This window comes from Myxine glutinosa, chromosome 6 (assembly GCF_964187855.1).
Source record: "Myxine glutinosa chromosome 6, kmMyxGlut1.1, whole genome shotgun sequence".
Lineage (NCBI taxonomy): Eukaryota > Metazoa > Chordata > Myxini > Myxiniformes > Myxinidae > Myxine > Myxine glutinosa.
In genome coordinates, this window is record NC_136266.1 from 147,108,250 (window position 1) to 147,244,935 (window position 136,686).

Below are 136,686 nucleotides of genomic sequence, written 5' to 3' on the forward strand. Positions count from 1 at the left end.
TTTTGAATTTTTAATTAATTTTCTGAAATTTGTAGAACGAGTTTTTCACTTGGAAGTTATGGGTAAATAAAGGTGAAGAAAAAGTCTAATTTAATGCAATTTAATTCCAGGCTATAAGGCAACAAAAGGTGAAAAGTTTGAAAGGGGGGTGTAGACTTTCTACAGGTTATATATATAATATATGTATATATATATATATATATATATAATATTATAAAGAGTAATTCTAAGGAGCTCCAAAGGTTTAATTCCAAAGGGTAATTCTAAATTCCAAAAGGTAATTCTTTTACTAAAGGGTAAAATATGGAATCTGTGGGCGGAGTCAGGAGAACTGTCCAACCAATGGGTGAAACTCGCACACACTCACGGACCCAGGTATGGCTCTGTTAATATATAAAGTGTGATTTCCCTTCCCACCCCCCTTTACCCTCACTCCTTGTTAGTTTGTTAGTTTTTGGTTGATTTGTTCTTTTCTGTTTCACCCTGCCCTCCCCTTCTTGCTGTTTCATTCAGATTGTGTGCCGCTTGTTCACCTCCAGGTGTCCTTCTCCCTCTCCTCTTGATCTCACTGTCACTTCCACTCTGCTGTTGGTGTTTCCCCCTTCCATTTCAAATACCTGGCAGTAATCGGCTGGTCAGCTTATTTATTCAAAAAAAATGTGCTTTTCAATGAAGAAGAAGGTGACCACTCCTTTTGCATCTTCAGATGCATAAGGCTGTCAAAGCAGTTTCCTCTAGGCTAGTGGACACAATCCTGAACGGGGCGCCACTCCGACACAGGATACCGAATGGCTCATTCATCCCAGTACGCTGGTGCTCATTTTGCCGACTTCAGAAGGATCACAGGCTGAGTCAATCCACCTGGTGTTAATCAACGGCATGAATGAAGCTCCAACTCAAGACCCTAAGGTCTTAAGCCAGCCATCTTAACCGTTAACGCAACACCAGGCTTACTTTTGAATGAACCGTCCTGATAAAGCCGCAGAAGTCTGGGAGTTTATCAGTCGATATGAAATGCCTTAGGAATTGTGGATTCTTCATTTGGAAGACGATGAAGATGTTAGGTGAAGTTCAAGACTCGTTTGAACATTGCTCGCCTTGTCCGACATGTTGCACAAATAAGTACAACATTTACCTTGTGGCTTTTTACACCCCACTTGAGTTCAATAAAGGCAATCCTCGACAACAGGAAATCGTTGAATTTCCCCTCAAGATCACAAGACAAGATCTAACTAGGGTGGCCCGAAGACATGACAGAGTCACCTTTTATTCTCAGTGGAAGCACTTATTATAAAATTAAAATGAGAATAATGTACACAACCAGCATCGAGCCTAAAACAAAAATAAAAACAATAATGGCATGCAAACTGCACAGTGAACAATCCGCAGTGCCATAACAGTGAAGAAGAAACGCGTGCAATGAAATGAGGGCCAAAAATACAACAACAACAACATGCATTTTAAGGCCATTTTCCCTGCTAGAGCAGAGTTAGCCTTGCGGTCCCCATGACAATCTTCTCCATTTTGCCCTATTTTCTGCATCTTTCCTTGTTAACCCCCTTGCCCGCATTTCTTCTTCCACCATCTTTAGCCAAGTCTTTCTCGGTCTTCCCCGTCCTCTACTTCCTTCTACATTCATTTCCATCACTCTTCTCAACCAGTCACTTTCATCCTTCCTCAACACATGACCAAACCATCTCAACCTGTTCCTCTTCACAGCATCAATCACAGGCTCTATTCCCATCATCTTTCGCAATTCATCATTTGTCTTCCTCTCTCTCTCAACGATACTCCGCACATCCACCGAACCATTCGCATTTCCACCCTTTCCAGCCTTCATTGCTGCTCTACGTTCATTACCCATGTCTCGCTCCCATAAATCATAACACTTGTCACACATGCAGCATACACCTTTCCCTTCAGCTTCAACGACACACCCCTCCTCATCAGCACGCCACTCAGTTCCCGAAACTTCTTCCATGCACATCTCACTCTTGCAACCGTTGCCGAGTCTGATCCACCTTCTCCATTCAGCATTTCTCCGAGGTAGCAAAATGTTTTCACACCTTCCAGCTTCACGCCGTCTCCAAGATCCAACTCAACATTTCCTCCATCTGCAGCTCCCTCTGTGCACACCTTACATTTGAATGTAGCTGCCACACTGGTTAATGACCCTCTCAGACCACTACATTTTTTATGAACCCACTCAGTGCACATTGTACATTGAATGGAGTTCACTCCGACACCCTTCCTGCACACAGCACATGGCCACTTCCCAGTTCTTTCCACCTCACTACATGCTTTACCACTTGCCATCACCTTCGTCTTTCCTATATTCACCTTCAGACCTTTTGTCTCCATACATTCCTTCCACTTGTTCATCTTTTCCTTCAGTCCATCCATACTTTCCGCAATCAACACCAGATCATCTGCATACAACAACTCCCACGGTAAACCCTCCTTTACGTTCTGAGCCAGCACCTCCATCACAGCTACAAATAGTAGTGGACTTAGTACCGACGCCTGATGCACTCCCACCTTCACCTCAAACTCACCACTGTTCCTGTCCTGCGTCCTCACAGCTGTGCGCGCTCTTTTGTACATTGCCATCACTACTCTGATCAACCATTCCTCCACTCCTAACTTCCTCAATGCCCATGTCAATACTTCGCGTGGAACCCTATCGAATGCTTTCTCCAGATCAACAAACCCAAGAAACAACTTCTTCCTCTTCTCCATGTACTTCTCCTGCAACTGCCTCACAATAAAGAGCACGTCTGTCGTTCCTCTTCCTGGCATAAATCCAAACTGCATTTCGTCGATCTTCACCTTCTTCCTTATCCTCCTCTCCAACACCCTTTCCAATACCTTCATTCCATGCTCCAATAACTTTATCGCTCGGTACGAGCCACACTCCAGAGGGTCACCTTTCCCCTTGTATAGAGGGACTAAGGGCCAAAAAGGAAGAGTACATAAATCTGGCATAGATTACGAAGCTGCTCAGAGAGACCTGAGTACAGGATATGGTTTGAGGATGGACATTGCACAAATAGCACAGTAAACATAGGACCTCAAACAAATTGCAACAGAAATGCTCTTTTTGCATAATCTCCAGTACACATCTAGTGACAACATACTCAAAATCGAACAAAACCGAGTCAGGGGAAATTAGTCAAATTAGCATAATCCAAAATGGTGGCCAACTTCTAGCCGTCCTATATCCTAAACGCCTGACATTAGACCATGTAAATGTACAATGAACAGATAGGAAAGGGACCCCAAACAGTCCAAAAAAACATGTCATTGATTGCCAGTGTTGACATAATCCAACATGGCCGCTAAATTGGGCCTCAAGCTAATGCAATGGCCAGATCTGTCGAAAAGTAGGCTGTATACTCATATTTTGCATTTACAGTGGAATCATCTCATCAACCTCATCATCTTTATTGATCGCAATCCATGGTGAGTTCGTGCAGGTGACCCCTTTAAACTCTCTGCATGTGATTGAACAGTCTAGTCCATGTTTCCTGCAACTATACCATTTGATTGCCTTTACATCAGATCACCTTCAAGAGAGCATCGGGTGCGGGTGGCGAATCCATCATACGAGATCCAAATTGACCGTTCGTCAATGTCCATCCCCAGTCCTCAACATCCAAACTGTCACCTCTTCCTATCCACAACTGGATCTGGAGATAAATGCGGTAAGAATGATAGCAAGCAGCATTTAATATGGGAGGAAGAGTTTGAACCTGGATGCTGCTATTGCAGTTTGCCACCTTTCCCACACATTTTCTGCAGAATAGTGAGTCCATCTTGTCCAATCGCTCACCATAGAGTGACAAAATGGCCATCTCACCAGCCTCTTCAACTCTGTAGCCAAAGCGCTATCACAGAAAACGCACACATGCTCTCGGAAAAGATATTCCATCTGAATCTTCTTTAACGCCACCCCTTTACCTATACCAAACAAACGTAAAGTTGTATCACATCCACAAATTGAAGTCGATGGCATACTTCTGATCCAATACTTTGTTGCAGGACGCCAATGTTACAGCTACGCTATTTAGCATTTCTTTCTTCGGACTCGAAGGGTGTCTTTTCGATTTGTCACGTGTGAGGTGACACAGAAGCACTAATATCAGTGTTTTTGCCAATCATATTTGATGCTGTGTCCCAAAAGGACTAAGGGTGGTCTTTATAACTGCTGGCACGTAGGGCATCACCGAGCAGATCGATGAAATTTTGCTTGTTGTCCGCGTTTGCTTAGAAGTGGTGTTTTTCTCATTTTCAGCTGTATTCACAAAACAAACACCACCTTTTAACCAACTGCTCCTTCATTTCTTCTTAGATATGCTGTGTCCTTGGTATTGCCCCCTGCAACGTATCCATGGAATACCACACAGCTGCATTAACAAACCATTTCATATAGTTTATGTTGATGTGACAAATGTCGTCATTTAAAGTCAAATCACTCTTCCATGTGGTAGCCTATGGAAAAGTGATTCACCATCAAATGTATGATGCTCTGGGTTGGTTGGTCGTGATGGCATTGGTTATCTTAGGACTGATTGCAGGTGTTCGCAAGTTGGAGCTTGTTGGCTTCTCTCAGAAGTCCATCTTCATTGAAAAGTACTGTATGGTAACTGGACAATTCGTATTTCAAAATGTCACTGAGATTCTCCAGATTATGGTGGGCAATGGTGATGAGTCTCTGGAATAAAAGCTGTGGATCTACCACAATCGGTTCGCCGTCGAGGTGCAATGCAGTCTTGTGTCGCATCATGACTGACATCATGACTTCTTTCTGAAGAAGCACTCAAGTGCATCTTCCCGATCATTTTCTGTATTACGGCATTGTCCATCTCGATGGCTTGGTCCACGTTAACAGAGAAGTCCACTGTTATGCCGGTAGCTATAATTCACTCACGACTTTAAGAAATGCCTACTCCGTGATGAATTTTCTGGCCTACCCCAAACAAAGGTGCTTTGCTGGGTTTTGTTGGTTTGCTGGGTTTCTACACATTTACACGTGAACCCAGCAGCCCGCCATCTTGGATTTATGCGAATTCGACTCATTCCCCCTGATCTGATTTTGTCCGATTTAGAGTACGAGTACATCCACTCCACTTTGGGAACGACAGGAAGGGTCATGTTATTGTCCTCTCTGGGGTGAATAGATTACAGTATATCTAGGCTAAGTCCGTTAGTCTGTGGGTGGACATTCTTGAGGCATTATATAAGCATATAATGCCTCACAAACATCGGATTTCCTCCCTTTCAGTTTAGTGTTAAACGGCAGTAGTGACTGTTTAAAAATAGGTAATCACACGTGTTTGTGGTTTATAATATTTTTTACTTCTGGTAGGGGTAACACGTGAAATGTTATTTCTACATGTTAATACTATGTTCGTCCAAGGAGAAAAACCCCTAGGGGAGAGGGGATATTAGTACTAATATTGTTTGCTAATATGACATCAATATTATGCTATTATCCATAGTGTTATTATTACTTTTCTTATTCCACGTGGCCCTGGCCCTGGAAAAACGTCACTGCTATATACAACACAACATGCATTTTAAGGCCATTTTCCCTGCTAGAGCAGGGGTTAGCCTTGCGGTCCCCATGACAATCTTCTCCATCTTGCCCTATTTTCTGCATCTCTCCTTGTTAACCCCCTTGCCCGCATTTCTTCTTCCACCATCTTTGGCCAAGTCTTTCTCGGTCTTCACCGTCCTCTACTTCCTTCTACATTCATTTCCATCACTCTTCTCAACCAGTCACTTTCATCCTTCCTCAACACATGACCAAACCATCTCAACCTGTTCCTCTTCACAACATCAATCACAGGCTCTATTCCCATCATTTTTCGCAATTGATCATTTGTCTTCCTCTCTCTCAACGATACTCCGCACATCCATCGAACCATTCGCATTTCCACCCTTTCCAACCTTCGTTGCTGCTCTACGTTCATTACCCATGTCTCGCTCCCATAAATCATAACACTTCTCACACATGCAGCATACACCTTTCCCTTCAGCTTCAACGACACTCCCCTCCTCATCAGCATGCCACTCAGTTCCCGAAACTTCTTCCATGCACATCTCACTCGAGCGACCGTTGCCGAGTCTGATCCACCTTCTCCACTCAGCATGTCTACGAGGTAGCAAAATGTTTTCACACCTTCCAGCTTCACGCCGTCTCCAAGATCCAACTCAACATTTCCTCCATCTGCAGCTCCCTCTGTGCACACCTTACATTTGAATGTAGCTGCCACACTGGTTAATGACCCTCTCAGACCACTACATTTTTGAAGAATCCACTCAGCGCACATTGTACATTGAATGGAGTTCACTCCGACACCCTTCCTGCACACAGCACAGGGCCACTTCCCAGTTATTTCCACCTCACCACATGCTTTACCACTTGCGAACACCTTCGTCTTTCCGATATTCACCTTCAGACCTTTTGTCTCCGTACATTCCTTCCACTTGTTCATCTTTTCCTTCAGTCCATCCATACTTTCCGCAATCACCATCAGATCATCTGCATACAACAACTCCCACAGTAAACCCTCCTTTACGTTCTGAGCCAGCACCTCCATCACAGCTACAAATAGTAGTGGACTTAGTACCGACCCCTGATGCACTCCCACCTTTACCTCAAACTCACCACTGTTCCCATCCTTCGTCCTTACAGCTGTGCACGCTCTTTTGTACATTGCCATCACTACTCTGATCAACCATTCCTCCACTCCTAACTTCCTCATTGCCCATGTCAATACTTTGTGTGGAACACTATCGAATGCTTTCTCCAGATCAAGAAACCCAAGAAACAACTTCTTCCTCTTCTCCATGTACTTCTCCTGCAACTGCCCCACAATAAAAAGCACGTCTGTCGTTCCTCTTCCTGGCATAAATCCAAACTGCATTTCGTCGATCTTCACTTTCTTCCTTATCCTCCTCTCCAACACCCTTTCCAATACCTTCATTCCATGCTCCAATAACTTTATCGCTCGGTACGAGCCACACTCCAGAGGGTCACCTTTCCCCTTGTATAGAGGGACGAGGGTACTCAGTTCCCAATCCACTGGAATTCGGCCTTCTTTCACCGCCAGATTACAGATCTCAGTCATTCTCTTCACACCCCCAACTTCCTGCTGCCTTCAACATATCTCCCACAACTCCCGTCGGCCCTCCCGCTTTTCTACTCTTCATTGCTTTTATTGCTTCCTCAACTTCCTTCTCAGTTATCTTCTCTGCCGGTCCTAAAACTGGGTTACTCTCTATGTTGCCATCCCATTCATTCTCTGTATTCAACAGCATTTCCATATATCTTTTCCATCTTCCTTTAATTCCATCTGGGTCCACAACGATTTGTCCCACTTAATCCTTCAAGCAACTCACCCCCATCACATCACACCTCTTTCGCTATCTGCTTTGCAATCCTGAATACTGCTCTCTGACCCTCTTCCGAATCCAAGCGTTCTCCGAACATTTTCCTACATGCCTCCTGCGCCTTTGCTACCTCTTTCTTTGCAGCCTTCTTGGCTGCCTTATAACTTTCATGCTCTGCTGTTTCTGCTCCCGTACCCTTTGCCTTCTGCCACTCCTTGAACTTCTTCCTCTTCTCGTCAATCCTCTTTCCAACTTCATCATCCCACCACCATGTTTCCTAGTGCCTCGGTGGTCCTTTTGTCCATCCACATACCTCACTAACGGCTCCCAACAGACTAGCTTTCATTGACATCCAACCACTTTCAAGCTCAACCACATCATCCTCTACCCTACTCAGCCTCTCTTTTAATGCCTCCCTTACTGTCACCTCTTTCAACCTCCACACCTTCATTCTCGCTTGGTACTTCACCCGCCGAGCTCTCCTCGCACCTTTCACCCTTATGTCGCAGACAACCAAGTGGTGCTGTGAAACAGCCTCCTCCCCCGGGATCACTTTTGTGTCCCGGAGGTGCCCCCTATCTCGCCTACGTACCATCAGGTAGTCAACGGTTGTCGTCGACCCACCTGACGTGTATGTAACAAGCTTATTATCCTCTTTCTGGAACTGAGTATTACAAATCAACAAATCAGCTCCATCAGCAAACTCCAAAATCCTTTCACCTTCTCCATTTCTCACACCATATCCGTAACCCCCATGAACTCCCTCAAAACCATCCATACTCCTTCCCACATGTCCATTTAGGTCTCCTCCTACCACAACAACATCCTCATCTTTCACGTTTTCCATCAGCTTCTCTATCGCACACCAGAACTTGTCCTTCTCTTCATCGCTCCGACCAACCTGTGGAGCATATCCTGAGATGACGTTCACCAAGAGCTTTCCAATCATCATTTTCACCATCATCAACCTATCACTCACTCTCGTCACACTCACCACACTGTCTACAAACTCCTCAGAAAACAGGACACCAACACCATTCACACCCTCCAGGCACCCTTGCCACACAAACTTGTATTTCTGTCCCTGCCTACCCTTCACCATTCTCACACCACTTCCCTTCCATCTCGTCTCTTGCACACAACATATGTCCACTCTTCTTCTGACCAATACTTCCACTACTTCTCCTGATCTCCCTGTCATTGTCCCTACATTCCATGTCCCAAACCTCAGAACCGATCTCCACTTCGGGGCTTTACCCTGCCCATATGTAGTTGTAATTGTCATGGTTCTCTTTTTGAGGCAATGTTTTTATGGCCGGATGCCCTTCCTGACACCAACCCTCTTAGTCGTCTCTTACGACACGCATGGATACGGTGTACCTATTCTAATCCAGGGTACACACTGGGATATAAAGACGGGTATAAAGGGTATAAAGACGGATATATATCTTAACACGGATTTCACGCAAGGTGGGAAACCCTCTTGGGGAGGGAGGCAATTGAAGTCACTACAACCTCATGTGACCCTTAGTCCCTCTTGTCAAATTTGGTTGAGATTGTATAAGTAACGACAGAATGTATTGCTGTCAAAAATACAGACAGGTAGACAGACACCAAATTGTGTATTTTAGTATGATGATGATGTCACTCGGGGTGTAATGAAGCCTATGCAAAAGAGAGCATTTTTATTGCAATTTGTTGTACGTCAGCAGAAAATCTACGTGAATTTGGGCACAGAGTAAAATATTGACCGGTTTGTTCAAAATTCAACATTCAGCGCAGGGGAAGCAAATTGTGATGAAAAAACGACAAACAGTGACGTCACATCCACCATGGTGCAAAGACAGAAAACCATTCGATCTACAACACCAGAAAATGCAGGTAAAACTGCTACAGGTTCTCAGTTGGGAGCATCGGATGTTATTTTTTATCAATTCGATCATTATCCGTTTGTATAGTCAAAATACTCCGCTCATTTCCACTCGTGTTCATTTTCTTTCTTCTGTTTGTGCAATAACTTGACTGTATCTGATCAATAAATACTCATCCCTGTACTTTGTTAAGGCAACAACACACTGGCACGGCATTTTGACGATGAAAGACGGGGGGCCCACGGAACAAAGGTTTTATTTTCTTTGCAGGTTTGTTAGCAGTGATTTCTTTTTTTGATGCCATACAGTACATCGTGTATTAAGAAAATATTGTAGAAAAACTGTTCAGTGCATTTTTTAATGTGGTGAATAAAGGGCAACTCTCAAAATAACAAATGAGCTGGACAATGTAGCTATTGGTTGAGATGGAGTGCAACCGATGCGACTAGGTTTCGAAGCTTTAATTGGGACAAGAGGGGCATCGTCATTCAGAAAAAGCAATTCTTCGGGTTTCACAGAGAATCTGAACAGAAAGGCAATGTGTTCCAATCGAAGAGGCCTCGGAAACCATCATTATGTACACCAGAGAGGGTCAAAGCACTACAAACCAAAATTAATGGAGCCCTGGTAAATCGGCCGAAGGCAAATTGAATGTGATATTCACAACAAGGAAATCTCTAAAGATTGTTGAATTTTTCATCGACCGCATTTGCTTCACACAAATCCAGAATTTTCAGTTGCAGTTGCCGACATCATTTAGTGGGCACCCCTGTGTCTATCGACAATCTCTTCTACGTAATCTGGCCCAGGTCAACGCATGTCCACCTGCTTCCTACTTTGTTGTTAGCATGCAATCCTTTCATTCTTTGTTGTTTTAGCTATTCTATAAGAATTGGCAGGTGGAAGAGGAAAAGAACGTGCACAGGAAATTGACCCGAAGCAACCAAAATATTCTGGAAAAAAGAAAAGAAAAACAAAAGATAAAAAAGAAAGAAAATTCTGCACATTGCTAAAGGACTGGGCCACTGACCATTCAGGTTGGAAATCCCAGCTGCTGCTTTACAGAATAGGTCAGGGTCCTTCTTGGAGAACATGCAAGATCCCACGCGTCCGGTGTAGCACTATTGACCAACACAGTCGTGAAGGCAAAATACAATGAATTCAGGCGAGCAGGAACATGCTTGCTATATGCCCGCTCTCTCTCACGCTAAACCACCGCCGTTGTCTTCCAGTGGCACATGTTGTTTATGGCTCTTCAAATGAACCAACATGTTATTTAACTGAATGTAAGCTTTGCCGCAGATGGAACACTTGTATGGACGCTCCCCCGTATGAGTTCTCATATGGACTACCAAATTACTCGACTGTGTAAAAGCCTTACCGCAGATGGCACACTTGTACGGGCGCTCCCCGGTGTGAGTTCTCATGTGAACTGCCATGTTTCCCGACTGGTTAAAACTTTTCCCACAGATATAGCACTTGTACATCTTTCCTGTCAGGTGTAACTTCATGTGCTCAGTCAGTTTTCTCTTAAATTTACCACTATATTGGCAGTAACTGCACTTGTACGTTTTGGATGCAGAATCCTGCAAGTGAGATGCCGTGTGCCTCTTCGGAACGGCTTTCTTATGAAGAATCATGGAGAACCTGGACCTTAGTTGTCCTGCATTACCTCCAGACCGTTCTGCAAAGAATATCACATCATAAAAGCAACTGCTGTAAAATAATCACAATTATTTTGGCAAAATAAGTGGCAAAATAAATAAAATTTTAATAAAGGCATAATAAATGGTATGTGCTGGTGAAGTTGCGAACTCACCGGTTCGGTGAACATTGCCCATCTCGGGATCCCCATAATGACCTTCTGTCACACAATCTCCATTCCAAGTTTCTTGAGAAATTGAAACGATGTTGTCTTGGAAGCATCCCACTTTCATTGGATAAACACCATCTGCACACGACTCAATGTCAGCCCATTGTAGAGATGCAAAAGTAAAAGCAGTGCTGCTGTTGAGTTGGATTGGCCTTGTTGTAAAATCAACGATGATGATGATGATGATCATAATCATCATCGTCATCGTTTTACGGCCGCTTCCATGCTTGCATGTGTAGGCCACGATTCACCTAATGGCTGCTTTCCAGGCTGCATGATCCGTTGCTAGCCCTCGTTAGTCCTTTAACTCTGAGATAATCTCTCATGAACTCATTCCATGTTTCCTCGGACGGCCTCTAGGTCTCCTTCCATTCACATTCATATTTAAACACCTCTTCACATAGCTGTCCTCCCCCATCTTTTCCATGTGTCCAAACCACCTCAACCTACTCCTGCACATAAACCTCACTAATGCTCTCTATACCTAACATATCTTTTAATTCCACATTTGGTTTCCTATCCCTGTGTCACATTACACATCCATCTCACCATTCCAATTTCATTTCGTCCACAACTTCGTTCATCATCCTTTTTGATCGTCCAGGTTTCACTGACATACAACATCGTGCTTCTAAAGCAAGCGGCATCAAGTTTTCCCTTTGGTTAGAGAGAGATCCCTCTTGATGTTAATAGGGGTACCAATCCCCTAAACTTCCTCCAACCACTTATAATTCTTGCAATCACTGCTGCCTCTGCACCACCACTTGCAGTAATCATATCACCAAGGTAGCAAAATTTATCTACACATTCCAGTGATATGTCCCCAACAACTAATCTTTCCACTGACTGGTGCCGCTTGTTTACCTGTGCAGACAACATATTTAAAATCAGAACCACCTGTAGTCTACCCCTGATGCCGCTACACCTCTTGTGCACCCATCAGTTGCAGTATTTACACAATATTGAGTTGCTACATGCACCTTATTAATTTATTTATTTATTTATTTTACAGACAGCACAGGGCCACCTCCCCCTTTTTTCACAGTTCCTTCTCCCACCTCACTAATCAGTGCTTTTGTTTTTGTTGTATTCACTTTCAATCCTCTGGCCTCCGTACTCTCCTTCCATGCTGTATATTGTACCCATTACCTCTTCCACACTGAGTCATCAGCATACAGGAGCTCCCAAAGTAAGTCTCCTCTAAGTTCCTGTAATTATGGCCTCAATAACCATGATGAACAAGATTGGACGACAGACTGACCCCCTGGTGAACACTCGTTCTCACATCAGAAGTCCTCACTCTGCACTCCATTTACCCTCACAGAAGTTTTTGATCCATCATACATCGCCATGACTACCCTAACTAACCAATCCTCCGCACGTAACTTTCTCATTGACCACTGCCGCACTGCACCACTTCCCGAGGCACCCTGTCAAACGCCTTCTCCAAATCCACAAATATAAAGTAAAGTTGTCTCTTCTTCCCCGGATATTTTTTCCTGTATTTGCCTTTTACGTTTACCTGTATTTTTTTATTTCATAAAAATTACCTCGAACGTGCCCCTTCCTGGCATAAGCCAAATAGCAATTTCATGTATATTAACACTGTCATCAATTTATCCATGACTCTCTCAAACCACTTTCATTCTTTCATTCCATGGTCCAGCAGATTCAAACCCCTATAATTACCCCAAACTAAGACATCACCATTCCCTTTATAAATATGCCCTATTACAATCTTCAACCAGTCATCTGGGACAGATGTCTCCCTTATAATTGCATTTACCAATTTTGTGATTAAATTTACTCCAATATCGCCAGAGGCCTTCAGCATCTCTGTGACAATACCAGAGCTGCCCGCCGCTTTACCACGCTTCATTACATCGATTGCTTTCTTCACCCATTCATTCTTTATCTCAGGTGGTGGACTCTGCACCCGGCACCCAGTGCACCCGGCACCCAGTGCACCTCTACCCTGCCCGGCACCCTGCACCCGGTGGTGGGTGGTGGGTGGTGGATCTCAGGAGGTGCAGGTGGTGGTTTATCTCAGGTGGTGGTGGTGGTGCTCTACTGCCTCCAAAATATCCCTATTCCAAGGGAACTCTTCATTTAGCAGGCACTCATAGCTCCTCCAAGCATTTATAATTTCCCTATGGTCAACCAGTACATTTCCCATATCATCCTTCACACAATGCTCTCCCAAGAGCTCCTCATTTTGAGCGATCATTTGCTTGGCTATCCTAAATATCTCCCCTCAACTATCTGCATTAGTTATCACATCTGAAAGTGAATCCTGCACTCATTTTTAGCCGTGTAAACCTCCCTTCTTGCCGTACGTTTAGCCACTAAATATTCCTCCTTATCTCCTCCCTTTTTTCAAATCCTAAACAAGAGTCCCAACAACTCTCTACATCCTCTCCTACCATAAGAGTTCCCAACAGAAATGTTCCTTTACTTTCTGATTTTATAGTTTCCATACTCTTCTCCTTGGAACAAAGGATTTCCTCTTTTACCTACTCCAGATTATCTCGACATCACACACCAACAGCCTATGTTGTAAAGCACATTATTCTCCACCTATTGTTTTCACATCCTTGACCAACTTCCTATCTAATGTCCTAACTAGAAAGTAGTCTGACTCTTTATACCACCTTACTCATAAGTGATCTGTCTGCCCTGCCTCTTCTTAAACATAGTGTTGCAGACAACCATATCGAAAGCATCCCCAAACTCAAACATTCTTACACCTTCAGTGAATGTTTCTAGCTCCGAAACCAGACCCACCATGCCCACCTTCATATCCTTCTGATAACTCACCAACATGTCCATTCAGATCACCTCCCATCACGACTTCTCTCTCGGTGATCCCTGAAACAACATGCACCAGTGTGTCCCAAAACTCATCCTTCTCCTCCTCACTTAATCCTGTCTATGGAGCATATGTTGATACTATTGCAATTATAAAAATAAAAATAATAATTTATGTCAAAGGGCACAAATGTGTTTCCAAAGGTCTTTGCATTTCAAAGCACAAAAGCACAAAAGGAAGGAGTGTTACTTGAGAAAATTTGATTTTTAAGAAGGGAAAGGGGGTAGGGTTAATGGAAAAGAGGTAAGGAGTAGTTGGAGAAGCGGGTGGCAAAAAGGAAACAAAACTGAGATAAAAGGGGCGAGATGATGTCAAGCATGTTACCTTTTTTAATCTTCCCTTAATAGAAAACAGTGTGCACGTGTGTATTTGTCTGTCCCCCTTTATAAGGCTGATTTCTGATTGTGTTTACTATGGGGCCAATCACAATGGTGTTAAAGGGCAAACTTTTAAAACGACTGTGTGTTTACCACAATACCACAGCCTACCTTTAAGGAAAAATAAAACTCGAAAAACATTTTCCATAAAAGAGTAATTATATCTCTTCCATTGGAATTGTAGACGGTGACTTGCAAACTAAGCCTCAAGGGCGGTGTAGAGAAAGGTTTAAAGAAAATAATAAATACAAGGTACAAGGAGGTGAAATTCGCTGAGCATGATGTGCAATGCACGCAGAGCAAAACGAGTGTTAATTTATGTCTGTAGGATGTCTCTTAAATAAAGTAGATATAAGCACACCTGAGTTTCGTTTGGTTATATTTGGTTAACGCTATGTGGTTTGGTTACGCTGGCTGGTTTGGTTAACTCTAAGTGGTTTGGTTATATTTGGTGGTTTGGTTATGCTGTGTGGGTTGCTTACGCTGGGTGGTTTGGTTACGCTGGGTGGTTTGGCTAACGTTGGGTGGTTTGGCTAACGTTGGGTGGTTTGGCTAGCGTTGGGTGGTTTGGCTAGCGTTGGGTGGTTTGGCTAGCGTTGGGTGGTTTGGCTAGCGTTGGGTGGTTTGGCTAGCGTTGGGTGGTTTGGCTAGCGTTGGGTGGTTTGGCTAGCGTTGGGTGGTTTGGCTAGCGTTGGGTGGTTTGGCTAGCGTTGGGTGGTTTGGCTAGCGTTGGGTGGTTTGGCTAGCGTTGGGTGGTTTGGCTAACGTTGGGTGGTTTGGCTAACGTTGGGTGGTTTGGCTAACGTTGGGTGGTTTGGCTAACGTTGGGTGGTTTGGCTAACGTTGGGTGGTTTGGCTAACGTTGGGTGGTTTGGCTAACGTTGGGTGGTTTGGCTAACGTTGGGTGGTTTGGCTAACGTTGGGTGGTTTGGCTAACGTTGGGTGGTTTGGCTAACGTTGGGTGGTTTGGCTAACGTTGGGTGGTTTGGCTAACGTTGGGTGGTTTGGCTAACGTTGGGTGGTTTGGCTAACTTTGGGTGGTTTGGCTAACGTTGGGTGGTTTGGCTAATGTTGGGTGGTTTGGCTAACGTTGGGTGGTTTGGCTAACGTTGGGTGGTTTGGCTAACGTTGGGTGGTTTGGCTAACGTTGGGTGGTTTGGCTAACGTTGGGTGGTTTGGCTAACGTTGGGTGGTTTGGGTTACGCTGGGTGGTTTGGTTACGCTGGGTGGTTTGGTTACGCTGGGTGGTTTGGTTACGCTGGGTGGTTTGGTTACGCTGGGTGGTTTGGTTACGCTGGGTGGTTTGGTTACGCTGGGTGGTTTGGTTACGTTGGGTGGTTTGGTTACGCTGGGTGGTTTGGTTACGCTGGGTGGTTTGGTTACGCTGGGTGGTTTGGTTACGCTGGGTGGTTTGGTTACGCTGGGTGGTTTGGTTACGCTGGGTGGTTTGGTTACGCTGGGTGGTTTGGTTACGCTGGGTGGTTTGGTTACGCTGGGTGGTTTAGTTACGCTGGGTGGTTTGGTTACGCTGGGTGGTTTGGTTACGCTGGGTGGTTTGGTTACGCTGGGTGGTTTGGTTACGCTGGGTGGTTTGGTTACGCTGGGTGGTTTGGTTACGCTGGGTGGTTTGGTTACGCTGGGTGGTTTGGTTACGCAGGGTGGTTTGGCTAACGTTTGGTGGTTTGGCTAACGTTGGGTGGTTTGGCTAAAGTTGGGTGGTTTGGCTAAAGTTGGGTGGTTTGGCTAACGTTGGGTGGTTTGGTTACGCTGGGTGGTTTGGTTACCCTGGGTGGTTTGGTTACGCTGGGTGGTTTGGTTACGCTGGGTGGTTTGGTTACGCTGGGTGGTTTTGGTTACGCTGGGTGGTTTGGTTACGCTGGGTGGTTTGGTTACGCTGGGTGGCTTGGCTAACGTTGGGTGGCTTGGCTAACGTTGGGTGGTTTGGCTAACGTTGGGTGGTTTGGCTAACGTTGGGTGGTTTGGCTAACGTTGGGTGGTTTGGCTAACGTTGGGTGGTTTGGCTAACGTTGGGTGGTTTGGCTAACGTTGGGTGGTTTGGCTAACGTTGGGTGGTTTGGCTAACGTTGGGTGGTTTGGCTAACGTTGGGTGGTTTGGCTAACGTTGGGTGGTTTGGTTAACGTTGGGTGGTTTGGCTAACGTTGGGTGGTTTGGCTAACGTTGGGTGGTTTGGCTAACGTTGGGTGGTTTGGCTAACGTTGGGTGGTTTGGCTAACGTTGGGTGGTTTGGCTAACGTTGGGTGGTTTGGGTAACGTTGGGTGGTTTGGCTAACGTTGGGTGGTTTGGCTAACGTTGGGTGGTTTGGTTAACGCTGGGTGGTTTGGTTATGCTGGGTGGTTTGGTTAATGCTGGGTGGTTTGTTTAATGCTGGGTGGTTTGGTTCATGCTGGGTGGTTTGGTTATGCTGGGTGGTTTGGTTATGCTGGGTGGTTTGGTTATGCTTGGTGGTTTGGTTACGCTGGGTGGATTGGTTATGCTGGGTGGTTTGGTTAACGCTGGGTGGTTTGGTTATGCTGGGTGGTTTGGTTATCCTGGGTGCTTTGGTTTACCTGGGTGGTTTGGTTATGCTGGGTGGTTTGGTTATGCTTGGTGGTTTGGTTATGATGACTGGTTTGGTTACGCTGGGTGGTTTGGTTATGATGACTGGTTTGGTTACGCTGGGTGGTTTGGTTACGCTGGGTGGTTTGGTTACGCTGGGTGGTTTGGTTACGCTGGGTGGTTTGGTTATGCTGGGTGGTTTGGTTACGCTGGGTGGATTGGTTACGCTGGGTGGTTTGGTTAACGCTGGGTGGTTTGGTTAACGCTGGGTGGTTTGGTTAACGCTGGGTAGTTTGGTTATTGCTGGGTGGTTTGGTTATGCTGGGTGGTTTGGTTATGCTGGGTGGTTTGGTTATGCTGGGTGGTTTGGTTAATGCTGGGTGGTTTGGTTAATGCTGGGTGGTTTGGTTTCATTTGGTGGTTTGGTTACGCTGTGTGGTTTGTTATCCTGGGTGGTTTGGTTACGCTGGGTGGTTTGGTTATAATGGGTGATTTGGTTATATTGGGTGCTTTGGTTATATTGGGTAGTTTTGTTACATTTGGTGATTTGGTTACGCTGTGTGGTTTGGTTATCCTGGGTGGTTTGGTTAATGCTAGGTGGTTTGGTTATCCTGGGTGGTTTGGTTATGCTGGGTGGTTTGGTTAATGCTGGGTGGTTTGGTTTTATTTGGTGGTTTGGTTACGCTGTGTGGTTTGTTATCCTGGGTGGTTTGGTTACGCTGGGTGGTTTGGTTATATTGGGTGATTTGGTTATATTTGGTGGTTTGGTTATGCTGTGTTTTTTGATTATGCTGGGCGGTTTGGTTAACGCCAGGTGGTTTGGCTAACGCTGGGTGATTTGGTTAACGCTGGGTGGTTTGCCATTGCCTTCCAGGCAGTCACTCCAGGAAGGAATTTGTAGTTTGTTTCGGGTGCCAGTGATGACTTGCGCACTCTTCATGAAAGGCACCATGGGATCTTTAACGTCTAGCAACAAATGTTGGAAGATGCGACACCCAGTTTAACATCCATCCAAAGGACGGCACACCCTGCGTGTGAATGTCAGGACTCAAACCCAGGAAAGAGAGATCAAAGGCGAGTGTGACAGCAAAACTAAGAAATTACAGAATCTACAAATTAATTACACAGAATTACTAACCCTAACCCTAACCAGAGATTAATGGCTTATTTATAAAATCGGATTTATAAGAGAATAACTATATATTAAATTTGATGATGCATTTTTGTTGTTTTATATTGATCAAAAGCTTGGGATCCAAGATCTTGGGTTCGAATCCCGGTCGATCGCTGAATTAACACCAGGGGGGTTGACTCAGCCTGTCATCCTTCTGAGGTCGGCAAATTGAGTACCAGTTCACTGGTAATTCCCTGTGTGTCACAAGAGGCGACTAACAGGGTTGGCGGCAGGAAGGGCATCCGGCCATAAAACATTGCTTCAAAAAGGGGACCACGGTGCCCGAAAAAGGCCAACTCCTGCTTTGCGGGGGGAAAATGGCCTCTAAAGGTGGTTCTATATTGATCAAAAGCTAATATTTGAGTTCATACATAAAATCACACACAGGACAAAGACATTAATTGTAGACAATGGTATAAATTTGCATTAAATGCAAGGACATTAATAGACAAGGGAGAAAAAAGCTACGTGGCCACATGGGATTTCAATCTGGGCTCCACAAATCATGATCCAATGGTTCAGATAGGCACACCAGTAGGCCGACAAATTACTTCCTCAGTGATTTATCTCACTCGATGAAAAACTATGGGTAAAAACGGAATATTTTGTGCAAAAGGGAAGGAGAATTTTCTTTTTACAACAATGGTAGAAAGAGGTTTAAAGAATGCCATTAAATGATTCCCTAAACCACTCGTAAAAAGTCAAGGTAGCACCTCCGAGTGTCGTGGGCCGGAGTGAGGCCACCAAAGCGGCCACAACTTGGTGGGGGATTTGCATTCGCCCTTTGCTCGGACGTTTGAAAAATTGGTAACCATTTTTATATGCTAAATGGTGCTTTTGTATGACGAGTACACCCGCTCACGATGGGAGCAGCAGGAAGGGTCATTCCTCTTTGGGGTATATAGATTACAGTAGATATATGGTCGGGTCTCAAGAACATTGGGTATGCGTTCATTTACCAAGTTTGTTGTGGAGAGATCGCCGAGTGGTTTAAGCATTCGAGCAAGCACTCCATTCAAAACCGTTAAGGAACAGCTGGCTCGGAAAGCGCTAGCTAGCAGCTTGGTAAATGAGCACAACCCAGGCTTCCTCCCTTTCAGTTTTGTGTTAAACAGCAGGAGCGAGTTTCAAAAAGCCGCCACAAAAAACGCCATGTTAGCGGCAAGAAGCGTCATGTTATTGACATGACCAACCCTTGTGGGTATATAGATTACAGTAGATCTTCGCTTAGGTCTGTAAGTAAAACCTACCTCACGGATGTCGGGATTACACCAAATTTCTTTATTTAGTGTTATAAACAGCATTAGCGACTGTTTAAATAGCTAACCATATGTGTTTGTGGTTTATAATATTTTTACTTCTGGTGGAGGTCATTGGTCCGTTGCTCCCACGAAAAACGCCATGATAAGATATTTATAAACGTCGACACGACGTTTGTTCAAGGAGGAAAAACCCTTTAGGGAAGTGGGACATTATTAATATCAATATTGTTTTGTAATAACATTAATATTATGCTATTTATCATTCGTTTTGTTATTAGAAGCATCCTTGGAAAAACGACACGATAAAGCTAGCTTAACACGGATATACACCTCAACACTCAACCCCATTGGCAGCAATGGTGGGGAAAACCCCCTTGAGGAGGGGGGCAAATGAATGCAGTACAACCTTCATTTTGTGACTATTATATTTGATTGAGATTGCATAACGATCGAACATCGTGAGACAGACCAAAAATTGTGAGACAGACAGACAGACAGACACCAAATTGCATATTTTTGTATGATGAACAACCAAATTCATTACATAAGAGAACACGATGCTTGACGTTGATCTACTCAGGATAAGGACAAGTAAACGGTCGTATGAATGAATGAATGAATGAATATGATTAGTTAGGTCAGCCAAGTGAAAGTTGGCTGAATAAGACCGACAAATGCAAGTGGATCTGGTGTGTTCATTGTGATAAAACAAGCTGTTAGGTTCGATCACTTACAACTTTGTGTTATCATGAAACTATGATATTTTTACTCAACAAAATCAAAAGGTGGTAACATCCATGCAGAAAAAAAAGTTCCAACACCTGATAAAATGTTATTACCCTCACCAAGGAGAGAGTATTGCATTTGGGCCCCTTTGTCTGTCTGTCCGTCCACACAGAATATGAGTATGCTTTTCTTTGCAACCGTTGGACCGACTGACAATACATTTTCCCAATAGGAGCGCCTCCCCTCCTGTAAAGATTTTTAATGATAATTATGACATCATAGATTACGTGGTATGGGCGCCATCTTGGGAAAACTGAAAAACTTTGCACCTCTATATCTCGGAAACCGCTCCATGGAACAAATTGAAACATGGCTCATTGTAAAGTACTCCCCATGGAGGACAACATATATCCATGATGATGTTATTAGTACCTTCATAATGACGTCCAAATTTGACAAGTAAAACGCTTGACCCGATCTGTTTGAAATTTATTGAGCGTGGTCTACCCAAAAATTGTACAGGACAATTAAATTGACGACGTCATCGGTCACATGGTTCATTAGGCATATTGGATTGAACATAAATCTATGCCGTCAATAAACCACACAAACACAGCAGCTAATAAACGCCACACGAAATACACCACACAAACACATCCTGGTGAGGGTCTGCAATCTCTGATTGCACTGTTTTGTTTTTATTTTAAAAATTTACCTTGGAAGGTCGATTCATCCATAATGTTTGATTCTTCCTTAATTCCAATAATAAGATCTGCAAAACATAAAAAGATTAAATGGAATACCACCACAACAATTAATAATACATGAAGAAAACTAGAACGGCACTCGAAAAGGGCATACCTCCGCCAGGCTGAACAATTCACATTTTGTATCCCACTGATAGGCTGGATCTAGATCCGGACCTGAACCAAAACTTAATTGACTTGTTCCTGTCACCTAACAAACTCATCAACCAAGTGTCCGTCCAAAACTTTTAAAGATATCCTGATGCTATGTGTGAAGGAGAGAATCAGGAGTGCTCTCAGTAAGTGTAGTTGCCCCTCTCAGTAAGTGTAGTTGCCCCTCTCAGTAAGTGTAGTTGCCCAGGTTGGTCGTTTTTAAAAGCGGAAAGTCATAAGAACATCACGTCCGGTGAACAACAACAGGATGCAGCTCAAGAAAACACGACATAGGTGACCATTCTGTATGTGGCTGGGCTGTCTGAGAAAGTGAGAAGAACTTTCTCCAAGTTTGGCATTGTTACATCATTTAAATCGCACAGAATTCTGTGAAACAAGTTAGTTAATATTAAGGACAAGATCCAGAAGGATAGGAAACGCGACTTGGTGTATGGCATCAGATGTGGAAGTCCATCATGCACTGAGACCGACATATAAGAAAATTGGCAAACACTTAAGGCCCTATGAACCAACATCGTCGTCCAGCTTATGAAGAGACATTGAACTCTGATGTATGTACGCACTTCAACCTGGATGACCACAGTTTTGGTAACAGTATTGAGTTAGACAGAAAAAGGTGGTTTGCTCATGGTGTAAAGGAATCCATTTGGGAAAGTGTTGAATCACCATCTATGAACAAAAGGGGAGGTTTGCGAATTAATCTGTCACGGATGTGGGACAAGGCGATTACATCTCTCCCACGGCATCTGCAATCGTCACGGGATGCCCGAATTGGTCAACAGATTGATTGGTGGGGGATTTGGGGGATTGATTAATGGGGGATTGATTACTCAACAGACCAATTCACCCCACCAACGGTTGAGGTCACGTGGCAATTTTCAAGCTTGTTCTTCACTTCAACATCTGCCGAGACCAAGGCGAGCAGATTCTCACCAAAACATCGGCTCTACCGACGAGTAAGTCCAGCTTTTTTGAATTATAAACTTTACTGAATTATTTGATTATCATTCTGCATATCATTCTGCATTATTTTCATAACATTGCATCAATCAGGAAATGTTTACATTTTCTGCTCTTATTTGATTTCATATGGCTCGGTGTGCCCTTTATTATTATTAATCGCAACCCCACTTACGTTGACTTTGTTGATGTCGTCAATTTGTCAGAAATTTCCATGCCATAATATCACCATGTATTTTGTATTACTCTCGGTCGGTGTTTTTTATCTTCAGTCATTGTAAATTGTTCCTTTTCTTATGTTTCTTTACTTCCCATTCCTCTTTTCTTTCTCTATTCTGATCCCCGAGGGCTCCAGCTACTGAAAGAGTGTAACATTTTGGCTCTTAAAAACAATTCTCTAATTCTTCTTGTTTACACTTCCTATATTTTACTATTGCTGTCAGTTTATAAATAGATAAATATCAGATAATTATCCTTTTAATTCCTTGGAAGTTGATGAGTTTTCAAATTTTGATGCAAGGCACATGTATGGATACGAAGCCACCAAAAAGTATGCAGTTTTGATTTAAATAAGGGGAGAGACAGAGCACGGAGAGGGCAGAGGGTGCAAGACCAGAAATGAGGCGGAAGAAAAAGATAGAGACCAACGACAATGGCGAAGTGACAGGCCCATAGATTCAGCTTCATAGCATGAGTGTCCCATGATATTGAAAGCATTGGTTTCCAATGTGTCGAGATGAGCAATAATTAAAGAATTAATCAATGAATTGATAACTCAATAAATTAAAAATACTGTCATGTGGCCGCCTTTGATGAAAATCAGACGGTCACGAAAGCCGATCGCGAAGGCCTTAGCTCTTCGCGATCAAAAAATCAATTTTTTGAATATAAGCTCTCGAGACGAAAACTCAATGGCGGACTCAAAGACAGAAAGCTGTACAAAATTGCGCGGGATGGAGGGGTGGCGCAAGACCCCTGCAGTCTTACCTGTTCTCGGGGCGTCTCCAATGCTGCTGCAAATTAAATAAACCACACGGAAAACTGCGTTCAGGTATATACAGAAAATAAAACAAGGATTTATTCACAAGGATAGCAGGACAGGAAAATACGCGCCGGTAATAAATGTCCTAATCTGGACGTCCCCACACACAGATTTCGGATACGAGACAATGTAAAATGAATTAAGGAAAATAAAACGTTCGTTATGTATTTGTGAAAGGTGGGGTGCGGCCTTATCTGTCTGTCGTCTGCAGTGTGTCGTCCAACGCGGCTCCAAGCTCCAGCGCGAAGAAACCGTTTGTCCGCTTGCTCGCACGCTTCGCCAGGCCTCGATGCGACTCGCTCCGCGGGACGCCATGAGGTCCCTCGCTCCGAGCACCAATGCACCGCAAGGAACCAAAAGCACCACGCGGAATCAACGCAGGGCAGCGATCCCCACACGAAGCCAATCTCCAACCCGAAGGGGCCGATCTCCAACACGAGGTCCAGCGCGAAGAGAGACAAAAAGACAAAGAGCACAGAGAGGTCGTGCAGCGCCAAGAGCCAAGAGAAAAATCCCAGACACAAAATGTCGTGCAGCGCGCCCTTTTATAACCTTGCGTCAAATCTTCTCCAATGTTCTCTTTCGCTGGTGCCCTGTCATTGGCCGAGTGCCTCCCGCACTGTGGTGTTGCTCGCCCCTCCCCCTGGCCAATCAACAGTCCTCCTGGACGTGGCTCCCAGCCTTGCTCGATGCCTGACGCCCACTCCGGTGTTGCACGTGGCCCTTGCCTGCTTGTCTTCCACAGTCTTTGTAAGGGAAGGGAATTTAATTACTGTTGCGCACTAAGGACCTATCTAAGTGTTGATATGTGTGCGTTGCCATAAGGGACAAAGGAATGATTACCAGGTCTGACACACAGGGGTTTATCTTAGTCCCTACACTATTTAACACACGAACATCCTTGTATGTTCACAGTTATACACTTCCCCGACAAACCGGACGAAAAACAGAATTTATTACAAGTAGATTCCTGATCAGGACAGTCGGATACCTACCTACACAGATTTATCTGGCTCTACATATTCCTCTACCCAAATTCATAACACAGCCCCCCCCCCCCCCCCCCCCCCGGAACCATAGCTCCTGCTAGGTTCACTGCAGGCGCTACCATTCCACAATGGTTCACCGGACGTTGTTCACCGAACACTTACCGTCTCATACTTAATTAACCCATGAAATAAATCAGGAGGGCTGTGGGAAGTGATGAATGTGGGCTGCGGGTATGAATGGGATGGCAACATAGAGAGTAACCCAGTTTTAGGACCGGCAGAGAAGATAACTGAGAAGGAAGTTGAGGAAGCGATAAAAGCAATGAAGAGTAGAAAAGCGGGAGGGCCGACGAGAGTTGTGGAAGATATGTTGAAGGCAGCGGGAAATTGGGGTGTAAAGAGAATGACAGAGATCTGCAATCTGGTGGTGAAAGAAGGCCGCATTCCAGTGGTTTAGGAACCGAGTACCCTCGTCCCTCTATACAAGGGGAAAGGTGACCCTCTGGACTGTGGCTTGTATAGAGCGATAAAGTTATTGGAGCATGGAATGAAGGTATTGGAAAGGGTGTTGGAGAGGAGGATAAGGAAGAAAGTGATGATTGACGAAATGCAGTTTGGATTTATGCCAGGAAGAGGAACGACAGACGCGCTTTTTATTGTGAGGCAGTTGCAGGAGAAGTACATGGAGAAGAGGAAGAAGTTGTTTCTTGGGTTTGTTGATCTGGAGAAAGCATTCGATAGGGTTCCACATGAAGTAGTGACATGGGCATTGAGGAAGTTAGGAGTGGAGGAATGGTTGATCAGAGTAGTGATGGCAATGTACAAAAGAGCGTGCACAGCTGTAAGGACGAAGGACGGGAACAGTGGTGAGTTTAAGGTGAAGGTGGGAGTGCATCAGGGGTCGGTACTAAGTCCACTACTATTTGTAGCTGTGATGGAGGTGCTGGCTCAGAATGTAAAGGAGGGTTTACCGTGGGAGTTCTTGTATGCAGATGATCTGGTGTTGATTGCAGAAAGTATGGATGGACTGAAGGAGAAGATGAACAAGTAGAAGGAATGTATGGAGACAAAAGGTCTGAAGGTGAATATCGGAAAAACGAAGGTGATGGCAAGTGGTAAAGCATGTGGTGAGGTGGAAAGAACTTGGAAGTGGCCGTGTGCTGTGTGCAGGAAGGGTATCGGAGTGAATTCCATTCAATGTACAATGTGCGCTGAGTGGGTTCATCAAAAATGTAGTGGTTTGAGAGGGTCATTAACCAATGTGGCAGCTACATTCAAGTGTAAGGTGTGCACGGAGGGAGCTGCAGATGGAGGAAATGTTGAGTTGGATCTTGGAGACAGCGTGAAGCTGGAAGGTGTGAAAACAATTTGTTACCTCGGAGACATGCTGAATGGAGAAGGTGGATCAGACTCGGCAACCGTTGCTCGAGTGAGATGTGCATGGAAGAAGTTTCGGGAACTGAGTGGCGTGCTGACGAGGAGGGGAGTGTCGTTGAAGCTGAAGGGAAAGGTGTATGCTGCATGTGTGAGAAGTGTTATGATTTATGGGAGCGAGACATGGGTAATGAACGTAGAGCAGCAACGAAGGCTGGAAAGAGTGGAAATGCGAATGGTTCGGTGGATGTGTGGAGTATCGTTGAGAGAGAGGAAGACAAATGATGAATCGCGAAAGATGATGGGAATAGAGCCTGTGATGGATGCTGTGAAGAGAAACAGGTTGAGATGGTTTGGTCATGTGTTGAGGAAGGATGAAAGTGACTGGTTGAGAAGAGTGATGGAAATGAATGTAGAAGGAAGTAGAGGACGGGGAAGACCGAGAAAGACTTGGCTAAAGATGGTCGAAGAAGAAATGCGGGCAAGGGGGTTAACAAGGGGAGATGCAGAAAATAGGGCAAAATGGAGAGGATTGTCATGAAGACCGCAAGGCTAACCCCCGCTCTTGCAGGGAAAATGGCCTTAAAATGCCTGTTGTGTTGTTGTTGTTGTGGGAAGTGAGCCGGACTTCCTACCTATTCTCCTTAACAAGCTAATCCCCTTAACAATCATGCAAATATGTACAATGATCTCATTCGTTGTTCCTGCGGAGGGAGGAAACAAACAACACACAAAACTAACTTAACCACAATCTTATCCTTAATCAAAAATTCAAAACTTCCAAAACTCTAAACATTTGTACAACCCCAGTCTACAGACCGCGTCCCCCGGTGGATGCCACAAGATGCAACCTTATCTGTGGGGCCATCCCAATGCACCCCAAAATTTCCGCGGGCCCTGTCCAGGTGTTACAGGTGAGTGACATGGCTCGGTGGATTTCGCCCTCATTCATACAACACAAACCCTTAACCACTCATGCTCATTCCAAAACTCATTACACACAAAATCATTTCAAGCACTTATTTCACCCCGCCCCCTGCAGGACCATGGCATAGATGTCATATTCATGTGTGCATTTCTCAACTAGGCAGCGGGGAGGTACCGCACAAGTAAAATGGTGGGGGCGCTTCAGGCTGTGGTGCCCGCAGTCCCAAACACAAGTCAACCGACTCACAAGTTCATTGCCCCCCCTCCCCCCCCCATTTACCTCTTGGCCCCGTGACAGCCCAACAGCCCTTCCCGCTGTTACCCTGCCGGTGAGGGTCACCACACACCAGGCTCCGTTGCCTCCTGCTTCCGCGCAGCTCCACGGGTCGCCAGAAGTCTCCTTTACACCATGGCGTCCAACCAGACCCTCCACCAACGAGCTCCAATTTCCAGATACCATCGGCTGCGAGGGGTAATTGCCGCAGAGGGGGGCCGCAAGCATCGCTCCTCAGAGCTTGATCTGTACCTGCGGACACACACACCTTCCCCACCCACAAGATCCCAAACACACATTTCCTCCCCCGCTGCCATTCAATTCTCACACATTTCAGAGAAGATGGTACCAAAAAGATGTTACAAGAGTTGCCATGGCCTGCTTCATGTGAAATCCCCAGTTCACATTTTAAATCACATTTTCAAAACACAATAATCATCACTCACTCTCCATTATCTCCACTCTCGTGACCACATGAAAACACATCACCACAACACTAACACAAACGCCACCCACAAGACTCTGTGTGGCACACATTCCAATCCCCTCACCGGCCATGTCATCACTCTCACCCGCCCCCAACTCCAAATTACATGTCCTCAATTTAACAAGCTGGTCCCGAAGCCTGCGACAGTAACCATCAAGGCCTTACCTCAACCTTGATGAGCAGGTATTTTCCGGTTGGTCAGGTCCAAAGTGCCATCCACCCACAAAATCCCAAAATTTATCATTGGACCAATCAAATTCTTCCAAATTTCACTTTTCTCCCCACTACACTGGCAGGAATGTGGATCCGCATCCAACGGTGAACTGTTCTAAACAACGACCTGTGGCTACGACAGCTCCGCACCTCTACCGTGCAAGGGTCAACGGGACAACCCGAGCAGTCGTAACACCAACATGACCCATGAGTGTCCATAAGGGTGCGACCCACCATCCATCCTTCGGCCCCCCTGCGAGGAACACAGCTGCACCAGCCCCAGCTGGCCAATGTGGTGAGCACCTGCTGCCAACAACACTACCGCACGCACAACCTCGGCCCTGGGGGAGACGGTCGCAATGCGTGGCTTTCCCCGCACGTCACCTACGCCGCCCTCATCCCCCAGTCCACAGAACTGCAGCCCCCTAGTCCACAGAACTGCGGCCCCGCAGTGCCCACCCACACTTGACCACGCCAAGGTCCAGTCAACAGCCATGCTCCACCAGGAGACCCACCCATAAGACATGGTCCACACACCTGCAGACACCCAAAGCACCACGTTGACCCCCAGACGACACAACTCCATCCCCATGACTCCGTGTCCCAAATATCGGCACAGTCGCGCCCGCAACCAGTTGAAGGCTGTGTCCTGCTACCCTATCAATTTTTATCACAGCCTCCAACACTTTGGTCTACACACCTGGATCAATAATGGTGACACTGCTGTCAGTATCCACCATGACATTTCAAAATCCACCCTTAAATTTGCATCTAACCCACAGATTACCCATGCCAAACATTTTTCACATTTTGCTAAACTCACCAAAGAAAGATGCTTTGCCATACACATGCCAGTCAAGCATGGCCCATATGCTCGGCACGTTACAAATTCCCATTCAACACTCCCATGGCTCTCTTCCCAAACCGAGAGTCCACAAATCATAATGGAGCATCTGTGGAAGGTCACCCTCACACCATCACGTTCCACAGATGCCCCAATGGTTGTCCGGCAGGCTGTCTCATTCCGTCCATTCGGTTCGACCCGCGTCCATAGACCAGCACGACATGGCAGGTCACCACATGCCGGCTGTTCCAGAGTCTCAGGGAGAGGGTGTCTGGCTGCATGCCCGGGCGGTCACCACATCAGGCCCAAGTTGGCCGTCCGTGATGCCACCACCAAAGCACGACCCACAACACCTCCCCCTAGTGGTCCTCAATATACGCCATCCCAGGCCTGTGAGGAACCACCTCGGACTCCCTGGAGGTCTGAACCCCCACCAGTTTCCGGTGACCCTGTCAGTCCAAGCCAAATGCTCGGGCGGCGCCCCGACGGACAAGGAACGCCACACTCCACCAGACCCCCTGTGGGGCCCAGGTCGTACTATGACACCCATGGCTGGACCCCACATCCAAATCTCGCCAGCACAGCCCCCCAGCTGGCTGGCATACCCAAATTTTGAAAGTGGCAAATTTTGCCCGAGGCCATCACCATTGACCTCTCCATGTCCAAATCCCGCAGCCCGGGGACCAGCTCCCTCCATGGCTGCTCCACATCAAATTCCCATTTTAATTTTATTTTAAATTTCCTTTTAAAATTTTTGGCCCCAGGTGTCCAATCACCGCAGCTGCAGGTAACAACCCCTACCACAGGTTGTTCTGCCCCTCCCTGCAGCTGGTCCAAATTCCCTACGGGGACCAAATCTTCTGAAGCTCTATCTCCCGATCCCTCTCTGTCCGAATCCAGCCTGGAGCCAACACACTCCCCCAACTGGTTGTTCAATTTTGGAGCCTCCTGTTCCCAATTGTTATGCACGGTGAGGGTTCCCTCGGTCACCTCAACCGCCTCCTCGGACCGACTCACCTCCTCCCCCAAACTCCTTTGGGCCTGATCAAACTTGTCCTCCATGGGTCTGTCCCAGGTCCCCAGCCGCTGGATCAAATCATGCTCATTATCATTACATATCATTTGCGGCCCCGACAGGCTTTCCCCAATAAATACCCGGTCCGGCTCCATCATACGGACCCCCAACAAGCGTTACGCCGAGGTCCCCCGTCGGGGAAGTGATGTGAGTTGACAAAGTGGAAGACGCAGAAAACATGCCACTGATATGATATTTCGCTCACAAGGTTCAGACATACATGGAGGCGGCCATCTTGGATTTTGACGTGGCGACACAATTTTCAATAGCGTTCTTCCTTATGCGAAGATACACCCACACACCAGATTAGAAGTTGGTATGTCGCTTATTTTTCAAGATATTCAGCTCACAAGGTTCAGGCATACATGGCGGTGGCCATCTTGGATTTTGACGTGGCGACCCAATTTTCAACAGCGTTCTTCCTTGGGCCGAGATACACCCACACACCAGATTAGAAGTTGGTACTTCGCTTATTTTTCAAGATGTTCAGCTCACAAGGTTCAGACATACATGGCGGCGGCCATCTTGGATTTTGACGTGGCGACCCCATTTTCAATAGGCTTCTTCCTTATGCCTAGATACACCCACACGCCAGATTAGAAGTTGGTACTTCGCTTATTTTTCAAGATATTCCGCTCACAAGGTTCAGACATACATGGCATCAGACATACATGGTGGCGGCCATCTTGGATTTTGACGGCTTTTTTTTTTTTTTTTAATACAACATCGAGGCTCGTGAAAGAGCTAACATTAATCACACAGAAAGACAAACCGACACATAAAACATATAACATGGGAAGCGGTAGACAAGATGGGGCGAGATGGGGAGGAACACAAACACAACATCTGAGAGCAGGGACATCGAGAGATCTGTGGGAGAGAGGGCTTTGGGGGGGGGAAGGCATGGGAAGGGGGGGGGGGGACGGGGTGGGAGAGGTATAAAACATATGGACACTGCCAGGACTTCCAGGAAAGAAGTTGGAATTTCAAACAAGGTTGCACCCACACACCAAATTAGAATGCGGTCCTTCGCTTACGCACGCACGCACGCACGCATGCACGCGTGCCCACAATAATGTTACCCCCTCTTGCTCTGAACCACCACCCTGGCACAGCAAGGATTCCAATCCATCCCCCGGTTGATGTGTTGGGGCATCCATCCGGCCCCGATACACCTCCAGGCCATGATGTGGGAAACATCGTCCATTTACCTGTTGACACTCCACATTCACCTGTGGACACTCCACATTCACCTGTGCGCATTCCCCATTTCCTTCCAAATTTAATTTAATTGTCATTCCCGGTGCAATTCCCAATTTGGCTTCCCCCCGTTCCGAATGAATTTCTGCCACCCTTGGCTTCTCCTGGGACCCAAAGGCACCATTCGTTCGTCCTTCCCTCAATTTACTTGTACAACATGCATTTTAAGGCCATTTTCCGTGCTAGAGCGGGGGTTAGCTTTGGGGTCCCCATGACAATCTTCTCCATTTTGCCCTATTTTCTGCATCTCTCCTTGTTAACCCCCCTGCCCGCATTTCTTCTTCCACCATCTTTAGCCAAGTCTTTCTCGGTCTTCCCCGTCCTCTACTTCCTTCTACATTAACTTCCATCACTCTTCTCAACCAGTCACTTTCATCCTTCCTCAACACATGACCAACCCATCTCAACCTGTTCCTCTTCACAGCATCAATCACAGGCAATATTCCCATCATCTTTCGCAATTCATCATTTGTCTTCCTCTCTCTCAACGATACTCCGCACATCCATCGAACCATTCGCATTTCCACCCTTTCCAGCCTTAGTTGCTGCTCTACGTTCATTACCCACGTCTCGCTCCCATAAATCATAAAACTTCTCACACATGCAGCATACACCTTTCCCTTCAGCTTCAGCGACACTCTCCTCCTCATCAGCACGCCACTCAGTTCCCGAAACTTCTTCCATGCACATCTCACTCGAGCAACCGTTGCCGAGTCTGATCCACCTTCTCCATTCAGCATGTCTCCGAGGTAGCAAAATGTTTTCACACCTTCCAGCTTCACGCCGTCTCCAAGATCCAACTCAACATTTCCTCCATCTGCAGCTCCCTCTGTGCACACCTTACATTTGAATGTAGCTGCCACACTGGTAAATGACCCTCTCAGACCACGACATTTTTGATGAACCCACTCAGCGCACATTGTACATTGAATGGAGTTCACTCCGACACCCTTCCTGCACACAGCACACGGCCACCTCCCAGTTCTTTCCACCTCACCACATGCTTTACCACATGCCATCACCTTCGTCTTTCCGATATTCACCTTCAGACCTTTTGTCTCCATACATTCCTTCCACTTGTTCATCTTTTCCTTCAGTTCATCCATACTTTCCGCAATCAACACCAGATCATCTGCATACAACAACTCCCACGGTAAACCCTCCTTTACGTTCTGAGCCAGCACCTCCATCACAGCCACAAATAGTAGTGGACTTAGTACCGACCCCTGATGCACTCCCACCTTCACCTCAAACTCACCACTGTTCCCGTCCTTCGTCCTTACAGCTGTGCGCGCTCTTTTGTACATTGCCATCACTACTCTGATCAACCATTCCTCCACTCCTAACTTCCTCAATGCCCATGTCAATACTTTGCGTGGAACCATATTGAATGGTTTCTCCAGATCAACAAACCCAAAAAACAACTTCTTCCTCTTATCCATGTACTTCTCCTGCAACTGCCTCACAATGAAAAGCGCATCTGTCGTTCCTCTTCCTGGCATAAATCCAAACTGCATTTCGTCGATCTTCACTTTCTTCCTTATCCTCCTCTCCAACACCCTTTCCAATACCTTCATTCCATGCTCCAATAACTTTATCGCTCGGTACGAGCCACACTCCAGAGGGTCACCTTTCCCCTTGTATAAAGGGACGAGGGTACCCTCAATTTACTTGTACATTCATCAATTTTAATTCCCATTCCTTCAATGTGTCCCTCCAATCAATCACTCATTCTCTTCATTTTATTGTTCAATTCTTTACTCTGGGCATTCATTTGATTTCCCAATCGCTCACCCTGAGCATTCATTTCATTCCTTTGGGCATCCATTTTTTCTCTCATTCCCCTAATTTCCCTGAAGAATCGGTCCCAAATCTGTTCGGGTATCGGGGCGGCTCCAATTGCTCCCGGCTCCCCGGTAGGGGACGGGGATGGGTTGGTGCTCGGGACGGAGGAGGTTCCAAGACTAACCTCCAATTCCCCTACCTCCGGCTCATCTTCTGAACTAACAGAAGCCTCGCTACGAACTTCCATTTCACCGACCTCTGACATTCGCTTTGAGGAAGGTCGTTTCCCGCGCGAGTATTTATTTTCACCTCAGAAACAAAATTTAAATTTTTCGAAGACGCGATATCGCGCTTCGTATGCCCAACGGACTATGCAAATTTCTCCGCCTCGACTATGAAAATTTTGCGTCCGAATGCTGGGCGCGATGTTCGCCCGACCGTGTCGATCGTAGCCGTGGACAAAAAAATTTGGCCTACGGGCCCAGATCCTCACTCTTGACAACAGTTTGTTGTGTGGCCGCCTTTGATGAAAATCAGACGGTCACGGAAGCCGATCGCGAAGGCCTTAGCTCTCGAGACGAAAACTCAATGGCGGACTCAAAGACAGAAAGCTATACAAAATTGCGCGGGATGGAGGGGCGGCGCAAGACCCCTGCAGTCTTACCTGTTCTCAGGGCGTCTCCAATGCCGCTGCAAATTAAATAAACCACACGGAAAACTGCGTTCAGGTATATACAGAAAACAAGCGTTACGCCTAGGTCCCCCGTCGGTGAAGTGATGTGAGTTGACAAAGTGGAAGACGCAGAAAACATGCTATGATATGATATTTCGCTCACAAGGTTCAGACATACATGGAGGCGGCCATCTTGGATTTTGACGTGGCGACCCAATTTTCAATAGCGTTCTTCCTTGTGCCGAGATACACCCAAACACCAGATTAGAAGTTGGTACTTTGCTTATTTTCCAAGATATTCATCTCACAAGGTTCAGACATACATGGCGGCGGCCATCGTGGATTTTGACGTTGCGACTCAATTTTCAATAGCGGTCTTCCTGATGCCGAGATACACCCACACACCAAATTATAAGTTGGTACTTCGCTTATTTTTCAAGATATTCATCTTACAAGGTTCAGACATACATGGCGGCGGCCATCTTGGATTTTGACGTGGCGACCCAATTTTAAAAAGCGTTCTTGCTTGTGCCTAGATACACCCACACACCAGATTAGAAGTTGGTACTTCGCTTATTTTTCAAGATATTTTGCTCACAAGGTTCAGACATATATATGGTGGTGGCCATCTTGGATTTTGACGTGGCGCCCCAATTTTAAACATCGTTCTTCCTTATGCATATATATACCCACACACCAGATTAGAAGTTGGTACTTCGCTTATTTTTCAAGATATTTCGCTCACAAGGTTCAGACATATATATGGTGGCGGCCATCTTGGATTTTGACGTGGCGCCCCAATTTTAAACATCGTTCTTCCTTATGCCGAGATACACCCACACACCAAATTAGAAGTTGGTACTTCGCTTATTTTTCAAGATATTCATCTCACAAGGTTCAGACATACATGGCATCAGACATACATGGCGGCGGCCATCTTGGATTTTGACGTGGGTTGCACCCACACACCAAATTCGAATGCGGTCCTTCGCTTACGCATGCACGCCCGCACGCACGGACGGACGGACGGACACACGGACGGAGGGGAAAACCATAGTCCCCCTTTCGCTCCGCTGTGCGACGGGGGACAATAAAACAAGGATTTATTCACAAGGATAGCGGGACAGGAAAATACGCGCCAGTAATAAATGTCCTAATTGGGACGTCTCCACACACAGATTTCGGATACGAGACAAGGGAAAATGAATTAAGGAAAATAAAACGTTCATTACATATTTGTGAAATGTGGGGTGCGGCCTTATCCGTCTGTAGTCTGCAGTGTGTCATCCAACGTGGCTCCAAGCTCCGGCGCGAAGAAACCCTTCGTCCGCTCGCTCGCACGCTTCGCCAGGCCTCGATGCGACTCTCTCCGAGCACCGATGCACCGCAAGGAACCAAAAGCACCACGCGGGATCAACGCAGGGCCAGCGATCCCCACACAAAGCCAATCTCCAACCCGAAGGGGCCGATCTCCAACACGATGTCCAGCGCGAAGAGAGACAAAAAGACAAGGAGCACAGAGAGGTCGTGCAGCGCCAAGAGCCAAGAGAAAAAGCCCAGACACAAAATGTCGTGCAGCGTGCCCTTTTATAACCTTGCGTCGAATCTTCTCCAATGTACTCTTTTGCTGGTGCCCTGTCATTGGCCGAGTGCCTCCCGCACTGTGGTGTTGCTCGCCCCTCCCCCTGGCCAATCATCAGTCCTCCTGGACGTGGCTCCCAGCCTTGCTCGATGCCGAACGCACACGCCGGTGTTGTACGTGGCCCTTGTCTGCTTGTCTTCCACAGTCTTTGTGAGGGAAGGGAATTTAATTACTGTTGCGCACTAAGGACCTATCGAAGTGTTTATATGTGTGCGTTGCCATAAGGGACAAAGGAATGATTCCCAGGTCTGACACACAGGGGTTTATCTTAGTCCCTGCACTATTTAACACACGAACATCATTGTATGTTCACAGGTATACACTTCCCCGACAAACCGGACTAAACATAGAACTTATTACAGGTAGATTCCCTATCACGACAATCGGATATCTACCTACACAGATCTATCTGGGTCTAGATATTCCTCTACCCAAATTCATAACAATACCTTTTACAGCCAAATCACTTGGTCACTGTCGTGTCCGAATATCAGCTTCATCGCTCATGGTCATTAAGTACACCCCATGTAAAGTTTTGACTTTTTCAACATATTTCAACATACAGCTATTTGATCTTCATTTCAACAATATTGATAGAGAGAGAAAAAGAAGAAAAAAAAACACCTTTAGACGCCATTTTTCCCCGCAAGCGGGGGTTGGCCTTTTTCGGGCTCCGTGGTTGTTGTTGTTTTTTTGGTCCCCTTTTTGAAGCAATGTTTTACGGCCAGATGCCCTTCCTGCCGCCAACCCTGTTTGTCGCCTTTTACGACAAACAGGGAATTACCAGTGAACTGGTACTCAATTAGCCGACCTCGGAAGGATGACAGGCTGAGTCAACCCCCCTGGCGTTAATTCAGTGATCGACCGGGATTCGAACCCAGGATCCTAGGATCCTAAGCTGGCACCCTAGCCGCCAAGCCAACGCCAGGCCTAAGCCAACAATATTGATAGAGAAAGGTGATATAATATAACAAATATCATGAAACATTTACATTTTGTAGTCAATTGTATAATTTAAATAAACATAAATGCAAATTTCGCATGTGGAAAAAGTAAGTACACCCTTGGCTCTAATAGGTGGTATTGCCCCCTTTGGCAGAAACAACCTCAAGTAGGTGTTTCTTATAACTGTCTACCAGTCTCTGCCATCGACTGGGAGAAATTTTTGCCCACTCCTCCATGCAGAATTCTTTCAGCTGTGCAATGTTTGAGGGGTTTCTTGCATGCACAGCTCGTTTCAAATCCCCCCACAACATCTCGATGGGATTTAGATCCGGGCTTTGACTTGGTCATTCAAGAACCCTCCATTTCTTTCTTTTCAGCCATTCCTTGGTGGATTTACTGGTATGTTTAGGGTCATTGTCATGTTGCAACGTCCACCTTCGGTTGAGCTTCAACTTTCCGACAGATGGCCTCACATTATCCTCAAGCACCCTCTGGTACAATGAAGAATTCATAGTGGATTATATGATCGTGAGCTGCCCAGGCACTGATGCAGCAAAGCTGCCCCAAACCATAATATTTCCACCACCATGCTTTGCAGTTGGTATCAGGTTCTTGTGGTCAAATGCTGTCTTTGATTTTTCACCAAACATGTCTTCTGGTACTGTAGCCAAATAGCTCTACCTTTGACTCATCTGTCCAGAGCACATTGTTCCAGAAGTGCTGGTCTTTGCCTAGGTGTTTATTGGCAAACTTTAGTCTTGCCCTGATGTTCTTTCTGGACAGCAAAGGTTTCCTCCTGGCACACCTCCCATGTAGTTCAAATTTGTGCAGCCTCTTTCTAATGGGAAACTCGTGCACTTTGACATCAACAGTGGCAAGAGCTACCTGTAGGTCCCGTGATGACATTCTGGGGTTCTTAGAGACTTATTTCAGCATCCTGCGGTCTGCTCTCGGGCTGAACTTGCTGGGGCGGCCTGGCCTGAACAAGTTGGCAGTTGTTTGGAATCTTCTCCACTTGTAGATGATCTTCCGGACAGTCGAATGATTGATTTCAAATTGTTTGGAGATCTTTTTAAATCCCTTCCCAGACTCATAGGCATCTATAACCTTCTGTCTGAAGGCCTCAGAGAGCTCTTTTGATCTAGGCATGGTGACGCCACACACTTCAACAACAAAGAGCAAACCAAACGAAATGTCTGAGGTTTAAATAAGACAGGTTCCTCCAAGATCCTCTCTAACGATGTTCTAATCATTTGCACCTGAGCTGGTGCACCTGATTCTAATTTTAGGTATTTGAAGTAGTGATAAATGTCGGGGTGTACTTACTTTTTCCACATGCGAAATTTGCATTTATGTTTATTTAAATTATACAATGGACTACAAATGTAAATGTTTCATGATATTTGTTATATTATGTCACCTTTATCTATCAATATTGTTGAAATGAAGATCAAATAGCTGTATGTTGAAATATGTTGAAAAAGTCAAAACTTTACATGGGGTGTACTTACTTTTTCACATGACTACATTGCTGCGGAACAGCTGTAAGTTGTTAACCTCTTACTTGTTCCCTAAAGAAGGCCTTTTTTACAATGTAACTGTGCAATTTACATTATTTTCCCGTTTTTGCTGACCTAAACTTTTTTTTAAGCCTCGAGCAGTTTGTACCATTTCAGGATTACCTTTGTACCATTTCAGGTTATTCACTGGACATTAAACTGCGTAAATTTCAATAAAAACTGAAAAAATTGAGGCGTTCTAAAACTTTTGACCGGTAGTGTATATATCTCTGAAAGCGCTGCATATAAGAAAATGAGACATGGCTCATTGTGAAGAACTCTCCAGGTGGAATAACATCCGTTAATGATATCATTGGTGCCTCCATTATGACGTCATAATTTTACAAGTACAAAACTTCATCCGATCAAGATGAAATTTCTTGACCATAATCTAGGAATAAATTAGTGAAGAAAAAAAATACTGATGACGCCATCGGTCACGTGGTTCAGCCACCATATTTGTTTCAAACACAAAAGCCTTAAAAACCACTGAAAATACATCCTGGTGAGGGTTTGCAATCTCCGATTGCTCTTTCTTGTTTGCCTTTGTAACAGCTTTCCGAAGATCCTGAAATTGGAGTTCAAAGATTTGTACAGAATCATTTCTTTGGAGGAAAGACTTTTCAGCCATAATAAAAGCTTTAACATTGGAAAAGTTATCTTAAACTAGAATAAGGTTGATGGTGCGCCGTTGCAAATCTTCACGCTTCCCACCTAAAGCAAAGTTGAAAGATGGGGGCAATCGTGCCACCAGGAATGCCCCTTTATCAAATTTTTAGTTAAATAACAATTTGTGACCCAAAGTCCCCATACCCTGGGGCATGAACCAGGGATCAAATCCAAAAACATCATTACATATTTCATCCATCCCCAATGTTGATTACATGTGCAAAGTTTTATTTTAAAATATTTGAAAATGGGACCATATTTGCAATTTTCGGTATTGAACCTTTTGACCTCATCTCAGGGAGCAGGGCCAAAAATAACACAGCTCTTGCACCTTTGTGTCATGTGGTGACCATAACTAGCAAGTTTGGTAAATTTCTGCACAACTGTTTAAATAGGATAAGATGGCATGACAGACAGACAGATGGACAGACAGACAGACGTAGTTGCTTACAATGTACCCCCGTTTTATTTTTCAAAGTGTGGGGATAATCACAACAGGACGTTGTCTTGAAGTTTCATTTAAGAACAATCAATGACATTCTCTTTTGTTACCTTGGCTCGACAATCTTCCTCTTGAGAATCACTCAAGGAAACAAAGGCTGCAACATCCTTGTCAAGTCGAATCTAAGCCTTTTACAAACAAACTCCCTTGATGTAGAAAATAACATTTTCCTTTCCCAGGATCACTCATTGCATACACATCATCAGTGCATGGGATCCACAGGATGACCTTGCCAAAATGAAGAAGAGCAAGCTCCATTTTTTCATTTTCCAAAAAGGACCGGATGTTGGAAACCAGAACATTTACTGATGGAGAATTAAGTGATGACACTGGAATTAAAAGATCAGTCTCAACTGAAAACCAAATTCCAAGACGCACGCCACCAAACTTTCGTGTCAAACTTAAACAACAACTCTCTTGCTTGTTCTCAATGATGCAATGGCATTCTCAGCCCCAATAATTTCACCATTAGCAATAATAATCACTTTGACTGCCACATGGGCCAGAGGGACAGAAGCGAGGCCGTCCTTCCGGCTTAACGAGTCAATCAGAGCACCACAAAATCAAACGGTCGTCATACCGACCATGAAAAAGGCAACGGCAGATGGACATGAAACAAAATTCAAAAGAGCTCTCATTACTCTTAGACCAAATGAAAAAGCATGTGGAAAATAGAACGGCACTTGGTAGAGAGCATCCCTCAGCCAGGCAGAACAGTTTATGTTTTGTATCCCACTGATAGGCCGAATCTGGATTCGGACCTGAACCAAAATCTAATCGGCTTGCTCTCATCACCAAAGCAACTCATCCACCAAGTTTAATCATAACTCGTCCATAACCTTTTTAAATATCATGTTATATAATCGCTTTTTGCCCGATCTCTCAATGGTGAAGTAATGACTTAAAAATTAAATAATTCTCTTATCCGAAACCCGATTCAGATCTTCACCAAAATTAAATCAATTCGTCCTCGTCACACACAACTGGTCCGCCAAGTTTTGTCCAAATCCGTCCATAACTTTTGAAGATATCGTGCGATGTATCGGTTTTAGCCCGATCACCCAATGGTGAATAAATCAGGCGTCAGGAAGGGCATCCGGCCATATTCATATTCACCCAATGGTGAATAATCACTTGAAAAATTAAATAATTCTCGTATCCAAATGCATATTCAGATCTTCACCAAAATCGAATCGATTAGTCCTCATCACACACCCAACCTCTCCACCAAGTTTTTGTCCAAATCCATCCACAACCTTTTGAGATATCCTGCTATGTATCGTTTTTGTCTCCCGAGCTCCCAATGGTGAAGAATGACTTTAAAAATTCTACTAGCCGGATCCGAATCCGGATCTTCACCAAAATCTAATGATTTCATCCTTGTCACATACACTACCTCTCTGTAAAATTTCGTCCGAATCTGTCCACAACTTTTTGAGATATCTTGTTCACAGACAAACACACAAACAAACAAACAGACAGACAGACAGGGGCAAAAACATAACCTCCATGCACCTTCAGTGGCGGAGGTAACAACAGAGAGCGAAGCAAAAAAAATTCCCACCATTCTGCCGCATGTGCTCTGTCTATTTCTCTCTCTTTCTCAACACAAGGAAAGGAAAACTAAATAAGGAGGGAAAAGCATAAGGACAAGAGGAAGTGAAAACAGAATTGCAAGACCAAGCTACACGTGCACATAAACAGCCACCATAACACCAGGGCCAACCACAAAGGGGCGACAGAAAGAGAGAAAACACAGCAGATATGTATCGGCAAAAGTGTTACCAACTTGCTTCTGGAGATTGAATGCGGCTGGATATCTCTTGTGAATCATCCTTGAAAACGATGAAAGAATCTTGTGAGGTTTGAGGAATGTTGGCTTCCTCTTCTGGAATCTCTGCACCCACACAAAGCTCAATATTAGCCCAAAGGAAAAAATTGTTAATGCAACTATACAAAACTAGAGTTTGATGGCCATTGGCCACTCTGGTGGAAATGTTTCAACTGTTGTCAACCAGAGCTAAATAAAGTTTTAAACGGGTCGACGCAATGGAAATCAACCAAACTACAAAAAAAGAAATGTGCTATCTTTACTTTCATACATGTCCCAACATGCCTGTTACCCTCTCAGCCTCCATGTAGCTATTCAATTTTATTTTGACGTGTCCTGTTACCATTAGACCCATTACCCTTCTTAGCAAACTGTTCATTGGGATACTTTGATTTGCCATAATGGTGTACCTAGTCTTTAAGTGAATTCCCCATCAATTTCAGTGGAAGCAGAGACGGTATTGTCCAGCATTTCCAGTTACAAAGTGACATCTAGTGTGTGTTTAAAATAAAATAAAGAAAATAGTGGAAATGACTCCTAGAAGGTTAAAGATGGTTAATATAGCATAGATATTTCCTTAGTGAATGTTTAGCATAAGAGTTAAGTAATTAAATGTGATATTCGATATGAGTCGCTTTTATGTTTTGTTAGACATCGTCCACCCCACCTCATATGTGTGTCTAAAATTATCATCCCTTTTGACCTTTTATTTGATGTTTCTCCCTCCGGAATCTGTCCTTTATGTTCTTTAAAGTGCTCGCTTGGCCTTTCAGTCCGAGTATCGGGATGGGCACCATCAGCAGGCAGCTAATTCCCTCAGAGCTTCAGCATGAAGGGTCTCGAGGGGTCGCTCCACTCCCAGACTGTGCTCCGGCCTCCAAAGAGAGCGGAGGGGCAAAGCACGTCAGGGAAAGAAGTGGGGCTAGAGACTTTAAAAGCTTGCACAGCAGGGACGATTTGAAATTCCAATCCACACGGTGTTGTGGCTTCTAGATACTGTATGTGATCTGAGGAGGAAGACCCCAAAGTGATCGGCTGTTGCGGTCATGTTGATGCGACGCGGACTCGTACCGGGCAAGCGGAGTGACCAATGACCACAGCAATATATAGTGGATAGTGACGGGTTGAATAATTACCGTCCAGTAGCCATGACCTCTAATGTAATGATGTGTTTTGAAAGGATATTGCTGAATTTTTTGTGCATTCAAGTCGGCTTGTTTGATCAATCTCAATTCGCATATCAGATAAATTGAGGTGACGAGGATGCCATGCTTGTTTATCTCCTTAGATTGTACCATCATTTAGATACTCCTAAGTCCTTTGTAAGATAATTATTTATTGATTTCTCAAGTGCCTTCAATACCATTGTACCACACATATTAATTGACAAATTACTGAAATTGAAGACCATAGAATTATAACCAGGCTATGTCACATTTAATTTTTTTTCCCCGTTTTTCACGTTTTTCACGTTTTTCTAAATATTTTTCACGTTTTTCTCGAAATGACTAAAATGTGACTTAGCCTGGTTATAATTCTATGGTCTTCAATTAGATGTTACACCTCAACTTTCAAGATTAATTCACAACTTTCTTAAAGATAGATCACAATGCGTGGAGTATAATAACGTGGCATCATGTGTCAGAGTTTTGAGTTTAGGGACACCACAAGGTTGTGTTGTCTCTGCCATTTTGTTTTCCTTGTTTACAGGTGACTTCTACAGTTCAAGTCCTAATTGTAGTAACATCAAATGTGCTGATGATACAGTAATTAGTGGGTTCTTACTCAATGATAACCATGAATATGTGAACGGGGTTCAGAAGTTTGTAGACTGGTATGACCGTCATTATTTAGTTCTTAATAACCAGAAGATAAAGGAACTGATTTTTGATTTTCGACGCTGAGCAGGTGACCATGACCTTCTGATCATTCACGACCATAGTATCGAACAAGTCCCTGAACATAAGTATTCGGGGACAAAGATTGATAACAAATTGAAGTGGAGCAGGAATTTGGAATTTTGTTCTTGGACTTGGAATTTGGACTTGGAATTCCCAAGTGTCGGCCGGTAAAGCACACCAAAGATTGTACTTTTAAAGAAACTGAAAGAGTTTCATGTCGATAATAGCAATTTGATTATTTTTTATCAGTCCTTTGTACAAAGTATTCTCTGTTTCAATTTAATTTGTACATTTGCTAATTTGTCAAATAAAATGTGAAGAAACTCGAAAGACCCATGAAGATTGCCCAGCGTGTGATACGAACAGATCTTCCGTGAATTTGTACCTTGTCCGAGAAGCGTGCCATATTGAAGATCCACAGAATAATGGAAGACCCATCACACCCATTTCACCGTTGTTTTTGTTTTAATCGTTCAGACATTCACCTTTGTGTTACACTTACCTCTCATTGTCACTTTCGACTATCTTTTGTACCAAATTAAATTCACATGTTTAACACGAGTGTAGAAAGGATGGGATGCACCCCCCAACCATTTCTTTGAATTGTATTAAATTGATCTCTCTTTATCTTTGAATTTCTTTGTTTTTGAATTGCCAGTGGAAGGAAAATTTCCATGTTTTTACGTGGACCACAATAAAGAATATGAATATGAATATGAAATGGGGTCATGATGACTGGATGTCTGTCCGTACATCTGTCCATTAACTTTTTGCTGTTTTTGCTACTCCTCCCTCATCACCCGGCTGATTGTTCTGAAACTTGACACATGAATACAAGACAGTATCCCGCACAATCGCTCGGGCTTAGATTTTGGATCACTGGGGCTCCCAGGGAGGGAGGGGGGGGGGCGGGGTAAAGGGGAGATGGTTACGCCCTGAAACTTCTGATCCTTACTGGTCCCCTATTTACCAACTGATTGTTCTGAAACCCGATACAGCTCTTCTACTCGATGGTGTATCGGATCACTCGGTCTTAGAGTTTTCAATTTCAGATCAGGGAACTCCCAAGGGGGGTTCCCCCAAATCAGTAGAGATCTGACCTACAACTTCAAGAGATGACAGTTAGCCCACTCTGGGAGGAAGGTCTATTTATTCATCATGGTTTGGATGGTTTAAGACTCGCTTGCAAATAACAGAAAGAAAATCAGACGGATATTGACTTTTTTTAGACAAAAATTCATTTTAAGTCAAATAAAGGAGGCCTATTTTAAAATTTCAAGGTTGTAATGTAAAGTCCATTTAGACTCTATCATGACTTCATATGAACTCTAATTTGACATCTAACTTCATTTCCAATGTGGTTTACATGATTTAAGATGCCGATTCTGAGGGTATTTCACCAACCACAGGCAGGTTGGTGGTCTTTCTATCTTCTACTGACTCGTTTCCGGCCTAGCTCCCCCTGCTCTGTCTGTTCTCTGTACCCCAAATATTCCTACAGGTCGCACAAGATCTGCCAGCAACCCTCTTCTGGTGAAATTGCCAAAATCTAGGCTCTCTGCTCACCTTCACCCTTTCATTCCATTTTACTCCCGCCTCTGGAACAAACTCCCTCACTCTCTCAATCCCACTCCTCCCTCCAGGTCTTTAAAACAGCTGTTCACCACCATCTCTTATCTTCCCCCATCCAAAACCTTGATCTTTTCTACACCCATTAATACACCAGAAATGGGGATGGGGAGAGGATAGAGGTGGGATAGGGGGATAGATGGAGGAGAAGTGTTTGACAATCGCAACTCATGGCCTAAATAATTATGTCGAAATCAGAAAAAAAAATAGGAAAGTGATTTTTTTTTTCTAACCCGGTATAATTAAATAATAGACTTTACGGGGTATGAAATAAAATTGCTCCAAACAGAAGTGTTATCTATCTATAATTCCAGTAATCTCTGTGTGTATGTATGTATGTATGTATGTATGTATGTATGTATGTATGTATGTATGTATGTAAGTATGTCTGTGACCGCTGTTTCTCGACAACCACGGGTCCGATATACTTTAAACTTGCCAGGTATATTGCTGGGGACCCGAGGATGTGCCTTTTCAAGGTTTCATATTAATCGGAGAAGTAGTTACCGAGCTATGTCCAAAAAACGATTCAACCAATCAGAGAGCAGCGAGCTATCACGTGTGCCGAACGTGGCGAACAGACTCTGCCTCGGACGGCACATTTGAGAGCGTATTCATTTATTTCACGTTGGCAAACTATGTTGCCGTTAAACTATGTTGTAAAACTAATTAAAACTAATTTGCGACATATTAATCGGAGAAGTAGTTACCGAGCTATGTCCAAAAAACGATTCAACCAATCAGAGAGCAGCGAGCTATCACGTGTGCCGAACGTGGCGAACAGACTCTGCCTCGGACGGCACATTTGAGAGCGTATTCATTTATTTCACGTTGGCAAACTATGTTGCCGTTAAACTATGTTTTAAAACTAATTACGTGCACGCTATGGCGATTTCTTTACCAAACTCCGCAAGCCGTTCGCTTTGGACCAAACCATTTCATGTAAATAGAGGGGGGGGGGGGGATTGTCACCGTACTCGCAAGCCGTTCGCTTTGGACCAAACCATTTCATGTAAATAGAGGGGGGGGATTGTCACCGTACTCGCAAGCCGTTCGCTTTGGACCAAACCATTTCATGTAAATAGAGGGGGGGGGGGGATATAATTTTAGATATATATATAGTACGGGCATGCCCTAGTATTCACAATTGCCACAACTTCCCTATAACTTTTCTCTTCAGTGTGAAAAAGACCAACAGCAACTATTAAAAGCATCATCAAATGTCAATCGTTTGCAGCCCATCGGTGCCACAGGCTTTCTGATGTACATCCCTTGTGTCGGCCCGAGGCTTCAAGCCTTCCGGCCAATAGGATAATTCCATCATGGCCCAGTGGAATTGGAATAAATCCAAGCTTGTATGAACACAATGTTTTTTGCACATCAACAATGTTTTGGCTTCATTACATTACCCAAGTTTTTTTTTTGAGGCATCGAGCAACTCAAGCCGGCGTTCTATGCCTATACACCACCCGTTTTTTTTTGTTGTTGTTTGAAGCGAACGAGGATGTGCTTCTATACCACCCGCGTTTTTTATTATTATTTTGGAAGTGACCGAGGCTGTGCTTATATATTGCCCACGTTATTTTATTTTATTTTTTTCGGGAGCAATCGAGGCAGTACGCATTTACGCCTGAAGCAAATCAAAGAAATCCCGTCTAACGTTTTAACCCGTTCGTGTTTAATATTCCATTTCGACCCATCCTCGTTTCCCATTCCATTATTGCAAATAATTATTCAGACGTAATCCATAACTTTGTGTGTATAATTCTCTGTGTTGGGTTAAGTTTTATGCATCCCTCATTTTGACGGGCTTTTCCCCTGGTCATCAATATTTGTTGCTCGGATCAATATTATATGTAATTCACGTTATTCAATACACGTGCCTCATTATATGATGAATATCAAGGGAAACGGAATAAGCGGTGACGTGCTATTTTTACACGTACCCGGTGTGTACCCCGGTTTAGAATAGGTACACCGTATCCATGCATGTCGTAAGAGGCGACTAAAAGGGTTGGCGTCAGGAAGGACATCCGGCCATAAAAACATTGCCTCAAAAAGAGAACCATGACAATTACGACTAAAGATGGTCGAAGAAGAAATGCGGGCAAGGGGGTTAACAAGGAGAGATGCAGAAAATAGGGCAAAATGGAGAAGATCGTCATGGGGACCGCAAGGCTAACCCCCGCTCTAGCAGGGAAAATGGCCTTAAAATGCCTGTTGTTGTGTTGTTGTTGTGCTATTTTTACACGTGTCAAATTGCATGGGGAAGTTTACTCAAAGCCAAATTCTAACTGTCCATGGGTGTGTGTGTGTATGTGTGCATGTATATACGTGTGCGTATGTGTGCGTGTGATGATGATGATCCATGCAGTCGGGAAACCAGTCAATTGCTTACAGGTTAAGGTTCTTACTTTAGGTTTTGAAGTTTTGAGGTTTGAAATTTAAATAAAGTTGAATATGGGATGTTGTGCAATTAACACCATTTACAGCAATCCTTTAAATTATATGAAAGTTCAGCAATAATCAATTCTGTACAATTAATTAAATGCATCTTTAAATAAGAATTGAAAATCATAAGAGATGGAATTATGAGGAACAAAAATAAATAAATAAATAAATAAATGTTTGTGTGGATGCATCGTTGATTGGCATCTCCAAATGAGGGTTTCAGTAGGTGGAACGGAGCCCTCCAAGGTCTCGATGTATCCACCTTTGTGTGTGTGTGTGTGTATGTGTGTGTGTGTGTGTGTGTGTGTGTGTGTGTGTGTGTGTGTGTGTGTGTGTGTGTGTGCGCGCACATATATCCTTGAAAGTTTTTTGGAATACCAGCACCAACAACAATTTTCAAATTCAAAGACACACCAGATTGAGAGCTTGTTCCATCGTCCTCGGGATGAAGGCTGCATACGTCACTGATCCTGATTCCAACGACCCCTTCAGCATTCTGCATCTGTTCATCATAAGCCGTGGACGTCAACAAGCACAGCTTCTGGGCACAGTGCGACAGCTCTTGACTCACGGCCTTCAGCATCGAGCACAAGACATCCACCAGGGCAGAGCCCGAAGGTTGGACGGCTCGCAGTTCCGAGTAAGAATCGATGAAGTTGTGCAGCTCGGCGTACATTGCAAAGGTGAACTTGTGTTTGGTGATCGACAACAGCTCGGCTCTCAACATGTCCGATTCCGTGCACGTCCGAAGCATCTCTTGGCTCTCGATGCCCAGCTCCTTGACCATGGCTCGGGCCGTTTCCACTCTCAGGCCCTGTGATCTCAGCCAAGTGGTGAAGGTTTCCTGCTCAGCCATTGCCTGCCAGGTGACACAAAATACCTCCTCAATGGCACGCACATCTCTCCATATGGGGTATTACTAAATATTTCAAATCAAATCAACAGGTGTGTGTAGCCTGGTGTTGGCTTAGCGGTTAGGGTGTCGGCTTGGGATCCTAGGATCCTGGGTTCGAATCCCGGTCGATTGCTGAATTAACGCCAGGGGGGTTGACTCAGCCTGTCATCCTTCCGAGGTCGGCAAATTGAGTACCAGCTTGCTGGGATGAATGATCCCGGTGTGTACCCCGGTTTAGAATAGGTACACCGTATCCCTGCGCATCGTAAGAGCGTGACCAAGGGTTGGCGTCAGGAAGGGCATCCGGCCATAAAAACATTGCCTCAAACAGGGAACCATGATTGCCATGGGGCCCGCAAGGCTAACCCCCACCCTGGCGGGGAAAATGGCCTGAAAACGATCATTCATTCATTCAAATCAACAACCGAAACACACACAAAATCGTGAATGATCACATGTTGCACCACTAGTTCCTTAACGCCCCCTAAGGCATTCCCACCTGTGGGGGTCGGTTTTGGCTCAAGTCTTTCACGAGCCGACTGCTTAGGCTTGACGTTCGACTGAAGTTGATTTGGACAGGGATTTCTAATTTGATTAGGACGCAGGCGATAACTCTCCAACTCTTCGCGAAAGGCACTGTGGGACCTTCAACATCCGCCAAATAATCCTAACAGACGGAATACGCCAACTTCATGCAATGTGGGATGCATCGCCATACCTGCGAAGCACAAATCCCGGCAGTTTATAATCGGCTCGGGAATGGAATTTACACAAGGCCATACCGTGTCGTCACACCTGGGGATGTTCAGGAGTAGGCCACTCCATCCCACCACACATGTGATGTTCAGGACGAGTAGGCCATTCCATCCCACCACACATGTGATTTTCAGGACGAGTAGGCCATTCCATCCCACCACACATGTGATTTTCAAGATGAGGAGGCCACTCCATCCCACCACACATGTGATGTTCAGGACGAGTAGGCCATTCCATCCCACCACACATGTGATGTTCAAGACGAGTAGGCCATTCCATCCCACCACACATGTGATGTTCAAGACGAGTAGGCCATTCCATCCCACCACACGTGATGTTCAGGAGGAGCAGGCCATTCCATCCCACCACACGTGATGTTCAGGAGGAGCAGGCCATTCCATCCCACCACACACGTGATGTTCAGGATGAGTAGGCCATTCCATCCCACCACACGTGATGTTCAGGAGGAGCAGGCCATTCCATCCCACCACACGTGATGTTCAGGAGGAGCAGGCCATTCCATCCCACCACACGTGATGTTCAGGAGGAGCAGGCCATTCCATCCCACCACACACGTGATGTTCAGGATGAGAAGGCCATTCCATCCCACCACACACGTGATGTTCAGGAGGAGCAGGCCATTCCATCCCACCACAAATGTGATGTTCAGGATGTCAGCCATTCCATCCCACCACACATGTGATGTTCAGGATGAGTAGGCCATTCCATCCCACCACACATGTGATGTTCAGGACGAGTAGGCCATTCCATCACACCACACATGTGACGTTCAGGGTGTCAGCCATTCCATCCCACCACACATGTGATGTTCAGGATGAGTAGGCCATTCCATCCCACCACACATGTGATGTTCAGGACGAGTAGGCCATTCCATCCCACCACACATGTGATGTTCAGGACGAGTAGGCCATTCCATCCCACCACACATGTGATGTTCAGGACGAGTAGGCCATTCCATCCCACCACACATGTGATGTTCAGGATGTCAGCCATTCCATCCCACCACACATGTGATGTTCAGGACGAGTAGGCCATTCCATCCCACCACACATGTGATGTTCAGGACGAGTAGGCCATTCCATCCCACCACACATGTGATGTTCAGGACGAGTAGGCCATTCCATCCCACCACACATGTGATGTTCAGGACGAGTAGGTCATTCCATCCCACCACACATGTGATGTTCAGGACGAGTAGGCCATTCCATCCCACCACACATGTGATGTTCAGGACGAGTAGGCCATTCCATCCCACCACACATGTGATGTTCAGGACGAGTAGGCCATTCCATCCCACCACACATGTGATGTTCAGGACGAGTAGGCCATTCCATCCCACCACACATGTGATGTTCAGGACGAGTAGGTCATTCCATCCCACCACACATGTGATGTTCAGGACGAGTAGGCCATTCCATCCCACCACACATGTGATGTTCAGGACGAGTAGGCCATTCCATCCCACCACACATGTGATGTTCAGGACGAGTAGGCCATTCCATCCCACCACACATGTGATGTTCAGGACGAGTAGGCCATTCCATCCCACCACACATGTGATGTTCAGGACGAGTAGGCCATTCCATCCCGCCACACCTGAAATGTTCAGGACGAGTTGGCCATTCCATCCCACCACACCTGGGCATGGTCAGGAGTAGGCCATTCCATCCCACCACACCTGGGATGGTCAGGACGAGTAGGCCATTCCATCCCACCACACCTGGGCATGGTCAGGAGTAGGCCATTCCATCCCACCACACCTGGGCATGGTCAGGACGAGTAGGCCATTCCATCCCACCACACCTGGGCATGGTCAGGAGTAGGCCATTCCATCCCACCACACCTGGGCATGGTCAGGACGAGTAGGCCATTCCATCCCACCACACCTGGGCATGGTCAGGAGTAGGCCATTCCATCCCACCACACCTGGGCATGGTCAGGAAGAGTAGGCCATTCCATCCCACCACACCTGGGCATGGTCAGGAGTAGGCCATTCCATCCCACCACACCTGGGCATGGTCAGGAGTAGGCCATTCCATCCCACCACACCTGGGATGTTCAGGCAAATAATCCGCCATAAATATCCAAGCATTGCTCATCACCAACATCTATCTATCCGCTAACCTGTGCATTGACCGCTCTGAAAATCAACCGCGGCATTAAAGGCTTCTTAATGACGGACAGCATCAGCATTTCAGGAAGACGTAATGATCTCTAGATCTAAATAAAAGCAGAAACAATGTCAATACTAAATAAATAAAGAAAATATTTTAAAATCTGACTCACACGAGCTCTTTATCCCGCAAGCAACCAACAAATGTTTATTGTTGTTGTTTAAAGCTCAAAGGCCTAAAAATTAAATAAACGGTGACCGAAAATACACAAACGCAGAGGCCACAAATATGTCGTCTTGTCCAATAAACACAAACATAACAATAAGTGTCTCGGTCTTGATAGTTCATGTGATAATGACTTACCATCGAAAGATAACGCGGTCCCCAACAACGTGTGCGCCTCCGGGTGCTGGGAAAAGCACATTCCTCAATTCCGAGCTGCAGTTTCGCGTCGATTCGGTTTTTACCACATTTGAAATTAATTCAAAAAAGAGAAAACCCCGGAGAGGACCACAGCGCCGAAAAAAATGAGAGAACTCCGGAAAGGGACACAGCGTCGAAAAAAATGAGGTTACTCCGGAGAGCCCCATAGCGCCGAAAAAAATGAGGTTACTCCGGAGAGGGACACAGCGTCGAAAAAAAATGAGAGAACTCCGGAAAGGGACACAGCGTCGAAAAAAATGAGGTTACTCCGGAGAGCCCCATAGCGCCTAAAAAAATGAGGTTACTCCGGAGAGGGACACAGCGTCGAAAAAAATGAGGTTACTCCGGAGAGGGACAGCGCCGAAAAAAATGAGGTTACTCCGGAGAGGGACACAGTGCCGAAAAAAATGAGAGAACTCCGGAAAGGGACATAGCGTCGAAAAAAATGAGGTTACTCCGGAGAGGGGCATAGCGCCGAAAAAAATGAGGTTACTCCGGAGAGGGACACAGCGTCGAAAAAAAATGAGAGAACTCCGGAAAGGGACACAGCGTCGAAAAAAATGAGGTTACTCCGGAGAGCCCCATAGCGCCTAAAAAAATGAGGTTACTCCGGAGAGGGACACAGCGTCGAAAAAAATGAGGTTACTCCGGAGAGGGACATAGCGCCGAAAAAAATGAGGTTACTCCGGATGAGAGAACTCCGGAAAGGGACATAGCGTCGAAAAAAATGAGGTTACTCCGGAGAGGGACACAGTGCCGAAAAAAATGAGAGAACTCCGGAGAGGGACACAGCGCCGAAAAAAATGAGGTTACTCCGGAGAGGGACATAGCGCCGAAAAAAATGAGGTTACTCTGGAGAGGGACACAGTGCCGAAAAAAATGAGAGAACTCCGGAGAGGAACACAGCGCCGAAAAAAATGAGGTTACTCCGGAGAGGGACATAGCGCCGAAAAAAATGAGGTTACTCCGGAAAGGGACATAGCATCGAAAAAAATGAGGTTACTCCGGAGAGTGACATAGCGCCGAAAAAATGAGGTTACTCGGGAGAGGGACACAGTGCCGAAAAAAATGAGAGAACTCCAGAAAGGGACATAGCGTCGAAAAAAATGAGGTTACTCCGGAGAGAGACACAGCGTCGAAAAAAATGAGAGAACTCCGGAGAGGGACACAGCGCCGAAAAAAATGAGGCCACTCCGGAGAGGGACATAGCGCCGAAAAAAATGAGGACACTCCGGAGAGGGACACAGTGCTGAAAAAAATTAGGACATTCCGGAGAGGGACACAGGTCCAAAAGAGAGGCCACTATGGAGAGGAACACAGCGCTGGAAAAAGAGGCCAATCTGGAGAGGGACATAGCGCCAAAAAAAATGAGGTTACTCCGGAGAGAGACACAGGTCCAAAAGAGAGGTCACTATGGAGAGGGACACAGCGCCGAAAAAGAGGCCAATCTGGAGAGGGACACAGCGCGAAAAAAAATGAGAGAACTCCGGAGAGGGACACAGCGCCAAAAAAAATGAGAGAACTCCGGAGAGGGACACAGCGCCGAAAAAAATGAGAGAACTCCGGAGAGGGACCCAGCGCCGAAAAAAATGAGAGAACTCCGGAGAAGGACACAGCACCGAAAAAAATGAGGCCACTCCGGAGAGGGACATAGCGCCGAAAAAAATTAGGACACTCCGGAGAAGGACACAGTGCCGAAAAAAACGAGAGAACTCCGGAGAGGGACACAGCGTCGAAAAAAATGAGAGAACTCCGGAGAGGGACACAGCGTCGAAAAAAATGAGGTTACTCCGGAGAGGGACACAGCGTCGAAAAAAATGAGAGAACTCCGGCGAGGGACACAGCGCCGAAAAAAATTAGGACACTCCGGAGAGGGACACAGTGCCGAAAAAATTAGGACACTCCGGAGAGGGACACAGGTCCAAAAGAGAGGCCACTATGGAGAGGGACACAGCGCTGGAAAAAGAGGCCAATCTGGAGAGGGGCATAGCGCCAAAAAAAATGAGGCTACTCCGGAGAGGGACACAGGTCCAAAAGAGAGGTCACTATGGAGAGGGACACAGCGCCGAAAAAGAGGCCAATCTGGAGAGGGACATAGCGCCAAAAAAAATGAGAGAACTCCGGAGAGGGACACAGCGCCAAAAAAAATGAGAGAACTCCGGAAAGGGACACAGCGTCGAAAAAAATGAGAGAACTCCGGAGAGGAACACAGCGCCGAAAAAAATTAGGACACTCCGGAGAGGGACACAGGTCCAAAAGAGAGGACACTATGGAGAGGGACACAGCGCCGAAAAAGAGGCCAAACTGGAGAGGGACATAGCACCAAAAAAAATGAGAGAACTCGGGAGAGGACCACAGCGCCAAAAAAAATGAGAGAACTCCGGAAACGGACACAGCGTCGAAAAAAATGAGAGAACTCCGGAGAGGAACACAGCGCCGAAAAAAATTAGGACACTCCGGAGAGGGACACAGGTCCAAAAGAGAGGCCACTATGGAGAGGGACACAGCGCTGGAAAAAGAGGCCAATCTGGAGAGGGACATAGCACCATAAAAAATGAGGTTACTCTGGAGAGGGACACAGGTCCAAAAGAGAGGCCACTATGGAGAGGAACACAGCGCCGTAAAAGAGGCCAATCTGGAGAGGGACATAGCGCCAAAAAAAATGAGAGAACTCCGGAGAGGGACACAGCGCCCAAAAAAATGAGAGAACTCCGGAAAGGGACACAGCGTCGGAAAAAAATGAGAGAACTCCGGAGAGGGACACAGCGCCGAAAAAAATGAGGACACTCCGGAGAGGGACATAGTGCCGAAAAAAATTAGGACACTCCGGAGAGGGACACAGGTCCAAAAGAGAGGGCACTATGGAGAGGGACACAGCGCTGGAAAAAGAGGCCAATCTGGAGAGGGACATAGCGCCAAAAAAAATGAGGTTACTCCGGAGAGGGACACAGGTCCAAAAGAGAAAACACTACAGAGAGGGACACAGTGCCGAAAAAAAAGACACTCTGGAGAGGGCCACAGCACCTAAAAAAAATGAGGCCACTCTGGAGAGGGACACAGCGCCGAAAAAAATGAGGCCAATCCAGAGAGGGACACAGCACCGTAACAATTAATCACAATGGTATACACAATTAATCAATTATTGATTCTCTCGATTTAAGTCATACCGCCGGACGCCTTCTCTTGTTTGTCCGTTTGTGAACAGGATATCTCAAAAACATGTGGACAGATTTGGACGACATTTGGTGGAGAGGTTGTGTATGTGACACGGACTAAATTATTAGATTTTGGTGAAGATTCGGAGCCGGAGCCGGATACTATAATTTTTTAAGTGGTTCTTCACCATTGAGAGATCCGGCCAAAAACGATATGTAGCATGATATCTCAAAAAGTTTTCGACAAGAACAAGCTGGTTAGATTTTGGTTATGGTCCAGATACCGATCCGGTCTATCATTGGGATACAAAACCAACTGTTGAACCTGGCGAAGGTTTGCGCTCTACTGAGTGCTGTTCTTGTTAACTCAATTGGACTACCGTCCAGTTGAGTTAATCACATACTGAACCCTCCGGCGTCCGTCGTCCGTTAACTTTTCGACGTTAACGCTCCAGCGTCCACAAATATCAACCGATTCTGATCAAACTTCACATGCCGCATCCTTACCCCAAGGACCAGATTGGTATTACATTTCAGCCCGATCCGTTGAAAAATGGCGGACTTAGGCGACCATTTCGTTTTTGGTCATGAAAACGACGTTAACACTCTTGTGTCCACAAATATTAACAGATTTTGATCAAACTTAGAATGTTTAACCCTTACCACACAAGGTAGGTTGCTATTGCATTCCAACCCGATCCGTCACAAAATGGCCGCCATATTGTTTTCAGCTCCGAAACGACGTTAAGACTTTAACGTCCACAAATATTTATGGATTTTGATCAAACTTGGTGTGTGAGACTCTTACCACACAAGGTAGGTTGCTATCGCATGTCAACCCGATCTGTCACAAAATGGCCACCTACACAACTATATTTCTGCAACATTGTTGCAAAGTGTAACATTGTATGAATTGTAAAACAAGGACAAGTACAAGGATACAAGGACCTTAAAATTATTACACAAGGTTGATGGCTTTTCATTTAAGTCAAATCTAGTGACCTACTTTGCTAGTGCAAACTGACCTACTTTAAAGTTGTCCAGTCAGTTCAGTTGAGTTTTGCTTCCCTGGAAGCTCTGGTTTCTTTTAAAGTGATCCTTCACCATTTAAAGATAAGGGGCCAAAACCGACATATAACATCACATTTCAAAATGTTATGGAGACGGATTCAGACGAAACTTGGTGGATAGGTTGGGGGTGTGACAAGAACAAGCAGATTCGATTTTGGATCAGGTCGGGTGTAGATCCGGCCTATGAGTATGCAGAAAACGTAAACTGTTCAGCCTGGCAGAGGGATACGCTTGTACCGAATGCCATTGTAGTATATATATTGTTACAGATACGACTTTGATGGTATGGTGGGCCGAGCGGGATGGCCGCCGTATCCGTACAAGTTACCCGATTGTGCCCGAATGTTGACTAATCGCGCTACGCTGGCTCAATAGGAAAGAGAAGACACCCGGCTGGGTTATAATGACACAATACGACACCAGGGATACGGTTCTCAAAGGTTGTTATTACAATTGCGGAAGGTTTAGATTACAGGGACAAGAGGGAAACATAGGAAGGTGGGCACTTAAACACACTTATATTATCACCGGACAGACGACAGGTAAACGCGGGACAAGGCTCACTCACACGGGGTTTGATGGCCAGGAAAGCGGGTAGCGATCGCTCCAGGTGCACCTGTGCTCAGGGCAGGATCACGTACGGTGGTGTCCAGAGATGCGTGAAGGTATCACAGCGCTTGTGGGTCGCGACTTTGGTCTCAAGCTGGGGAGGTCGCTCAGCGCTCGGGAGGGTGGCGTCTTTTCCTTCCAAGCTCGGGGCGCATCTGACGTCACGTCCGGCGCGGGGCCGCGTATATCCGGCGGGGAGTGACACGCCCTCGGCTCGTTAGCGCCGCCCCAGATGGCATCGGCCCATGGCTTCTCATTGGGTGCGGGGGTTACCGGCTCCGCCCTTGACGAGGGGCCGACAGGGAGCCCCTTCGTGGTAACCCCGTGGAGCGCGTGGTCAATGGCGGCTAACCGAGCCGGAAGGAGGACGCCCACTCCCCATGCCGTCACCGCGCCGCCCCCCTCTTTTGTTGTTGTTGTTGTAGTTGGCGCTTCTTCATGGGGAAGAGATGCGGAGAGGTATGGGGAGGTCCTAAACTTCCTAACAGGTGCCATATAATCACATTCTGGTGCAACGAAGAGTCATAATTAATGGAAACAAGTCCTTAACTGACATAGATTAAGAATAACTAGCAAGATGTCCTATAATTGTCTACGTGTGGTGCGGGGGACCTGGGCACGACATTTAATGGGGGAATGAAGGGGAAGATCGGCTCTAATGGGTGTTGTTTACAGACAATGGGACTAGGGAATGGGGTAAGGGGAGAGTTGGGGAGTATCGGAGAAGATAGGGGAATATTTACAAGCGGATATGGAGGTCAAATTCCATATTCGCAACATTGCACCCTTCTCTACCCTCGGGGCGTCCCGACCCGATAAATTTTTACCTACTTTAGTGTGGCACGCAATGTAGTTCCCTCTACTATTAACTCTACCCTGAGTGCGACAGTTTTACAGATATTCACAAATGAGTAAATATGTCCCCCTGCGACGTTGCACCCTTCTCCTCACAGAAACACACCCACAGGATAACCGAATCCGGAAAGAATTCTCAAACTAAACATACAGCCGGTAGGGAGCATTATTTACAAGACTACGCTGCTATTTACACTACGATCCAGGACCTGTTTTTGGAGGAACACATGCAGATGTTATGCATAGAGAGAGCGCGCTTGCCAACATCGATACACCAACCCACGAGTGCTCTGTGGCCGACGGCCTTTAATAACGTGCAGAGCACCCTTTCCCGAGCATCAACAGCACCACCCCACCACCAATCGGTGCAGTCACCATTGTTCATTGGAATAAAAATAACTTCAACAACCCCTAACCCTGCAGGTGTCTCTTGCTCTTCTTGTGGTGCACTTGGTGGTGTTAACTATTAGTGGTTCACCTGTATGGCATAGGTGCCACGTTGATCCATAGGTCCATCCCCGGGTGGTGCTTGGCCGCAAACGAACTGCGGTCCATTGTGGGTGGCCACAAACATTGCGGTCCATATGGTGTACCGATCCAGGCAGCGAACAGCGAAAGTGCAGGCCCACAACTGCGCAGCCAGCACCTCTCTCTCCTCTCTCTCTACCCCAAAGCCAGATCCTCGGAGGTGGGAGACAAAAGAAGCAGACAAGTGAGTAAGGTGGTAAGGGCGCAAAAGTGCACGCAATGTAAGGTAATGCACACTGGGGGCACATGGGAACCAGGTGAGACAGGTACGTTCCTATCGTACGCCCCCCCCCCCACCAGGTAACCTACATGGCCCCTCCCTTACCCCTTACTGCATCCACACAACACAACACTACTCATAAACATCTACTTTACAAATCAACAAACATCCCTACTGTCTTCCCCGTTCCTCCCATATACCAAATTCGTCTTCTCTCCCTCCTAACCAATCAAATTTGCCATTTTCAACTCTCATCAAAATTTGCCATCTCCAACTGAACATCAAAATTTGCCATCACCAATTCATCATCAGTCCCTCCTAGGGAGGGAGAGATGGAATCACCCCAATGTCTCATCCACGTCGTGATGCGTCTCACAAATCCTCACAGCAATCTCATTTCCTGCAACAAACAAAGAAAACACAGGTGTGGAGTCATCATCATCACCACAGGCAAGTGGCTGCGTATGGTGCGACAGGTTCATCAATCCTAACTATTTCCTAAATGACTTTAACAACTTTACACTACCCGGGGTCTTTCTCCGGCCAAACCATTGGCCCTCTTACACTATGGGTTCTAAAAACCAATTCCCATTGGCCAAACTGTGGTGCGCTTCAATTTGGGGTCTCACTCCCCCGATTCATCTCCCGGTGCCCTCGTACAATTTCTGGGCTGCGGCGTGTACCTCTCCCAGTGGGTCTACCCACCTGCACACCTCCACCACTGCAGTTGCCTCCGAGCTTACCTGCTCCTCACCCTAACCTAACTACCTGGGGAAGGCCCTCTGGCTCTCTCCCCACTCCGTGCCCTCTCTGGCACTGGGCTGCCCGATCCACACCCGGGATCCTCAGGCACCCACTCACAACTACCGGCTCCCAGAGCCCACCTGCGGCCTCACCTGGCCGACATCCTCACAGTGGTGGAGTGCCCAACCAACTACACACACTAACAGGCTACACGCCCCGCCATTTCCACAACACTAATGCACCCATTCACAACACCATTCTGCAACCGCACCACAAATGCCAATATCCAACCACAATTTTCCTGTACCCTCTACCTAACACTTACACTACCCGCCCCGGGTACTCGTGAAAGGGGTCCACTCTTCCCCCATCCACACCTTCGCACCACGCACACCACTCCATACCACTTACTCCAACTCTCTCCACACACCTGTACTTGCACCCTGTGCTCTCACACCTGGTGCCACCTGCACCCTTCTCTCCCCAAGCGCATTCGCGCTGATCCACACACTCACTACTCATACACTGCTCCACACACCTGTCCAATTGCACACCTGTGCAATCACACCTGTTCCATCCTCACACACACGGCATCATCCCAGCTAACTACTCCCTTCTGAAACTTGCGCTTCCCAGTCGTCCCTTTAAACTATTGCGCTCCCTCGTCATTATCATCCACTCTAATCTACCTGCGTCCCCACTACAGGTATCAGTCACTAACTAACCTTATCGTCACCTAATGTCAATCCTCGCTAGATCCCTACACACCATATCCTAACCCCCCCGGGCTAGTTTTCACTGCCATACACCCCATAAGCTATTGCTCCTTTGCCCCCCCCACATGGGAAAGGTGGCAGGGATGCCACCCTCTCCCACCGGGCCTATCGCTCCTCAATCCCCCAGTCCTCTGGCACTAATAAGCCCCCCTTATTCAGAGGTACTGGGTCCCGCCTCGGCATCTAAAGCCGAGGCGATCCACGGGGGCGCCTGCTCGCCGGTGTAAGGTCTTATCCGGTCGGCGTGGACGATCCGAGGGAGGGCTCGTGGCCCCATTTTGATCTTAAAGACCACGTCACAGATTTGCGACAGGACGACTCCTGGGCCTTGCCAGGGGGAGGTGAGTTTTGGGCACCTTCCCTTCCGCCTCCGGGGATTAAAGAACCAAATCTTCATCCCCGGAGCGTATTGACTCCCCTGGCTCCGGTCGTCGTACCTGCGCTTCATCTTTTCCCCCGCCAGATGGAGTTGGCGGCGGGCGAAGGCATGGACTAGCTCCATGCCTTCCTCTAGGTGACGTGCGTACCCCTCCCTCGGCGGGTTAACCACCGTGTCTGGCACGGGACCGCATAGCAAGTCGGCGGGAGCCCGTAACTCCCGCCCATACATAAGCAACGCTGGACTGCATGCGGTGGCCCCGTGCTGGCTGGTTCGGTAGGCCATGAGCAAGTAAGGGAGATGTTCGTCCCAGTCATCCTGACGGGTGGTGGTGAACAGTGCCAGTTGTTGGATTAGAGTTCGATTGAATCTTTCCACCATCCCGTCAGATTGAGGTCTTAAAGGCGTTGTTCTGGTTTTCCGAATTGACAGGAGACTGCACACATCTTTTAGCAATTTGCTCTCAAAATTTCGTCCCTGGTCGGTGTGCAACTCCTGTGGAATCCCATGCCGGCACACAAATCCTTCCACGAAGGCCTGCGCTACCACCCCTGCTTCTTGGTTGGGGAGGGCGTAGGCCTCCGGCCACTTGGTGAAATAGTCCATTACAACGAGGATATACTTATTACCTTGGCGGGTGCGGGGCAGCGGTCCTAGAATATCCATAGCCACCCGCTCAAGGGGGGCCCCCACCTGATGTAATTGAAGGGGGGCCCTCATCCTCCGTGCTGGTCCCTTTTTGGCAGAACAGGCGTCGCATCTCCGACACCAGTCCTGTATGTCGCGCCCCATATTCACCCAATAGAACCTCCGGCGGACCCGAGATATTGTCTTTGTCCTGCCCAAATGGCCGCCGGAGCGGGTACCATGCACCTGTTGCAATATGACGTTCTTGAATTTGTCAGGGACTATCACCAGCCAGGAAGTTCGATCAGAGGGAACCTCCACCCACTTGCGATACAAGATGTTGCCTTTCAATGCCAGGGTCTGCCACTGAGCCCAATATGCCTTTGTCTGCGCCCCGAGGGGGGTGACCTCTTCCCCCTTTGGTCTTTGCCCCAATTTGACCCATTGGAACACCGGCCCCAGAACAGGATCCTCCTGCTGGGCCGTGCTCCAAGCCAACTCTCCAAATTCCTCGTCCGCGGTTAGTGGCAAAATTGGCCCTCTCACCCGGGTTGCCCGGACGACGAGAATCGGGGCGGAATCGCCCAATTGCTCCCTCTCCTCGTGTCTCGCACAAAATTTACAGTTTTCCCCCAGACAAGGACGCCGAGAGAGTGCGTCCGCATTACCATGGGCCTTCCCGGCCCTATGGGCCACATCAAAATCGTACTGCTGCAACTTTTCCAACCACCTTGCAATTTGGCCCTCCGGTTCCTTGAACCGAAGGAGCCATTGCAAGGAGGAATGGTCAGTTCTAACCAAAAATTTCCGCCCGTACAAGTACGGGTGGAAATGGTTCATGGCAGCCAGCATAGCCAATAACTCTTTGCGAGTGACGCAATAATTTCTCTCGGGCCTACTTAAGGCCCGACTATAATAACCAATCACTCTCTCCACGCCCTCCTGTGTCTGAGACAAAACTGCGCCCAATCCTTCCTGGCTCGCATCCGTGTCCAGGGTAAATGTCCCGTCACTAGTGGGGTAAGCTAGAAGGGGTGCGGATGTTAGACACCCCTTCAATTTTTGGAAGGCCTCGTGGCACTCCCGTGTCCAATTAAATCGCGTCCCCTTCTCCGTAAGCCGGTGGAGGGGACGGGCCAACTCCGCAAATTTCGCCACAAAGCGCCGGTAGTAGGAGCAGAGTCCCAAAAATCCCCGCACCTCTTTGATGGTACGTGGTGCGGGCCACTCCTCTACCGCTTTAATTTTGTCTGGGTCTGTTTTTACCCCCTCGCGGCCAATCACGTGACCTAGATAGGCCACCTCTCTTGCAAACAAAGTGCACTTACTCGGGTTCAGCTTCAACCCTGCCTGTCTGAGGCACCCGAACACCTGGTCCAAATTAGCTAGTGCCTGGGGGAACGTTTGGGCATGTACCAGGACGTCATCCAGGTACACCAGGCATGACTGCCATGGCATGCCGCCTAGTACATGCTCCATCAATCTCTCAAAGGTGGCGGGGGCGTTACACAAACCAAACGGCATCACAGTAAACTGATACAGTCCCTTACCTGTGGAAAATGCCGTTTTCTCCTTCCCTGCCCTATCCATCTCCACCTGCCAATACCCACTCTTGAGGTCCAAAGTTGTGAACCAATTTGAGCCCGCAACGGCATCGAGGGTGTCATCAATCCTTGGCAGGGGATATGAGTCCTTGAGTGTCACGTTGTTTAGCTGGCGATAGTCCACGCAGAACCGCGTGGTCCCATCCTTCTTTTTGACCAGCACAACAGGTGACATCCAAGGACTTCCCGAGGGCTCGATCACACCTGCGTCGAGCATTTTTGCAACCTGCTCGTCAGCTTCCGCCCTCTTGCTCCAAGGGAGCCGTCGGGCGGCCTGACGAATAGGCCGGGCCTCACCGGTGTGGATCTGATGTTTCACCAGGCCCGTACGTCCAATATCCTCGGTGGACAGGGAGAAGAGGTCCAAATGGGACCCAACCAGTTTGTGTAAGGCCTCCCTCTGGGTACCTCCCAACTCTACGCTACTACGATTTACCATCTCGCAAATGGGATCGGGCCAATTCCTACTTGTTATTGAAGGCTCCCCCCGGGGTCGGCTCGGCTGGACGTTCTCGCCCCTCACTGTCGCGACTTCCTCAACTGGGGTGCAGCCAGCTACCCTCGTGCCCCTTACTATAGTGCGTGGTTCTGTACTCACATTTACTACTCGGACGGCCACTACCGGTCCGTCCGTTTTTACAAGGGTGCGGCCCACGATTAAACCCGGTATGGACTGCGCTGCCACCGGTTCGACCAGGCCGCAGGACTCCTGCCATGTTGGGCGAGCTGCCCACCGGGCCGGCACTATCGCCTCGGCCCTTGGGGGGATGGTCACGGCCTCGGAAGCCTCCAGCTCCGCTCTCTCGGCCGTGCTCACTCCCCCTAACGGCAGCTCTTCTACTCCCACCTGCAGGATCCCCCGGCACAAGTCGATTTTACAACCGCTGGCAGTCAACAGGTCCAACCCTATTAAACATGGGTCGCACACCTCCGCCACCCAAACATCTATCTCCCTCCTTACCGACCCTAACTTGAGGGTCACAGAACCACGCCCTATGATCGGGGCCGTTACCCCGGTAGCAAGCTGCAAACTATAATTTTGCAGGCGCTGGATCTTATCCCAGCCACCTGCGCTCGAATCAAGGACCACAGGGCTGATGATCGTGGCGCTAGCTCCTGTGTCCACTACGGCGTCTACCCCCACGCCGGCAATTTTGCATCTAATTGTCAGGCTACCGGTTCCAATTTGGCCACAATAAATGACCTGTCGCGTCAATGAGGGCTCTCCTCCATCCTCTGCTGCCGAACACCGCCCTACGTGCCCGACACCTTCTAGTTTCCCGGGGTCTGGCGGGGGGGTGTCTGGGGTCGGCTAACCCGCTCCCCCCTGGGCGGAGTTGAGGACCTCAACTGCCGGGGATCATCCCGGCGCGCGTTTCGACAGTGCCGCGCCAGGTGACCCAGGCGGTTGCAGGTATAGCACCTCACCTGATAAGGTGCTTGCCTCCGGAATTCCAAATTCCCCCCCCTGTAGGTCCGAATTGGATTACCCGCTCGTGGTCCACCGCGGGCCACCTCCGTGGCCGCCTGCCATGGTCCAGGTCCCGCCAGGCGCTGGTCCACCAGCCTCCGGACCATGCCCGCCAGGTCAGGACCCACGTCGGGGGCGGGTCCCCTAAGGGGTCCGCCCTCCATCGGGGGTCCCACCTGGCGGACCGCCATTGCGAGACGCTCGCCCCCTCGGGCCAGGGGCCTCGCTGCTTCCCAACGGGCCGCAGCGTCAGCCGCCTGGCTCAGAGTCTGCGGGCGCCACATGGCGAGCTGTTGCCGGAGCTCAATATCCGGGAGGGCCTGGATAAAATGGTCCAGCGCCAGGCTTTCCCGGGAATCCGCTGCCATGCTAGCATGTGCGATCCCCACTGCGCGGCGAATGTCGTGGGCAAGTTCCCCGATGGCTTCCTGGGGCTTGCGTTTTCGCAGCGCGAGCTGAGCTTTAACAAGCTCGCTCTGCTGTTCTATTCCGAATCGATTAATTAGGGCGTCGCGGAGGGCTGGCAGGGTGAGAGCACCCGCTGGTAATGCCGTCAGCACCTCCGCCGCCGCGCCGCGCAATGCGGCCACCAGGTGTACTCCACCTTCGTCCTCACCCCAACCGTTGCCCTTACACACACAGTCGAACTGCGCCAGGTACGCGCGTAGATCACTCTTGCCGTCATACGGCGCGAGTGGGACCTTGTGGGACCACCTCGTATGTGAGTCGTTGCCCGCCTGCCGGACCCCGTGCGTCGCCCCTTGCGGGGTCAGCGCGGGGCCGAACCGGCCGGGCCCCCACAGTACACTACCCCCAAGGGGCTCTCGTGCCTCCCCGGTCCCTCCAACAACTACCCCTGTTGGTGTCGATGCATGGGTCACACCTCCGCAACCCGCTACCCATTCCATACCACCACAACCTTGCTCACCCACACCTCGCACCTCTCGTTCCATACCCTCCGGACCAGCCATACACCTCACTCTTGGCCTCTCACGAACATCCGGGTCTATCTCGACCCCCAAGCTTATTAAATCCCCTGGCGCATCATACGCACGACCATATTGGTCACCACTTACACCGGGTCCTCTTCCTCTTCGCTTCTCCTCCATCACCTGCGAATCCCTCATCCGGTTAATGAGCACATCATCACGATCCGAACACAGACTTTGGACCAATTCTTTTACTTCCTCCTTTATCTCTTTCTTATCCTCTCTCCGTCGCTTCTTAATTTCGCTCACCCCTTCTTCCACTTCCTCTAATTTTTGCTTCATCTCCTTCATCTCTTCGTGCGCCCCTTTAAGTTCTTCCTCTAACTCCACTTTATTTTTTTCTATGTGCTCCCGCACCTCCCGCTCTTTAACCTCCATTACCTCTACCACCTTGTCCATTTTCCTCGTCAGGTCCTCATGTACCGTCTGGCACTCTTTTTTAATTACCCCTACGTCCTTTTTCATCTCCTTCTGTGTCGATTTTAAACCCTCTATTACCGCTGTGTTCTTCTTTACCTGGTCCCCCAACTCCTTTTGTCCCACTGTCAGTTGTTCTACTCCCAGCGTCAACTCCTCTATACCACCTTGCAATTTTACAGTCCCCTTCCTCACCTCTTTCTCCATGCGCTCCTTACAGTGCCTCACCTCCTCGCGCACTCCTCCGACCTCCTCACTCACTCCTCTTCTGATCTCCTCTCCCATCACTTGCATCTCCTGCCCAGATGCCACCCTCATCTGCTCCATTTCCTCCCTGTGAGCATCCAGTTTGGTTTCTACCCCCATTCTGACCCCCTCTATCTGCTGCTCCATTTGTTTAACTTCCCTTTCCGCTTGGTCCCTCATGTCCCTCAATTTGCCTTCCATACTGTTTTCTAACCCCTCTAACCCATTTTTCACTCCCTCTATCTGATTCTCCTGGGCAGCCATTCTATTTTCTACCCCCGTTAACCCATTCTTTACTTCTTTTATCCCGTTGTCTAACTCCTCAAAATTATTGTCTAACTTCGCAATTTTCTTGTCTAACTCCTCAAAATTATTGTCTAACTTCTCACTGGTACCCCTCGCTTCGTCCCTCATTACCCCCATTTGGTTTCCCATTACCCCCATTTGGTTTCCCATTACCCCACTATCAACCCTCATTTGCTCACTCTGAGCATCCATCCGGTTCCCCAATTGGTTACTCTGCAGTTTGAGGGACGCCTGCATTTGCGCCATAAATTGCTCCATGAGGACCTGCATCTGGGCCATCCCTCCCACTTGTGCAGCGGGTGCGGCCGCCGTAGCTATGTGCGAGGCGCAATTTCGCGCGTCTGCTACCCCCGCTGTTTCGCTCTCCTCATGTCCCTCATGTCCCTCAATTTGGTCCTGGACCGACCCTGCTTCACTCTCCCCTACCGGACCCCAGCCGTCTTGATCCGCCATAGCGCGACTTTCAAAATTCGGTTTTTATTTTTTATTTTCGTAAAACAAATTGAAATTTCGCCGTTATAATTTCGCGCGGGAAACGCGCTCCGAATCGATTTTCCCTCCCAAAATTTGGGCCTAACTAATTTAGTCCCGGGTTCGAATCCCACTCCTGACACCAATTGTTACAGATACGACTTTGATGGTATGGTGGGCCGAGCGGGATGGCCGCCGTATCCGTACAAGTTACCCGATTGTGCCCGAATGTTGACTAATCGCGCTACGCTGGCTCAATAGGAAAGAGAAGACACCCGGCTGGGTTATAATGACACAATACGACACCAGGGATACGGTTCTCAAAGGTTGTTATTACAATTGCGGAAGGTTTAGATTACAGGGACAAGAGGGAAACATAGGAAGGTGGGCACTTAAACACACTTATATTATCACCGGACAGACGACAGGTAAACGCGGGACAAGGCTCACTCACACGGGGTTTGATGGCCAGGAAAGCGGGTAGCGATCGCTCCAGGTGCACCTGTGCTCAGGGCAGGATCACGTACGGTGGTGTCCAGAGATGCGTGAAGGTATCACAGCGCTTGTGGGTCGCGACTTTGGTCTCAAGCTGGGGAGGTCGCTCAGCGCTCGGGAGGGTGGCGTCTTTTCCTTCCAAGCTCGGGGCGCATCTGACGTCACGTCCGGCGCGGGGCCGCGTATATCCGGCGGGGAGTGACACGCCCTCGGCTCGTTAGCGCCGCCCCAGATGGCATCGGCCCATGGCTTCTCATTGGGTGCGGGGGTTACCGGCTCCGCCCTTGACGAGGGGCCGACAGGGAGCCCCTTCGTGGTAACCCCGTGGAGCGCGTGGTCAATGGCGGCTAACCGAGCCGGAAGGAGGACGCCCACTCCCCATGCCGTCACCGCGCCGCCCCCCTCTTTTGTTGTTGTTGTTGTAGTTGGCGCTTCTTCATGGGGAAGAGATGCGGAGAGGTATGGGGAGGTCCTAAACTTCCTAACAGGTGCCATATAATCACATTCTGGTGCAACGAAGAGTCATAATTAATGGAAACAAGTCCTTAACTGACATAGATTAAGAATAACTAGCAAGATGTCCTATAATTGTCTACGTGTGGTGCGGGGGACCTGGGCACGACATTTAATGGGGGAATGAAGGGGAAGATCGGCTCTAATGGGTGTTGTTTACAGACAATGGGACTAGGGAATGGGGTAAGGGGAGAGTTGGGGAGTATCGGAGAAGATAGGGGAATATTTACAAGCGGATATGGAGGTCAAATTCCATATTCGCAACAATATATATATGTACATATATATATATATACACACAGACTTGGCATTTAATATGGAATTTTTTTTTGTGGGGGTGAACTTACTTTTCAAGTTGACTTAGAACCAAAAGTTCATTGGAATTATGTTGAAATTATTCTAGATTTTGTTAATGTGACCTTTAAAAGAAACAAAAACCACATTTGACATTTCGAAGCAAATAAATTGATCCTTGAAAGTGAGGTAAACTGATATTGAACTCAATTCACGGACAGTACTGTGTTAAACTTCTGTACGTTTTCCAGAAGTATTTCTATATTTTGCACATTAGCCAAATTTTTTTTTTAACAAAAACAAAAGTTAAATTACGACTGGGATTACGGACAGTAAAATTACAGTTCAGTACGTTGTGCAACCCCCACGAGCATTCAGGAGAGCATGTACACGTTGAGGCATGCTGTTCACGAGATTTGCCAAGGTTTGGACAGGAATCACTTGCCATGCAGTGACAATAGCCTGCTGCAATTCACGCACAGAGGTCGGCTGCTGGTCCAAGTGGTCGATTTGACGCGTTAATTCTGCCCACAAGTTCTCTATCGGATTCATATCCGGGGACATGGCAGGCCACTCCATATGCTCTACACCACGGTCAGCAAGAAAGTGTTGGATCATGCGAGCACGATAAGGCCATGCATTGTCATCTTGGAAGACAAAGTTTCCTCGAAAGGCTGCACGAGCAAATGGAAGCAATGTTTCTTCCAGAATGGCCCTGTACTTGAACTGGTTCAGGTTTCCATTCAGAACAACCAGGTCAGTTTTGCCCCCTGCATGAAAAGCAGCCCAAACAGTCACCCCACCACCTCCAGCTTGGACTCTTGGCACTATACAACCTTCGTTGTAGGTTTCATGCACTTGTCTGCACACTCGGACATGGCCATCTTGACGATAGACCAGAAATCAAGACATCACTGAAGGTCACGTGATTCCAGTGTCCTGGCTGCCATTGGCGGTGCTCTCTGGCCCACTGCAATCGGCGCTGGCGGTGTTGTCTTGTCAGGCGTGGCTTTCTCAGGGGACGCCTGGCACGATAGCCTGCTTGAACCAGTCGTTGGTTGACTAACTAGCCTTCTGGATACAGGCACATTTGTCAGTTGCTGCCACTCAGCCCTAAGCTGATTAGCTGACTTGGTACGGCCATTGCGGACTAACCGGTGCAGCTGGCGATCATCCCTCCTTGTGGTTCTGCGGGGACGTTCTGGCCTCGATATTGGAGTAGGGACACCCCTCTGAGCATTTCGTTTCGGGATTGTACCTGTCCGTACATTTTGTCACACCACCTGTGATATAATCCTGTTATTGACTTATTGCTGTGACAGACAATCAGTGACATGGTTCTTTTAACAAAGAAATCACCGAAGCATAAAAGAAACTCACCAGATTGATATACTGAGTTCAGAAAGGAAACCCAAGTGAAGAAAAAAAACAAATTCCATATTAAATGCCAAGTCTGTATATATATATATATATATATATTTATTATTATTATTTTTTTTTTTTTTGTACACAAAATCGAGGGTCGTGTCGTATTAAAATGCAATTCCACCAAAAAAACAAAAAAAACAGAAACAATCAAAGCATCACAAACCCGATCAGCAACTCAATGAGTGCCCGAATTTGCTAATCGAGGTTTAAAATATGACAAAACAACCTGTTCACATCCCACTCCTCAGTAAAGGGGGAAAAAGGAGAAAAAACAACACCCATTATTTATTTATTTTTGAACTGCCACCAACATTTTAATAGGACAGGAGGACACGAATAGCATGAGATAATGCTTTATAAGAAAACTTCACATGCAAAATGGCAAACCATGACCAGCATTATTCACCCCGACTGATCGAGCATCATAAATTATATCAAACATAAATAGAGAAAGTACAGAAAGATGTCGCATGCACATGGTGGCGCGTCAGTAAATAGTCATTTAAAACTTCACAAAAACGATACAAAGGAGACTACATTGCACTCCTGGCTGTAGATAAAAACAATATGATCAATGGAAGATTAAAACAGCTGTTCACCACCATCTCTTATCTTCCCCAATCCAAAACCTTGATCTTTTCTACCCCCGTTAATTCACCCCAGATCCACTTTTCTGAAATACCGACTTCTTTCCTGGAAGTCCTAGCTGTGTCCATGTTTTTTGTTTTGTTTTGTATTACCCCATGTTTTTTTAACCTCCCTCACCCCCCTTCCCCTTCCCACGCCTCCTCCCCCCAAGCCCTCTCCCTCCCACAAATCTCCCGATGTCCCTGCTCTCAAATGTTGTACTTGTGAGATTCCCCCTCTTCCCATCTGGTCTCCCGCTCCCTTTATTTTGTCTTATGTGTCCGTTTGTTTTTTTGTCATTAATGTTAGCTCTTGCACGAGCCTCGATCTTGTATACAAAAAATATATATACAAAAAAAACAAAAAAAACATTTAGGGATAGGTTCGAATGTTTGCCTTTTACTTGCGAGAGAAGCCTCCAGGCCAATAAACAGTCAGCTGACATTTCAAAATTTATCCTTATACAGTGACAGGCAAGATGGTCTAGTGGAATGCACACTCGTCTCAAGCAATCTATCCTAGGTGTGAATCCCGACCCAGCTATAAACTGTCATCCTGATGTTTCACAGGCCGGATAATTCATCAATGTATGTGCCGTCCCTTAAACTGGCGTCCCGTCTCCCGGCATTATTTGGTGAACATTAAATATTCCATGGTGTCCTTCACAAAGAGTATAGTCTAGTAGGAAGACTAGGTCCCCCTGCACCACCCGGAGATATACTTCTAATCAGTGTTTCTAGATTGGAAAAAATGTGTAGAAAATGACTAGCTATGGCCCCAAGCTGAAAAAATGTCCCACATACCATTTTTATGCAAATTACTGCTGCCATTATCAAAAAAACGATTTTTGACATATCTCAGCCAATATTGCAGATAATTGAAAAATGAAGGTGTCTAGACCCATGTTTTGAAGGGCATAGATCATGATAGAACTATTCATAACATGATTACATGTGTCTATGGTATACTAGTATGCTAATTAGTGCTTTATTTACAAAATAATCACAGTTTTACGAAATAATAGACTCATATTAAGGTCCGTCTACACAGACGTTAACACAAAGTTTTATTTTTCTAAATATTACAACTGTCAAAATAGTCCTAGCACTCAATGTGACCACTCTTCTCTTGCTTGTTTTAGATAAACATCATCATAAACATCATTAGGGTCCAATCGTTACTACATGACTAGCAAATTCATTTGGCCAGCGCCAGATGATGGGAAGGGCTTTCATGCAGACACCCAGATCAAATGTATTCAGGACCCATCTCTGACCCACCTCAGCAGTTGCTGCCTCGGAACGCTTCAGTAGCTCACGAACAACTGCGTTGTCTGTGATCGGTTGGTGGATAGGCGTGCAGTAGTCGACTGTTGATTTGCTGGGTGGGGGAGAACCAGTTGCAGAGGTGAAACCCCCTAGCCCAGGCACAGGTTGCAGGCCACAGCTTCCGATGTATCTGATGAAGAGCCAGATGTAGTACTCTTGCATCGTAGTGGCATAGACTGTGTCATTCTCTGCTGGCGGTGTGAATGATGAGCCTTCAGGGAACTTCGGGCCAACGCGAGTAAAGTGCAAGGGTGGGAGAGTTTTTGGTGTGTCGACCTTCAGGCTACGCTGTTGTGACCTATTGATGGTAGGTAGCATTCGGTCCTTGCTGCTCTCGAACCCGGGCTTGACCTCCTGCACCATGATTCCTCCAGCACTGTTTACAATGTTGCTGCCGTGCACACTGGTAGTGGTTTTATTCAAGTTGTCCCACTCACAGTGGAATACAAGGTTGCCCTCTCCTGTCACAATTTGTGGTGTACGATAAGTTGAGACTTCATCCAGGACCTTGGCGAGAGCAGTTTCCAACTCCAAGGCGAAATCGTAGCTCTCAGAGTGTCCAAGCCTGTGTAGTATTGTGGTGAGCTGTTTGCTTCGGAACAGGTGCCTTACAGTCACACAGAGGAGAATGTGCTTTGGTAACTTCCATTTTCCATCTGACACTGCACGGCACAGATCTTGTCCAATGGAGAAGACCAGACGCTTCACCTTTTCTGTCTCGATGCCCTCCTTGCCAGTCATTAGCACGCTGAGAAAGCGGACAAGGTCTGGAGGTAGGATGTCTTCAGGATTGAGCTCCATGTCTTCAGCTGTTGGTGGCCATGGTTGGTCTTTACACTCTCTGAAAGCCTGTAGAATACCCTGGCGAAGTTGGAGGGCAACATTTTGGTTCTTGTTTGTGCTTCCGAGTGTGAATGCTCGTGCGAGAGCATTGGAAACTGTTATGTTTGAGCTGTGCACAAGCCAGAAAGAAATGACATCACATTTGTCATGATCAACCTTCGTGAAGTGGATATGCTCCTTGATTGGGTCATTCTGTAGGCGTTTCAGTAGTTTCTCTGACCGATAATTTGAGTTCTCATATCCATTCAGTTTCAGTTCCTCGACATAGAGCAAGCGCAAGGAAGAAAGCTGTAGAACTTTATTCTGCTGGATGACCTGGGTTTGAATGTGTTCCAGTACTGAGTTGAATGCCTTTTCATGGGCGGCTGACATGCAAGCCTGCTCCTTTGGTGCTTCGGCTCTGTGAATCGCACGCTCATAGTTGTAGAATGCTGTGCGGAAAGCTTTAAAACATGACGGATGGTGTTTGGCCTCACATGCAAAGAGGTCTTTGTTTTTCACCTTTCGATGGAGTCGATAGAGACCCATTTTCTCAGCCCGTGTTTCGATTTGCTCCCATGCATTTTCTTTGTTTTTAAAGGATGGGAAGGTTGTAGGCCTCTCAGTATTGCGATGAGCATCTTTGGTCTCAACTTTCTCACAAAATATACACTCTGGCGGGAAGATGGGTTCAGCAGAACCTCCTGGTTTACGAGGAGAGTGATGCCATGATGAGGTTGATGGCCCTGGTTCTGTATCATCTCCCAGACGATGAAAGTGGCGGACAAAGTGCTTATAACACTTGCTGTGATATCCTACTCTTTCTAGGTCATCAGGAAGAGTTGCCGGGATCTGATCACATACTGATTGCATACGACATGGGGAGTCATGCGGTTGGTTGAGACGTCTATCCCGGATCTTTTGAAGCAGTTGCAGTTTTTCTGAAGCAGATCCTTTAATTTTACGGAGGGGCGTGAAATCCCCATGATCAGACATGGATGGTACATGAAGGATGCATGTAGGAGGAGAGCTTTGGGCTGCAGGTTCTACACTCCGTTTTCTTTTGGGCATGCTTGCTGTCGATGTCTACCATCACTGTTAAATGACAAATAAGAAATCACGAATGATGTTAAAAGTGCCTGTGAAAGGAGGCTCTGAGTTTTCAGTGAGGTAACAGAGGTTCTGAGTCATGTTCTACACTAGGGTACTTTTTAGCTGACTAAACCATGTTTAGTGGCATCAAAAGTGCTAATAGCTAAAACATCTAAATTCTTCCACACTAACGTTAGCTATCTAGGCCAATGAAACATTGTGCTAAGTTACTGTAGCTAGCTCAGCTGTCGTGCCTCTTTCTGGTTCAATTCATATACAGAAGTCAACAGATATGTCTCATGTTTGGCATTAACAAAAGTTTAAGTTACACCGACATTAGGAACATACTGTACATAGATGAGGCTAGCTTTAACGTTAGCTAACATGGTGCTAGCTGGCTCAGCTGTTATTCTGCCTGTTTATGATTTCATGCAGAAACTGAAGTCAAGAGTGTGAGTAACATTATAGTTAGCATCTTACCTGGCTAGATTGGAGGATGAATACCAAGAACAACACACAGATGGAATGGAAGACTGAACTTTCAACTGAGGTATTCAATAACATCAACGTTACCAATTGATACGAGCGCGCGACATTACCAATTGATACGAGCGCGCGAGCGCGCATGTTACATGGATGGAAATGTAAAATGGCAGCTATAGCAGCACTAATTTGGATCTCTAGTCTGTCATTTCTGCACTGTGATTGGATAACATAAAAAAATATGTTTGGGAGTTAACAGCAGGAGTTGGTAGATTTTACGTGGGCTGGGTGAGAAACCTTTAAATAAGCAAGTGAAAATCTCTCGCAATACAAAGTCAATGGTGGGAAGAAAAGTTGAGTGGTACCAATGTTACTGCCAATGTCCCGCCCCTATGCAAGACTCAGGAGCATCTTGTTGACATTTAACCTTGAAAATACCTGGGTTTAGACCCCTTATGTACCATGTTAAGTTATCTGCAGTATTAACGTATCCTTATCATTTGTAAAACTGATTATTTTGTAATTACAGCATTAATATGCATACTAGTATACCATAGACACATGTAATCATGTTATGAATAGTTCTATCATGATCTATGCCCTTCAAAACATGGGTCTAGACACCTTCATTTTTCAATTATCTGCAATATTGGCTGAGATATGTCAAAAATCGTTTTTTTGATAATGGCAGCAGTAATTTGCATAAAAATGGTATGTGGGACATTTTTTCAGCTTGGGGCCATAGCTAGTCATTTTCTACACATTTTTTCCAATCTAGAAACACTGATTAGAAGTATATCTCCGGGGGGTGCAGGGGGACCTAGTCTTCCTACTAGACTAGTAGGCAAGCTATACAGTTTGTCATAGGGCTCTCCTGACCATGAAGCACAAATTGGTGTAGATTCGTCTTTGCAGCTCCCAGCCAGCGTCGTCACACGTTCTTCCATGCAGTGGATTACTCATCCAATGCCAATGAGATACAGGTCATGGTGGTTCTGGAAATATCCTCAAGGGAAATGTTTTTGACTGCTCCTCCTCTGCTTCATCCAAAGCGAGTATAGAAAGTTACTTTTTCGGCATTTGAGTGTTTATTACTCCTAAACAGCAACACACGTTAATGGCACTATGTGTGTGTGCACGACATGCGAGTGCATTACGCGTGCATGAGGGTCCTCAAGGGAACTAATCCACAGAGTTTACAGATTTTTCCACCCAGGAGATACCACTTAGACTTATTTTGTTATGCTTTAGTTGTACACAATGGGATGCATGTACCAAGTTCAATGCAATCACCTTGTGCACGTACGTCGTGCAAACTCTATCAAGTGGCTTTGATGCAGTTTGAAAACTACATGGTATTCATAGAATACTTACCCTGTGCAGTCAACTTGATGTGAGCCAACAATTTTTTTTTGAAGGATTTTTTGATTTTCTTTCATCCAATATGCCTGTCAGACCACGTGAGCGATGACATCATAAATTTATATTCTGTAATACAAATGTTGCATAGATCACGCTCAATAACTTTCAAACTGATCAGACTAAGCGTTGTCCCTGTCAAATTATGAAGGCACCAATGACGTCATTGTTAACAACACCTATTCCCCATATGGAGTTCTTTACAATGAGCTGTGTTTCAATTTTTTCCATAGAGTGGTTTCGGAGATATAGATGTACAAAGTTTTTCCAAGATGGTGCCTCTACCACGTGATCAATGATGTCATAATTATGAATAAAAAAAATCTACAGGAGGAGGTGCTCTTGTGGTGAAAATTGTGTCAATCAGACTAGGAATTATAAAATATATATAAAATCCATACTGATCGGATGAAGCGTTATATATGTTGAATTATGACATCATAAAACAGGCACTGATGACATCATCATTAACATATCTTATTCCCCATGGAGAGTACTTGACAATGAGCCACGTTTCAAATTTTTCAATGGAGCGGTTTTGGAGATATGGAGCTGCAACGTTTTTTGATTTTTTTCAAGAGGGCACCTGTACCACGTGACCTATGACGTCATAATTCCCATTTAAAAAATATACAGGAAAAGTCGCTCCTATGGTCCAAATTTATTGTCCATCAAACTAACAGTTGCAAAGGGAAAAAAAAAATTAATACTGATCAGATCAAGCATTGTACTTGTCGAATTACGACGTCATAATGAAGGCACCGATGACATAATCATCAACACGTCTTATTTCCCATGGGGAGTACTTGACAATGAGCCATGTTTCAACTTTTTTAATTGAGCGGTTTTGGAGATATATAGGCGTAACGTTTTTCCAAGATGGCGTCCATACCACGTGACCTACGTCATAATTAAGAATAAAATAATTATACAGGCGGAGGTGCTACGATTGTAAAACTTTGTGTCAATCGGACCAATGGTTGCCGAGAAAATGAATTTTAAAAACGCAGACACACACGCCATACGTACGCAACCGAATACCTAACCATGCTTTTCGCGTCGCGAGCGCACGGTAAATATGCATTCTTACCGTAGACAAAGCATTTTATGAATGCTCTCCACTATGAATCCTCGTGTGTCTTTTCAAGTTGCGCAAATCAGCAAAGCCCTTACTACAAAAAGTGCACTTGAATGGACGCTCTCCGGTGTGGGACCTCATATGTACATCCAGGGTCTGTTTGTGAGTGAATCCTTTACCGCAAACGAGGCACTTGTGCGGGCGTTCTCCCGTGTGGGTCAACATATGGATTTTCAAAGATGGCGATCGAGTAAAACCCTTGGTGCAGAAGGAGCATTGGTATGGGCGCTCGCCGGTGTGGGTTCTCATGTGTACCTTCAAGTGCACCGACTGAGAAAAATCCTTGCCGCAGACATGGCACTTGTGTGGGCGTTCTCCAGTGTGGGTCCTCATGTGTATTTTCATATTCCCTATTTGAGCAAACGTCTTCTCACAAACGGAACACTTGTAAGGACGTTCTCCAGTATGCGTCCTCATATGTACGTTGAGGTTTCCTATCTGTGTGAAACCCTTACCACAGATAGAGCACTCAAACTGATAGTCTTTAGTGTGGGTCCTCATATGGTATTCCATCAGACAAAATTTTTGAAAGTCCTTACCACATACAGGACACTTATATCGCATTCCCCTCGTATTCACTTTTATGCGTTTGGACAGTTTCACATCGAGTTTGCTGCACTTGGTAGAAGACGATTCTTCATGGTGTGATTGTTTCTTGTTCAACCCCAGAGAGCATCTGGAGCTCAACTGTCCAAAATTTCTTGACAGTTCTGCAAAATAAATATATATATATATATATATATATAAAACATGGAATCATTCCCACTTCCCAACACCCACACGCCCACCAACCCCTCCTCATCATTATGAAAATTAATATGCACCAAATTGTTGCATAACAGCATTTCCATTCAAAAAAAGGAAACGGAAAAAACAATCTCGATCAAGTGCGACGTGCTTTGTAACATCGTGCTCACCGGCATAATTGTGAACCGTATTTTTGACTTCCTCGATGAAATCACCCGAATTCCGCTTTACAGAGAAATAGTCCAAAGCCTCCGAAGAGGATGGAGCAACATCACCTTGTAAACATTCCACTTTTACTGGAAAGACATCACAGGCTGCACATAACGAGAAAGTAACGGCAATTCCAGGAATATAACAGTTGCTTATTTATAGACGATCTAAACTCGTGGCCGAGCGAGGCAACAAAAGGTTAAAAAAAAAGGTAAAGTGACAGTGGGGGAGTGGGACAGCAGGACAAAACAAGAAAGGAAGGAAACACAGTAAGCTGCAGGTAAGAAGGATTGGGTTATGTTGGGTTAATGGCGGTATCGTACAGCGGATAAGCTCTCATATTTTAACAAATTGTGCATTTTTTGAGAAAAGCATGAAATTTCTAGCATAGTTAGTATATACCATAAGGTTTATTTTCAGATGTGGAGGGAAGTCAGATTTGACCTCTGAGGACCGTGAGAGGTCAAATCCAAAATGGCCACCAGTCCACCGGGTCTAATGTTCAAACGCGCTTATAGGTGTCATCTCCAACTAAATTGGGGATGCCCATTCATTTGGTGATACTTTTGAGATCGCCAGAACTCAAGGACATGCATTTAGGTCACGGTCAAGGTCAAATTACGTTAAATATCTATTTTTATGATACTGCAGTTGGAGCTGCTATTGGAAAAAGTTCATTTGAACTTTTAAAACTTTATTTTTTCAGGTACAGGGATAGGTACAGAACACCCAAAGACCAAAAATGATGAAAAAAAGTGTTTACACTGCAAGGAATGATGCAATATCCTCTGAAAAAATAACTGTAGTTAACCAAGTATGTCCACCAAAGCTTACATTAAATCAAGTGCAATGATGAAAAAAATATTTTTTTATTTTTTATTTTATTTTGTATACAAGATCGAGGCTCGTGAAAGAGCGAACATTAATCACACAGAAAGACAAACCGACACATAAAACATATAACATCGGGAGCGGTAGACAAGATGGGGAGAGAGGGGGAAGCACACAAACACAACATTTGAGAGCAGGGAGATGTGTGGGAGGGAGAGGGCTTGGGGGGAGGAGGCGTGGGAAGGGGGGGGGGGGGGGGAGGAGAAGTATAAAACACAAGGACACCAAGGACTTCCAGGAAAGAAGTTGGAATTTCAAACAAGGTGGATCTGGGGTGAATTAGCGGGGGTAGAAAAGATCAAGGTTTTGGATGGGGGAAGATAAGAGATGGTGGTGAACAGCTGTTTTAAAGACCTGGATGGAGGAGTGGGATTGAAGGGAGTGAGGGAGTTTGTTCCAGAGGAGCGGGAAAAGAGGAATGAAAGAGTGAAGGTGAGCAGAGAGCCGAGATTTCGGCAGTTTAACCATCAGAGGGTTGCTGGCAGATCTTGTGCGACCTGTAGGAATATTTGGGGGACAGAGCACAGACAGAGCTGGGGGTGCAAGGCCGGAGAGGAGTCGGTAGAAGACAGAAAGACCACCTACCTGCCTGCGGTGAGTGAGTGAAAGGCCCTCAGAGATAGCTTCATCGCGGGAGATTCCAATAATTCTGAAAGCTTTGGTTTCAACAGCGTGAAGCCGAGCTAGGTGTGAGGCAGGAGCACCGGCCCATAGGGGAGAACAGTATTCCATTGAGCTGTGGATGAAAGCCTTGTATGTGGTGAGGAGCCCAGGTGTGCCGAGGAAGGACTTCACACGACGGAGGATGCCCAGTCGGCGACTGGCTTTGGAGGCCAGCTTGGAAATGTGGTTTTCCCAAGAAAGATCATGGCAGATAGTGAGACCCAAAAGCTTGAGCGACAGAACTTCTTGGAGAGGATTGTTGAGAAAGTAGATGGGAGGGTTGTCCAGTTGATCTTTTCGGAGAGACATAGAAAGAGTGTGAGATTTGTCAGGATTGAAAGACATGTTCCACTTGTTTGACCAGTCTGTGATTTTGTCCAAGTCTTCAGAGAGTGAGGAGGCTGCAGACTGCCGATCTGAGGGAAGAGGAATGGAGTGGCAGAGAGTGGAGTCATCAGCAAAGAGATAGAGAGGATTTTCAAGAGAGTCAGAGAGATCATTGATACAACAACAACAATATGCATTTTAAAGGCCATTTTCCCTGCGAGAGCGGGGGTTAGCCTTGCGGTCCCCATGACAATCTTCTCCATTTTGCCCTATTTTCTGCATCTCTCCTTGTTAACCCCCTTGCCCGCATTTCTTCTTCCACCATCTTTAGCCAAGTCTTTCTCGGTCTTCCCCGTCCTCTGCTTCCTTCTACATTCATTTCCATCACTCTTCTCAACCAGTCACTTTCATCCTTCCTCAACACATGACCAAACCATCTCAACCTGTTCCTCTTCACAGCATCAATCACAGGCTCTATTCCCATCATCTTTCGCAATTCATCATTTGTCTTCCTCTCTCTCAACGATACTCCACACATCCACCGAACCATTCGCATTTCCACCCTTTCCAACCTTCGTTGCTGCTCTACGTTCATTACCCATGTCTCGCTCCCATAAATCATAACACTTCTCACACATGCAGCATACACCTTTCCCTTCAGCTTCAACGACACTCCCCTCATCATCAGCACGCCACTCAGTTCCCGAAACTTCTTCCATGCACATCTCACTCGAGCAACCGTTGCCGAGTCTGATCCACCTTCTCCATTCAGCATGTCTCCGAGGTAGCAAAATGTTTTCACACCTTCCAGCTTCACGCCGTCTCCAAGATCCAACTCAACATTTCCTCCATCTGCAGCTCCCTCTGTGCACACCTTACATTTGAATGTAGCTGCCACACTGGTTAATGACCCTCTCAGACCACTACATTTTTGATGAACCCACTCAGCGCACATTGTACATTGAATGGAGTTCACTCCGACACCCTTCCTAAACACAGCACAGGGCCACTTCCCAGTTCTTTCCACCTCACCACATGCTTTACCACTTGCCATCACCTTCGTCTTTCCGATATTCACCTTCAGACCTTTTGTCTCCATACACTCCTTCCACGTGTTCATCTTTTCCTTCAGTCCATCCATACTTTCCGCAATCAACACCAGATCATCTGCATACAACAACTCCCACGGTAAACCCTCCTTTACGTTCTGAGCCAGCACCTCCATCACAGCTACAAATAGTAGTGGACTTGGTACCGACCCCTGATGCACTCCCACCTTCACCTCAAACTCACCACTGTTCCCGTCCTTCGTCCTTACAGCTGTGCGCGCTCTTTTGTACATTGCCATCACTGCTCTGATCAACCATTCCTCCACTCCTAACTTCCTCAATGCCCATGTCAATACTTTGCGTGGAACCCTATCGAATGCTTTCTCCAGATCAACAAACCCAAGAAACAACTTCTTCCTCTTTTCCATGTACTTCTCCTGCAACTGCCTCACAATGAAAAGCACGTCTGTCGTCCTCTTCGTGGCATAAATCCAAAATGCATTTCGTCGATCTTCACTTTCTTCCTTATCCTCCTCTCCAACACCCTTTCCAATACCTTCATTCCATGCTCCAATAACTTTATCGCTCGGTACGAGCCACACTCCAGACGGTCACCTTTCCCCTTGTATAGAGGGACGAAGGTACTCAGTTCCCAATCCACTGGAATGCGGCCTTCTTTCACCACCAGATTACAGATCTCTGTCATTCTCTTCACACCCCAACTTCCTGCTGCCTTCAACATATCTCCCACAACTCCCGTCGACCCTCCCACTTTTCTACCCTTCATTGCTTTTATCACTTCCTCAACTTCCTTCTCAGTTATCTTCTCTGCCGGTCCTAAAACAGGGTTACTCTCTATGTTGCCATCCCATTCATTCTCTGTATTCAACAGCATTTCCATATATCTTTTCCATCTTCCTTTAATTCCATCTGGGTCGACAACGATTTGTCCCACTTCATCCTTCAAGCAACTCACCCCCATCACATCACACCTCTCTTTCGCTCTCTGCTTTGCAATCCTGAATACTGCTCTCTGACCCTCTTCCGAATCCAAGCGTTCTCCGAACATTTTCCTACATGCCTCCTGCGCCTTTGCTACCTCTTTCTTTGCAGCCTTATTGGCTGCCTTATAACTTTCATGCTCTGCTGTTTCTGCTCCCGTACCCTTCGCCTTCTGCCACTCCTTGAACTTCTTCCTCTTCTCGTCAATCCTCTTTCCAACTTCATCATCCCACCACCATGTTTCCGAGTGCCTCGGTGGTCCTTTTGTCCATCCACGTCCACATACCTCACCAACGGCTCCCAACAGACTAGCTTTCATTGACATCCAACCACTTTCAAGCTCAACTACGTCATCCTCGACCCTACTCAGCCTCTCTTTTAATGCCTCCCTTACTGTCACCTCTTTCAACCTTCACACCTTCATTCTCGGTTGGTACTTCACCCGCCGAGCTCTCCTCGCACCTTTCACCCTTATGTCGCAGACAACCAAGTGGTGCTGTGAAACAGCCTCCTCCCCCGGGATCACCTTTGTGTCCCGGAGGTGCCCCCTATCTCGCCTATGCACCATCAGGTAGTCAACAGTTGTCGTCGACCCACCTGACGTGTATGTAACAAGCTTATTATCCTCTTTCTGGAACTGAGTATTACAAATCAACAAATCAGCTCCATCAGCAAACTCCAAAATCCTTTCACCTTCTCCATTTCTCACACCATATCCGTAACCAGATGCCAAATGCCAGACTCGTCGATGCTGAGCAGGCTCCCTGAGAATGGTCAGAGAGATGTCCACTTTAACAAGGACATGATCAGATGATCCGATTGGATCAGAAGAAGAGCAGCAGACATTTTCAGGGAAGTTAGTCATAACCAAGTCCAGAAGAGAAGATGCTCCGTTGACTGAGATCCGGGTCGGGAAATTGACAGATTGTGTCAGTCCCAGTGAGTCGCAGAAGTCCTTTGCTGAGGAGCCATGGCTGGTGAGAGCAGTACCCACACCCAGCCAACTGGCATGATGACAGTTGAAATCACCACATATGAGGAAGAGAGTTGGGATGAGTAGATATAAGTTGGTCCATATTATCAGACAGCGAGATGTAGATGGAGTCATCACTGTTTGGTGGACGGTACAACACACATATGAACAAGAGGTGGGAGTGAAGGGGAAGCCGTAGCCAGAGGTATTCCTGGGGGTGAGGTGGAGAGAGTGCAGTGCAGGGCGAGTGAGGAAGAGAGTTTTTGATAAAGATAGCAACCCCACCTCCAGGACGAGGCTCAGGTCTATCACACCGGAGGAGGGAGTAACCCGGGAGAGATACTAAGGAATCAGAGACATCATGAAGGAGGAAAGTTTCTGTTAAGCAGATCACGTCTGCTTTGACAGAAGCAACCTGTATGGAGAGATCAGTTAAGTTTGAACGAAGGCCCCGGATGTTTGAGGTCCATACCGTTAATGAAGAGGAAGGGGGAGCATCGGATACAGAACAGGGGGGAGGAGGGGTAGGGTAAGATGTGGAAGAGGTGGAAGAGGTAGGGAGAGCTGTTGAAGGTGTGTCAGAGATTTCAGAATAGCTCGGAGAAAGGGAAGGATGGGGCGGACAAAAGGTTTGATGGTGATTGGGTGAGGCACAATGAGGTGTTATTTGAGGAGGGGGAAGAGCGAGGCAGAAGGTTGGGGGAGATGGAGGTGAGAGCTGGAAGGGGGAAGAAGCGGGGAGGACGCTTTGAGGAGGGGGAGTGAGAGGGGGGAAATTGAGAAGAAATGAGGGTGGGGAGATTTGAAGGGGAGGGGCGAGGGGGGAGTTTGGGAGGGAAGGGACAAGGGGAGAGATTTGAAAGGGATGGGATATGGGGGAGATTTGGAGGGGAGGGGTGAGGGGGAGTCTTGGAGGGGAGGGGTGAGGGGTAGTTTAGGAGGGAGGGGGCAAGGGGGGAGATTTGAAAGGGATGGGTGATGGGGAGGATTAGGAGGGGAGGGGAAAGGGGGAAGATTTGAAAGGGATGGGTGATGGGGAAGATTTGGAGGGGAGGGGTGATGGGGAAGATTTGGAGGGGAGGGGTTATGGGGAAGATTTGGAGGGGAGGGGTGAGATTGGATTTTAGAAAGTGTACGATTAATGGGAAATGAACATTTATTGCAAAATGAGTTTCTTGTGACCTTCGAGTTAAAAATACGTTTAAGGACGCTGGATGGAGGATGGAGTGCACGAGAGTTTAGGGAATGTAGAAAAAAGGCACTATAGGAGATGGAATTTTTTTTTGGGATGAATAGATTTGGTGAGCAAGTCGATAGCAGCCTTTTAAAGAAGAAGAAAAAGGTGTTATAATATATGACGGAATACAGAACTTGAGGGGAAAGTGTAAACATTGAAGTTTAATAACAGTGAAAACTATCTGGGGAAATGGGGGAGAAACACGTGGTCGAAGAACGAACGAACGAATAAGAATGAATAAACGAATGAGAACAGAGAAGGAAATGTTTTTTTTTTGTTTTTTTTTTTAGTTGAGATTTACACAAGGAAGTAGGCTATGGGGTGAAAAGACTGGGAAAACAGAGAACGAAAGTTATTGGATCACAAAACGACGGACCGCTGAGAGAAAAACAAAGCCTCAAGGTTGTACACTGTACAAGGCCTCAAGACACGACACGAATTAACACGATTTTCAATACAGGTATGAAAGATTTGCACCGAAAATCTTCCTCGGGACACAATATACGTACACACACCATAAAATAAATACAGTTATAACGAAAATACAAATGGGAACAATGACTTAACTTCGATTTCAAATCGCTCGCGAAGGCCTTGCTCACGACACGGCAAACAGACGATTAATTTATGAAAGATAAACACCGAGAAACTTCCAAGGTGCACACTATAACTTCACACACCGAAAGATAAATACAGTTTCGACCAAATACAATTGTGAACAGACAACTTTGAAAACGTGGAGGCCCCGGATAGCCGTTCCGCCGCCCCGGATAGCCCCGGATAGCCGTTCACGCCGTTCGAGAATCCCTGCCGCCGTCTCCAAGATCTCGCGAGATCTCGGTCAATTGGTAATGATCTAAATCTAACAGTCTCCAGAACAGAAGCACAGTGCAGTGCACTTGAATGCAGCTTTGGCACACTTGCAGCGTCCAGTGCACCCTTTCTTGCAGCCACAGTCAATCAATTCATGGCACGATTTTGATGCTTCAGGAAGAGTGGTCCAAAGAGGCTGCCACCCAGTTGTCTCCTTTGTCCAGCCCCAGTCAGGTGGGTCTGGCATCTCTGGATCCAAGACCAATGCCTGGTTACAACAGTTGGCCTGGTAGCAAGTGCGCTTGATGTGCTGCTTGAGTGTTGCCTGGGTTGGAGGAATGTTCTCGAGAGTTCTACACTTCTGTGTGAAGAGCTGTTTCCTGGCATCATTCACTTCCGTGCTCTCACTGGTTCTATCGTACAACAGCACCACAAATCGCTCTAGCAGTAACATTGAGCCTTCACTGACCTCACTTGGCATGCCTAGGAGTTCATTGAAAGCATCATTCACCTCTGGGCATCCCCAATTTAGTTGGAAATGACACCAATAATGTTTTTCTACACTATTTGGTTCCAAAATTAAGCGCGTTTGAACATTAGACTCGGTGGACTGGTGGCCATTTTGGATTTGACCTCTCACGGTTCTCAGAGGTCAAATCTGACTTCCCTCCACATCTGAAAATAAACCTTTGGTATGCACTAACTATGTTTAAAATTTCATGCTTTTCTCATAAAATGCACAATTTTTGTGTTTATCTGCTGCACTAGTTTGAAAGTTTGCATGTAGGTATCGGGGCAAGGGCAATGCAAGATGCCATGGGGAGTACTTGACAATGAACCATGCACCACCTACTTTAACTTTGGATCATCACATTCGTGTCTTTTGTATGAATGATTGTTTTAAGGCCATTTTTCCCCACTAGAGCGGGGGTCAGCCTTGCAGGCCCCATGACAATCATGGTTCTCTTTTTGAGGCAATGTTTTTATGGCCGGATTTCCTTCCTGACACCAATTTGTCTTTTGTATACAACACAACACAACAAGATGCATTTTAAAGGCCATTTTCCCTGCTAGAGCGGGGGTTAGCCTTGCGGTCCCGAAGACAATCTTCTCCATTTTGCCCTATTTCCTGCATCTTTCCTTGTTAACCCCCTTGCCCGCATTTCTTCTTCCACCATCTTTAGCCAAGTCTTTCTCGGTCTTCCCTGTCCTCTAATTCCTTCTACATTCATTTCCATCACTCTTCTCAACCAGTCACTTTCATCCTTCCTCAACACATGACCAAACCATCTCAACCTGTTGCTCTTCACAGCATCAATCACAGGCTCTATTCCCATCAACTTTCGCAATTCATCATTTGTCTTCCTCTCTCTCAACGATACTCCGCACATCCACCGAACCATTCGCATTTCCACCCTTTCCAGCCTTCGTTGCTGCTCTACGTTCATTACCCATGTCTCGCTCCCATAAATCATAACACTTCTCACACATGCAGCATACACCTTTCCCTTCAGCTTCAACGACACTCCCCTCATCAGCACGCCACTCAGTTCCCGAAACTTCTTCCATGCACATCTCACTCCAGCAACCATTGCCGAGACTGATCCACCTTCTCCATTCAGCATGTCTCCGAGGTAGCAAAATGTTTTCACACCTTCCAGCTTCACGCCGTCTCCAAGATCAAACTCAACATTTCCTCCATCTGCAGCTCCCTCTGTGCACACCTTACATTTGAATGTAGCTGCCACACTGGTTAATGACCCTCTCAGACCACTACATTTTTGATGAACCCACTCAGCGCACATTGTACATTGAATGGAGTTCACTCCGACACCCTTCCTACACACAGCACAGGGCCACTTCACAGTTCTTTCCACCTCACCACATGCTTTACCACTTGCCATCACCTTCGTCTTTCCGATATTCACCTTCAGACCTTTTGTCTCCATACATTCCTTCCACCTGTTCATCTTTTCCTTCAGTCCATCCATTCTTTCCGCAATCAACACCAGATCATCTGCACACAACAACTCCCACGGTAAACCCTCCTTTACGTTCTGAGCCAGCACCTCCATCACAGCTACAAATAGTAGTGGACTTAGTACCGACCCCTGATGCACTCCCAACTTCACCTCAAACTCACCACTGTTCCCGTCCTTCGTCCTCACAGCTGTGCACGCTCTTTTGTACATTGCCATCACTACTCTGATCAACCATTCCTCAACTCCTAACTTCCTCAATGCCCATGTCAATACTTTGCGTGGAACCCTATCGAATGCTTTCTCCAGATCAACAAACCCAAGAAACAACTTCTTCCTCTTCTCCATGTACTTCTCCTGCAACTGCCTCACAATGAAAAGCGCGTCTGTCGTCCTCTTCGTGGCATAAATCCAAAATGCATTTCGTCGATCTTCACTTTCTTCCTTATCCTCCTCTCCAACACCCTTTCCAATACCTTCATTCCATGCTCCAATAACTTTATCGCTCGGTACGAGCCACACTCCAGACGGTCACCTTTCCCCTTGTATAGAGGGACGAAGGTACTCAGTTCCCAATCCACTGGAATGCGACCTTCTTTCACCACCAGATTACAGATCTCTGTCATTCTCTTCACACCCCAACTTCCTGCTGCCTTCAACATATCTCCCACAACTCCCGTCGGCCCTCCCACTTTTCTACCCTTCATTGCTTTTATCACTTCCTCAACTTCCTTCTCAGTTATCTTCTCTGCCGGTCCTAAAACAGGGTTACTCTCTATGTTGCCATCCCATTCATTCTCTGTATTCAACAGCATTTCCATATATCTTTTCCATCTTCCTTTAATTCCATCTGGGTCGACAACGATTTGTCCCACTTCATCCTTCAAGCAACTCACCCCCATCACATCACACCTCTCTTTCGCTCTCTGCTTTGCAATCCTGAATACTGCTCTCTGACCCTCTTCCGAATCCAAGCGTTCTCCGAACATTTTCCTACATGCCTCCTGCGCCTTTGCTACCTCTTTCTTTGCAGCCTTATTGGCTGCCTTATAACTTTCATGCTCTGCTGTTTCTGCTCCCGTACCCTTCGCCTTCTGCCACTCCTTGAACTTCTTCCTCTTCTCGTCAATCCTCTTTCCAACTTCATCATCCCACCACCATGTTTCCGAGTGCCTCGGTGGTCCTTTTGTCCATCCACGTCCACATACCTCACCAACGGCTCCCAACAGACTAGCTTTCATTGACATCCAACCACTTTCAAGCTCAACTACGTCATCCTCGACCCTACTCAGCCTCTCTTTTAATGCCTCCCTTACTGTCACCTCTTTCAACCTTCACACCTTCATTCTCGGTTGGTACTTCACCCGCCGAGCTCTCCTCGCACCTTTCACCCTTATGTCGCAGACAACCAAGTGGTGCTGTGAAACAGCCTCCTCCCCCGGGATCACCTTTGTGTCCCGGAGGTGCCCCCTATCTCGCCTATGCACCATCAGGTAGTCAACAGTTGTCGTCGACCCACCTGACGTGTATGTAACAAGCTTATTATCCTCTTTCTGGAACTGAGTATTACAAATCAACAAATCAGCTCCATCAGCAAACTCCAAAATCCTTTCACCTTCTCCATTTCTCACACCATATCCGTAACCAGATGCCAAATGCCAGACTCGTCGATGCTGAGCAGGCTCCCTGAGAATGGTCAGAAAGATGTCCACTTTAACAAGGACATGATCAGATGATCCGATTGGATCAGAAGAAGAGCAGCAGACATTTTCAGGGAAGTTAGTCATAACCAAGTCCAGAAGAGAAGATGCTCCGTTGACTGAGATCCGGGTTGGGAAATTGACAGATTGTGTCAGTCCCAGTGAGTCGCAGAAGTCCTTTGCTGAGGAGCCATGGCTGGTGAGAGCAGTACCCACACCCAGCCAACTGGCATGATGACAGTTGAAATCACCACATATGAGGAAGAGAGTTGGGATGAGTAGATATAAGTTGGTCCATATTATCAGACAGCGAGATGTAGATGGAGTCATCACTGTTTGGTGGACGGTACAACACACATATGAACAAGAGGTGGGAGTGAAGGGGAAGCCGTAGCCAGAGGTATTCCTGGGGGTGAGGTGGAGAGAGTGCAGTGCAGGGCGAGTGAGGAAGAGAGTTTTTGATAAAGATAGCAACCCCACCTCCAGGACGAGGCTCAGGTCTATCACACCGGAGGAGGGAGTAACCCGGGAGAGATACTAAGGAATCAGAGACATCATGAAGGAGGAAAGTTTCTGTTAAGCAGATCACGTCTGCTTTGACAGAAGCAACCTGTATGGAGAGATCAGTTAAGTTTGAACGAAGGCCCCGGATGTTTGAGGTCCATACCGTTAATGAAGAGGAAGGGGGAGCATCGGATACAGAACAGGGGGAGGAGGGGTAGGGTAAGATGTGGAAGAGGTGGAAGAGGTAGGGAGAGCTGTTGAAGGTGTGTCAGAGATTTCAGAATAGCTCGGAGAAAGGGAAGGATGGGGCGGACAAAAGGTTTGATGGTGATTGGGTGAGGCACAATGAGGTGTTATTTGAGGAGGGGGAAGAGCGAGGCAGAAGGTTGGGGGAGATGGAGGTGAGAGCTGGAAGGGGGAAGAAGCGGGGAGGACGCTTTGAGGAGGGGGAGTGAGAGGGGGGAAATTGAGAAGAAATGAGGGTGGGGAGATTTGAAGGGGAGGGGCGAGGGGGGAGTTTGGGAGGGAAGGGACAAGGGGAGAGATTTGAAAGGGATGGGATATGGGGGAGATTTGGAGGGGAGGGGTGAGGGGGAGTCTTGGAGGGGAGGGGTGAGGGGTAGTTTAGGAGGGAGGGGGCAAGGGGGGAGATTTGAAAGGGATGGGTGATGGGGAGGATTAGGAGGGGAGGGGAAAGGGGGAAGATTTGAAAGGGATGGGTGATGGGGAAGATTTGGAGGGGAGGGGTGATGGGGAAGATTTGGAGGGGAGGGGTTATGGGGAAGATTTGGAGGGGAGGGGTGAGATTGGATTTTAGAAAGTGTACGATTAATGGGAAATGAACATTTATTGCAAAATGAGTTTCTTGTGACCTTCGAGTTAAAAATACGTTTAAGGACGCTGGATGGAGGATGGAGTGCACGAGAGTTTAGGGAATGTAGAAAAAAGGCACTATAGGAGATGGAATTTTTTTTGGGGATGAATAGATTTGGTGAGCAAGTCGATAGCAGCCTTTTAAAGAAGAAGAAAAAGGTGTTATAATATATGACGGAATACAGAACTTGAGGGGAAAGTGTAAACATTGAAGTTTAATAACAGTGAAAACTATCTGGGGAAATGGGGGAGAAACACGTGGTCGAAGAACGAACGAACGAATAAGAATGAATAAACGAATGAGAACAGAGAAGGAAATGTTTTTTTTTTGTTTTTTTTTTAGTTGAGATTTACACAAGGAAGTAGGCTATGGGGTGAAAAGACTGGGAAAACAGAGAACGAAAGTTATTGGATCACAAAACGACGGACCGCTGAGAGAAAAACAAAGCCTCAAGGTTGTACACTGTACAAGGCCTCAAGACACGACACGAATTAACACGATTTTCAATACAGGTATGAAAGATTTGCACCGAAAATCTTCCTCGGGACACAATATACGTACACACACCATAAAATAAATACAGTTATAACGAAAATACAAATGGGAACAATGACTTAACTTCGATTTCAAATCGCTCGCGAAGGCCTTGCTCACGACACGGCAAACAGACGATTAATTTATGAAAGATAAACACCGAGAAACTTCCAAGGTGCACACTATAACTTCACACACCGAAAGATAAATACAGTTTCGACAAAATACAATTGTGAACAGACAACTTTGAAAACGTGGAGGCCCCGGATAGCCGTTCCGCCGCCCCGGATAGCCCCGGATAGCCGTTCACGCCGTTCGAGAATCCCTGCCGCCGTCTCCAAGATCTCGCGAGATCTCGGTCAATTGGTAATGATCTAAATCTAACAGTCTCCAGAACAGAAGCACAGTGCAGTGCACTTGAATGCAGCTTTGGCACACTTGCAGCGTCCAGTGCACCCTTTCTTGCAGCCACAGTCAATCAATTCATGGCACGATTTTGATGCTTCAGGAAGAGTGGTCCAAAGAGGCTGCCACCCAGTTGTCTCCTTTGTCCAGCCCCAGTCAGGTGGGTCTGGCATCTCTGGATCCAAGACCAATGCCTGGTTACAACAGTTGGCCTGGTAGCAAGTGCGCTTGATGTGCTGCTTGAGTGTTGCCTGGGTTGGAGGAATGTTCTCGAGAGTTCTACACTTCTGTGTGAAGAGCTGTTTCCTGGCATCATTCACTTCCGTGCTCTCACTGGTTCTATCGTACAACAGCACCACAAATCGCTCTAGCAGTAACATTGAGCCTTCACTGACCTCACTTGGCATGCCTAGGAGTTCATTGAAAGCATCATTCACCTCTGGGCATCCCCAATTTAGTTGGAAATGACACCAATAATGTTTTTCTACACTATTTGGTTCCAAAATTAAGCGCGCTTGAACATTAGACTCGGTGGACTGGTGGCCATTTTGGATTTGACCTCTCACGGTTCTCAGAGGTCAAATCTGACTTCCCTCCACATCTGAAAATAAACCTTTGGTATGCACTAACTATGTTTAAAATTTCATGCTTTTCTCATAAAATGCACAATTTTTGTGTTTATCTGCTGCACTAGTTTGAAAGTTTGCATGTAGGTATCGGGGCAAGGGCAATGCAAGATGCCATGGGGAGTACTTGACAATGAACCATGCACCACCTACTTTAACTTTGGATCATCACATTCGTGTCTTTTGTATGAATGATTGTTTTAAGGCCATTTTTCCCCACTAGAGCGGGGGTCAGCCTTGCAGGCCCCATGACAATCATGGTTCTCTTTTTGAGGCAATGTTTTTATGGCCGGATTTCCTTCCTGACACCAATTTGTCTTTTGTATACAACACAACACAACAAGATGCATTTTAAAGGCCATTTTCCCTGCTAGAGCGGGGGTTAGCCTTGCGGTCCCGAAGACAATCTTCTCCATTTTGCCCTATTTCCTGCATCTTTCCTTGTTAACCCCCTTGCCCGCATTTCTTCTTCCACCATCTTTAGCCAAGTCTTTCTCGGTCTTCCCTGTCCTCTAATTCCTTCTACATTCATTTCCATCACTCTTCTCAACCAGTCACTTTCATCCTTCCTCAACACATGACCAAACCATCTCAACCTGTTGCTCTTCACAGCATCAATCACAGGCTCTATTCCCATCAACTTTCGCAATTCATCATTTGTCTTCCTCTCTCTCAACGATACTCCGCACATCCACCGAACCATTCGCATTTCCACCCTTTCCAGCCTTCGTTGCTGCTCTACGTTCATTACCCATGTCTCGCTCCCATAAATCATAACACTTCTCACACATGCAGCATACACCTTTCCCTTCAGCTTCAACGACACTCCCCTCATCAGCACGCCACTCAGTTCCCGAAACTTCTTCCATGCACATCTCACTCCAGCAACCATTGCCGAGACTGATCCACCTTCTCCATTCAGCATGTCTCCGAGGTAGCAAAATGTTTTCACACCTTCCAGCTTCACGCCGTCTCCAAGATCAAACAACATTTCCTCCATCTGCAGCTCCCTCTGTGCACACCTTACATTTGAATGTAGCTGCCACACTGGTTAATGACCCTCTCAGACCACTACATTTTTGATGAACCCACTCAGCGCACATTGTACATTGAATGGAGTTCACTCCGACACCCTTCCTACACACAGCACAGGGCCACTTCACAGTTCTTTCCACCTCACCACATGCTTTACCACTTGCCATCACCTTCGTCTTTCCGATATTCACCTTCAGACCTTTTGTCTCCATACATTCCTTCCACCTGTTCATCTTTTCCTTCAGTCCATCCATTCTTTCCGCAATCAACACCAGATCATCTGCACACAACAACTCCCACGGTAAACCCTCCTTTACGTTCTGAGCCAGCACCTCCATCACAGCTACAAATAGTAGTGGACTTAGTACCGACCCCTGATGCACTCCCAACTTCACCTCAAACTCACCACTGTTCCCGTCCTTCGTCCTCACAGCTGTGCACGCTCTTTTGTACATTGCCATCACTACTCTGATCAACCATTCCTCAACTCCTAACTTCCTCAATGCCCATGTCAATACTTTGCGTGGAACCCTATCGAATGCTTTCTCCAGATCAACAAACCCAAGAAACAACTTCTTCCTCTTCTCCATGTACTTCTCCTGCAACTGCCTCACAATGAAAAGCGCGTCTGTCGTCCTCTTCGTGGCATAAATCCAAAATGCATTTCGTCGATCTTCACTTTCTTCCTTATCCTCCTCTCCAACACCCTTTCCAATACCTTCATTCCATGCTCCAATAACTTTATCGCTCGGTACGAGCCACACTCCAGACGGTCACCTTTCCCCTTGTATAGAGGGACGAAGGTACTCAGTTCCCAATCCACTGGAATGCGACCTTCTTTCACCACCAGATTACAGATCTCTGTCATTCTCTTCACACCCCAACTTCCTGCTGCCTTCAACATATCTCCCACAACTCCCGTCGGCCCTCCCACTTTTCTACCCTTCATTGCTTTTATCACTTCCTCAACTTCCTTCTCAGTTATCTTCTCTGCCGGTCCTAAAACAGGGTTACTCTCTATGTTGCCATCCCATTCATTCTCTGTATTCAACAGCATTTCCATATATCTTTTCCATCTTCCTTTAATTCCATCTGGGTCGACAACGATTTGTCCCACTTCATCCTTCAAGCAACTCACCCCCATCACATCACACCTCTCTTTCGCTCTCTGCTTTGCAATCCTGAATACTGCTCTCTGACCCTCTTCCGAATCCAAGCGTTCTCCGAACATTTTCCTACATGCCTCCTGCGCCTTTGCTACCTCTTTCTTTGCAGCCTTATTGGCTGCCTTATAACTTTCATGCTCTGCTGTTTCTGCTCCCGTACCCTTCGCCTTCTGCCACTCCTTGAACTTCTTCCTCTTCTCGTCAATCCTCTTTCCAACTTCATCATCCCACCACCATGTTTCCGAGTGCCTCGGTGGTCCTTTTGTCCATCCACGTCCACATACCTCACCAACGGCTCCCAACAGACTAGCTTTCATTGACATCCAACCACTTTCAAGCTCAACTACGTCATCCTCGACCCTACTCAGCCTCTCTTTTAATGCCTCCCTTACTGTCACCTCTTTCAACCTTCACACCTTCATTCTCGGTTGGTACTTCACCCGCCGAGCTCTCCTCGCACCTTTCACCCTTATGTCGCAGACAACCAAGTGGTGCTGTGAAACAGCCTCCTCCCCCGGGATCACCTTTGTGTCCCGGAGGTGCCCCCTATCTCGCCTATGCACCATCAGGTAGTCAACAGTTGTCGTCGACCCACCTGACGTGTATGTAACAAGCTTATTATCCTCTTTCTGGAACTGAGTATTACAAATCAACAAATCAGCTCCATCAGCAAACTCCAAAATCCTTTCACCTTCTCCATTTCTCACACCATATCCGTAACCAGATGCCAAATGCCAGACTCGTCGATGCTGAGCAGGCTCCCTGAGAATGGTCAGAAAAATGTCCACTTTAACAAGGACATGATCAGATGATCCGATTGGATCAGAAGAAGAGCAGCAGACATTTTCAGGGAAGTTAGTCATAACCAAGTCCAGAAGAGAAGATGCTCCGTTGACTGAGATCCGGGTCGGGAAATTGACAGATTGTGTCAGTCCCAGTGAGTCGCAGAAGTCCTTTGCTGAGGAGCCATGGCTGGTGAGAGCAGTACCCACACCCAGCCAACTGGCATGATGACAGTTGAAATCACCACATATGAGGAAGAGAGTTGGGATGAGTAGATATAAGTTGGTCCATATTATCAGACAGCGAGATGTAGATGGAGTCATCACTGTTTGGTGGACGGTACAACACACATATGAACAAGAGGTGGGAGTGAAGGGGAAGCCGTAGCCAGAGGTATTCCTGGGGGTGAGGTGGAGAGAGTGCAGTGCAGGGCGAGTGAGGAAGAGAGTTTTTGATAAAGATAGCAACCCCACCTCCAGGACGAGGCTCAGGTCTATCACACCGGAGGAGGGAGTAACCCGGGAGAGATACTAAGGAATCAGAGACATCATGAAGGAGGAAAGTTTCTGTTAAGCAGATCACGTCTGCTTTGACAGAAGCAACCTGTATGGAGAGATCAGTTAAGTTTGAACGAAGGCCCCGGATGTTTGAGGTCCATACCGTTAATGAAGAGGAAGGGGGAGCATCGGATACAGAACAGGGGGGAGGAGGGGTAGGGTAAGATGTGGAAGAGGTGGAAGAGGTAGGGAGAGCTGTTGAAGGTGTGTCAGAGATTTCAGAATAGCTCGGACAAAGGGAAGGATGGGGCGGACAAAAGGTTTGATGGTGATTGGGTGAGGCACAATGAGGTGTTATTTGAGGAGGGGGAAGAGCGAGGCAGAAGGTTGGGAGAGATGGAGGTGAGAGCTGGAAGGGGGAAGAAGCGGGGAGGACGCTTTGAGGAGGGGGAGTGAGAGGGGGGAAATTGAGAAGAAATGAGGGTGGGGAGATTTGAAGGGGAGGGGCGAGGGGGGAGTTTGGGAGGGAAGGGACAAGGGGAGAGATTTGAAAGGGATGGGATATGGGGGAGATTTGGAGGGGAGGGGTGAGGGGGAGTCTTGGAGGGGAGGGGTGAGGGGTAGTTTAGGAGGGAGGGGGCAAGGGGGGAGATTTGAAAGGGATGGGTGATGGGGAGGATTAGGAGGGGAGGGGAAAGGGGGAAGATTTGAAAGGGATGGGTGATGGGGAAGATTTGGAGGGGAGGGGTGATGGGGAAGATTTGGAGGGGAGGGGTTATGGGGAAGATTTGGAGGGGAGGGGTGAGATTGGATTTTAGAAAGTGTACGATTAATGGGAAATGAACATTTATTGCAAAATGAGTTTCTTGTGACCTTCGAGTTAAAAATACGTTTAAGGACGCTGGATGGAGGATGGAGTGCACGAGAGTTTAGGGAATGTAGAAAAAAGGCACTATAGGAGATGGAATTTTTTTTTGGGATGAATAGATTTGGTGAGCAAGTCGATAGCAGCCTTTTAAAGAAGAAGAAAAAGGTGTTATAATATATGACGGAATACAGAACTTGAGGGGAAAGTGTAAACATTGAAGTTTAATAACAGTGAAAACTATCTGGGGAAATGGGGGAGAAACACGTGGTCGAAGAACGAACGAACGAATAAGAATGAATAAACGAATGAGAACAGAGAAGGAAATGTTTTTTTTTTGTTTTTTTTTTAGTTGAGATTTACACAAGGAAGTAGGCTATGGGGTGAAAAGACTGGGAAAACAGAGAACGAAAGTTATTGGATCACAAAACGACGGACCGCTGAGAGAAAAACAAAGCCTCAAGGTTGTACACTGTACAAGGCCTCAAGACACGACACGAATTAACACGATTTTCAATACAGGTATGAAAGATTTGCACCGAAAATCTTCCTCGGGACACAATATACGTACACACACCATAAAATAAATACAGTTATAACGAAAATACAAATGGGAACAATGACTTAACTTCGATTTCAAATCGCTCGCGAAGGCCTTGCTCACTTAACGGCAAACAGACGATTAATTTATGAAAGATAAACACCGAGAAACTTCCAAGGTGCACACTATAACTTCACACACCGAAAGATAAATACAGTTTCGACAAAATACAATTGTGAACAGACAACTTTGAAAACGTGGAGGCCCCGGATAGCCGTTCCGCCGCCCCGGATAGCCCCGGATAGCCGTTCACGCCGTTCGAGAATCCCTGCCGCCGTCTCCAAGATCTCGCGAGATCTCGGTCAATTGGTAATGATCTAAATCTAACAGTCTCCAGAACAGAAGCACAGTGCAGTGCACTTGAATGCAGCTTTGGCACACTTGCAGCGTCCAGTGCACCCTTTCTTGCAGCCACAGTCAATCAATTCATGGCACGATTTTGATGCTTCAGGAAGAGTGGTCCAAAGAGGCTGCCACCCAGTTGTCTCCTTTGTCCAGCCCCAGTCAGGTGGGTCTGGCATCTCTGGATCCAAGACCAATGCCTGGTTACAACAGTTGGCCTGGTAGCAAGTGCGCTTGATGTGCTGCTTGAGTGTTGCCTGGGTTGGAGGAATGTTCTCGAGAGTTCTACACTTCTGTGTGAAGAGCTGTTTCCTGGCATCATTCACTTCCGTGCTCTCACTGGTTCTATCGTACAACAGCACCACAAATCGCTCTAGCAGTAACATTGAGCCTTCACTGACCTCACTTGGCATGCCTAGGAGTTCATTGAAAGCATCATTCACCTCTGGGCATCCCCAATTTAGTTGGAAATGACACCAATAATGTTTTTCTACACTATTTGGTTCCAAAATTAAGCGCGCTTGAACATTAGACTCGGTGGACTGGTGGCCATTTTGGATTTGACCTCTCACGGTTCTCAGAGGTCAAATCTGACTTCCCTCCACATCTGAAAATAAACCTTTGGTATGCACTAACTATGTTTAAAATTTCATGCTTTTCTCATAAAATGCACAATTTTTGTGTTTATCTGCTGCACTAGTTTGAAAGTTTGCATGTAGGTATCGGGGCAAGGGCAATGCAAGATGCCATGGGGAGTACTTGACAATGAACCATGCACCACCTACTTTAACTTTGGATCATCACATTCGTGTCTTTTGTATGAATGATTGTTTTAAGGCCATTTTTCCCCACTAGAGCGGGGGTCAGCCTTGCAGGCCCCATGACAATCATGGTTCTCTTTTTGAGGCAATGTTTTTATGGCCGGATTTCCTTCCTGACACCAATTTGTCTTTTGTATACAACACAACACAACAAGATGCATTTTAAAGGCCATTTTCCCTGCTAGAGCGGGGGTTAGCCTTGCGGTCCCGAAGACAATCTTCTCCATTTTGCCCTATTTCCTGCATCTTTCCTTGTTAACCCCCTTGCCCGCATTTCTTCTTCCACCATCTTTAGCCAAGTCTTTCTCGGTCTTCCCTGTCCTCTAATTCCTTCTACATTCATTTCCATCACTCTTCTCAACCAGTCACTTTCATCCTTCCTCAACACATGACCAAACCATCTCAACCTGTTGCTCTTCACAGCATCAATCACAGGCTCTATTCCCATCAACTTTCGCAATTCATCATTTGTCTTCCTCTCTCTCAACGATACTCCGCACATCCACCGAACCATTCGCATTTCCACCCTTTCCAGCCTTCGTTGCTGCTCTACGTTCATTACCCATGTCTCGCTCCCATAAATCATAACACTTCTCACACATGCAGCATACACCTTTCCCTTCAGCTTCAACGACACTCCCCTCATCAGCACGCCACTCAGTTCCCGAAACTTCTTCCATGCACATCTCACTCCAGCAACCATTGCCGAGACTGATCCACCTTCTCCATTCAGCATGTCTCCGAGGTAGCAAAATGTTTTCACACCTTCCAGCTTCACGCCGTCTCCAAGATCAAACTCAACATTTCCTCCATCTGCAGCTCCCTCTGTGCACACCTTACATTTGAATGTAGCTGCCACACTGGTTAATGACCCTCTCAGACCACTACATTTTTGATGAACCCACTCAGCGCACATTGTACATTGAATGGAGTTCACTCCGACACCCTTCCTAAACACAGCACAGGGCCACTTCCCAGTTCTTTCCACCTCACCACATGCTTTACCACTTGCCATCACCTTCGTCTTTCCGATATTCACCTTCAGACCTTTTGTCTCCATACACTCCTTCCACGTGTTCATCTTTTCCTTCAGTCCATCCATACTTTCCGCAATCAACACCAGATCATCTGCATACAACAACTCCCACGGTAAACCCTCCTTTACGTTCTGAGCCAGCACCTCCATCACAGCTACAAATAGTAGTGGACTTGGTACCGACCCCTGATGCACTCCCACCTTCACCTCAAACTCACCACTGTTCCCGTCCTTCGTCCTTACAGCTGTGCGCGCTCTTTTGTACATTGCCATCACTGCTCTGATCAACCATTCCTCCACTCCTAACTTCCTCAATGCCCATGTCAATACTTTGCGTGGAACCCTATCGAATGCTTTCTCCAGATCAACAAACCCAAGAAACAACTTCTTCCTCTTTTCCATGTACTTCTCCTGCAACTGCCTCACAATGAAAAGCACGTCTGTCGTCCTCTTCGTGGCATAAATCCAAAATGCATTTCGTCGATCTTCACTTTCTTCCTTATCCTCCTCTCCAACACCCTTTCCAATACCTTCATTCCATGCTCCAATAACTTTATCGCTCGGTACGAGCCACACTCCAGACGGTCACCTTTCCCCTTGTATAGAGGGACGAAGGTACTCAGTTCCCAATCCACTGGAATGCGGCCTTCTTTCACCACCAGATTACAGATCTCTGTCATTCTCTTCACACCCCAACTTCCTGCTGCCTTCAACATATCTCCCACAACTCCCGTCGGCCCTCCCACTTTTCTACCCTTCATTGCTTTTATCACTTCCTCAACTTCCTTCTCAGTTATCTTCTCTGCCGGTCCTAAAACAGGGTTACTCTCTATGTTGCCATCCCATTCATTCTCTGTATTCAACAGCATTTCCATATATCTTTTCCATCTTCCTTTAATTCCATCTGGGTCGACAACGATTTGCCCCACTTCATCCTTCAAGCATCCCCACACCTCTCTTTCGCTCTCTGCTTTGCAATCCTGAATACTGCTCTCTGACCCTCTTCCGAATCCAAGCGTTCTCCGAACATTTTCCTACATGCCTCCTGCGCCTTTGCTACCTCTTTCTTTGCAGCCTTATTGGCTGCCTTATAACTTTCATGCTCTGCTGTTTCTGCTCCCGTACCCTTCGCCTTCTGCCACTCCTTGAACTTCTTCCTCTTCTCGTCAATCCTCTTTCCAACTTCATCATCCCACCACCATGTTTCCGAGTGCCTCGGTGGTCCTTTTGTCCATCCACGTCCACATACCTCACCAACGGCTCCCAACAGACTAGCTTTCATTGACATCCAACCACTTTCAAGCTCAACTACGTCATCCTCGACCCTACTCAGCCTCTCTTTTAATGCCTCCCTTACTGTCACCTCTTTCAACCTTCACACCTTCATTCTCGGTTGGTACTTCACCCGCCGAGCTCTCCTCGCACCTTTCACCCTTATGTCGCAGACAACCAAGTGGTGCTGTGAAACAGCCTCCTCCCCCGGGATCACCTTTGTGTCCCGGAGGTGCCCCCTATCTCGCCTATGCACCATCAGGTAGTCAACAGTTGTCGTCGACCCACCTGACGTGTATGTAACAAGCTTATTATCCTCTTTCTGGAACTGAGTATTACAAATCAACAAATCAGCTCCATCAGCAAACTCCAAAATCCTTTCACCTTCTCCATTTCTCACACCATATCCGTAACCAGATGCCAAATGCCAGACTCGTCGATGCTGAGCAGGCTCCCTGAGAATGGTCAGAAAGATGTCCACTTTAACAAGGACATGATCAGATGATCCGATTGGATCAGAAGAAGAGCAGCAGACATTTTCAGGGAAGTTAGTCATAACCAAGTCCAGAAGAGAAGATGCTCTGTTGACTGAGATCCGGGTCGGGAAATTGACAGATTGTGTCAGTCCCAGTGAGTCGCAGAAGTCCTTTGCTGAGGAGCCATGGCTGGTGAGAGCAGTACCCACACCCAGCCAACTGGCATGATGACAGTTGAAATCACCACATATGAGGAAGAGAGTTGGGATGAGTAGATATAAGTTGGTCCATATTATCAGACAGCGAGATGTAGATGGAGTCATCACTGTTTGGTGGACGGTACAACACACATATGAACAAGAGGTGGGAGTGAAGGGGAAGCCGTAGCCAGAGGTATTCCTGGGGGTGAGGTGGAGAGAGTGCAGTGCAGGGCGAGTGAGGAAGAGAGTTTTTGATAAAGATAGCAACCCCACCTCCAGGACGAGGCTCAGGTCTATCACACCGGAGGAGGGAGTAACCTGGGAGAGATACTAAGGAATCAGAGACATCATGAAGGAGGAAAGTTTCTGTTAAGCAGATCACGTCTGCTTTGACAGAAGCAACCTGTATGGAGAGATCAGTTAAGTTTGAACGAAGGCCCCGGATGTTTGAGGTCCATACCGTTAATGAAGAGGAAGGGGGAGCATCGGATACAGAACAGGGGGGAGGAGGGGTAGGGTAAGATGTGGAAGAGGTGGAAGAGGTAGGGAGAGCTGTTGAAGGTGCGTCAGAGATTTCAGAATAGCTCGGAGAAACGGAAGGATGGGGCGGACAAAAGGTTTGATGGTGATTGGGTGAGGCACAATGAGGTGTTATTTGAGGAGGGGGAAGAGCGAGGCAGAAGGTTGGGGGAGATGGAGGTGAGAGCTGGAAGGGGGAAGAAGCGGGGAGGACGCTTTGAGGAGGGGGAGTGAGAGGGGGGAAATTGAGAAGAAATGAGGGTGGGGAGATTTGAAGGGGAGGGGCGAGGGGGGAGTTTGGGAGGGAAGGGACAAGGGGAGAGATTTGAAAGGGATGGGATATGGGGGAGATTTGGAGGGGAGGGGTGAGGGGGAGTCTTGGAGGGGAGGGGTGAGGGGTAGTTTAGGAGGGAGGGGGCAAGGGGGGAGATTTGAAAGGGATGGGTGATGGGGAGGATTAGGAGGGGAGGGGAAAGGGGGAAGATTTGAAAGGGATGGGTGATGGGGAAGATTTGGAGTGGAGGGGTGATGGGGAAGATTTGGAGGGGAGGGGTTATGGGGAAGATTTGGAGGGGAGGGGTGAGATTGGATTTTAGAAAGTGTACGATTAATGGGAAATGAACATTTATTGCAAAATGAGTTTCTTGTGACCTTCGAGTTAAAAATACGTTTAAGGACGCTGGATGGAGGATGGAGTGCACGAGAGTTTAGGGAATGTAGAAAAAAGGCACTATAGGAGATGGAATTTTTTTTTGGGATGAATAGATTTGGTGAGCAAGTCGATAGCAGCCTTTTAAAGAAGAAGAAAAAGGTGTTATAATATATGACGGAATACAGAACTTGAGGGGAAAGTGTAAACATTGAAGTTTAATAACAGTGAAAACTATCTGGGGAAATGGGGGAGAAACACGTGGTCGAAGAACGAACGAACGAATAAGAATGAATAAACGAATGAGAACAGAGAAGGAAATGTTTTTTTTTTGTTTTTTTTTTAGTTGAGATTTACACAAGGAAGTAGGCTATGGGGTGAAAAGACTGGGAAAACAGAGAACGAAAGTTATTGGATCACAAAACGACGGACCGCTGAGAGAAAAACAAAGCCTCAAGGTTGTACACTGTACAAGGCCTCAAGACACGACACGAATTAACACGATTTTCAATACAGGTATGAAAGATTTGCACCGAAAATCTTCCTCGGGACACAATATACGTACACACACCATAAAATAAATACAGTTATAACGAAAATACAAATGGGAACAATGACTTAACTTCGATTTCAAATCGCTCGTGAAGGCCTTGCTCACGACACGGCAAACAGACGATTAATTTATGAAAGATAAACACCGAGAAACTTCCAAGGTGCACACTATAACTTCACACACCGAAAGATAAATACAGTTTCGACAAAATACAATTGTGAACAGACAACTTTGAAAACGTGGAGGCCCCGGATAGCCGTTCCGCCGCCCCGGATAGCCCCGGATAGCCGTTCACGCCGTTCGAGAATCCCTGCCGCCGTCTCCAAGATCTCGCGAGATCTCGGTCAATTGGTAATGATCTAAATCTAACAGTCTCCAGAACAGAAGCACAGTGCAGTGCACTTGAATGCAGCTTTGGCACACTTGCAGCGTCCAGTGCACCCTTTCTTGCAGCCACAGTCAATCAATTCATGGCACGATTTTGATGCTTCAGGAAGAGTGGTCCAAAGAGGCTGCCACCCAGTTGTCTCCTTTGTCCAGCCCCAGTCAGGTGGGTCTGGCATCTCTGGATCCAAGACCAATGCCTGGTTACAACAGTTGGCCTGGTAGCAAGTGCGCTTGATGTGCTGCTTGAGTGTTGCCTGGGTTGGAGGAATGTTCTCGAGAGTTCTACACTTCTGTGTGAAGAGCTGTTTCCTGGCATCATTCACTTCCGTGCTCTCACTGGTTCTATCGTACAACAGCACCACAAATCGCTCTAGCAGTAACATTGAGCCTTCACTGACCTCACTTGGCATGCCTAGGAGTTCATTGAAAGCATCATTCACCTCTGGGCATCCCCAATTTAGTTGGAAATGACACCAATAATGTTTTTCTACACTATTTGGTTCCAAAATTAAGCGCGTTTGAACATTAGACTCGGTGGACTGGTGGCCATTTTGGATTTGACCTCTCACGGTTCTCAGAGGTCAAATCTGACTTCCCTCCACATCTGAAAATAAACCTTTGGTATGCACTAACTATGTTTAAAATTTCATGCTTTTCTCATAAAATGCACAATTTTTGTGTTTATCTGCTGCACTAGTTTGAAAGTTTGCATGTAGGTATCGGGGCAAGGGCAATGCAAGATGCCATGGGGAGTACTTGACAATGAACCATGCACCACCTACTTTAACTTTGGATCATCACATTCGTGTCTTTTGTATGAATGATTGTTTTAAGGCCATTTTTCCCCACTAGAGCGGGGGTCAGCCTTGCAGGCCCCATGACAATCATGGTTCTCTTTTTGAGGCAATGTTTTTATGGCCGGATTTCCTTCCTGACACCAATTTGTCTTTTGTATACAACACAACACAACAAGATGCATTTTAAAGGCCATTTTCCCTGCTAGAGCGGGGGTTAGCCTTGCGGTCCCGAAGACAATCTTCTCCATTTTGCCCTATTTCCTGCATCTTTCCTTGTTAACCCCCTTGCCCGCATTTCTTCTTCCACCATCTTTAGCCAAGTCTTTCTCGGTCTTCCCTGTCCTCTAATTCCTTCTACATTCATTTCCATCACTCTTCTCAACCAGTCACTTTCATCCTTCCTCAACACATGACCAAACCATCTCAACCTGTTGCTCTTCACAGCATCAATCACAGGCTCTATTCCCATCAACTTTCGCAATTCATCATTTGTCTTCCTCTCTCTCAACGATACTCCGCACATCCACCGAACCATTCGCATTTCCACCCTTTCCAGCCTTCGTTGCTGCTCTACGTTCATTACCCATGTCTCGCTCCCATAAATCATAACACTTCTCACACATGCAGCATACACCTTTCCCTTCAGCTTCAACGACACTCCCCTCATCAGCACGCCACTCAGTTCCCGAAACTTCTTCCATGCACATCTCACTCCAGCAACCATTGCCGAGACTGATCCACCTTCTCCATTCAGCATGTCTCCGAGGTAGCAAAATGTTTTCACACCTTCCAGCTTCACGCCGTCTCCAAGATCAAACTCAACATTTCCTCCATCTGCAGCTCCCTCTGTGCACACCTTACATTTGAATGTAGCTGCCACACTGGTTAATGACCCTCTCAGACCACTACATTTTTGATGAACCCACTCAGCGCACATTGTACATTGAATGGAGTTCACTCCGACACCCTTCCTACACACAGCACAGGGCCACTTCACAGTTCTTTCCACCTCACCACATGCTTTACCACTTGCCATCACCTTCGTCTTTCCGATATTCACCTTCAGACCTTTTGTCTCCATACATTCCTTCCACCTGTTCATCTTTTCCTTCAGTCCATCCATTCTTTCCGCAATCAACACCAGATCATCTGCACACAACAACTCCCATGGTAAACCCTCCTTTACGTTCTGAGCCAGCACCTCCATCACAGCTACAAATAGTAGTGGACTTAGTACTGACCCCTGATGCACTCCCAACTTCACCTCAAACTCACCACTGTTCCCGTCCTTCGTCCTCACAGCTGTGCACGCTCTTTTGTACATTGCCATCACTACTCTGATCAACCATTCCTCAACTCCTAACTTCCTCAATGCCCATGTCAATACTTTGCGTGGAACCCTATCGAATGCTTTCTCCAGATCAACAAACCCAAGAAACAACTTCTTCCTCTTCTCCATGTACTTCTCCTGCAACTGCCTCACAATGAAAAGCGCGTCTGTCGTCCTCTTCGTGGCATAAATCCAAAATGCATTTCGTCGATCTTCACTTTCTTCCTTATCCTCCTCTCCAACACCCTTTCCAATACCTTCATTCCATGCTCCAATAACTTTATCGCTCGGTACGAGCCACACTCCAGACGGTCACCTTTCCCCTTGTATAGAGGGACGAGGGTACTCAGTTCCCAATCCACTGGAATGCGGCCTTCTTTCACCACCAGAGTACAGATCTCTGTCATTCTCTTCACACCCCAACTTCCTACTGCCTTCAACATATCTCCCACAACTCCCGTCGGCCCTCCCGCTTTTCTACCCTTCATTGCTTTTATCACTTCCTCAACTTCCTTCTCAGTTATCTTCTCTGCCGGTCCTAAAACAGGGTTACTCTCTATGTTGCCATCCCATTCATTCTCTGTATTCAACAGCATTTCCATATATCTTTTCCATCTTCCTTTAATTCCATCTGGGTCGACAACGATTTGTCCCACTTCATCCTTCAAGCAACTTACCCCCATCACATCACACCTCTCTTTCGCTCTCTGCTTTGCAATCCTGAATACTGCTCTCTGACCCTCTTCCGAATACAAGCGTTCTCCGAACATTTTCCTACATGCCTCCTGCGCCTTTGCTACCTCTTTCTTTGCAGCCTTCTTGGCTGCCTTATAACTTTCATGCTCTGCTGTTTCTGCTCCCGTACCCTTCGCCTTCTGCCACTCCTTGAACTTCTTCCTCTTCTCGTCAATCCTCTTTCCAACTTCATCATCCCACCAGCATGTTTCCGAGTGCCTCGGTGGTCCTTTTGTCCATCCACATACCTCACCAACGGCTCCCAACAGACTAGCTTTCATTGACATCCAACCACTTTCAAGCTCAACTACATCATCCTCGACCCTACTCAGCCTCTCTTTTAATGCCTCCCTTACTGTCACCTCTTTCAACCTTCACACCTTCATTCTCGGTTGGTACTTCACCCGCCGAGCTCTCCTCGCACCTTTCACCCTTATGTCGCAGACAACCAAGTGGTGCTGTGAAACAGCCTCCTCCCCCGGGATCACCTTTGTGTCCCGGAGGTGCCCCCTATCTCGCCTATGCACCATCAGGTAGTCAACGGTTGTCGTCGACCCACCTGACGTGTATGTAACAAGCTTATTATCCTCTTTCTGGAACTGAGTATTACAAATCAACAAATCAGCTCCATCAGCAAACTCCAAAATCCTTTCACCTTCTCCATTTCTCACACCATATCCGTAACCCCCATGAACTCCCTCAAAACCATCCATACTCCTTCCCACTTGTCCATTTAGGTCTCCTCCTCCCACAACAACTTCTTTATCCTTCACGTTTTCCATCAGCTTTTCTATCGCACACCTGTCCTTCTCTTCATCGCTCCGACCAACCTGCGGAGCATATCCCGAGATGACGTTCACCAAGAGCTTTCCAATCATCATTTTCACCATCATCAACCTATCACTCACTCTAGTCACACTCACCACACTGTCTACAAACTCCTCAGAAAACAGGACACCAACACCATTCACGCCCTCCAGGAACCCTTGCCACATAAACTTGTATTTCTGTCCCTGCCTACCCTTCACCATTCTCACACCACTTCCCTTCCATCTCGTCTCTTGCACACAGCATATGTCCACTCTTCTTCTGACCAATACCTCCACCACTTCTCCTGATCTCCCTGTCATTGTCCCTACATTCCATGTCCCAAACCTCAGAAACCGATCTCCACTTCGGGCTGTACCCTGCCCATATGTAGTTGTAATTGTCATGGTTCTCTTTTTGAGGCAATGTTTTTATGGCCGGATGCCCTTCCTGACGCCAACCCTCTTAGTCGTCTCTTACGACAAGCAGGGATACGGTTTACCTATTCTAATCCAGGGTGTACACTGAGAAACGTTTAAAACATGGAAATTCTGGGGGGGGGGGGGGGGGGCTCACATTAATCACACAAAAAGTCAAACCGACACACAAAACACAAAAAATAAAGGGAGCGGCAGACAAGATGGGGAGAGAGAGGGAAGGACACAAACACAACATTTGAGAGCAGGGACAACGGGAGAAATGTGGGAGAGGGAGGGCTTTGGGGGAGGTGGGAGAGGTATAAAACATATGAACACTGCAAGGACTTCCAGGAAAGAAGTTGGAATTTCAAAAAAAAAAAAGAAAAAAAAAATGTATCTGGGGTGAATTAGCGGTGGGGAGAAAAGATCAAGGTTTTGGATGGGGGAAGATAAGAGATGGTGGTGAACAGCTGTTTTAAAGACCTAGAGGGAGGAGTGGGATTGAAGGGAGTGGGGGAGTTTGTTCCAGAGGTGGGAGAAAAGGGGAATGAAAGAGTGAAGGTGAGCAGAGAGCCTAGATTTTGGCAGTTTAACCATAAGAGGGTTGCAGGCAGATCTTGTGCGACCTGAAGGAATATTGGGGGGACAGAGCACAGAGAGAGCTGGGGGAGCAAGGCCGGAGATGAGTCGGTAGAAGACAGAAAGACCACCAACCTGCCTGTGGTGAGTGATTGAAAGGCCCTCGGAGTTAACTTCCTCGCAGGAGATTCCAATGATTCTGAAAGCTTTGGTTTCAACAGCGTGAAGCCGAGCTAGGTGTGAGGCAGGAGCACCAGTCCAGAGGGGGGAACAGTATTCCATTGAGCTGCGGATGAAAGCCTTGTATGTGGTGAGGAACTCAGGTGTGCCAACGAAGGACTTCGCACGGCGGAGGATGCCCAGTCGGCGACTGCCTTTGGAGGCCAGCTTGGAAATGTGGTTTTCCCAAGAAAGATCATGGCAGATAGTGAGACCCAAAAGCTTGAGCGACAGAACTTCTTGGAGAGGATTGTTGAGAAAGTAGATGGGAGGGTTTTCCAGTCGGTCCTTTCGGAGAGACATTGTAAGAGTGTGCGATTTGTCAGGATTGAAAGACATGTTCCACTTGTTTGACCAGTCTGATTTTTTCCAGGTCTGCAGAGAGTGAGGAGGCTGCAGACTGCCGATCTGAGGTATGAGGAATGGAGCGGCAGATAGTGGAGGTTTAAACATATTTAAATAATATTTAAACAAAACCATGAAAAATAATCTGGGAAAAGTCTCTAAGTGAGGACGTGGATTTGAGAAAGGAGCAGAGGTGGAAGAAAAACGAGATATAGGGGACGGGGCACAAGTCCAGACGAGGAGGACAGCGAACAAGCACGTGTCCGGGAGGAGAGAAAGAATTAATAAAGATTTTTTGTTTGTTTATTTGTTTGTTTTGTTTTTAAAACGTTGGACAAAGGGGTAAGATGTTCGTGAGAGGTAGGGGGGAGAAAAGAAAATCAAAGAAACAAGCAAATACAATGAAGGAAAGAACTTATATTCACAAAATACTGATGGGGGAGAGGGAGCCTGGAGAGACCAGGCCGCGCATGAGGTACGAACAAAAAACGACTAATTACACACAAATTTGCAATCATTACAAAACCAAAACTAAATAGAAACACAATAACACATACACAATAAAATAACCAGTGGAAATTTGACAAAGACACGAATGGGAAAATACTCAAACTTTGATGTCGTGGAGAGATCGAAGCAAGGCTCCTCGCTCGAGGGACCGGAAGCGGAACCATATATATATATATATACACACACACACACACACACATGATCTCAGGCTCATAGTGGAGCTGCCACACGCACATGGAACTACAAACAAACATACACAAAATACCACAAGACAGCTAAATGAGACAAACACAGCCACTGAGCTTGGGGGAAGTGATGTCACATCCCGGGGTACTTTGGGCATCAGCAACAGCACAACAATGGCACCGCTTTTCTCTCTGCACTCAGCATAGATAGGAATTCCCTCCCCTCCCCTCTCCCCTTCCCCCGACTCTCCCCTCTGCCCGTTCCTGCCCCGATGGATGCTAACTTATGGGGATTGTCCATGCTCTTAAACTTTTAAATGCCGAATGTTAAAGCAAGGAAGCAGCACAAACCATTTTAACGTCGTTGGTATGACTCCACCAGGGTTTGAACCGCTAACCTCACAGAATTTGAGTATATGCTCCATCCATTACCAGGATCAGGTCTGGTTAATATCTCTTTTTGATAAATAAAAAAAACAAGACCGAAAGTAGGCGGGCTTGTAAAATATTGTCCTGTGATTCCCCTCGGTGAAGATCGGAAAATCACGAATAGCCAAAGCCAGCTTTAACTCCAAAGGCGTTCAGTTCAAATAGTGGACTTCACTATATATATGTGCGGGGGTGGAAAGAGAAGAAGAAGAAGAAGCTTTTACCTGAGCGATCCGCCGAACAGTCTTCAAACATGCAAAAATAACTCAAACGAAAAACGGATTTAGAATGTACAAAAATAAACAGGTTTATTTAACGGAATGCCGGTAAAAAGAAACGTGACTGTAAATAAATGTCCTAAATGGAGCGCTCCCGCACCAGACGTATAACATAGACACAGGCGAATATAAACTGGATAAAATTAATAGTGTGGGTTATTGTGCACTTGTTATTGTGCATTGTGCACTATGTTCGGAGAATGCTTGGATTCGGAAGAGGGTCAGAGAGCAGTATTCAGGATTGCAAAGCAGATAGCGAAAGAGAGGTGTGATGTGATGGGGGTGAGTTGCTTTAAGGATGAAGTGGGACAAATCGTTGTGGACCCAGATGGAATTAATGGAAGATGGAATAGATATATGGAAATGCTGTTGAATACAGAGAATGAATGGGATGGCAAGAGAGAGAGTAACCCAGTTTTAGGACCGGCAGAGAAGATAAATGAGAAGGAAGTTGAGGAAGCGATAAAAGCAATGAAGAGTAGAAAAGCGGGAGGGCCGACTGGAGTTGTGGGAGATATGTTGAAGGCAGCGGGAAATTGGGGTGTGAAGAGAATGACAGAGATCTGTAATCTGGTGGTGAAAGAAGGCCGCATTCCAGTGGTTTGGGAACTGAGTACCCTCGTCCCTCTATACAAGGGGAAAGGTGACCTTCTGGACTGTGGCTCGTATCGAGCGATAAAGTTATTGGAGCATGGAATGAAGGTATTGGAAAGGGTGTTGGAGAGGAGGATAAGGAAGAAAGTGAAGATTGACGAAATGCAGTTTGGTTTTATGCCAGGAAGAGGAACGACAGACACGCTTTTTATTGTGAGGCAGTTGCAGGAGAAGTACATGGAGAAGAGGAAGAAGTTTTTTCTTGGGTTTGTTGATCTGGAGAAAGCATTCGATAGGGTTCCACGCAAAGTATTGACATGGGCATTGAGGAAGTTAGGAGTGGAGGAATGGTTGATCAGAGTAGTGATGGCAATGTACAAAAGAGTGCGCACAGCTGTAAGGACAAAGGACGGGAACAGTGGTGAGTTTGAGGTGAAGGTGGGAGTGCATCAGGGGTCGGTACTAAGTCCACTACTATTTGTAGCTGTGATGGAGGTGCTGCCTCAGAACGTAAAGGAGGGTTTACCGTGGGAGTTGTTGTATGCAGATGATCTGGTGTTGATTGCAGAAAGTATGGATGGACTGAAGGAAAAGATGAACAAGTGGAAGGAATGTATGGAGACAAAAGATCTGAAGGTGAATATTGGAAAAACGAAGGTGATGGCAAGTGGTAAAGCATGTGGTGAGGTGGAAAGAACTGGGAAGTCGCCCTGTGCTGTGTGCAGGAAGGGTGGCGGAGTGAACTCCATTCAATGTACAATGTGCGCTGAGTGGGTTCATAAAAATGTAGTGGTTTGAGAGGGTCATTAACCAGTGTGGCAACTACATTCAAGTGTAAGGTGTGCACAGAGGGAGCTGCAGATGGAGGAAATGTTGAGTTGGATCTTGGAGATGGCGTGAAGCTGGAAGGTGTGAAAACATTTTGTTACCTAGGAGACATGCTGAATGGAGAAGGTGGATCAGACTCGGCAACGGTTGCTAGAGTGAGATGTGCATGGAAGAAGTTTCGGGAACTGAGTGGCATGCTGACGAGGAGGGGAGTGTCGTTGAAGCTGAAGGGAAAGGTATATGCTGCATGTGTGAGAAGTGTTATGATTTATGGGAGCGAGACATGGGTAATGAACGTAGAGCAGCAACGAAGGCTGGAAAGGGTGGAAATGCGAAAGGTTCGGTGGATGTGTGGAGTATCGTTGAGAGAGAGGAAGCCAAATGATGAATTGCAAAAGATGATGGGAATAGAGCCTGTGATGAATGCTGTGATGAGAAACAGTTTGAGATGGTTTGGTCATGTGTTGAGGAAGTATGAAAGTGACTGGTTGAGAAGATTGATGGAAATGAATGTGGAAGGAAGTAGAGGACGGGGAAGACCGAGAAAGACTTGGCTCATGATGGTCGAAGAAGAAATGCGGGCCAGGGGGTTAACAAGGGGAGATGCAGAAAATAGGGCAAAATGGAGAACATTGTCATGGGGACCGCAAGGCTAACCCCTGCTCTTGCAGGGAAAATGGCCTTTTAAAATGCCTGTTGTTGTTGTTGTAATGTGTTTTAATGCGCGATTCCTGCTCGACGTGTCTCGTGCGTTGCCATACGGGACGAGGGGAAGTAACTTTCTGAGGTTAGACCTACAACGTCACATATTCCATAATCCCTACAATTAAGTAACACAAGGCCATCCCCGTATGACCACAAATATACACGCTTGATCCGAAATCCGGTCTAAACAGGTCCCTGAGTTATGTACATCAAAGTGGTTCTTTCTACCCACGATCATCAGAGCACCTACCTATGCAGATCTACCTGAATCCTATTATACCTATTATAAACCACAAGTGCATATGATTAGCTTTTTTAAACAGTCGCTAATGCGGTTAATAACATTAAACAAAAAAATTGGGAGGAATCCAGACATCCGTGAGGTAAGTTTTACGAACAGAACTGAGGGAAGATCTACTGTAATCTACAAGAACCACCTTTAGAGGCAATTTTACACGCAGAGCAAGGGTTGGCCTTTTTCGGGCACCTTGGTCCCCTTTTTGAAGCAATGTTTTATGGCCGGATGCCCTTCCTGCCGCCAACCCTGTTAGTCGCCTCGTGTGACACACAGAGAATTACCAGTGAACTGGTACTCAATTTGCCGACCTCGGAAGGATGACAGGCTGAGCCAACCCCCCTGGTGTTAATTCAGCGATCGACCGGGATTCAAACCCAGGATCCTAGGATCCCAAGCCAACACCCTAACCGCTAAGCCAACACCAGGCTATACTGTAATCTACAAGGATTGGGTTAATAACATGCTATAAAAAAAAACCGAGGCGAATTCCTTACTTCCGCGGTTGTTCGTACCGTACACTGCTTATCATTGATTCATGAACCATACACCGCTTCATTCCATTAACTTTGTATTCACGACATTGGGATTAAAGTGTTATGGTCATATTTACTATATTATTATTATTACTATTACAAAAACGATACTACTGAAACGATATACGACTGTATTAAGAAACCAGGGCTTAATTTGTCTGAAACAGCCCGAAGGTGAGGCATGAGGCCTAAGGCCTAAACATACCGTTTTGTTGGAAGAGCCGTAACGCCGATGCTTTCGATATTTGATTGTCATTTTAACAATCGGTTTGTTTGTGTTTCACACTGCATGAAAAACGTAAAGGTAGATCATGGCGATTGTGATATATGACAGGTTCGATGATATGTTTGGCCAGAACAAAATTGGAATCAAAATGCCGGTGTGGAGAGTCAGCCGCAGTACCGCCGTATTGACACCAGACGTATTCACATCACCCTGTCATGTGACCAGATCCTCAGCTCAGATTGGTATACGTTTGAGGGGACATACAGATGGACAAACACTGTTCTAGATGGCATTGCCCTATGGGCAAAAAAATTCCCTTGCTCGTTATGTCCAACTGTTGCTGCACTGTCGGTTGCCTTTTTAACCCTATGCCACTCGCTCTTCCATAAGCCCCGATTTTGTTTCAGATACATTTACTTCTTTTTTTTTTTTTTTACCTTGAAGTGTTGAATTATCCACAATATTAGGCTCCTCCTTTACCACCATAAGGTCTGCAACAACAAATCAACATCAGTGTCAGCAGCGATCACATTCAAACTATTGATATGCGAGTTAAAAACGAACATTTTCACACAAATAGGAGAAAGCGCAATAAATTTCATTACATAAACATCATTGTATATTTGAGAAAGATCTTTTATGGGGCGAGTAAGCAGAATTTCCCAAGCACCCATAGTTTTCCAACACCCAGCACTTTTCATTCTGTTTGAAATGTATTTATCACACAATTACATTCTCAATAGACAAGATGCAGGCTAAAAGCGGCAGGAATTAACAAGCAATAGCCCCGTGGGGGACCGACAGTTATTTCCCAACAATATCGAAGAGGATTTTGAAATAAATTACGTGAATTTGAAGCAAAACCCCCCTCCCACTCCCCTTTTCAGCCTCTTTATAGTAGGCGGATCCAGACGAGGAGCATACCCCCATGAGACCCCACTGTTCTGATGTATCGTACCAAATTTTGTCCTTATCAGTCATATAGTTTGTGAGGAAAATGTGTTTTCGTGAATAAAACAGCCTCGGTTAAAATCATGTACAGTAGATACAGTCACGTGAAAAAGTAAGTACACCCCATGTAAAATTTTGACTTTTTCAACATACAGCTATTTGATCTTCATTTCAACAATATTGATAGATAAAGGTGATATAATATAACAAATATCATGAAACATTTACATTTTGTAGTTCATTGTATAATTTAAACAAACATAAATGCAAATTTCGCATGTGGAAAAAGTAAGTACACCCCTACATTTATCACGACTTCAAATACCTAAAATTAGAATCAGGTGCACCAGCTCAGGTTCAAATGATTAGAACATTGTTCGAGAGGATCTTGGAAGAACCTGTCTTATTTAAACCTCAGACATTTCGTTTGGTTTGCTCTTTGTTGTTGAAGTGTACGGCGTCACCATGCCAAGATCAAAAGAGCGCTCTGAGGCCTTCAGAAAGAAGGTTATAGAAACGGGTCTGGGAAGGGATTTTAAAAGATCTCCAAACAATTTGAAATCAATCCTTCGACTGTCCGGAAGATCATCTACAAGTGGAGAAGTTTCCAAACAACTGCCAACTTGTTCAGGCCAGGCCGCCCCAGCAAGTTTAGCCCGAGAGCAGACCGCAAGATGCTGAAAGAAGTCTCTAAGAACCCCACAATGTCATCATGGGACCTACAGGTAGCTCTTGCCACTATTGATGTCAAAGTGCATGAGTCTACCATTAGAAAGAGGCTGCACAAATTTGATCTACATGGGAGGTGTGCCAGGAGGAAACCTTTGCTGTCCAGAAAGAACATCAGGGCAAGACTAAAGTTTGCCAAAGAACACCGAGGCAAAGAACAGCACTTCTGGAACAATGTGCTCTGGACAGATGAGTCAAAGGTAGAGCTATTTGGCCACAGTACCAGAAGACATGTTTGGTGAAAACCAAAGACAGCATTTGACCACAAGAACCTACCAACTGTAAAGCACGGGGGTGGAAATATTATGGTTTGGGGCAGCTTTGCTGCATCAGTGCCTGGGCAGCTCACCATCACAGAATCCACTATGAATTTTTCATTGTACTAGAGGGTGCTTGAGGATAATGTGAGGCCATCTGTCGGAAAGTTGAAGGTCAACCGAAGGTGGACCTTGCAACATGACAATGACCCTAAACATACCAGTAAATCCACCAAGGAATGGCTGAAAAGAAAGAAATGGAGGGTTCTGGAATGGCCAAGTCAAAGCCCGGATCTAAATCCCATTGAGATGTTGTGGGGGGATTTGAAACGAGCTGTGCATGCAAGAAACCCCTCAAACAACGCACAGCTGAAATAATTCTGCATGGAGGAGTGGGCAAAAATTTCTCTCAGTCGATGTCAGAGACTGGTAGACAGTTATAAGAAATGCCTACTTGAGGTTGTTTCTGCCAAAGGGGGCAATACCAGCTATTAGAGCCAAGGGTGTACTTACTTTTTCCACATGTGAAATTTGCATTTATGTTTATTTAAATTATACAATGGACTACAAAATGTAAATGTTTCATGATATTTGTTATATTATATCACCTATATCTATCAATATTGTTGAAATGAAGATCAAATCGCTGTATGTTGAAATATGTTGAAAAAGTCAAAACTTTACATGGGGTGTACTTACTTTTTCACGTGACTGTACGTGAGACCGGTCCTGAAGTGAGATGGCTGCTTGCATTCCCTGTCTGTCTGAGTGAACTGTCGGACTGAAAATATCCAGAGATGATGATTCTCACAAGCACGTGATAGACCAAGTTTTATTGACTTTTTCGTTTCTAGACGTCGCCTGTGATGTGTGACATCATGTTTACTGCAAATGGCATTCCCACAAGAAAGAGCGGTGTTGCCTGGTCTGAATGAATGAATGAATGAATGAATGAATCTTTAACATTAATTAACAAGTAATTGGAATTAACCAGTAATCGCCCCGTGGGGGACTGACGGTTATTTCCCCACAATATCCAAGAAGATTTTGAAATAAACTACCTGAATTTGAAGCAAAACCCTCTCTCTCTCCCCATTTCAGCCTCTTTATAGTGGGCGGATCCAGACGAGGAGCATACCCCCATGAGACCCCACTGTTCTGATGTATCGTACCAAATTTTGTCCTTATCAGTTATTTAAATTAAAATTTAATTATTTACAATTTATTATTAAAAATTTAAAATCATTACTCCAACCCAACCTCCTTTTCTTCCTTCCCTCTCTCATCCCTTCCCTAGTTGTACTCTGTCCATCATCGACATTCTCGTTCCTTTATTTTCTCAATCAATCCCTCCGTCAACCTAGTCATCAAATATTCGATGAAATTTGGTCTGGATAAGTGTGCAAGGTACACATCCATACAAGTTAGACAAACAAAAACGGACAACATAAAAATTGGCACTAATACAACAGTACAGGATCATACAAATACCTCAGAGTAGAAGAGCGCCACCAAATATGTCACAAACAAATGTGCAAAACAATTGCCAGAGAATACCTGCATAGAACAAAGCTAATCCTGAAAACATACCTATCTCCAAAGAACAAAATCAAAGCCATAAACCAGCTCGCAAAACCAGTATTCCAGTACAGCTGCGGAATAATAAACTGGCCACAACTGGTGTTGCCTGGTCTATAGAGACCAAATGATGATAAATGCCATATGATATAAATCTTGACAAAAAAAAATCCGAGAAACGTTTGTTCACATGCAAACCACATCGTTATACCCCATTTTATTCCTTTTCATTTTTGTTTGAATTTGCAACAGGAATTTGTGGATCGAATGATAATTTGTGGATCAAAATACTCAAAAGTACCGATAAATATCACAGGAAGAAGTCAAAGAGTGAAGTGAAAAACAAAATCCAAATTGAACAATTTGGGGCGATGGTAATATGGTAGACATGAGAAGATGAAGTGCTACCGCATGTGGATCTGTGGAATCCTGGAAGGTGGCGACGTGGTTGGGTGAAGCTCATGACATCACAGCTAATCTGGCTACAGCGTGCTACAGGTGTGTCAGTCTGTGTGCGAATCCTTGCGAGTGCAATTGAAGCATGAACATGACATTGTTGAAATTGTTCGTACTTTCTGTCCAATACGGCTTTTGACGATACAAAACAGAGTCCATGAGTTCTGCAAAACATCCAAGAACTGCTTTTAGCAGTGAATGGTTCCGAGCTTTTTACAAACTGCGATGGAGTCGGAAGTTGCATTTCAATTTTTTGCACAATATATTGTTTGCCTTTACAAAAATGCCAAATGGGTGTCACATTGCTTTTTAGCCAACTTATTTATCAATTATGTATGCAAACAAGACGTCATCTCACTCCTCACCTCACCTCACCTCCCTTGTATGCATTCCTCTTCCCTTTACTCCAACCCAACCTCCTTTTCCTTCCCTCTCTCATCCCTTCCCGAGTTGTTCTCTGTCCAACATCGACATTCTCGTTCCTTTATTTTCTCAATCAATCCCTCCGTCAACCTAGCCATCAAATATTCGATGAAATTTGGCCTGGATAAGTGCGCCAAGTGCACATCCATACAAGTTAAACCAACAAAAACGGACATCAAAATTGGCACAAATACAACAGTACAGGATCATACAAATACCTCGGAGTAGAAGAGGGCCACCAAATATGTCACACACAAATGTGCAAAACAATTGCCAGAGAATACCTGCATAGAACAAAGCTGATCCTGAAACATACCTATCTCCAAAGAACAAAATCAAAGCCATAAACCAGCTCGCAAAACCAGTCTTCCAGTACAGCTGCAGAATAATAAACTGGCCACAATCAGAAATCAATAAACTAGATATCAAAACAAGGAAACTCCCCACCATCCACAAAATCTTTTACAAAAATCAATGTATCCCAAGAATGTACCTGCCAAGACGAGGAGATAGCGGCCTGATGGAGGTCAACCAAGTGCATAGAATGACAACTGTAGGATTGGCCAAATACGTAAAAAGTGCAATAGACTACCGAATCCAATTTGTAAGCAAACACGCGGACAACAAACCAGAGAAGGTAACCCTAACTCACCTAGTAAAAAAAATTCCAAAGGCAGGTGTGAATGGAAGATATCGCACAAGAAACTGAAACGAGTAGAGCCCCAACAATTGCAATAAAAGAAGAAAGCAAAATATAAAATTAAATAGCAAGAGATATACACCAACAACTAGGAAAACAAAAAAACAGAAGGAAGTACCAAAAAAAATAGTTGGACAGATTGGGAGTAGACAAAGAAGGCTCTTTGGAATGGCTAAGAAGAAGTCAGCTCAACTGGGATGGAGAACGAACATTATAAATTCCCAAGACCAAGGACACTACACCAATGGCTTTAAGAAAATGGCAGGACTGAGTCAATCGGACAAGTGTAGGTTCTCCAAGGAAGAAACAGAAAGTACGAGCCAACTCCTATCAAGGTGTAAAAAAAAAAACTCATGTTGGAGCAGATGTACACACCCAAAGGCACAACAAGGTATGTAGATTAATCCCCTGGCACATCTGCAAAAGTCTCAATAACCCAGTTCCAGAAAACTCATGGAAAGATTAACCAAAAGTAATCACTGAGAACAAGGAAGTATTGCTACATACGACTTAATGATCCCATTAAGCGTGAACATAGAAAACAAAACATTGCGACTGGATATAGCACTGAGGTACAAAAACAAATGTAGGTATTGCTAATTGAGGTGTCAGTCCCCAGTGATTTTGGCCTAAATAATGCAGAAATCAAGAAAATGACCAAATAACAAGCACTCAAAAATGAAGTGGAAGCTGAAGAGCACCGAAATTTTACCAGTGATTATTGGAGCAACAGGAATGATAAAAAAAAGAACCTTGCAAAGATCTTAAAAACCATCCCCAGGAATATTACCACAAGTGAACTACAACTGGAGGCAATCCGAGGTTCGGTGACGATCCTGAAAAGAGCCCTTGGAATAAAACTCTGAAAAAGTTGAACACCTTGGTCCATGAACCGTGATCCATTACCAAAGAAGAGATGGATACTTTGGGTCCTGGGAGGACTCCGTTCCACCTCCTGAAACCCACAAATGGAGATAACAACCAACGACACACACATACACACTGACACACATACACACTGACACACATACATACTAACACACACACACACACATACATACTAACACACACACACACACACACATACATACTAACAAACACACATACATACTAACACACACATACATACATACTAACACACACACACACACATACATACTAACACACACATACACACATACATACTAACACACACATACATAAATACTAACACACACATACATACTAACACACATACATACTAACACACACACACACACACACATACATACTATTACTAACACACACACACACCCATATACATACTATTACTAACACACACACACACACACACACACACACACACACACACACACACACACACACACTTAGATATATATATATATATATATATATATATACACACACACACACACACACACACACACACACACACACAGTCCTTTTTAAGTGGCTCGTGTTGTCTCCATCTCGTCAACCATAAATCAGTACCATCGTCGTCTTCACATCGAATAATCCAGTATCGATATTTATTATGTTGTACTTGTACGTACTAAATCGACACAATTGCCCACATGATTTCAGACTGAAAGTTTTACAACGAAGAACCAAAATACTATTTTCTCTCCAAAATCACAAACCCGAGAGTGCACCTTTCAACAAATAAGCTGCACTCGCTCTTGTGGAGGCCTGCATGACGCTTCCCGAAGAGGATCTTCATTTGAGAGATCTTCAGCGATTCGAAAAGACGTCTTTAAAATCGCGAGGCTGCGTAGGACAATGTCCACCACGAAAAGTCTGCAACATATATCAGCAAAATGCGGGAGATGAACAGCTCGATTCAAGGAAGGTCGTAGGTACAGCCGCAAACTACACCGGCATGGCTCCTATACATCGTATGCACGTGGATTCCGGATGGTAATATTCCTCGTCGTCTTCGTGTGCTGGTTACTTTACTGAACCGAACGTATCTCTAGAATGATCATTGCCATTCACTAGACAACTCTTGTATGGTGCTGTTCTCTATTGCGTTCTCATCTTGTGTAATACTGCACATTGTTATTTGCATATTCTGTATCTATTATCTTATTCTAATATCTACCATCGCTTTCTTTGTCTTGCAGATTGATTGTTCATCGTTGTTGCTAATAAACCTGCATTCAATTGATACATTCTTGTTTATGAACAATCAATCTGATGAGGTTAGCGTGCACCGCCATCGATGACACCGGCACAAATGGCGGAACAGATGACACCAAAAAGACGGTAACAGACGCCTGGAATGGCTATCACAGCGTTCCAATCAGAGAATGTGACCGCCATCTGACAACGTTCATCACACCATGGGGCCGATACCGTTACTGCACCACTCCCCAAGGTTACATCGCTTCAGGTGATGGATACTCCAGACGATTTGACGAAATCGTATCGGACTTCAAAAACAAGTCCAAATGTATTGATGATACCATCATGTGGAGCGACACATTGGAAGAGAGCTTTTTTCAGACATGCAACTGGCTCGACCTGTGCGGCCGTAATGGGATTACGCAAAATCCGACGAAATTCCATTTTGGTCAGGACACGGTCGAATTCGCTGGATTCGAGATCACCATGGACAGTGTACGACCATGCCAAAGGTATCTCCAAGCGATACAGGACTTCCCCACACCAAAAACAATTACTGACATTCGCTCCTGGTTTGGGCTAGTCAATCAGGTAACATACTGCTTCAGCATGACCGAGAGGATGCGACCTTTTCGGGACCTCCTAAAACCATGCACCCCCTTCTACTGGGATGCAACACTACAATCCCTATTCGAAGAATCAAAACGACTCATCATATCTGAAGTCGCAAATGGGGTCCGGATCTTTGACAAGGAACGGACAACATGTCTCGCAACTGACTGGTCGAAGGATGGGATTGGCTTCTGGCTCCTCCAAAAACACTGCAGATGCCCTGGTGAAACCCCACAGTGCTGCCCCGATGGCTGGAAAATCACCCTTGCTGGAGGCCGCTTCACCCATGCAGCGGAGTCGCGCTATGCTCCGATAGAGGGTGAAGCTCTAGCAGTGGCGGACAGCCTGGAAAAAGTAAAGTATTTTGTGTTGGGATGCAAGAACCTGATTATTGCCGTCGATCACAAGCCCTTAATCAAGCTTCTTGGTGACAGACGATTAGAGGACATCCATAACACGCGGCTTGCCAACTTGAAAGAAAGGACCCTAGCATATCGTTTCCGAATTATCCACATACCGGGAAAACGACACTGCGTACCAGATGCGATTTCACGACATCCGTCGGGTGCCAGACCATCGGAACGACTGCCACTGGTGGATGACATTTCCTCCATTATGGATGTGGCCACATCGACTACACTAAGACAGCACACGTTGACTGGGCTGTGGACCACAGATGACGACTCTGGCATGGAAATGGCTATTTCTATGGCAGCCATCAAGACACTCGATTCTGTGCGGTCCGTCACTTGGGACGATGTTCGGGACGAAACAGCAAGTGACACTCAGATGCTGCAGTTACTCAATTCTATTGAGCAGGGTCTACCTGCCAGTCGGGACGATTTCCCTGTGTCCATTTTGGAATACTTTCCCTTCCGTGAACACCTCTACACTATTGATGGCATAGTGGTCTACAAGGGGAGGATTATCATCCCACCGAAGCTACGGAAGCTTGTCCTTGAGAATCTTCATGCTGCTCACCAAGGAGTCACGGCTATGACCACCCGGGCCAGCAGCTCGATCTTTTGGCCTGGAATCACTCCCCAGATTCATGAGATGCGCAATCGCTGCTCACACTGCAATCGGATGGCCCCATCGCACCCAAGTGCTCCACCTACAGCCTCAGCTGAACCTGCCTACCCTTTCCAGTACGTTTGTTCAGATTACTTTCATCACAAGGGTCGGAGTTATTTGGTCACCGTTGATCGTTACTCTAATTGGCCAATCATTCAGCTAACTACTGGCGGGGCACAAGGCCTAGTGAAATGTCTGCGGTCGAACTTCGCCACTTATGGTATCCCCGACGAATTGGCATCTGACTGTGGGCCAGAATTCACGGCACATGACACCCAAGACTTCTTGTGTCGGTGGGGCGTTAACCATCGGTTGTCATCCACTGCCTTCCCACACAGCAACTGTCGTGCCGAGATCGCAGTCAAAACATCGAAAAGAATGATCACCGATAACACTGGTTCCAATGGTGAACTAGACACTGATCGGTTCCAACGTGCAATACTCCAGTACCGGAATGCACCGGATCAGGACACTAGGTTGTCTCCAGCCATGATCATCTTCAAGAGGCCAGTCAAGGACTTCATACCCATCATCCCAGGCAGATACTTGCCATCGGACACCTGGCGGGAAACACGCAACAATCGTGAGGAAGCTTTGCGCATTCGGCATGCCAGGGAGATCGAAAGACTCTCTGAACACACGACAAAACTACCTCCACTGGCCGTCGGGGACCATGTCCGGATCCAGAACCAGACCGGCCTGGAACCACGAAAATGGGACCGGACCGGAACCGTGATTGAGGTAAAACAATTCGATCAATACGTTGTCAAGGTGGATGGCTCCGGAAGAATCACTCTCCGGAATCGTAAGTTCCTGCGACGTTTTACGCCTTTCAGCATGACAACTCCCACTACGACTGGCAAAAGTGGCATGCTGCCAACCGTTATGCCAAGTGTTATGCCAATCGTACCGAAATACTTAATGTCTGGTACCCAACCCATCGCCGCTCCAAGAGTCTGTCTCAATCCTGTTACCACTCCCCAGAAGGGTGAACCCCAACATGTCATTGCGCCGGGCTTACCATCACAGACACTCCGCTCCACCACCGCGATGACACCACCCGCGAGAGTCGCTAACCAACCACATGTGCAGACCACCGCCACACCTCCATGGTCACTGCCTATTTCTGCCCCCTTGACGGTTCGGGTGATGATGGACCAGCTGGAGGGGACTCCGGCGTCGGACAGGGCGATAGTGAACCACCCACCGGAGACTCCCACAATGGACCAGGAAATTACGAACTGCCCTCAGAGGACTCCGACGATTGATCGGGTGGTGACGGGCCGCCCGAAGCGAATTATCAAACCACCAGCCCGATTCAATTCAGAAGAATATCAATTATAAACTCATGTGATCCTTTTTCTCGGTCTCCAGTTTCGTTCTATTCTGTGTCACAATTGAACGTTTTTGGGAAAGGGAGATAGACAACTCTTGTATGGTGCTGTTCTCTATTGCGTTCTCATCTTGTGTAATACTGCACATTGTTATTTGCATATTCTGTATCTATTATCTTATTCTAATATCTACCATCGCTTTCTTTGTCTTGCAGATTGATTGTTCATCGTTGTTGCTAATAAACCTGCATTCAATTGATACATTCTTGTTTATTCACAACACACCGACCTCGGTGTAGCTACCGGGCGCCATCTTGGTTGGCACTCGATACTGGGTGAAGGTGTTTTCTGTTATGCGTTTGCACGTATTTCAGAGCGGGAAGCGATCGCGTTATTCATAATTATTACGTCATAGGTCACGTGGTACAGGCGCCATCTTGGAAAAAACGAAAAATGTTGCACCTCTACATCTCCAAAACCTTCCATGGAAAAAATTTAAACATGGCTCATTGTAAAGAACTCCGCAAGGGGGAATAGGTGTTCACGATGACGTCATTGGTGCCGTAGTTATGACGTCATAATTCGACAGGGACAACACTTAGTCTGATCAGTTTGAAATTTATTGAGCGTGATCTACACAACAATTATATCAGAGAATATAAATTTATGATGTCATCGCTCACGTGGTCTGGCAGCCATACTTCCTGATTCATTCCATTCACTCCAGATTCAATACATTGGAGCAAACAAAAAGATCATTCAAAAACAGAAGTTTGTCGCGCACCAAGTTGACTGCGCAGGGCAAGTATTCTATGAATACCAACGAGTTTCACAATGATTTGTTTTTGGTCAAAATTGAAAACGTGAATTTACCTGTCCTTTTATTACGCACAAAAATGATGCAAATTTGTTGATGCAAACGTACCAAAGTGATGTGTGTGTGTGTGTGTGTGTGTGTGTGTGTGTGTGTGTGTGTGTGTGTGTGTGTGTGTGTGTGTGTGTGTGTGTGTGTGTGTGTGTGTGTGTGTGTGTGTGTGTGTGTGTGTTAGTATGTATTTGTGTGTGTGTTTGTGTGTGTGTTGTTGCAAAGGTGAGAAGACTTAGTTCCGGATAAACACCATAAATTACCAATCATTTACTGGATCCCAAAAATGCACAAACACCCTTGTATGATGAGGTTCATCGTCGCAAGTAGAGAATGTAGTTTGAAACCTTTGTCGGGCAGTATTACAGCGGCGATCAAACTAATATATAAATGCTTAAAAAACTACCATGAAAAAGTGAAGTTTTATTCTGGTATTAAGAAATTCTGGATCATTGACAATTCCAAACCGGTAATCGACAGTGTCCACAACATTAATAACAAGGGTAAGGCAAAATGTCTTTCAACTTTTGATTTTTCTACATTGTATACAAACATTCCACATGACAAGTAACCGCATTGGACAGAGCCGTAGATAAAGCATTTGCAGGAGGTAATTGTTGTAAAATAATCAGATCTACAACAGGTCTCAGAAGGTGAGTTTAATCTGAATCGAACACCAGCAATATCTGAAAGAGAATTAGCAATCACAGGATCAATATACGTCAAACATATAAGCAATAAGAGTATCGTAGTCAAGCACGCGAGCAAGCGACATGAAAAGTAGTTCCCTTACCATTCTAAGCATACACGTGGATAAAGCTTGATAAATGTCTCAAGACTGCGCTTCGCGACTCGGGACTAAGTTCTTATAATAGCCACGTAGCGGAGAGAAGCGGTAATGGCGCCTGGGTCGCAACTTGGATACATTTTCATCACAGTAATAAATTATACATTAATGTATATCAAAACAGAGCAAACTGGTCTGAAAAGGATCATCAATATTCATGCAGTTTTTCAGAAAATAAACAAAGAAAGTATTCGATTTCTTCGAAACAACAGTTTCTTTGCATTTGGCAACAAGATACTCCAGCAGACAGTGGGGAGACCCATGGGTTCAGATACCAAGATACTCCAGCAGACAGTGGGGAGACCCATGGGTTCAGATACCAAGATACTCCAGCAGACAGTGGGGATACCCATGGGTTCAGATACCAAGATACTCCAGCAGACAGTGGGGAGACCCATGGGTTCAGATACCAAGATACTCCAGCAGACAGTGGGGATACCCATGCGTTCAGATCCCAAGATACTCCAGCAGACAGTGGGGATACCCATGGGTTCAGATCCCAATATACTCCAGCAGACAGGGGGGATACCCATGGGTTCAAATCCCAATATACTCCAGCAGACAGTGAGGATACCCATGGGTTGAGATCCCAATATACTCCAGCAGACAGTGGGGATACCCATGGGTTCAGATACCAAGATACTCCAGCAGACAGTGGGGATACCCATGGGTTCAGATCCCAAGATACTCCAGCAGACAGTGGAGATACCCATGGGTGCAGATCTCAATATACTCCAGCAGACAGGGGGGGATACCCATGGGTTCAAATCCCAATATACTCCAGCAGACAGTGAGGATACCCATGGGTTGAGATCCCAATATACTCCAGCAGACAGTGGGGATACCCATGGGTTCAGATACCAAGATACTCCAGCAGACAGTGGGGATACCCATGGGTTCAGATACCAAGATACTCCAGCAGACAGTGGGGATACCCATGGGTTCAGATCCCAAGATACTCCAGCAGACAGTGGGGATACCCATGGGTGCAGATCTCAATATACTCCAGCAGACAGGGGGGGATACCCATGCGTTCAAATCCCAATATACTCCAGCAGACAGTGAGGATACCCATGGGTTGAGATCCCAAGATACTCAAGCAGACAGTGGGGATACCCATGGGTGCAGATCTCAATATACTCCAGCAGACAGTGGGGATACCCATGGGTTCAGATCCCAAGATACTCCAGCAGACAGTGGGGATACCCATGAGTTCAGATCCCAAGATACTCCAGCAGACAGTGGGGATACCCATGGGTTCAGATCCGGCCCCTTTCTTTGCAAATTTGCTTCTGCACATGTACGAGTTTGATTGGGTCCAGAACATGTGCAGGAATAAATTAACAACTGCACGAATATGTGGAAACATCTTCAGGTTCATTGATGCTTTGTTGGAAATTAATGATGGATTTGTATTTGATCAGCTTCATGATGATATATATCCAAAAGAACTTGAATTAAAAAAGGAAAACCAAACTTCCACTTCAGTTTCCTTTTTAGAATTACAAATTGAGATCGATAATAATAAATTTCACACCAAATTATTTGATAAACGAGATGCATTTCCATTCCACATTGTCCGAATGCCTTTCTTAGACAGCAACATTCCCAAAAAGCTATTTTATGGTACGGTTGTAGGTGAAATAATTAGGACTGTGAGAGCAACCACACACAGCTCTGAACTGGTCAATAAATTACAACAACTAGTCAGACGTTTGCTAGCACAGGGGGCTACAGTTGGTAGATTACAACAAGTTTTCTTTAATATCACAAAAAGGCACCAAATCTAATTAGTAAAATACAATACGAATATTTAAAATATTATTCATGAGATCTTTATGTAAATACAGTACAATATAATAATTAAATATACTACAAATCAATGTTGCTAGGAATCAGTGGTTGCTGGGATATGGCAGCATGCAAAAAACCGTTATAGGTGACAGTTTGAACATTCGAAGTACAGTTTGATCGAGAGGTAGGTGGTGTGGTCATGCTGGTTGGTAGATATGGTATATTTAAGGTAAGATGTGCATGATTTAATGATATTGTTGCAGATCTCGAGCCCGTCGACGTACAGAGGGGGGTTAAACCCTTTTCCCCCTCGGGCCTTTGAGTCCACGAGGCCGCTACCCACTTTACACTCGTGGGGCGGATTGCGGAGCAATTCCAGCCACCACCCCCGTAGCGAGCGTGCGGAAGGGTATCTGGCCGAATCCCCATGTACATTCTATACACACGCCGCCACGAGAACGGGGACTGGACCTCGCACGAGTCACGCTGGTCTGATACGCCCGCTCGGTTTGCGTGTTACGTGACTCGTGCCGTTAATTCTTATTGAACCCAATTGAGCGGTTTTATTCGTACAGTGCGAAGCCAATGGTGGGAAATGACGTGAACGGCCAAATGGATGCAAAAGAACACAGGTTTATTATTACAATGTACAAATGATCAGGGCAAAGAGACACAGAGCAGAAACCTAACGTCCTTAACTTAAATCCCGGACAAGGGCCCTCTCACTCACGCGGGGAAAGGAAGGAAGAGAAGGGAACGCACTCAAGCGCGGTCGTTGGTGCCGTTCGCCCTGGTCAGCTCGTTGGGCGGGTCCCTTGGGATGTTCGCGGCACCTGCAGGGAGCCCAGGCAGGGAGATTGTTGGAGTCTCAGGCCCCGGGAGAGATCGTCCTTGAGAAGCGCTTATAACAGGCAGAACGCAGACTACAGAGAGTTCGTGCTTTCGATCACACATACAGTTGCTTCAGAATCCCGGGACAGAGAGCTCAGAGACAGACAGTGCGCTGGGAGCTTGGCCATGGAGGAGATCCTCGATCACACCTCTAGTTCGGGGGCCCGGGCAGGGTTTTTATAGCCCCTCCACAGAGTCTTTCCCGAATGTTCCAAGCCCCTCCCCTGGCCGCCGTTGTTAGCCACTCCCCTGTAGCTCCTCCCTCGGGCCTCCCAGACTTGTTCTGGGTGTAGCACACGGCATTCCAGCCCAATGAACAATGAAGCCTACACTTACTTGCCTGCTTCAACGCATACTAACACAGGAAAGGAGACTATACTTAACATTGAATAAGACATAACTGTACTAAGCGAGGCTACATGTTGTGGTGCAACTAACTAAGAGGGGGGTTATCCTTTATTCTCAAAACTGCAACACTACCCCCCTCTCTCACCAGACTCGTCCCGAGTCGACGCCAGTTGGACCGACCGGTAGAGGCTGGCATGCAATTTACTTTTACTTTTAATGTGGCACATAGGTGTAATCCCCCTAGCATTTATTCTAACCCATGTGTGCGACATTTTAAACACTAGATATGTCCCCCCTAATGCGTTGAGCAGCTACTCTATCCGACTCACACCCACAACTATCCGAGTATTTCCGGAATTTTCAAACTACACACATAGCCGGTGGGCAACATTCTTATATTTACAATCACAGAACTTAAACTTTATTTACAATTCTACGACCCAGGACCTGCACTTTGGAAAATAATTGGAGGAGAGAAAATCAACTACTCAATATGGCACTTGCTGCTTGCATCTTGCATCTTCCGTGTGCAGCTAACAAAACCGGCTGGCCCTGACCGGCATACAGGCCATGTGAACCATCAGGGCCATCTAAATCTTCCATCTTCATAACTGGCACACAATAGCACACACTCTTTTTTCAGTGGCCAGCAGGGCCACTCTCACGTGGTCCAACTGCGTGGCATCAGTGCCACTCAACAAGTGGTCTGAAGGTGCAAGATGAGTTTGCAGCAAGATGCTGCACAGCAGAGGTGCGAGGCCACAAGGCCAGTGGTCCATAGGTGCAGCAAAGGTGCAGCATGGTGGGTTTGGCAGCAGAGTGCTGCACAGTCTGGCTGCACATATGTGATGGTGCTGCACAGTTCGGCCTCCAAACGGTCCTGGGCGGGGAGGGAAGACAAGGCGCAACAAGCAAAAGGAAAGCACACAGTGGCCACGAAAAACAAGGTGACCAGGCACCACCATACCTGGTGCGGTGCGAGGGACGCGGTGGAGCGAGCGGAGCAAGCTCGTCCCTAACCATCCGTACCCCCCACCGTTGGCTACACTACCCTAGCCCCCCTTGTATTTACAATCCGTCTTGACGTCTTGTCTCCCATATCCCCCTCTAACTACAAATTCGTCCCCAAATCCCTCCCAGGAAGGAAGGGATGGAACAAAAACAATGTCTCACCCACGTCATGATGCGTCTTACGTCCAAATGGCTTACAGGGCCCTGGTGTGAAGCTCGTCCTCCTCGGTGAATGGCTGTGGATGGTGCGAAGGGATTTATCATCCTAACTGCACTAATAGCATTACTCGTGTAAACTACCCTGGGTCGTACCCTGCCAATCGGCCTTCTTTAAACTATGTGGTTCTAAGAACCCGAATTCCCATTGCCCACACTGTGGTGCCCTCCAAATTTGGGTCTCACCCAACGGATTTTCTCACTGTGCCCTCGCACAATTTCGGGGCTGGGTCGTGTGGCTCTACCAGCAGGTCTACCTACCTGCGCACTTCCACCACTGAAGCCGCCTCCCGAGCTTGCCTTCTCCTCACACTACACTAACCGGGGAAGGCCCTCCCTGGCACTTACCCCCTTGATGCCCACCTCGGCATCGGGTAACCTGGGTCCTCCCCTGGGATCCTCGGGCCACACTCAATCACTACAACTAACCGGCTCCCAGAGCCTACCTGTGGCCTTACCTGGCCGACAAGCTACCAGTGATGGAGTGCCCAAATAACTATACGCACCAATTAAGACACATGCCCAGCCATTCCACAGTCTACTGCACCCTACAAAACACTACCTTTCTACTACCCGCACCACAGGTGTCAATATCCATGTAATTTACCTACGCCCTCTACCTGGCTTTACAATACCCACCCCGGGCTTTCGCGAATGGGTTCCACTCCCCCCCCCCCCCCCCCCCATTCACTCCTTCGCACCATGCATTCCACACCAAGTATTCCACACCTTTTATCTTGCACACCATATATCTGCACACCATGCATTCCACACCTTTTGTTCTCACACCTCAACAGAACTCCATTTTTTCTCACTCACAATTCCTGAAACACACAGCATCATCTATCAAAATAATTTCCCCTAAAACTCATACTTTCCCGTCGTCCCTTTAAACTAAGCACACCCTTTTCTTTAACATCCACCTAAACTCTCTACGTCCCCTCTACAGTTCAGGTGTCCTACTTAAATCTCATGTCCCTAAGGTCTTCTAAATCCCTATCATTATCCTAGCCCTCCCTCGGCTAGCTTCGGTGCCCCATGGAGGCAACCATTGCTGGCCCCTCCATGGGCCAAACACTGCCACCCTCCTAAACTAATGCTCATGGGCCCCCCCCCCCCCCCCCCCGTGGGAGGAATGGTCAGTACCATTCCCCCACGTGGGGTACACTACTCCCCCCAGTCTTCTAAATGATGAGCTCCCATCTATGGAGGTACTTTGTCACAGCTCGGCCTCGAAGGGCCGAGCGATCCATGCGGGTGGTTGGTCGCCTGTATGGGATGTCCGTCTGGCATTTACGATCCGAGGGGGGAGGGATTGATGGGCCCAGGTGCCGGGCTCCATCCCTGCACGGGGCCTCGCGGTCCCACACACGATGACCCAGCCGGCCACGGTCAGGGCACCTCACCCGATAAGGTGCATGGCTCTGATAACCCAAACCTCCCCTCGAACCCGGTCGATCGCTCTTGCCGCCATACGGCACCAACCATACAGTGCGGGGGCCGGAGGCACGACTCGTGCACACCGGTCCTTGTGAGACCGACGCAGCACCGATCCCCTCCGGTCCCTGCAGCACACAACTCACCGGAGGCTCGCGTACGTTACTCGTCCCACTAAGCGCAACCCCGGTCGGTGTCGATGCCTGGGCTGTGTCCTCACGGCCCGTGACCCACTCCACACTCGCACACCCAGGCGCACACGCGCCCCCCACACACTCCGTTGTGCACTCTTCTTTCACACACTCAGCTGTGCACTTTCTCCACACACTCAGTTATTGCACACTCCGGTGCACACTTTTCTTGTACACACTTGGCCATCACACACTCCGGTGCACACTCCCTCTCCACACACTCGGCCATCGCACACTCCGGTGCACACTCCCTCTCCACACACTCGGCCATCGCACACTCTGGTGCACACTTTCTCTCCACGCGCTCCGGTACGCACTCTCTCTCACACTCCGTACCACTATCACTCGCACACCGCACAATGGGCCCTTCGCGAACGCCCGGGTCTCGCCTCTCTCCCAAGTGCGCCGAGCACCCGTTCGCGCCAAACACATTCCCGCCATTAGCGCCACTCACCTCGGGGCTCTCCTTCCCCTGCTTCTCCGGCAGTACATGCAAACTTTTTATTTCGTTATCAAGCACGGCATCAAGGTGCGAACACAGACTTTGTGCGGATTCCATCACCTCCTCCCGTGATTTATTCTCTGTCTCTCCTCCCGTCTTTTTAACCCCAATTATTTCTTTTTCCCGGGTTACCTCCTCTATTTCCCGGTGCGGTTCCGAAATCTCCCTTTCTAAGCATTCCTCGCACCACTTCACCTCGTCGCATACCACCGCGACCTCCCCGCTCATCCAACGCCCAATGTCCTCCCCCATTTTTTAAATGTCCTTTCTTGACTCTGCCCTCATTTTTTGCGTATCGCACCTGGATTATTTTATTTCATCCCCCATTGTGTCCATCTGCCTAGCCAGGGTGTTCATTTGATTAGTCATTTTTTTCATATCCTTGGTGGATTTGTCCCCCTGGGTATCCATTTTTTTCTTCAATTCACCCTTCATTTATTTCATATCCCGGGTGGATTGCTCATTCATCTTTTCCATGTCTGCCATTAATTGTGTCATGAGTAATTGCATGTACCCTGGCATCGTGGGCTCGGCTTCCGCCACCACGTGCGAGGCGCCGCCATTTTCTTTACCAACTGCCGCACCCTCTTCTGCTTCCCCTTCTAGCAACTCTTCCTGCTGGTCCTGGGCAATTAGTTCTTCATCTATTATTCCCACCGGCATTTGGTCGTCTTGGCCAGCCATTGTACGAATTAAAATTTGTTTTAAAGACTAAATTTCATTCGCTCGTAATGTTTGAGTGCATGAAGCGCACTCTAGATCCAAATATCCCACTCCTGACACCAATTTGTTGCGGATCTCAAGCCCGTCGACGTACAGAGGGGGGGGTTAAACCCTTTTCCCCCTCGGGCCTTCGAGTCCACGAGGCCCCTACCCACTTTACACTCGTGGGGCGGATTGCGGAGCAATTCCAGCCGCCACCCCCGTAGCGAGCGTGCGGAAGGGTATCTGGTCGAATCCCCAAGTACCTTCTATACACACGCCGCCACGAGAATGGGGACTGGACCTCGCACGAGTCACGCTGGTCTGATACGCCCGAGCAGTTTGCGTGTCACGTGACTCGTGCCGTTAATTCTTATTGAACCCGATTGAGCGGATTTATTCGTACAGTGCGAAGCCAATGGTGGGAAATGACATGAACGGCCAAATGGATGCAAAAGAACACAGGTTTATAATTACAATTATTACGTGCTCCTCCCCGAACCCCGGTCACGGTGTACCTCCGAGCCCCGAGAGGAGTCACGGCAGAAAGATGTGTTATTCTGTATGTCAAAGATCAATGGTGAAACCACCCCAATTGTTACAAACAAACAAGTATTGTATTAAGGTCACACAAGAATAACAGTACAATAACAATATTAATCAATTGTACAAGCAATATATCATTCCTATGATGGTACCATCAGTTTCGTACAATATAACTCACTGTGCTCCAAGTGAGAGAAAATAACATTCCCAATGTCTCTGTCCCAGCTTCAAACCAAAGTCGATCCACGCTCCAGTGATCGTCAGAACGATGTTGTATCAAGACCAAAATCCCGCTCGGTTGACATTCACACTGCCAAAGATAGGCAAAAGTGTCCTCAAGAGGCGGCTGGGAAATCACACCTTCGGGTATGGACGTTCAACGGCTCCCAATCGGCGAACCACAAATTCACACTCAAAATAGATGTTACACACACACACACACACACACCAGGTTAACGTCTGGATGCGGTGAAATGGTTGAAGCGAGGTGAAAAACCTGGAGCGATGCGAAATCCGGCGTGAGGCAAAATGGCCAACGGCCCGTTCTCGAGACGTAACGGCACTCCAATGATTCTCTTCGGAATCAACCGCAAAACCGGTCACGCAGGTTTATCTGTCACAGCGATAACAACTCTGTCGCAGGAATCCCTTTCCCAGGAAACCCCAAAGTTCGCTCATGACCCCCGTTCGCCAGCGTTTGCTCAAAACCTCAACGCAGCTCGGCTCCTTCTCTGACCTCCTCCTTTTTCTCCTCTTCTTCCTCTTCTACGTCCGGTTCCCGATCCAGTTTCCGGTTTCTTTTTAAAACACTAACTTTTTTTACCTTTTGAAAACAGTTATCTCCAATTCACTTAAATGATAACAATAATAGTACATGCAACCAAAAATGTTTACAGTGGATGAGAACCACAACAATGGAAGTGACGAATCCGTAACACTTCCCCCCCTCAAGAAAGAAAGTTGGAACATAGTGAAAACTTTCTTTGCATGCAAAAACTCTAACAAACAAAAGTAAAACTCACCCCCAAATGATCAATTCACGTGAGCAACAATAATTAATATTCCCCAAAATAAAGCAACAAAACTTCCAAACAACTACAGGAATTTTCAAAGTTAGTTCACTCTGGATAAAGCATCAGCAACGACATTGTCCCTGTCCTTTACATGCTCAATTTCCAAGTTGAACTCCTGCAAAGCCAAACTCCATCTCATCAACCTCTGATTTTTATTTTTCATTTTTTGAATGAAGGTTAAGGGGTTGTGATCAGTGAAGACTTTTATAGGAAAGGTAGTAGTTCCTAGATACATCTCATAATGCTGAAGAGCTAGCAGGAGAGCAAGGGTCTCTTTTTCCACTGTGGCATAATTTGCCTGGTGTTTGTTAAACTTTTTGGAAGAGTAGCACACCGGGTTATCCACGCCATCGCCATCTTCCTGTAATAGAACTGCCCCAGCCCCCACATCACTTGCATCAATGGCTAACTTGAAAGGTGCTTGAAAATCCGGGGCTGCTAGGACAGGAGAGATCATTAATATTGCTTTGACGTGGGCAAAGGCAGCTTGACATTTGTCATCCCAAACAAACTTGGTCTCTTTCCTCAGCAAATTCGTTAAAGGGGCTACCACATCAGAAAAATTCCTGCAGAACCGCCGGTACCAACCAGCCATACCCAAGAATCTCATAAGCTCCTTCTTCCCTTTTGGAACTTGGAAGCGTTCAATGGCTTCTATCTTGGCTGTCACCGGTTGCACCTGACCCTGACCTACTACATGGCCTAGGAACACCACCTATGCTTTTACAAACTCACTCTTAGATAAGTTGATGGTCAACGCTGCCACGGTCAATTTATTGAAAAATGCATGAATTTGTTTAATATGATCTTCCATGGTCATGGTGTGGATGATGACATCATCCAGATAAGCCTCCACCCCCTCAAGGTCTGCAATAATAGTCAGGTTCACTATGTTTTTTCGTTCAAAATCATGGTAGATTAGCAAACCTATACATTTTTGGAAACGTTATTACATCGAAAATCTGAAAATCAATGTTTACATTTGCGGTGATACCTGTATGGCTGCCATTTTGGATTTTCAAAATGGCCGCCATAAAAATACATATTTTGCTCTATTTCTGCCTCTAATTACCCTAAAAACTTTTTAAAATATACTAAGCCTATGTTTTCAGGTACAAGGAATCCATTGGTGACATAATCAGACTTCTGACTGTAACAGTTCTTTCTTTTTTCAGGAAATATGCATCCAGGGAGCAGCCATTGATACAAAAAAAATTCCGTTAATATATTTATTTTACATATTAACTATCTTGGTGGAGGTGTTTATGGTGGTTGTTCTTCTTGTGTATTTTCAGTGCATAACTCATCATGAGTGAAGATCCTGATGGAAGCAAGTTGTCTTTGGGCACGTCCAAGGAGTCTGTAGACTGGAAACTGTGCATCATTTGCCAGGAGAAAAACACTAACAAAGGGACAGTTGTTCTAAATCCCAGGATAGAATCCTACCAGAAGTTACTGGACATAGTGGCCGACAGAGCCAGCCTACAGGATGGACAATATGTTGCTATCCAAAGACGTCTCCAGGACTGCACAAAACAAACGATGCTCGAAGCGAAAACAACGTGGCATCGAAGCTGCTATTCTGACGCCACTAATCAGATATCCTTGCAGCGCGCCAGGGAACGCTTTGAGCATTCCATGTCCACAGGAAGGTATGCTGTCAAAAAACGTGGCCATAAGAGAACAAGCTCAGAAATGGAAGCAAACACACCAACCACATCAACGACATTCACACGATCTGCAACAGAACCTTTGTCGAAAGATCAATGTTTCTTCTGCCAAGTGGATGACGGCCAGCGTCTCTTCACTGTCCGAACCGGAAACTCTGGGAATGCACTTAGGCAAGCGATACAAATTACCCAAGAGCCGGTGCTGATGACAAGGTTAAACAATGCAATCTCACCAAGTGATGCCCATGCAATCGATGTGAGATACCACAAGCTGTGCTGGACGAATCATGTGTTTCGTGTCCTCAGGGATGATGTCAGAAACCAAGCCAGGCCCACGACGGCAGACCTACCAATGCAGATGCCATGCTTGATTGAGTTGACCAATATTGTAGACATTCAAACTTTAAAAAAAGCGTATCTTCCCATGGATGCCATTGAGACAACATACATCTCGATGCTGGGAGGTAGTGATGAGGCAGAGAAGCACACACCGACGTTGACCCGACAATGGCTGAAGGACAAGATGCTCTCAGAGTTGCCAAGTGTAACGTCTGTGAGACAGAAAGACAGACGGAAGCCTTCTGTTCTTTTTTGCCCTGAAGCCTGCGAGGAAGATATGGTCCACACGTCTATGATGCAAGACCATGCAAGTGAAATGGATAACGCAAAGATGCTCTACAAAACAGCTAAGCTAATACGCAGACGCATTACAGACTTCACCGAGGAGAAGAAGCAGATCGATACAGTCACAGTAGCAAGCACAAAAGAAGATGTTCCAACTGAGTTGTACAGCCTGATACGATGGATTTTGGTAGGACCCGAAGAAGAGCTACAGACAGAGATGAGGAGCAGGACAGTCGACCGATCAGCACTGACCATAAGTCAGAACATAATGTATGCTTTCAAGACCCGAAGGCAGGTGCAACACAAACCCAAGCAAGCACTGGACACATTCCGGACACAGTGTGTACGAGAAAATCCACAGGTTCTAGGGTTGGCACTTAGTGTTCACCATGACACCAGAAACAAGAAGTTGGTGCACCTCCTCCACGCACAGAACTATTGTGTACCTTATGGCCGTGCCCTGCTCCTGGAAACATCAATTGCCAATGCTGTTGTAGAAAATACAAGAGAGTTCAATGGCCTGTATGTACCACCGTTCCTCAAGAAAGGGTCGTTTGTGTTCTTTGCTATTGACAACACTGGCTTTGCAGAGGACATAGCTGATGGGAAAGGAACCACACATGGGACAATCACTGCTGTGTATCAAAAGGCAAATGCTACTGGAGAAACCATCGCACCCAGCCTGGAACTTCGTGAGGCAAAGAACCTATCGGTTCTTCCGTATCATGTTCCCATCAAGCCATGCAGCAAACCAAAGCCTGGGCCAGACAGGAGAGCGAACGAGTTTGAGGTCGACAACACAGGTGTTCCTGCATCATATGAACTGACCACCCTAGGTTGGGTCATAGCTTCTGCTCTTTCTAGAGCAAAGGAGAATGGAGAACCGAGCCAAATCCCAGGTTGGGCAGGATTCAAATCACTAGTGTCAGTTGGCCAATCTCTGACCCAAGTTGGTGCACTACCACTGCTGCCAGAAGTTGCACACGAGTGGTCTACGATGCTGACTGTGATCCTGCAAGCGTCTGAATTGAAGACGTTGGTCGTTGGTGAAGAATTCCCAACAGTGATTACATTCGACATGGCCTTGTACAAGAAGGCAGTGCAGTTGCTGGATGCAAGACTTGATCTGAAAGGAGCAGTTGTCCCCAGACTGGGTGAGTTACATACTGTGATGGCTGCGCTGAGAGCTCTAGGAACCTCCATAGAAAACTCCGGGATAGATGATGCATGGATTGAGGCTGATGTATACGGCTCTGCCACAACGAGACAGATCCTCAAGTGCGCCCACTACAAGAGAACCCTTCGGGCACACATCCATACTTACATGGCTCTATATGAACTTGTCCTGGAACAATTCTTCACAGAGAAGCCCAACCTTAAAGCCATCTGCTTGAAACCAGCAGATCAGGTCCACGAAGCTTGTGCAAAATCAGCAGCTGACAGAAGCACGAGTCCAGAAATCGTGACTGCGTGACAGTTATACTGACTGCATGTGTATATATGATTTTGCTGACTGCCTGTGTATGTTTGGTGATATGAATTATTGTGACACATGTTGATGTTATTAACTGCCTGTACAAAATGATAACATGTATTTGATTATGCAACTTATCGCGAAAATAAAGACAGTATTTTGCAATTCAAAACCTTTGATTCGTGTCTTACCATTCCCCATAGCACTAATTTGATACTTTCATTGGATTCCTCGTCCCTGAAAATATAGGTTTAGTATATTTTAAAAAGTTTTTAGGGTAATTAGAGGCAGAAATAGAACAAAATATGTATTTTACAGTGGCCATTTTGAAAATCCAAAATGGCCGCCATACAGGTATCTCTCCAAATGTAAACATTGATTTTTAGTTTCCCTATGCTATAACCTTTCCAAAAATGTATAGGTTTGCTAATCTACCATGATTTTGAACGAAATATAATTTATTGACATAGTGAACCTGACTATAAGCTTATTAATCAGCCGTTGAAATGTAGCAGGCCCGTTTTTCAATCCAAAGGGAAGAACCTTGTACTGATACAACCCATTTGGTGTGACTAAAGCCGAGATTTCCTTGGCTCGATCAGTAAGAGGAATCTGCCAATACCCTTTCAGCAAGTCAAACTTAGTTACAAATTTAGCTGGGCCTATTCTATAAATACAGTCATCAATCCTCGCGAGGGGATATGAGTCGGTCTTGGTCACTGCATTAACCCGTTTTAAATCCGTACAACAGCGAAAACTGCCATCGGGTTTTGGAACCAACACACATGGTGAGCTCCATTCACTGCTGCTTGGTTCGATGTCATTCTCCAACATATACTGAACCTCCTTCCGAAGATACTCCATTTTCACAGGGTTCATCCGATAGGGGTGTTGTTTCACAGGAGTGGCTTCCCCCACCTCAATATCATGATATACCAAGTCAGTACGACCAGGTACATCTGTGAACAAATGTGCAAACTCAAAAATTAGGCTGGATAGTTGTCCTTGTTGTTCCCTCGTCAAATGACCTAATTTCTCATCTAAATTGCTCAACACTTCCGTGTTCGTCAATCTGGGACAAGCCTGGTCATCAAAGTTATCAAACTTCACACCGGCCTCAACCTCTGGATTATTTTGCACCCCGACTACAGGCACGACAGGTGAGACGGGAACCATTTTTTTCACAAGCTTCCTCTCATGATATTTCTTCAGTCGGTTGACATGACACAGCTGCCGCTTTTTCCGTCGGTCGGGGGTTGTCACCACGTAATCTGTTTCATTAACCCTCCTTTCGATTGCATAGGGACTAAAATATCGAGCCTGTAGTGGTTGACCTGGAACAGGAAGCAACACTAACACCCGGTCCTCAGGACTGAAATTTCTTTTCTGAGATTTCTTGTCATGTTTCACTTTCATTTTATCCTGTGTCACTTTCACGTTTCTTCTTGCAACTTCACAAGCCTTTGCCAATCTGTGCCTAACCGTTGACACATACTCCACCATTGTTGACTGTGACTCCTCCTGTAGCCACTGTTCTTACACTAATTTCAATGGTCCTCACACTGCGTGTCCAAACACAAGTTCAAACGGACTGAATTCCAATGACTCCTGAACAGATTCCCTCGTAGCAAACAACAATAAGGGTATTCCTTCATCCCAATCCTTGTCACATTCAAAACAATACGTTCCGATCATATTCTTCAATGTCTGGTGAAACCTTTCCAAGGCCCCTTGGCTCTCGGGATGGTAAGTACTTGATCTTACTTGCTCCACTCCCAAAAGGTGTACCACTTGCTGAAAAAGTGTTGACAAGAAATTGGAACCCTGATCAGACTGGATGACCTTAGGTAGGCCAACCAAAGTGAAAAATTTAATCAAGGCCTTCGCAATAACTGCCGCAGTAATTTTTCTAAGAGGCACTGCCTCTGGGAACCTTGTGGAAGTGCACATGATGGTCAGCAAATACTGATGTCCAGCCTTAGTTAAATATTGGGGGGGGGGGGGGTAGCCCCCCCATCCTCCCCGAGATTGCCACCCATGCTTCCATTGCTTTTCTGGCAGAATTGTGCACCAGAGGGTGGTAGAGATCTTTTTCCTCACTGGAGAAGGTGCAGTCATTGTTTCCTTCAGCACACATTCTTACTGCTTGCATCAACTTAAATCTCAACCTTTTTAAGGAGGTTGGGTGAGGTAAGGAGGGGTTTGTTCCCCTTTTCTCTTGTTTGGAAGTCTGTGTTAAAATGTGTGCCCTCCATTGAAGAAGCTTCAACATTTATGGTGAGAAAATTGTGGTTACGACCAGTTGTGTGGCTTTCCACGTTTGGACCT

General features: G+C 46.3%; 1 protein-coding gene across 6 annotated transcripts; it reads right to left on the minus strand.

The window, feature by feature from the left end:
* Positions 1–9,715: 9,715 nt before the first annotated feature.
* Positions 9,716–116,896, minus strand: LOC137428867 (uncharacterized). 6 transcript variants are annotated; one of them, XM_078780710.1, is made up of 8 exons: positions 116,676–116,896; positions 110,367–110,420; positions 46,475–46,919; positions 40,038–40,145; positions 20,824–20,880; positions 13,960–14,010; positions 11,089–11,220; positions 9,716–10,953 (listed from the first exon to the last, which is right to left on the minus strand). In XM_078780710.1, exons 3-8 carry the CDS (start codon positions 46,914–46,916, stop codon positions 10,472–10,474), a joined length of 1,272 nt encoding a protein of 423 aa, XP_078636836.1. In that variant the 5' UTR covers positions 46,917–46,919; positions 110,367–110,420; positions 116,676–116,896; the 3' UTR covers positions 9,716–10,471. The 6 variants fall into 6 exon arrangements, with proteins under 6 accessions (XP_078636836.1, XP_078636834.1, XP_078636835.1 ...); XM_078780708.1 differs by having other exon boundaries at positions 13,936–14,010; XM_078780709.1 differs by lacking the exons at positions 110,367–110,420; positions 116,676–116,896 and adding an exon at positions 50,019–50,173 and having other exon boundaries at positions 13,936–14,010.
* Between the last annotated feature and the right edge of the window lie 19,790 nt (positions 116,897–136,686).

What these genes read in the sequence shown, in the direction of transcription:
- LOC137428867 (XM_068118686.2), bottom strand. Translation starts at nt 49,925, where the DNA reads ATGCTGATGCTGTCCGTCATTAAGAAGCCTTTAATGCCGCGGTTGATT. An exon ending in TGGAACAAGCTCTCAATCTG is followed by an intron (nt 40,146 to 46,474) that starts GTGTGTCTTTGA and finishes GTGTGGGTGCAG; the next exon opens with AGATTCCAGAAGAGGAAGCC. An exon ending in GTTATCAGAAGGATATGAAG is followed by an intron (nt 11,221 to 13,935) that starts GTGGGCATGGTG and finishes AGTCGTGTGCAG; the next exon opens with ATGGTGTTTATCCAATGAAA.